Below are 116433 nucleotides of genomic sequence, written 5' to 3' on the forward strand. Positions count from 1 at the left end.
CAGCTGGAGGGGGCCTTGAGGCAGAGATGTCCCATAATCCACGGGAAGCTGATGGAGAGGGTGAATGCGGGGGAGGAGAGCAGAGGAAGACTGGATGCTAGAGAAACCCCAGAGGAGGAGGCAGAACTTGGCAATCCGATCTAGGGAAGGGAGGAGAGAGAAGAAAAAAACTGGCCGATTGAAGCCTGTGAGAATGGAGGGATGTGGTATCCTGTGGTCCTGCACCTCAAGGAGCAAGATCTCTTATCTTTTTCTCATCCAGATTCATTTTCCTACTCCTGTGGAAGAAAATGAGACTTTCATGAAGCCCACAACTATCCAGTTAAATATGACAGTCTTGGATTTATTTGTGAGTGTTTAAAATGTCCAATGTTCAGAAGTTGTCAGGTGTTCTTACCACCTCCCTGCTCCCTCAAACAGTCCCTGCTTCCAGGGTCCAGGAGAAGCAGTGTTCAGGCAGAGTAGTCTCTTGCCAGAGCAGAACAAGGAGTCCTGGTGGCCAAGTAGCACGTATACAGGCTGGGCTGGTCCCTGATGGGACTTCTCCTGGGCTTTTCCTCCCATCGTCTTCCTCACATGTCTCTCAGCCCTGCAATAGTCCAAGGACTCATGTGGCCCCTCTCAGCACCACCTCCCATCCCTGCCAAGTCCACCCTCGATTGGCTGTGCTCTCCAAGCTCACCTGGCAGAGTTTGGAGCTGGTGCCCTGGGTCATGGCCACAGTCTGGTTCACTAGGTGGATGTGTCCCTGGCTTCTGTCCATGCCAGGCTGCAGCCCAGAGGGCGCTGGCTGCTAGAATCTTGATGAGAAAGATGCAGGCCAGAAGGAGAAGGATGGAAGTGGGTGGGAAGGGGATTTCTCCTTCCAAGAGGCTCCTTGGAGAGACAAGAGGGCAGATGGGAGCCTTGAGATGACCTACAGATTAAAATCTTCTCTCAGGGAATGGGGAGAAACCAGGAGCTTCTAGGACCTCAGCACATCTCCCCACCCAGCACCATCCCTGGGATGGGTCTTTTTGGGGCTTTGGGAGCCCATAGTCAAGAGACTTGAGTTCTAGGCATGCTCTGCCACTAACCTGCTGAGTGCACTTAAACACACAACCTTCCGTCACTGAGCAGTTTTCTTCTGTATATAGTGCTATGCCATGGGGGTGTGTGTGTACACACATGTGCTCAGTGGTTATATGAGCAACGTTTAAACACCAGTACACAGGCATGGACCAGTCAGACTGATTCTGGTCCTACCAAAGAAGCAGAGATCTGGGGGTCTTAGCTTTGTACTAAAGTACTAAAACTTTCATTGTTACTGAATTATGGGGATGTCTGGGGCTGCCAGGGGAGGGGCGGGAGCTAGTATTCAGGAGTCTTAGAGCAGCTACTCTTTCCAAACCATTATGGAAGTCTTCCAATAAATGAACAACTGACACAGTCACACTAACTAACTAACATGTAGCAGCTGGTGGAGGGGTGTTTAGATAACACACATCCAGGGCCCTTCAGGCTCTAGTTGCCTTGTAATTTGTAGTTCAGGATGCCCAGCCCCCACCCCCCGTGGGGCTCTGCAGGGTGGAAGTCTGCCCACGGGGTTTAGGAAAGAACCATCGCTGTACCTGGAGATGCTGTGCTCCACATGGGCATCCTCGAAGCTCTCAGACTCCCCGGGGACCCAGAGATCTCCAGCATCCCGGTGATCCAGGGGGTCTGTGGGTGGCAAAGCCATGAGCCTCCAGCCCCTTCCTCCTCAAGGCAGGGGGAGAACCTTTATGGGGGGAGTGAGGTCCCCTGGGCACTGGTCCTATGTGGATCAAGTCATTACACTCCATAAGCCTCAATTTCCCCACTTATAAAGTGGGCAGTTAGGAATACTTCCTTAATAGCAGGGTTACCAGGATTCCATGAGGGCACCTCTGGGCAGTGTCTAGCACCTCCTCATCAGAGCTCAGTAACTGCAGCTCCCCACTCCTTCTGCATAGGGACTAAGAAAAGCGAATGCAATCGTGGATGTACTTGAAAATCCTATCTAAACTGTCAATCTATCTACACAAGCTATGGGTTACTTTTATTTTCCTGTCTCCCTCTTGGGAGTTGGCTAAGGGAGTTCACTGCCACCCGCCATCCTTAGAAAAGTGGTGGAGGTGGGGTTTGTGTCTAGGGCTGGCAGTCTCACCTGACCTCCCCACATCAGGCAAATACTACTCCTGACCTCATTTCCATGGTAAAGAGCCATACTGGGAGAAGGGGTTGGAAAACAGGAGAGTCAGAAACGGCCTCTGTAACCATTCTCCTTTGGGGACACAGTTGTGTTCTGAAGACTCAAGCAGAAGGCCTTCTTGGAGGGTGGTCCCTGCGCAAAGCTTGGGGATGGAAAGAGACACCCTGGCCCACCTACTCCCACCTGGAATGATGATCCCAAGACAGTTCAGTAGCAGGAGGCTTGGAGCACATGTTGCACCCTGCCCCCAACTGCACTGCCCCACAACAAAAACTCACCGGAACCCTGTGGGGTCAGCAGGACAGACACCACCCTCTCCATTTACAGATGAGAGAATGGAGACCTAGAGAAGTGAAGCACATTGCCCAGCACAAGCAGTGTATTTTTCTAGGGCTAATTTTCTGTACCAGGTTGGTGCTTCACTTACGTTGATAGGACCATTGGTCAGTTGGTGAGGGAATAAATTAATCTCCTCCTCCTCCTTAAGGACCTCCCATCATGTTCACATGCTAACTGGATGGAGATGGATAAAGCTGTTTGGGCAAGCAGGGCTAAGGCCAGGCTAGTTCACAGAGTGCCTTAATGCAAAGTAGAGAAAGGTGCCCTTCTTGCAGGTGATGCAGCTCTGCACCAGGGAACACAGTCTGGCAAAAGGAGTCCGGGCTGAGGGCTGGATTTTGGCCCTCTTGTGCAGTGAGCAACCTGCACAACAATCCTTGGTAGCCCTGAGTAGGGAGATGAGACCCACACGATGGGTTTTCCCAGGATTCCTGAGAGCCCAGTGGGTGGTTCTGCACACAGACGCCCAAAACATGAGGCTTGGAACAGGGGCAGGCCAAAGAGGCAGCCACTGCCTACTCACCTGCCAGCACCTCCACCAGGACCTTCCTGAGGGTGTCAGCCTCACTGCCATGGAGGCTTTGGCACTGGTAGAGGCCCGCATCGCGGGGTTGTAGATTCCACAGTGTAATGGTGAGAGTGCCGCCCAGGGTGTCATCTGTGATGGCTGTGCTCCCATTCCGCCTCCTCAGGAAGGACAGCAGCCACAAGTTGTGCGTGCTGACCACACGCTGGCATGGGCCCTTCTCGCCCAGCTGGCGGCACCAGGCCTTGCGCCTCCCCCAGTGCTTCATGGAGTCATAGGGGCAGGACACCTGCAGGGACTGGCCCTCCACGCCCTGGAACACTGTGGTGTTGTGGGCTCCAGACAGCTCTGGGGAGGAGACATTCATTCACTCCTTCATTTACCAAATACGCATTGAACACTTGCTCTGTGCAGTGACCTAAACAGACAAAAATCCTGCCCTGAAGGAGCTTAGGTTCTTATGCAAGTTGGGAGCAGGTGGCACAGCATGTGTTTGTGGGAAATTGGGAACCAGGAAACCTGGGACCTGGGTTTGGTTTTCTCACAGTTGGTCTTGCTGGGCCTCCTCGGAGAAGTAACTGACCCTCTCTGGGTCTATTCTGGAGACACTTGGTCTTAAAATCCCCTCCAGTTCTGTTCTGCATATCTCTTTGCTGTCATATGGGACTAGGATCTCTCCTCGTGTCCTGGGGCTGGCTCTCCCTGCCCCGCCACTCTTGCTTGCTCTGCAGCCGCCCACATTGGTACCGACTTTCCTGACCTTTAGCTTCCAGCTTCCCTATTTCTGTGGCTTTGTTCCCCTTTCAGGAAGGACCCGTCTCGGAGATATTTTGGGGGAGACATGAGGCTGCTATTTTGGGAACCCTCCTTAGGGCGGGGGAGATGGGCTTAGAGCACCAGCTTGTTGCTGGGGCAGGGGCTGCTGCAGAAGCCCCCAGAGCCCCCTGCTTTGACTTCTCCTCTCTTGGTCCTCCCTTGCCTGCCATCTTCAACTATTACTGTGACAGAGGCTTGAAAGATAGGATTGCGAAGCTGGTGGCCTGCCTTTTGGAACTAGAGAGACCAGATGGGCAGTGGCCCTCTCCCACCTTACCACCTCCCATCCCTGCCTCAGGACCCCACCTTCCTCCCCGCCCCCACACCATCTAAAGCTGCAGGAACAAGACTCCATTTGGCACCATCTCTCCTCTTGCCCAGGTTTGTCCAATGCTGTGGGGGAGCAAAAGGTTCACTTCCCTCAGTGGGAAGAAGCAGTTGTGTACAAAAATTTGGTGTGTCAATTCCCCGCAACTCAGTGATGGAAATCTCCAGGCCCCTCACCTCCCATCAAGAGCTGAGGACAAGAGGACCTTCAGAGCAGGGGAGAGAGTGCAGATGAAAGATGCAGATGAACATCCTCAGGTTCTTTCCTCTTTTATAACTGCAGGGGCTCATAATTAGTGGCTTATAATTTCAGAGCTATTATCAGTGCCAGCGCCTCCCCAAAGCTTCCCCCGACTGCCAGCTAGTGCCTGGGATGCCACCGTTAGCACTCCTTCCCTTCCAATGCAACCAGAGTCCACCAGCCCCTTACATGTCCACATGCAGGAAGAGTCTGAGGGTGGGTTTTGATACTGGGAGGGGAAGGAGGGTGTGAAGAATATGGGCAGGTTGGGGAGGAGAGGAGTGCAGAACAGGGCACTCAGGCATGCCGAGGACTGCCACCGCCTTCATAATTCACCCCAGGGCCCGCCACCTGCTCCCTAACCGCATACTCAAAGTGAAGAAAAGAAGGCATCACAGGGCACAGAGAAGATCCTACCTGTGGCAAAGAGTAAGATGAGCAGCCGGAGAGGCTCCATGCCACCCTTCCCTGGCCAAGGGCAGATGCAGAGTGCCTTGTGCAAGATCTTGTCTTTCCCTTGAACTGCAGAAAAGAGAGGATCAGGCATGTCAGGCGCTGCCCACAGGAACTGGGCTCCTGGGGATTAAGCAATAGTCAGGACTGGGGTCTGGAGGCGGTGCAGGGTGGGGAGGGAGAGGGAGGAGGAGTCGGCCACTGCAGCATGGCAGAAGGATCCTGAGTCTCCCAGACCTCTGAGAAGCCAGCCCACCCTCCTGCTGGTGCCAGCCAGGGTGGCCCCCAGATGGCTGGGGCTGGTAAGGCCCTGCACTGCTCAGTTTCCTTGCAGAGCCTAGCCCAGGGATCACTGTCCTCACAGCAGTATTCAGACCCTCCACCAGCTGCAATGCCTGCCATCTTCTGGTTTCAGCCTTGCAAGAGTTGGAGAACAGTTGTGCCCTCAGAAGCCAGGACCCTCACCCAGCTCTTCTTAGTTCTTCCCTCCAGGGCTGTCATTCCTATAGCGTGGCAGCAGTTAAGTACACAGCTCTGGAGCCAGACTTCCTGTCTTTCTGGGTGTGTAACCACACATCCAAAACCTACCTGTGTCTGTTCCCTGATCCATATAGTGGGAATAATGATAGTGCAAAGGGTTATCAGGAGCACCACATGGGTTCCTACAGGTAAAGTGCTTTCCAGTAGGGCCTGACACACAGCATTCAACAAATATTAACTATTACCATTATCCTAGTTAGCAGGGAAAAGGGAAATGGGCTGTCCATAAGACAGAGAATTTTCTCTCCCACCTGGAGTTTTCCGCCCAAGTTTAGCCTTCTTGGAACTGTGGGGTGTCTCCTGTGCACACATGCTCACACTGGTGTTTATTTTGTGCACACACATGCTTGAACTTCTGATCCTCCTATCCTACAGGACAGAACAGGGTATTTTCCAGAGTTCTGGGGGTAGGGGTGAGTTTTCCTACAGGTACAGGTTCCCATGAAGGGTGATCGAAGCACAGGGACCCACATGTGCAAAGGCACAGAGGTGTGAAATGGCCCAGTGAGTCAGGGATTGCATGGGGAGGCTTGAGGCAATTCTAGGAGTGGGAAATGGAGTTGTGCAGGGAGTGGCAGAAGAGGCTGGAGAAGCCTGCAGGAGCCAGTAGATTGTTAGGGTCTACTTTAGTTTCCTGCAAACACTCCCTTATTTGTTCTTTCATTCATTTATTTACTCATATTTACGGTGCGTCTATCTTACGGACAGGGAATGTGCTTGGAGATGGGGAGTTCATAGAGAAGAGAAGACAGGCCTCCACTCAAAGGGTCAACTGCCCAGCCTTGCCCCAAGGGCCTGGGGGCTGAAGATCACTCTGTAGGTACTCTTCTAGGGTCTGTTTCTAAAAGTCAGGTTTATTGGCCCATAATTTACATATACAAAAATTTAACCCTTTTAAATGTCTGCTTGTATAAATTTTGACAAACTCGAGCATCTCTATAACAACCACCACAATCACCAGGTCAATGTAACACAATGCCATAATATAAAAAGGTTCATTTCACTCAAGCGAGAGCCCTTGTGCCCATTTTAGCCAGTCTTTTTCTCTCTAATCCAGGGCCTGGCAACTACTGAGCTGACATCTGTGTCTGTAGCTTCCTGCCCTTCCTAAAATGTCATAGACATGGAATTAAACATTATGTATCCTCTTGGATCAGTCTTCATTCACTCGTCAGAATAAATTCAGCATGCGTGAAGTTGCAGTTCTCAAGAATGTATTCATTTTTATTGCTAAACCATCTTCCATTCTATGGTTGGACCACAAGTAGCATATTCATTCACCTGCTGATGGACATTTGGTTTTTTTCCAGTTTGGGACAATTATGACATTCATGTACATATATTTTGTGTGGACGTATGTTTCTATTATCCTTGGATAAAATCCTAAGAATGGGAGTGCTAGGTCACATGTAAGTGTATGTTTAAGTCTGTAAATGCTGCCAAAGTCTTTTCCAAAGAGGCTGTACCATTTTTACTTCCTTGTCAACAGTTAATATTGTCAGGTTTTTTTTGTTTTGTTTTGTTTTGTTTTCCCAAAATGTAACTTTATTTTATTTTTATTTTAATTTTTTCTTTTTTTTTTTATTATACTTTAAGTTTTTAAGTTCTAGGGTACATGTGCATAACGTGCAGGTTTGTTACATATGTATACTTATGCCATGTTGGTGTGCTGCACCCATCAACTCGTCAGTACCCATCAATTCATCATTTATATCATGTATAACTCCCCAATGCAATCCCTCCCTCCTCCCCCCTCCCCATGATAGGCCCCAGTGTGTGATGTTCCCCTTCCCGAGTCCAAGTGACCTCATTGTTCAGTTCCCACCTATGAGTGAGAACATGCGGTGTTTGGTTTTCTCTTCTTGTGATAGTTTGCTAAGAATGATGGTTTCCAGCTGCATCCATGTCCTTACAAAGGAGGCAAACTCATCCTTTTTTATGGCTGCATAGTATTCCATGGTGTATATGTGCCACATTTTCTTAATCCAGTCTGTCACAGATGGACATTTGGGTTGATTCCAAGTCTTTGCTATTGTGAATAGTGCCGCAATAAACATACGTGTGCATGTGTCTTTGTAGTAGAATAATTTATAATCCTTTGGGTATACCCAGTAGTGGGATGGCTGGGTCATATGGTACATCTAGTTCTAGATCCTTGAGGAATTGCCATACTGTTTTCCATAATGGTTGAACTAGTTTACAATCCCACCAACAATGTAAAAGTGTTCCTATTTCTCCACATCCTCTCCAACACCTGTTGTTTCCTGACTTCTTAATGATTGCCATTCTAACTGGTGTGAGATGGTATCTCATTGTGGTTTTGATTTGCATTTCTCTGACGGCGAGTGATGATGAGCATTTTTTCATGTGTCTGTTGGCTGTATGAATGTCTTCTTTTGAGAAATGTCTGTTCATATCCTTTCCCCACTTTTTGATGGGGTTGTTTGTTTTTTTCTTATATATTTGTTTGAGTTCTTTGTAGATTCTGGATATTAGCCCTTTGTCAGATGAGTAGGTTGCAAAAATTTTCTCCCATTCTGTAGGTTGCCTGTTCACTCTGATGGTAGTTTCTTTTGCTGTGCAAAAGCTCTTTGGTTTAATTAGATCCCATTTGTCAATTTTGGCTTTTGCTGCCGTTGCTTTTGGTGTTTTAGACATGAAGTCCTTGCCCATGCCTATGTCCTGAATGGTACTACCTAGATTTTCTTCTAGGGTTTTTATGGTATTAGGTCTAACATTTAAGTCTCTAATCCATCTTGAATTAATCTTCATATAAGGGGTAAGGAAAGGATCCAGTTTCAGCTTTCTACTTATGGCTAGCCAATTTTCCCAGCACCATTTATTAAATAGGGAATCCTTTCCCCATTTCTTGTTTCTCTCAGGTTTGTCAAAGATCAGATGGCTGTAGATGTGTGGTATTATTTCTGAGGACTCTGTTCTGTTCCATTGGTCTATATCTCTGTTGTGGTACCAGTACCATGCTGTTTTGGTTACTGTAGCCTTGTAGTATAGTTTGAAGTCAGGTAGCGTGACGCCTCCAGCTTTGTCCTTTTGACTTAGGATTGTCTTGGCAATGCGGGCTCTTCTTTGGTTCCATATGAACTTTAAAGCAGTTTTTTCCAATTCTGTGAAGAAACTCATTGGTAGCTTGATGGGGATGGCATTGAATCTATAAATAACCTTGGGCAGTAAGGCCATTTTCACGATATTGATTCTTCCTATTTATGAGCATGGTATGTTCTTCCATTTGTTTGTGTCCTCTTTGATTTCACTGAGCAGTGGTTTGTAGTTCTCCTTGAAGAGGTCCTTTACATCCCTTGTAAGCTGGATTCCTAGGTATTTTATTCTCTTTGAAGCAATTGTGAATGGAAGTTCATTCCTGATTTGGCTCTCTGCTTGTCTGTTACTGGTGTATAAGAATGCTTGGGATTTTTGCACATTAATTTTGTATCCTGAGACTTTGCTGAAGTTGCTTATCAGCTTAAGGAGATTTTGGGCTGAGACGATGGGGTTTTCTAAATATACAATCATGTCATCTGCAAACAGGGACAATTTGACTTCTTCTTTTCCTAACTGGATACCCTTGATTTCTTTCTCTTGCCTGATTGCCCTAGCCAGAACTTCCAACACGATGTTGAATAGGAGTGGTGAGAGAGGGCACCCCTGTCTTGTGCCAGTTTTCAAAGGGAATTTTTCCAGTTTTTGCCCATTCAGTATGATATTAGCTGTGGGTTTGTCATAAATAGCTCTTATTATTTTGAGGTACGTTCCATCAATACCGAATTTATTGAGCGTTTTTAGCATAAAGGCCTGTTGAATTTTGTCAAAAGCCTTTTCTGCATCTATTGAGATATGGTTCTTGTCTTTGGATCTGTTTATATGCTGGATTACGTTTATTGATTTGCGAATGTTGAACCAGCCTTGCATCCCAGGGATGAAGCCCACTTGATCATGGTGGATAAGCTTTTTGATGTGCTGCTGAATCCGGTTTGCCAGCATTTTATTGAGAATTTTTGCATCGATGTTCATCAGGGATATTGGTCTAAAATTCTCTCTTTTTGTTGTGTCTCTGCCAGGCTTTGGTATCAGGATGATGTTGGCCTCATAAAATGAGTTAGGGAGGATTCCCTCTTTTTCTATTGATTGGAATAGTTTCAGAAGGAATGGTACCAGCTCCTCCTTGTACCTCTGGTAGAATTCAGCTGTGAAACCATCTGGTCCTGGACTTTTTTTGGTGGTTAGGCTATTAATTGTTGCCTTGATTTCAGAGCCTGCTATTGGTCTATTCAGGGATTCAACTTCTTCCTGGTTTAGTCTTGGGAGAGTGTAAGTGTCCAGGAAATTATCCATTTCTTCTAGATTTTCTAGTTGATTTGCATAGAGGCATTTATAGTATTCTCTGATGGTTGTTTGTATTTCTGTGGGGTCAGTGGTGATATCCCCTTTATCATTTTTTATTGCTTCTATTGATTCCTCTCTCTTTTCTTCTTTATTAGTCTTGCTAGCGGTCTGTCAATTTTGTTGATCTTTTCAAAAAACCAACTCCTGGATTCATTGATTTTTTGGAGGGTTTTTTGTGTCTCTATCTCCTTCAGTTCTGCTCTGATCTTAGTTATTTCTTGCCTTCTGCTAGCTTTTGAATGTGTTTGCTCTTGCCTCTCTAGTTCTTTTAATTGTGATGTTAGAGTGTCAATTTTAGATCTTTCCAGCTTTCTCTTGTGGGCATTTAGTGCTATAAATTTCCCTCTACACACTGCTTTAAATGTGTCCCAGAGATTCTGGTATGTTGTATCTTTGTTCTCATTGGTTTCAAAGAACATCTTTATTTCTGCCTTCATTTCGTTATGTACCCAGTAATCATTCAGGAGCAGGTTGTTCAGTTTCCATGTAGTTGAGCGGTTTTGATTGAGTTTTTTAGTCCTGAGGTCTAGTTTGATTGCACTGTGGTCTGAGAGACAGTTTGTTATAATTTCTGTTCTTTGACATTTGCTGAGGAGTGCTTTACTTCCAATTATGTGGTCAATTTTGGAATAAGTGCGATGTGGTGCTGAGAAGAATGTATATTCTGTTGATTTGGGGTGGAGAGTTCTATAGATGTCTATTCGGTCCGCTTGGTGCAGAGATGAGTTCAATTCCTGGATATCCTTGTTAACTTTCTGTCTCGTTGATCTGTCTAATGTTGACAGTGGAGTGTTGAAGTCTCCCATTATTATTGTATGGGAGTCTAAGTCTCTTTGTAGGTCTCTAAGGACTTGCTTTATGAATCTGGGTGCTCCTGTATTGGGTGCATATATATTAGGAGAGTTAGCTCTTCCTGTTGAATTGATCCCTTTACCATGATGTAATGGCCTTCTTTGTCTCTTTTGATCTTTGATGGTTTAAAGTCTGTTTTATCAGAGACTAGGATTGCAACCCCTGTTTTTTTTTGTTCTCCATTTGCTTGGTAGATCTTCCTCCATCCCTTTATTTTGAGCCTATGTATGTCTCTGCATGTGAGGTGGGTCTCCTGAATACAGCAGACTGATGGGTCTTGACTCTTGATCCAGTTTGCCAGTCTGTGTCTTTTAATTAGAGCATTTAGTCCATTGACATTTAAGGTTAATATTGTTATGTGTGAACTTGATCCTGTCATTATGATATTAACTGGTTATTTTGCTCGTTAGTTGATGCAGTTTCTTCCTAGCCTCGATGGTCTTTACATTTTGGCATGTTTTTGCAATGGCTGGTACCGGTTGTTCCTTTCCATGTTTAGGGCTTCCTTCAGGGTCTCTTGTAAGGCAGGCCTGGTGGTGACAAAATCTCTAAGCATTTGCTTGTCTGTAAAGGATTTTATTTCTCCTTCACTGATGAAACTTAGTTTAGCTGGATATGAAATTCTGGGTTGAAAATTCTTTTCTTTAAGAACGTTGAATATTGGCCCCCACTCTCTTCTGGCTTGTAGAGTTTCTGCCGAGACATCTGCTGTTAGTCTGATGGGCTTCCCTTTGTGGGTAACCCGACCTTTCTCTCTGGCTGCCCTTAAGATTTTTTCCTTCATTTCAACTTTGGTGAATCTGGCAATTATGTGTCTTGGAGTTGCTCTTCTGGAGGAGTATCTTTGTGGAGTTCTCTGTATTTCCTGAATTTGAATGTTGGCCTGCCCTACTAGGTTGGGGAAGTTCTCCTGGATGATATCCTGAAGAGTGTTTTCCAACTTGGTTCCATTTTCCCCCTCACTTTCAGGCACCCCAATCAGACGTAGATTTGGTCTTTTTACATAATCCCATACTTCTTGCAGGCTTTGTTCATTTCTTTTTCTTCTTTTTCTTTTGGTTTCTCTTCTCACTTCATTTCATTCATTTGATCCTCAATCGCTGATACTCTTTCTTCCAGTTGATCGAGTCGGTTACTGAAGCTTGTGCATTTGTCACGTATTTCTTGTGTCATGGTTTTCATCTCTGTCATTTCGTTTATGATCTTCTCTGCATTAATTAGTCTAGCTGTCAATTCTTCCACTCTTTTTTCAAGATTTTTAGTTTTTTTGCGCTGGGTACGTAATTCCTCCTTTAGCTCTGAGAAGTTTGATGGACTGAAGCCTTCTTCTCTCATCTCGTCAAAGTCATTCTCTGACCAGCTTTGATCCGTTGCTGGCGATGGGCTGCGCTCCTTTGCAGGGGGAGATGCGCTCTTATTTTTTGAATTTCCAGCTTTTCTGCCCTGCTTCTTCCCCATCTTTGTGGTTTTATCTGTCTCTGGTCTTTGATGATGGTGACGTACTGATGGGGTTTTGGTATAGGTGTCCTTCCTGTTTGATAGTTTTCCATCTGACAGTCAGAAGGACTGTCTGTTGGTCTGTTGGAGATTGCCTGAGGTCCACTCCAGACCCTGTTTGCCTGGGTATCAGCAGCAGAGGTTGCCGAAGATAGAATATTGCTGAACAGCGAGTGTACCTGTCTGATTCTTCCTTTGGAAGTTTCCTCTCAGGGGTGACTCCACCCTGTGAGGTGTGGGGTGTCAGACTGCCCCTCGTGGGGGATGTCTCCCAGCTAGGCTACTCAGGGGTCAGGGACCCACCTGAGCAGGCAGTCTGTCCATTCTCAGATCTCAACCTCTGTGTTGGGAGATCCGCGGCTCTCCCCAAAGCTGTCAGAGTCGTTCGCGTCTGCACCGGCCCCCGCTGCTTCCCCTATTGGACTTCAGCTGCGCGCTGTCCCCAGAGGTGGAGTCTACAGAGACAGGCAGGCTTCCTTGAGCTGCTGTGAGCTCCACCCAGTTCGAGCTTCCCAGCGGCTTTGTTTACCTACTTAAGCCTCAGCAATGGCGGGCGCCCCTCCCCCAGCCTCGCTGCTGCCTTGCGGATAGATCGCCACAGACTGCTGTGTTAGCAGTGAGGGAGGCTCTGTGGGCGTGGGACCCTCCCGGCCAGGTGTGGGATATATTCTCCTGGTGTGCCTGTTTCCTTAAAGCGCAGTATTGGGGTGGGAGTTACCCGATTTTCCAGGTATTGTGTGTCTCAGTTCCCCTGGCTAGGAAAACGGATTTCCTTCCCCCTTGTGCTTCCAGGTGAGGCGATGCCTCGCCCTGCTTCAGCTCTCGCTGGTCAGGCTGCAGCAGCTGACCAGCACCGATTGTCCGGCACTCCCTAGTGAGATGACCCCAGTACCTCAGTTGAAAATGCAGAAATCACCGGTCTTCTGTGTCGCTCGCGCTGGGAGTTGGAGACTGGAGCTGTTCCTATTCGGCCATCTTGCTCCGCCCCTCCCTGTTTTGTTTTGTTTCATTTTTAATTAGAAATATTTTAAGCACACGGGGAAGTACAGAGAATACTATTGTATTCTCTGTAATTGTACCTATTACTCAGTTTTGTCAATCCTTAATATTTTGCTGTATTTGAAAATGAAGGGAAAAAAACAAAACTGGTTCAAATCTAGGAGATGAAAAGTTTGTTATCTCTTTCATTGTATTAGGCGAAATTTTATAGTAAACATACTTAACACTAAAATTTGTATATAGTGCCATGTTTAAATTTTTCCTTGTTCCCATGTGTTATTGCCTCCATGTTGCATAAATCACTGATGTAATAGAAACCTGATATCAATCAACACACACCTAAAGTGATTTTATATGCATTTTATAGAACAAATGCCACTGGGCTCCCTAAATGCATCCATGGAACTATATATCTTTTTTCTGTGATTATTACCATAGACTCCTTGGAATTGGAATATGTGAGGTCATCTCTCTCTCTGACTATGTGTGTGTGTGTGCGTTTGTGTATAAATATATATTATATATATTAAATAAATAATTACAGGAATATTTGAAACCCCCTACCAATCCGTATATAATTGCATCTAGCTGAGATTTGAATTCTTCTGATTACTAGTGAAGTTACACATTATCTATGTGCCTTTGGTTTTTAAACTTTCTGTGTTTTATTTCTCCCTACAGCTCAATTGAAAGTGGTTTGTCCTTTTTATAGATTTGAATGAGTTCTTCATAAATTTTGGCCACTAATCTTTAATCAGTTCTATGCATTGCAAATGCCTCTCCCTGTCGGTGGCTCATCCTTTCACTTTGTTTCTGGTATCTTCTTTGGACCAAAGTTTTCAATTTTAATATAGCCAGATGTGTCATATTATTTTACCCTTTATGGTTTATGCTTTTTCACCCAGGCTGGAGTGCAGTGGTGTGATCTCAGCTCACTGCAACCTCTGCCTCCCAGGTTCAAGTGATTCTCATGCATCAGCCTCACAAGTAGCTGGAATTACACACCACCATACCCAGCTAATTTTTGTATTTTTAGTAGAAATGAGGTTTTGCCATGTTGTCCAGGCTGGTCTCAAACTCCTGGCCTCAAGTGATCCACCAGCTTCAGCCTCCCAAAGCTTTGGGATTACAGGTGAGCGCCATTGCTCCTGATCTTGCTTAAGAAATCATTCTGGGCCAGGCACGGTGGCTCAAGCCTGTAATCCCAGCACTTTGGGAGGCCGAGACGGGCGGATCATGAGGTAAGGAGATCGAGACTATCCTGGCTAACATGGTGAAACCCTGTCTCTACTAAAAAATACAAAAAAACTAGCCAGGTGAGGTGGCGGGCGCCTGTAGTCCCAGCTACTGGGGAGGCTGAGGCAGGAGAATGGTGTAAACCCAGGAGACAGAGCTTACAGTGAGCTGAGATCCAGCCACTACACTCCAGCCTGGGTGACAGAGCTAGACTCCGTCTCAAAAAAAAGAAAAGAAAATAAAATAAAAAAGAAATCATTCTGGCCCCTGAAGTCATAAACAACTCATATTTTTGTCTAAACATTTTATTGTCGGGCTATTCACATTTAGGTTGATAACCCACCTGGAATTTATTTTTGCGTAAGACATAAGGTAGGAATCTAATTTTATATTTTTCCCCACATGGCTAGACTGTTGTATCAGCAGCATTAAATATTCTCTTCTTTCCACCTAATTCATAATGCCTGCTCTTGTCAAATATCCAGTTGCCATATACATGGATCTGTTCCTCACTTCTCGATTCTGTTGCCTTTGCCAGTTTTCTATTCCAGGATTGCATGGTAATTACTATGATTTCGTAGTAAGTTTTGGTTTCTGGTGGGGTAAAGCCATCTCCTTTCCCCATAGCCTTGTTCTTCACATTTGTCTTGGCTATTTGTTTTGATTGTTTGTCATTGCATAATGAGCTATCTCAAAAAAGTAGTTTGAAACAACCACCCAAAGGTCAAATACGCAGGTTGGTAAATAAAATCTTTTCTTAATGTGTCATATGTGTCAAGAGCATAGGGAGATGAAGTGAAGGGAGGGCCTACTGTGTGGCCTGAAGAACGACCCGCAGGGAGAAGAAGGCTGCTTACACACTTAGACATGCACAATAGGCCTGAAGCCTCCTGGGACTCCAAAGGTCAAGGGCCAGCTCTCCCTCTCCATCCTGTCCTGGTTCTCCTCACATATCCCTCCTGTGGGGCCTGAGGTAGACATGGATGCCCTGGTACTGAGATAAGGAAAAGGTGTACATTCCTGAGGTCATAGCTTTGGAAAGGTGCCTTCAGGCCTTTGATGGTAGCAGGGGTAGCTCTTTCCCTGGGGCAGGGTGGGGAGGAGGAACCCACATCCTCCTGTCTGGGGCCACTGGTTAATTGGGAATCTTGTCCCTTGAACTCCCCAGCTGAGTCAGCTGCACCCCTGCTCTCCCCTCTTGCCTCCTGGAGGCTTGTGTCAGGAAAGGTCATGCTTCCCCCATCCTCTCCATCCTCCTCTGGCACCTTCAGCATTCCTCTAGCTGTAGCCATAACTGCTTTATATTGTCATTGTTTTTCCATGCATCTCCCCAACACACACACACACACACACCACACACGAAATCTTTAAGGGAACAGGGACCCAAAGCATAGTGGTTAAAACTTCAGAGTCTAGAATTCATCATTTACTAACTATGTGAATTCAGGAAATTACTTAACCTCTCTGTGCCACAATATCTACATATGTAAAATACCTTACAGGGATGTTCAAGGCATTAATCCATGAAAAGGAATCTGGCATTCCATAAATGTTGTCTTACTAGAATTAATCTCTGTGTCCTCAACCCTGAGCACAGTGCCTGACAGTCAGTAGCCACCCCTAAATGCTTGTGTAATTTATACAGATCAGTCAAAACTGTTGGAGCTGGCCAGGGTGGTGGCTCACCCCTGTAATCCCAGCACTTTGGGAGGCTGAGGCGGGAGGATCACATGAAGCCAGGAGTTCAAGACCAGCCTGGCCAACGTGGTGAAACCCCATCTCTACTAAAAATACAAAAATTAGCCAGGATTGGTGGTGCACATTTGTAGTCCCAGCTACTTGGGAGGCTGAGGCAGGAGAATGGCTTGAACCTGGGAGGTAAGGCGGAGGTTACAGGGAGCCAAGATCATGCCACTGCACTCCAGCCTGGGTGACAGAATGACTCTGTTTCAAAAAATAAAAAATAAATAACGTTGGAGTTCTAGGTCTGGGTAAATTCTTTGGGTTTTGACAGTTCGTGAGGGTGGCTCCTGGTGCTGCAGCCAGACCCATGCAGACAGGAAACCCAAGTCAGGGATCATTTGGTGGAGATAGGCTCTCCCAGTGGGCATGTAGTCTAAAATATACACCAAGCACGAAGGCACTATCAAGAGCCTATAACTATGAAGGACCAGAGGTCAAATGAGGCCACAGTTCAACGCCAGTGACCTTCTCAAAATAGAGCTAGGTCAGGTGGAAAGGCATGGTGCAGCAATTGCCTAGCCTTCAGCAGTCAGATCCAGCTTGCAGGAGGAGACTAGGGCAGGCAGGGCAGGACTGGGACCTCAGGAGTCAGGGTGACACCCAGAACACCCCATTCCCTCTTGTTCCCCATCTCCCTTAGTCTGAGTGTCTGGCCCTACAGGCCTGCATGGTTTGTATCCCCATGGAGCCACAGGCTGAGGACAGAACCACATCCTTGACACTGGGACCCTAGAAGGTGGATGATGGCAGCAGAGCTGTCACAGTCAGAAGTAATAGGAGCTTACCTACCTTCCTCCCAGAGGAACACCTCATCCTCACAGCCTGGCTCTTCAGACCTCACACCTCCCACCCTTCTCCTCTCCATCCCCATCTCTTTCTGGCCGCAATGTAGCCTGATCTCAGTCTCATCCTGTGGACAAGGCTGATGTCTCACTGTGACTGAGGACAAGCCAAGTCCTATTTGACAAAAGCATTCACAAGCCAGCTGCCTAAGGAGGAGACGGTGAGCTCCCTGCCCTTTGACAGATGGAGGCAGAGACTTCATGACTCCTTACTGAGGTTTGTAGAGAGGGTTTGGCGTCCCATTGGAAGCTAGAATCAGGGACCTTTAAGGTCACCATTGGGAAGTCATGAATCTGCAACTCCAAGCAATCTTCCCCATGATGTAGCAGGACACCACTTCTGGTCACTTGGCCTGAAGTTCCCAGAGTTCGAAGTCACTTCTTGAGGATGCACAATAAAAAGGGGACCCCTGTCTCCAGAAAGGCCCTTTGGAACACATGTGGGCCAAGCAGGAGGCAGCCCCAGCCCACTCTGTTTGAGTAAGATGCAGCTAGCAGACTGGATAATGATCCTGTGCAAGGCAGGGGAGCCCAAATCAGTTTTAATGGAGCTGTGTGGATGGCCATAGGGAAGGAAGGTCCCTTGCCACACCCTGATTGGCAAAGACAGGGCAAGGGCTAGGGCCAGGGAGACTCCTGAGCAGTAGGCACTACCCACATCCTGGCATTCCTTCTGGCAAGGTCATAAGAATCTCATGAGTAGGAGGAGATTTTGAATCAGGAGGACAGGGAAGAGAAGAAGGATCTGGCCTGGGGGTTAGGGCAGGGGCAGAACTCCTCAGCCTGGCTTAGAGGTCCTGAGAGGACAGTTAAAGGAGGGGTCTCTCAAGGACATAGGCACCAATAAAATACTTGCACAATCTGTCAGGATTTCATAGCCCTTGGTCAGAAAGGAAGTGATGGCAAAAGGGAGGCGAGAATTGGGTTACTCAGAGGCACTAGGTCCCAGACCCTATCTGCCTGGACTCTGTCCTAGTAGGCCCTGGGGAACAGGGGGGCAAGTGTCCAGAAATTTCCTCCATGATCTTATCACAGGCCTCAGACTCAAACCTTCTGCCCTCTAGTTGATAAGTACTTGACTTTGCTTTGCTCCTCCTTCCTCACATCCCTTTAAGAGGAGGTGGCCCCTGCTGGTTGGTAGCTGTCTTTGCCACATGGAAGTCATCCATCACTGGTAAAGCAGCTCTATATCATATGAGTACTTGATAAGTGCTCACTGTCCAGTGAATTCTTCCTTCAGTTCCCAGGCCAGTAGCACCAGATCACCTCAGAGCTTGTTAAAAGTGCATCATCAGGCTCCATGCCAGATATATTAAGGCAAAGTGTCTTAGGTGAGGCCCAGGAAACTGTTTTAACAAGCTCTTCAAGTGGTTTGTATGCACACTCAAGTTTGAGTAGCACTGAGCTAAATGAGCACTTGGTAGGGATGTTATTTGTAGAGCTGATTCTGAAGTTATACAGAGGGTTGATCAAGATGACTTTAGATCGTTTGAATTCTGCAATTCTGTGATTCCAAGAGTCTCAGATCTTTAGACAAGACAGACTTACCCAAGGGAAACTGCCCAGTCTCTAGCACCTGCTAGGAGAGCATCCTAGGGGAGCCATGTTGTCTGCCATGTGACACCCTTCCCCACAGCTGACTGGACCAATGGCAGCCAATCCACAAGCTGGTTCATGACATGTGAGACATGAAAAGCTGCCTCCCACAGGGGTGAATGGCAAAGCTGGGTTAGCCAACTTCTCTTTTTCTCTAGGAAATTTGAATGGGGAAACATAGACAAAGGAAACACGTAGATAAGTCAAGCACGAGGCAGCAGGGGAATGAGTAGTCACCAGTGCGAGTCAAGGTTTAGAGTAAATAGGTACTAAGAGTAAGTATAAGCCAGGAAATTAAAAAAGACAGGAATAAAGTTGCACAGGAAAGCTGTGGTACTGCTGCCCCAGGGAAGGGTCATTCTTACTCACAGTGGTTTTCTCCTTTTGGACGTCATCATAAACATGGTAGGATTCACCCTTGCCTGCAAAGAAGACAGTCAAGGTTAAGCAGATAATCTCTCCCAACCCAACTCCTGTGGAAACAAGAGGGAGATATTGGGGTCCTGGCTGGGCAGAAAGGACACTGATAGGAAAAAGGCCAGGGCTGGATCAGTGGCCATGTTCTGCCTGGGGAGGTCCCCAGCGCCCAGCAAGAGTGGTGTCCAGGGATACGAAGGAGCAAAACAAACTGGCTGTCTGTGGTTAATGTGCATAAAATCCATAAACTTAATTATCAGTTCCAGATCACTGAAAATTCCAAATTTAAAATTAGACCTGAGTATAATCTATTTGCTGATGAAATTATATGTAGTACTGTCTTTCCAATTTTTTGAACCAGAAACTCCAGTGCGATTCACAATTTACCTACTACCACATACGCAAACACACTCATACACTCTCACACCCAGACACATATTCACACACACTCCTGAAACGAAAGTTTAACAAAAAATGGGTAAAGCATTATGACATTATGCTCTTCTATTATGTGTTTATAAAAATCCTATTGTGATCCATTAAATTGAGTTTACACTGATTAAAAATATATATATAAAATTTTACAACCCACTGATTTCTTTGGATTTTCATAGCCTGAATAATTAAAACCAATGAAGTCCAGTATAATTCCGGCCCACTCCCATGTTTCAATCTTGTCAGCAGAAACATCGTCAGTATATAGGGTTATTAAGCTCACAGAACCTATATGCCAAACAAACCAATCAACATAAAACAGCAAGAAAGGAGGTAACATTCATTAAAGGCGACTCATCTGATAAATCTTACACAAGATGCTGCAGTTTTTTTTGTTTTAAAAGTCTTCACCTAAAAGATGGCAATAAGACATGATCCAAAATGGGTATTAGCACACCTAGTTGTAGACAAATTGGCACTGAGTTGAATTGACTTTGAGTGAGCTGACCTGGAGCCTTAGAAGATGACGGGTCCACCACCCTCAGGGCTGCCCAGGCTGTTGCTCTGGCAGAAGGGAGGAAAGCCATTTGGGGCTCCTGGGGGATCTTGGCCACTTTACCTCTCAGGCCCCAGTTTCCTGGTTAGTAAAATGAGCATAAGAATCTTTGTTCTCATGGCTCTCAGGCTGCCTTAGAAATGGCTAAGCACTTGGCTGTCTGCTCAGAGCTAGCAACCAGGACTCACCTTTCCTAGCTCTTCCTCAGGCTATCTGGAGGTACTGGTTGCTGAGGAGGACAAGCAGCAGCAGCAGCACAATGGCCACTGCCACACCCAGGATGATGGACTTGAATGGGGGGCTTTGGAATAAGGACCCACCTGGTAAGGAAAGTCAGAGCCCAGACCAACCTCCTGCCCTGAAAATCATCCCTCCCGCCATGCCTGTTGTCTCCACAGGCCCTCCCCAGCTTCCAGCCTGTCCTGAGGTCCCCTTCGGCTCAGCTGACCAGTAGGCAGCCATGTGGTTGGGGGCTCTGCTCCACAAGCCATGTTGTCTAGGGCAAGTTATTCCACCTCAGGGTCGGTTTCTTTCTCTGTAAAACTGGAATGTTGGTTCTATCTCAACTCCTTGTCTCGTTCCCTTTTGCAACTGTTATCCCTTGACTTTCTATCTGGTCTCCTATGGCAGGGTCTCCACTGAGCTCTCCTGGTACCCTTCCCTTAACAGCTCTGTCTCAGGTCCTTAAGCTCAACCCTTTCTAGGAGACGCAGTGAGCTCTCAGAGTATACTGATGTCATTGACAAATGACTCTCCCAGATAAAAAATACATTTTAATAGGTCCCATTTTAAGTCAAAGAAAGAACACAAAAGTAGACTGTTTTATACTAGAGCAGGCTTTTAGGGAAGATGTCTGGGGTGTCAAATGTCAAAGGGGAAGGACAAGCAGTTCAGGGACATCTCTCAGCTGGGGTGATCAGCACCCCTTGGTTTCTGGTTTAATCTCTTGATGCAAGAAAGTATGGTTTGCAAGAGTCCAGCGTTCATCGTCTGCAGCGATGGTGGATGGAGAGAAGGGATGGGAGGACAGAGGCAGGAAGACACTGTCAGTGCCCGTGGCTGGGGCCTGGAAACCATCAGGCAGAGGGAGAAAACAAAGCAGGCCACAGGTTGTGGTAACTACAGAGTGTGCCCTTTCCCTAGACCCACAGTACTCTGGGATAGCTCTCCTGCTCTTACAGGTACACGGTCAAGGGCTGGAAGGGGGACAGAGGTGAAAGAAACAGCCCTGGTCATATTCTATGCACTGGACTGGGCCCTTCAAGTCCGTATTCTCCTTGAATATTCACAACAACCCTGTAAGACAAAGGTTGCTGTCCCCCTCCCTTGGCCCTGCTCCCCTTCCCCTCACCTGAGGCCAGGAGTACCAGCAGGACTCTCAACAGCGGGTGTGTGGCCTCCAAGGTCATGGGTCCTCTTCTTGAGCTGGGATGGTGGGAGGAAAGTGAGGGAACGGGGAACCCCTGGGGAGCGGGAACCAGCGCTGGCAGGATCTGGCCCTGGGGATGAATTGCTGAGGAAGGCAAAGTCTCCCTTGAGGAAGCAGGAGGCCTGTGAGGAAGCGGGACACCTTGGCCTATATGACCCCCTCCAGCTGCAGGGTCTACATCTGGGCCTGGAAAAGCCTCAGCCTGTCCTCTGTAGCTCCTGCTGGGCTCCTCTGGCCCCAGCCTCTTCCCGCTTATCAGGCCACCTCCCTCCCACTGGGGCTGTGGGTGGGGAAAGCTGGGAAAGTCCAGGAAGAAACTATGATGAAATAAAAAGCTCTTTTTCCTCTCTCCCCTCTGTTCTACCACTTCCTCCCCAGCCTGAAGTTTCTCTTCCTCACCCAGCTAACGCACAGGCTGAAGGTGAGTGACAGTGTTAGGGGGCCTTTTGGAGGTCTGACCAGAACCTGAAGACCCCCGGCTCCCAGGGTTTCGAGACTTCATGCCCAGGCCTGCCTGGGAGCTGGAGAGTTCCATGGGGACAGGAGGGGAAGAGGAGAAAAGAGATGGAGATTTACTTCCAGGAATGGAGGTGCAGGGGTGTCTATTGCAAAGGTGGGAGAGAGTAAAGCCTTGGGAGGGGAAGATGGGGATGGGAGGAGGAGGGGAAAGGGTATCTCAGCCCCCAAATCATCTCCTTCCCCAGCTCTGAGCTGTCATAATCACTCCAGAGCCTTTCATGAAAGACGACACTAATCAAACACATTTTTAAAAAATTGTCCTTATATGAACTATAGAAAATCAATTTTCACAGGCTATTGACAGTTAATAAACGACAAAGAAAAGAAAAACTGTAAAACTCTGGTGCTGCAGGTTGGGTTCCTGGGCACAGAGTCAGGTGCAGATTAGCAGTGGAGATTTAAAGCGCTCTGGGACCAACGTCTGGGGAGGAGAAGAGCAGGAAGCAGGCCTCAGTCAATTCAGAAAGTCTACTTTGCCAATGTTAAGGACAGGCCCACAAGAGCCTCAGGAGCCCTGATGACAGGTGCCCAAGGTGGTTAGGGCACAGCTTGTTTTTATACATGTTAGGGAGACATGAGACATCAATCAATATATGTAAGATGTACATTGGCTCGGTCTGGACCAATGTACATTTGGTCCAGGGTGGGTGTGGACGGGGTAGTGGGAAAGGTGGTTTCCAAGTCGTAGATAGATAACAGACAAAAGGTTGCATTCTTTTGAGTCCTCTATCAGTTTTTCACTGAATACACAATTTACTCTGGCTCAGTGGATCTGCATTTTTACATAAACAATAGGGCAGAGAAGCAATCAGACATGCATTCATCCCAGGTGAGCAGAGGGATGACTTTCTGTCCTACACCTGTGGAGATCAGCTAACAGTTTACATTGCCAGGGTGAAAATCAACACAACTGTTTTAGGGCCAAGATCTTGAGGCCCACAAAGAATTGTCTTGTGGGCAAATTGTGAGGGAGGTATACAGTTTTTAAATCTTCGTAGTTATCTTATTTAGGAATAAAATGGGAGGCCAGTTTGCCTGCTGTAGTTCCCAGCTTTACTTTTCTCCTGGCTTAGTGATTTCGGGGTTCTGACATTTATTTTCCTTTCACAGGCAGAAGGAGAAGTCAGATTGCAATAGAGGCCATAACGAGACTCAGGCTATCCTGGGAGGAGTTCCGAGGATAGGATGGCCCTTGAGGACTTGTCAATCAATCAGGGGAGGTGGGGTGTCCTGGGAGGGGAATCTGGCCTTGGCAAGGTGGCTCTCTGTAGCTGAGGAAGACTCCAAGGGAGCTGGCAGAGGAGACCTGCCCTCACTCCTAATGTCCTGCATGAGGAGCTGGCAGCACGGCATCCACTCTCTCGATTTGATCCAAAGTGAAGGCACGTTGCAGCCATTGAAGAGAACTGTAAACCTAATGCCTGCTTGCTGGACTCCATGCAGGCATGTCTACATCCAGGAGGTGCTGGATTTACTTTATTTGTTCTTCCATTGGCCATGATGATCAGCCCGTCCCAGGTGTGTGTTCTATGTCCACAGCCTGTTGCTCAGGAAGCTTTGTTGTCTCACCTGCTAAAGTGAGCAGCCTGTCCAATGCCCCACTTGCCCTGCATCTTCCTGCCGTGGATCTGCTGTGGATCTGGGTCCCCGGAGCTTCAAGAAGAAGGTTGAGAGAGGAGGGAGGAAGTGAAAGGCTGGCGTGTTTAGGAAAGTGTCCAGTTGGGGCTGGGGATATGAGGCTTGGTCTGTAGCTCCTCAGCCCCCTGTGTCCTTACCATGGAAGTTCATATAGGAGCAGGCACCTCGGGTGAGCAAATTGTGCTGGTTCACTTGGTTCCAGGAACCCCTTAGGGGCAAACAGGGACAGTTGGTCACCCTCACGGCTACCGTGCCCTACTTCAGGACACAGCTAAAGGCCTTCTCTTGGGTCCAGCAACCACCTGGTGTATGGCCATGTCCCCTTCCACCCTCCACAGCCCCTTCTCGTCAAGCCTCCCCATGGCTCCCAGCTGCCATGGCCTATGCATTCTCTGCAACAAGATCTCACCTCCTGACTCCGCCCCATGGTTTGGGCCTCAGATAGAGCCCCACCTCCTCCCTGAAGCCTGCCTGGCTGGCCAGAGCCTGCAGGATTCCCAGTTCCCCCATCTTGGAAGGACTTGAGGACCTCCTAGCTCTTGCACTGTGGCGTCTGACCACACAGTGTAAGGTCTGGGGTGTACCCAGCAGTGCTGTGTCTCCCATCCCTCCGAGGCTGTGAGCAGATTGAGGCCAGGGCTGGCTCCTGTTCTTTCCCAGTGTGTCCCACCTCACTTAATGCTGAGCTGTGTCCATGCAACTGTTCTGCACACATTACTGGAAAGGGATCCTGATCCAGACCCCAAGAGAGGGCTCTTGGATCTCACACAAGAAAGAATTCAGGGTAAATCCATATGGTAAAATGAAAGCAAGTTTATTAAAAAAGTAAAGGAATAAAGAATGGCTACTCCATAGAGCAGGAACATGGGCAGCTTAGCTGCTTATATTTATTGTTACTTCTTGATTATATGCTAAACAAAGAGTGGATTATTCATGAGTTTTCCAGGAAAAGAGTGGGCAATTCCTGGAGCTAAGGGTTCCTCCTCTTTTCAGACCATATAAGGTAGCTTCCTGATGTTGCCATATCATTTGTAAGCTGTCATGGCGCTGGTGGGAGTGTCCCTTAGCATGCTAATGCATTATAATTTACATATAATGTGCCAATCTATCTCACCCTGTGACTTAGAATGCCTAACATCTGGGAATGCAGCCCAGTAGGTCTCAGCCTTATTTTACCCAGCCTCTATACAAGATGGAGTCACTCCAGTTTAAACACCTCTGACACACATACCCGAGGAAGTGAGAAGAGGCTTCAGAGCTCATCTCCACCCTCCTTTTACAGTCTCACCAATGCACCACAATGTAGCAGTCTCTTGTTGTTTGAGGTATCACTGGAGTTCTTTGTCTCACAACCATGAAAATTAAGAAGCATGGACACCAAGGGTGAGGTTGGAGTTTAATGAGTGAGAGAAGAAAGCTCTCTGCTGTAGAGAAGGGGCCTGAAAGAGGGTTGCCATTTTTACAGTTGAATGCAAAGGTTTTTATAAGAAACCAATGAGGACTGGGTGATCATTTGCATAAGGCAAATGGTAGCTTCACCGTGTCCTTCTAATGTGCATGTGGGCCCTTAGCTTGAGTTACTCCATATTGCTTTTTTCCCCTTATTGCACATGTCAGGGGATGAAATTTTTCACTGTGGGCATGTTTGGGCAAGTCACCTGTGTAGTCTGTCTTATCTGTGAGGCTGTGAACATGTCTTAGCCAAGCCCCCCTGTGCGAATTCCTGTATCTGTGCCTGCAGCTTGATTTTTCAGGCTGTTCTTTTGTTTAAAAGAATTCAACCGAGAACCCACCCTAACTGCCTGCCTGACTGGTTTCTTCCTTTCTCCTCTCTCACTCCTTTTCCAGATGAGGAAACAGGATCAGAGAGGGATAGTGACTTGCCAAGTTCACACTGAGATGAGTCCACTCTGTACCCTCCCCTCCTCAAAAGAGGACCTTTCCAAAGCGGCTGTCATCGGGGGACCCCAACATCCATATAGTGATGACAATTGGGAACAGATAGGATAAAACTAAGAAATAGAATCCTAAGGTCTTAAAAGTAATGTGGGAAACAACATTAGAGCTAGAAAACAACTTAAGAAACAATAGTAATGAGGCATTTGCATCATTGTACAATGCTAATACTATTTTATCTTGAAAACAATCTTGAGAAGTAGGAATTATTGTCCTCTTTCAAAAGAGAGGAAAAATGAGGCCAAGGGTTAGTGACTTGCTGAGGGTCACACAGTGACAGAGTGGCATCCTGGTCCCTGTCCCTGACTTATTCCCTAGGGCTCCTCCCCTTGGGCATCTCACTCTCAGAGGAAGCAGGTTCATCAGTGGTGCTGGTGGGAGCTCTTGGGGAGCTGTTTTCCCCCAGGTAGGTTAAGCTCCCTCCTAGTACAAAACAGGATGGTGGCTACACCATCATGATAGGGAGAACAGCTATCATAGATGGTTGCTTGCTACAGAGATGGGTGTGTGTGTGTGTGTGTGTGTGTGTCTATCTGTCTGTCTGTCTGTCCTGGGACCAGAGCCATCAGTTCTTCAGCCTCAGTCTTCCCTCTATTGCCCTCTCCTGGACATAGGGAAGAAGTGCCTCCTCCCTGCTGTCTCCCAGGATTACTCCCTGCCTCTTCCACTCTCCCCACATCCATCCTGAAGTGGCCCCTCTGGCTGTCCATCAAGGTCCTGGTTGTGTCACTCTCCTGGCCATTAGAACGTCCCTGACCCAGGATTGAATGCACAGTTGTCACATTTATCCCCAGGTGCTATTCCAGTCACTCCAGGTCAGTAGACACCTGTGTGTGTATGTGTGTGTGTGTGTGTGTGTGTGTGTGTAGGGGAATCCAGGCTGCATTCTCCAGCCTTCACTGCTGGACCCCAAGCCAGTGGTCTGGACAATAGAGGCTGAGTCTGAGCCCTGAGTCAGTGGGTGGGAGGCAGAGTCCTCGGGCCATTGGGTCCCTGGCCAGAGGCTACTTGGGCTCCATTTTCCCTGTCCCCCTGCCTGGGCCGGTCCTCCAGGCTGTGGTCAGTTCCAAGTTGTTGTCTTCACTGTGTCCCAAGTGTGTGTCTTCTCTCTCTACCCTGAGGAGTAAGAGTGGGGGAGTGGGGGTGCTCCACCCTTCCTCTGAGCCATGGTCTCCCCACCAGTGTCTGTGGGGTGAGCACCCTCCATACAGAGCCAAAGTCTCAGGCACCCCAGGGTATGGACTTGCTGGAGGCTGCTGGGTCCCCTGTGGGAACTCAGACTTGGAACCCAGGTGTAGAAGCTGGGGGAGAGAGCCCCAAGTCCAGCCTCTGCACTTCAGTCTTGGGAGAGGCTGACCCTGCAGCCCAGAAGCTCTTAGCTGCCTGGTCACAGCTTTCTAAGGAGGCAGCGGCCAGCAGGTGGCAGCAGTGAGAGCACGGGCTCTGCAGGGTCCCAGGACAGGAGGGAGGAGCAGCCCCAGTCAGGGCAGGGCCATCCAGAGGCCCAGCAAAGGACACCTGGCCCGACAAGGGGAGCTGCCAACTCCTCTGTGGGTCCCCAGCTTTTAGTCACTGTTTCCTCTCCTCCAGGATGAGACATCACCACCTCTTGGAATCATGAGCCCGACTCTTTCTTCCCTAACCTTAGGGGAGGCTAAAGCAGAGCAGAGGGAAGCAGAGGACACAGTGGCCCTGGTAGGGAGGGCAGCTCAGCCTGATAGGGTTTCTGAGGCAGACGGGAGCTGAGGTTCTCTGTAAACAGCACTCTCAGGGTTTCCCTGCCTCCACCAAGAGCCCTGGGGTCTGCAGCTCTGAGCAGAAACCACTGGGCACATTTCCTTGGGACTTTCTGACTGATGCCCTTTGCTCTGGGCCCCTCCCCAGGTTCCTGCCGCCCAGGAGAACGCTGGGCTGTGGGGCTGCTCAGGATGGCAGCCTCTGGTTTTGGGAAGTCCTGGGTAAGTCCAGCACTGCACAAGTCCTCCAGCTTCATCTGATCCAGACTGGCCCCAATCTGTACCCCTCCTCTAGCCCCCTGGGGCCACTCTGGGAGAAGCTCCCCACCCCATGCTTAAGTGGCCTCAGATCAAGCGGACTTCCACATGGGGCTCTGGTCTTCTAGGTGGGTCACCTCTAGAAGGATCGCTGCACATGCTGTAGCCTGCAAGAAACAGGGAGAGCTGAGGAAGGGCCCTGCCCTGCCCACAGTGCCCCGATGCTCCTCCACCAGCCCCAGCCCCTTTCTGGCTCTGCCTCAGGTTCCTTCCAGGTTACCACCTTAAGGCTGTGCTGGGTGGTCTCCACCTGGCCGCCCTCCTCCCCAGGTGGAAGCCTCACGGTCCTTTTGACTGGACACAGGCCAAGGGCCATATCACTTGGGGACTTGAGGTCATAACCCTTGGTGCAGTTACCCAGAGCTCTGCCCTCAGGAGGCTGGGAGGTGGGCTCTACTCACTTGCCATGTATCTCTTCTTCCAAAGCCCATAGACCATGATCAGTATCAGCACCAGGAGGGTCAGCACCACCACAGGCACAGTGGAGTAAACTTCCTGGTGCCTGAGGAGAAGGGACAGGGCAGAAGCGTGTGAGCACCAAGGTCCCCCATCCTAATCCACTTTGGGTTCGGACCAGCAGCAGAAACCCTGAGAGCACACCCTTCTTAGGGTAGACAGCCACTCTCTTCCTTGCAGACCCAGCCATAGAAGCAAGTGTGACATCCAGAGTTAAGAGGAGGACGTCCCCAGGTAGAGGGGAGCATCTCTCTACTTTGGTACCTCTCCTCTATTATGCCCCCAAATCTGTTCATCAGTGAGGATGAGGATTCTAGGAGACTCCCGTTTGTGGCTAAGAGATCAAGATGCTTGCTCTCCTCGAGGAGCTTGAGGATGCCTCTTCCCCACTCTGTCCTCTGTAGCAGATGCTGTCGGGCCCCTGCCTGTATCCCCTTGCCAGTATCATTTCCACATACAGATCACCAGCACCTCCTTTTCTGTGGATGGGAGGCTGAGGCCTTTCTCTTGTCACTAGAGTCCTCCATGCCACACACAGCAGGCAGCCCTCTCCCGATGACCAGTTGGAGTTGGTATGTAACTACACGGGCTCCTCTGCCCTGTAGATGTGTGTTTGACGCTGGATCTGACTCTCCCCATTGGGATTAGGCTCTTGTGCACAGTAGCCGCCTGGTTAAGTACTCTTTATTAGAGGCCTTCCCTGCCCTGTTCCACTCCCCTACCTTTTTTTCAGTGTTTCATATAAGATGCATATCCCTGCCTCAGAGTCAGCTTCTCTAGAGAAACCCAAAATTAAAGCAACCCCCATTTTCCACTTCCTACTCCATGAGGTACATCCTTGCCCCGTCCTCACCCTCTCCTCTCCATCCATAGACTCTTCAGGCCACCCATCCCCTGACATGCTCATCTCTGACTCTCATCCCGCCTGGCCCTAATTCTACCAACTCTCATTGCCCTCTACCCTCATCTCCACAACCCCTGTCTCCCCTGATACTCCTCCCACTGACCTTCTTCTTCTCTGACTCTCCTCCCCCACAACCTTCATTTCCCCCCATCCTCATCCCCCTGACCCTAATGCCCCCAACTCTCATAGTCCCCTGCCCTCATTCCTGCAACCCTCATCTCCCCCCACCTTTATCCCTGACCCTCCTCTCTGCTGACACTTTGCCCACCTTCCTCCCCCAACTCTTCTCCCACTGACCCTCCTCCTCCCTGATCCTCTTCCCCCACCTCCTTTCCCCTGCCCCTCCTGCCCCCACCCTTCTTTCCCCTGCCCCTCCTCCCACTGACCCTCTTTTTCCCTGCCCCTCCTCTCCCCACCCTCTTTTCCCCGACCCTCATCCCCAGTGACTCTCTTTTCTCCTGACCCCTTTCTCCTGCCCTTCCTCCCCATGACCCTCCTTTCCCCTGCCCTTCCTCTCTCCTGCCTCTCCTCTCCATTGCCATCCTTTATGTCACTTCCAGTCCCCCACCTCCCATTCAGAAGCAGGCCACATTGGGTTCCTGGGGAGCAAAAGGGGAAGGTCAGATATGAGACTTGCACCTCCAGGTCTGTTTGGGCACTAGGTGCTAGTGCCACTCAACCCCAGGCCCCATGGGTACCTGATGGAGGGTATGGAGGGTAGTCTGTTGAGCAGAGATCTGCTGGTGAGGTAGAGCCCTGTGGTGGGCGATCTGGTGCTGAGGTGCCCAGACTTAGTGGAGATGGATTCTGGGCCAGCAGAGGAGTCCCTGGCATTGCTGGGAGACGCAGTCACTGTCTGGGACCCCGTGGTCCTCCTGGGTCCCTGGCTGGTGGTGCTGGTGGCAGTGAAGCTGTAGCCTCTCTTGGAGGCAGGTCTGGTGGAGGCCAAGAGTCTAGGCAAGGTGAGGAGTCCCGGGGTGAACATCGTCACGCCAGTGGTAAAAGGGGCATCAGGGCCTGAGGTAGGGGCTTGGCCAGTTGTGACAGTTCCACTCTTGAGGCTGTTGGCCAGATGTGTGAAAGGAGTGTTCCTCTCAGTTTTGGGAGCTGAAGGACAGACAGGGAGGAACGTTAGACTGACTTGGGGACCTCAGTGCTGGGAGCAGATCCTGGCAGCCCACACAGTTGCCCAGAAGCCTGGAGGGGGGCATGTCCTCTTCTCTTCTGCTTGACCTTGGGCCTAGGATTCTGGCTGCTGAGTGATCAGATGTGTATTTGTTCAGAAAATAATATCAGGAGGAAGGAAGTAGGCATACTGAAGAAGGGAGAGACTACCACAATTTCTTTTTCCCCTCCCATGTTAGGCCACCTGTTCCCTCTCCATCCCCATTTCTCTGTTATCACTTTCCAGGCCCTCTTCATTCCTATGGGCCAAAAAGATTTCCAAAAAATAATGTCGAACAGGGACTATTCCAGCTGTTCCATAATTGACAAGTAGCGTCCAGAGATGAGGACAAGGAGACATTAAGGGCCTCAAATTCCAAAGAAAGCTGCAGTCAGTTGGGGTCAGACACTTTCCTTGGGGACTCACTAAGAGATATTAAACTGGTCCTGCTGCACTCACCCATCAACCCAGCCCTTTTCCACCCCATTTTCTAGAAGAAGCCTGGGTTTTGGATAGTGGATGAGGAGGGAGGTGGAGGAGCTGTGAGGCATCGACCTAGCAGTGAGTGTTGGTTTTGTCTCAGCACAGAATGAGAAAATTGGAAACAGAGGCTGCTACATCCCACTACTGTGCATGGAAAGGGCAATTTCCTAAGGGTCAAATGGTCTTCACGGAAAGTGGCTGAGCTTGAGCCATTTTTCTAGGGAGGGGGACCCAGAGCAAGCAGCATTGGTAAGGATAGGGATAGAGCAAGAGGCTCACCTGGAGTCAGAGCTCCCACATCATCATACTCAGCAGTGGGGACACCCCTAAAGAACTCTTCAGAGAACTCACACATTAGTGCCTTGGGAGAGTATGTGGACACTCAGAGAGGATCTCAAAGGGCTGGCAGACAAGGAATGACATCCAACAGGACAGCATTCCTACAACACTCAGTTAAGCCACATAACCATCTCCCCCTCCCTCATTCCTACATCAACACACTAAGAGGGCCAAGAAGAGGTAACTAAGAGGAACCCCGCCTTCTCCACAGCCCAAGATGCAGGATGGGGAGCTGGGCAGCCAGCAATCTTCTTTTTCCACTTTAGGTGCCTTGGACCATGCAACCTGGTCTTCAGGGACAGTGGAATATCCTACACTGCTAGATGACTAGAGTTTGTAGTTGGACTAAGGATTTTTTTATTTCCTAATAACCGAAAAGGTCCTGCAAAGTTGAAATCTTCACAAATTATCCTTAAGAGGTAGAAAGTGAGATTTGACATAACACGATTAGAGGAAATGATGAGAAAAAATAAAAGCATGTAATGTTTAATGTTTCTATCCCTACATATTAAGACTTCAGTGAACCAGTTTCATCTTTGCTGGGTCTCACTCAGAACTGGAGAGGGGAGGAATGAGATTTGGCTCCACATGTTAGCATTTTCCCTAGTTTAGACCCCATGGAAGATGGAGATGCAATTGGGTTAGGCGAATGGGGAAGGGTGGATAGTAAATTGCATAATAACTGGCTGCCTTTTTCAGGCTCTTTAGCTGACTCCTTTCCCTTTTCTATCTAATAAATGTGGAAGGACCCCATGGCTTGGTGCTCCACTCTTTTTTGCCTACACTTTTAGATCTTGATATTTTTAACAATTTTATTGAGATATAACTCACATCCCATTTATAGTATAAAGCTCAATGGCTCTTTATTATGGTTACAAAGTTATGCAACCATCATCACAGTGAGTTTCAGAACATCTTCATCATCTCCAAAAGAAACCCCTTACCGTTTAGCTATGACTCTGTATCCCCTTTTCCTTCCCCCAGCCTTGAGCAACCACTAATCTACTTTCTGTATCTATAGATTTCTCTAATTCCCTGGACTTAAAACACTATCTTTATAGAGATACTTTCAAATACATACCCCAGCTCTGACCTCTCACCCGAGCTCCAGGCAGATATATCACTGCTGGCTGCATTTCCCCACTTAGGGTTCTAGGAGGTATCTTAAACTTAACATGACAAAAGAGAGCTCTTGATTTTTCTCCTCCAAATTAGCTCCTCTTTCAGATTTACCCTGCACTATCAAGGGGACCATCATCCACCTGCTGATCAAAATGAAAACCCTGGATCATCCACAATTCCCCCTTTTGGCTCACCTCTCAACTGAGCAAATCCTGTCCTACCTCCAAAACAGACGAGCTGAACAGAAAGTCTGAAAAACAGATTTGAGCCCATTCACATCTCTCTGCCACTAGTGCCTACATTGTACTCCAGGCTACTGGTATTTCCAGCCAGATGCCCACAATGGCCTCTCTGCCCATGTTCATACCATTCAAATCCATCCTCAACAAGTGGCCACTACATTCTTAAAAACAAGTCATGACACAGCTCTCTGAGCTTTCTAGTAGCTTCCTCTTATACCCAAATTCCAACTTATGGTCTTTGGGGCTGCTTGACTCTCCAACCTCATCGTTCATTGCCTCACACTCCATATGGAGCGACTAAATAAGCCTTATAGAAGCCAAGCTCCTTCTGACCTCAGGACCTTTGCACATTTAGCTCTTGCCACAAAGTGCCCTTCAAAGCACCCAGATGGGGGGCTGGAGAACGCTCACCATTCAGGGCTCTGCTTGGTGTTGCCTGCTCAGGGAGCTGTTCTCTGACCCCTAGTACTTCAGTAGCTCCCCCACGACCGAGTCACTTCCTAGTTCATGAAGACCTCTAGTTACCTGCAATTATTTGAAATACTTCCCAGTTTCTTATGGACACCTCTTGTTTTCTGCAATTATTTGTCTGGATAATAAGTGTGCCTGTCATCTCCCAGAGGGCAGGATTGTGAGTATTTCTGCTCACTATCCTTAGAGCCTAGAATAGTGCCTGCCATATAATAGGGGCTCAATAAATTATGTTGAAGCAATGAGTGAATAAAACACAGCACAGACAGTGCCAAGTTTGAACCTCATCTCTGCCACCTGCTAGCTCTAGGACCCCAGACAAGCTCAGAGTCACATTGGGTTTTCAGGTCTCATTATCTTCATCTGTAAAATGGTGACAACAGTGCCATGAATAGTGCCATAAGGGCACTTTGAAAACACTACACTGCAACATGTCCATTGATGGATTATTATCCTTATTATCTCTGATGTTAGTGGAGTGTGGGGCAGGGAGGACTCCCTCCACCCGTCCCAGTGCCCCTGCAGCCTACTCACCTGGAGACACATCCAGCTGGATGCCCATCAAGGGGTACAGGGTCCCAGAGGTGTTGCGCATGCACCAGTATCGGCCTGAGTCCTGGAGCCTGAGGGCCTCCATGGTGATGTTGACCACCTTGGCCTGGGCATCGTCCTGCAGCAAGTAGCGGGGCCCTTTCACCCAGACTCGGGCAAAGCCAAGCTCACACTTCTTCTTCCTGACTTTGCACCAAACCTTGCCATCCACGCGGCTTTTGTAGCCCTTATAGGAACACTGCACAGACAGAGTCTCCCCTTCGAGGAGCCTCACTTTTGTGTATACGCTGTCAGCAGAGGGGCCTGCAGAGACAAGACTTGTTGAATAAGGTCTGGCAAGAGGAGAGGAAGAAGGCATCATGAAGGTTGAAGATCATGGTGAAGGGCCAGGTGGATATTGTCCTGCTGTCATGAAAACCACAGACTGATGGGGAAACACAGCCCCATCCTCAGGGAGTTTTTCCCAGCCTGAAGGGAGGTAAACGGGCCCTGAAAACAGCTAGCTCCCAGTATAATGGGGGACACACAGGCCCCCCTCTCAGGGAGCTTTCAGTCCGATGGAAGAGGCAGGTATATCCTTCAGGGAGCCCCAGGTCTAATGGAGGATACGCAGCACTTACACTCGGAGCTCCATCAGACACAGCCCCTTTCCTCATGGTATTTTCTAGTCTGATGGGAGAGTGACAAGCTCTGTCTTCAGGGATTCCCAGGGAATTCATTTTTGTTTTGTTTTGTTTTGCTTTTGAGATGGAGTCTCACTCTGTCGCCCAGGCTAGAGTGCAGTAGTGCGATCTCAGCTCACTGTAGCCTCCACCTCCTAGGTTCAAACGATTCTCCTGCCTCAGCCTCCGGAGTAGCTGAGACTACAGGTGCCCTCCACCATGCCCGGCTAATGTTTTGTATTTTTAGTAGAGACGGAATTTCACCATGTTAGCCGGGATGGTCTTGATCTCCTGACCTCATGATCCACCCGCCTTGGCCTCCGAAAGTGCTCGGATTATAGGCGTGAGCCACCGCGCCCGGCCTCCCAGGGAATTCCTGTGAGAAAAACCCAGGTCATGCCCTCAGTGAGACAGATGCAGAGACACAAATACAAGTTATTAAGTTCTGAAATTTCAGTTCCAACTAATTAGGTAGATAAGAAAATCCAGTATTTGAAAAAAACGATTAATGGTTATTTATTTCACAAATAGGTTCACTGTAGTTCTCTTTAAATAATGTTTCCTTAGTTCATTCTAGCTGGTGTTTAGTTTTAAAATATCCTAGTTACATAAAACCCATAGATCAAGCCTGTCCAAATGTACACGTAAACAAACTCCCAATGGTGTGTGAACCACAGGATTCTACAATTATTCACTTTCCACCTGCAATATCTTTCTCTCAGTAGTAAGATGTGGTCCAAGCCCTCATACTCCACAGTCTGGTAGAGAGAGAGCAGAACTGGGGTGTGCAGGGTGACTCAGGGGACAGAGAGAGGGAGAAAGCTGCCGTGGGGTCCCTCCAACCCTCTGCCTGCCCTAAGCTCACCAGTGACTCTTGTGATAATTTCACCCCAGAGCCTTCCACAAAAACACATATAAAAAGACTCTTCCCCATAGTAGAGAACAGAGAGCACACATTTTGGAGTCAAAACAAACAAGGGTTGAAACCCTGTTTTTACCATTTAGCGGTGTGATCAAGTCACCTGTTTGATACAGAAATATCAAAACGGACACTTGACTGATACAGAAATATCTCTGCTTCTTTATCAGTCAAGTGAGACGAGCACCACACCCCTCACAGGTTGCTGTGAGAATTCTGCCCCAGGTCAGTGCTTTGCACACAGTGCGTGCTCAACTCATGCTTCCTTTTCCCACATGCTAGGGGCTCCCAGTTCCCCTAAGGGAACCCAGAGCTGTGACAGTCAAGGGCCCAGAACCCAGGACATCTGTCCCACCAGAACCCAGGATATCTGTCCCAAGTCCCACCCAGCAGCCACTAGAACTGAGGCTCTGCATAAGGCAACACCCTGTCTAAGCATACCTCTGTCCCTTACAGACTAAACAGAATGATCCAACTTCATTATTTGGTGGATGAGCCCAGGATTTCTTAGCACAGGAGAGACCCCTTTCTGCCCTGGCATTGGGAAGCTGTTTCTTTACTCTCTGGGAGGTGCAGAGTTGGGTGACCTTGGAATGGGTCTCCAGGGCACTGTCTTCATGTGTGTCTACACCTCCCACCCCTCTCACAGGCAGTGGTGAGTTTTGCCAACCCCCACCATGCCCAGAACTGAACAGGAAGTGGTAACTTTGTTGCCATGGCAGCGAGAGGGGCAGGAATGGGTGAGGTCCCTCAAGGAGCATTGGTTTCTGTGAGGTGGGAAAGGCATTCACACGCTGGTCCCTTGAGGACAGAGGCAGGGACAGGATGTGGCATCAGCATTTCAAGAAAAATGCTCAAATTCAGTTCAAAGCACGCATGATGCAATGATTGCTGTCATAACTAAACAGGGCTTCCTGACAGAGGCCAAGCAGAGAAAGCTATTGTGTGAGGAAATTGAGGGCTCTGCTTTGAAGCCTGAGGAAGCCTAGCAGATAAAGGGGCCAATGCAGAGAGGGTCCAGAGCTTTATCTTAGCTTGAGAGGCCTGGGTTAGCTTTGCCTGGGGCCTGATATTAGGGTAAAGAGCTACTAAGTCAGCCCTAATCTCCTCCTTCCCCAACCCACAAAACACTAAACAAGAAAATTGCTGGTAAGGAGGGTAAGAAAAAGGCCCTGAGCTCCTGCCTCTGTACCCACTCCCTCCTCCACAAGGCAGCCCCTTCTCCCCTTACCTGAGACGCAACCCTGTGGCCACAGCAGCAGCAGCAGCAGGAAGGCTGGGGCCATGGTTCCATTCAGCTGGTCAGTGTCAGGCCTGGAGATCCAAGGTGAGGGCCCACCCGACACAGGATGTGCCACCTGGGCCTGCCAGGGAAGGACCTGGGGTTCTAAAAGTGAAGCTGCCCATTTAGGGAAGTGAGGCAGTGTGGGACCCACTGCCTCCAGCCAACCGCAGGGATTCATTGAGCCCATCATGAGGGCGGTGCTGGCAGCTGTTTCCGCCCTTTTCCTCAGAACTTCAGGCAGGTGTGGCTGCTCCACCCAGTCTGGGGCCCCAGGCCAGGGAGGACTCACAGTCAGAGGGCTCTCCGCCCTCCCCAGTCTCCCCTGGAAACTGGTCCCTAGGATCCAGCTAGGGGACTGGGGTGAGGCTTCTAGAACCTCAGGTATAGACTTTCCTGGAATCTTCTGGGCTCAGAGACCCAGGGGCTCAGGCTCTCAGGCTGAGATGGAGCATCTCTGACCCTAGTTTCTTACATATACACATTCACAGGGAAGTTCTTATAAACTCTCATTCATTCATTCATTGCAGATTCTTTCTGTTCCTTCCTCTCTCTCTCTCCCAGGCTCCTGGCTGCTCAGAACAGTCACTTGTGTTCACTGTTGCAAATAACCTCTTACAGGCTCACTTGAAATCTTACTTTTGTCAAGGGCAAAAATGCAAATTGTAAGACTCAGGGCATAAAGTTTGGGTTGAGGGAGGGGTTCCTGTACTCTCACACATGGGTGTGCATGCGCATCCACTCACACACAGTCTTTGTCTTTTATTCACTTTCTCACATACACACACACACACACACACACGCCCATGCAGTCTCACACACACCCCAGCGGCCTCTCCTTTTCCCTATCCATGCGTCTCCTGTCTCTATCCCTCTCTCTGCCTCTCCTCCTGTCGTCTCTACTCACCATCAGCTCCCTCTAGACTCCTAGTCCCTCGTGTAGGCTTCCTATAGCCACCGCAGTACTTCCCCTCACCCACCTCATCTCAAGAGCCCCTTCCTCCCCTGCCTCCAGCCTCTGTCAGCATGCAGGCAAGCGCCCTCCACTTCCTTCTGCTCAACGCTATCTCGCCTATACAGCCACCAGCTCCAGTGGAAATGACCCAGCACTTGGTCCAAGACCACACCCTTCACTTACCCCAAGGCCTAGAATCAGAAGCATCGATTTCTGATGTCCAGTACCTGTGTCATCTGCTCCTTCAGTGTGTGGGGATCCAGCTGGACCCCCGTGGTTATGTATGCTCCCCCTACTCACCAGTGCCATGTTTCTACTCCTTAGATGGGACTGTCAAAAGGTAAACTGAGGCACCATAAAATTGTAAACAGATTATTTGAGCAAACAACAATTCATGAATCAGGCAGCTCCAAACAGAAGAGGTTGAGGAGCTCCACTGGGGGAATGCAAGGGGAAGACTCCTACAGGACAAGTAAAGTGAAGAAAATATTTAATTGGTTACAGTTATACAGTTCCCTTATTTGGCCTATGCTGTTGGAAAGACCCTAGTTATCTACATAAGCTTGTTGACTTCTTCTGACTGGTTGAGCTTAAGTTCTTTTCTTCCTTAATGTACACATTTACAAGAAATAGCTCAAGTTAAGTTTCACTGATGTTTGCAAATCAAGCAAAGTTGAGGTCACTTAATGAGGCCTGTTTTTTTTTTGTTTTTGCGCAGGGACTCTTCAGGCCTGGTCTCCATTTTCATTCATTTTAACAGGACTCAGAGCAAAAAGTTCTTAAGCTTTCATGGCCACAATCTTAAACTGACGTTGGACCCCCAAGCTCCAAGCAAAGAAGTCTATCTTGACTGACCCTAAGCTTTTATAGTCTCTCAACTCATTCACTCACTCATTCATTCATTCATTTGTTCATTCCCACAACCTCATTGCTATGCGTGGGGCTAGGTAGGCACTGGGGGCACAGGAATGAGACACAGTTGTCACCTGAGACCTCTCAGCTCACAGGTGTGTTTTGTTTTCCTTCTTCACCCTTCCTTTTTCAATGTTTCCCACCCAGTCTCAGAACTTCCTGAGCTCCCTAAGTTCAGAGGCCACCTCCCCTCCCCAACACACGCAGTATGTTCCTTCATCCCTTCCCCCATCAGAACAGTAAGCTGCTTCAGGAGTGGAGGATTTATCTCTTGTGGGGACTTCATGGGCTTGGAATCCATGATTCTATGAAACCGATACAGTGTGCCCAGCACTGAGCCAGGCATCATCAAAAGTGTGACCCTCGGGATCACTGTGCTGATGAGGGTAGAAGGGTTCAAACACTCATTCACTGACTGAGGAAGTATGTACTGGATTCAACCTTTCTTAAGAGAAATTTGGAAGCATTGGTCAAAATCATTAGAAGTATGTATACATTAGACTTTCATCTGTCTTTTGATTTAACACAGCAGTGTATTTTGTCTTTATATTTATTTTTCCCATTAAAAAATTAAGGCCTAATTTACATACAGTACTTTTCATCCTTTTCAGTGAACAGTTCTGGGAGTTCTAGAGACTTGTATCCAATGCCATAATGGAGACAGAGAAGAGTGCCATCATTCCCAAAAGTTTTCCCCTGCTCCTTGTTAGTCATCCCTTCAGTCCCAGACAAACATTGATCTGGTGGAGTTTTTTCCTATCGTTTCTCTCTTTCCAGAATGGAAATAGTACAGTATGAAGTACTTTATGTTTACTTATTTTGGTGAAGTCCAATATATAATTTTTATGGATCATATTTTTATGTCATATCTAATAAATCTTTGCTTAACCCAAGGTCACAGTGACTTTTTTCAACAGTTCTGTGAGCTATAATTCACATAATATAAAACTGACCCACCTAAAGCATACAATTCAGTGCTTTTCAATATATTCACTGAGTTGTACAACTATCACCAAGTTTACAGCATTTTCATGTCCCCTCCTCCCAAAGAAACCCCATGCCCATTAGCAGGCACTCCCTGGATCCGTTTCCTATTACTGCAGACTGGGTGGCTTAAAACAGTATTAACTTATTATCTCACCATTCTGAAGGCAGAAGTCTGAAGTCAGTATCACAATGTACTGAGATGAAGATGTCGACAGGGCTACAGTCTCTGCAGAGACTCTAGGGAAGAATTTGTTCCTTGCCTTTCCATCTTCAGATAGCCGCCAGCATTCTTTGGTTTGGGGCTGTTTTACTCCAATCTTCAAGGCCAGCATCTTCAGTCTCCCTCTGCTCCATCTTCACATCACTTTCTCCTCTGTGTTCAAATCCCCCTCTGGCTGTCTTACATAAGGATACATGTGATTGCATGTAGTTCCCATCTACGTAATCCATCTACGTAATCCAGGATAATCTCCCCATCTCAAGATGTTTAACTTACCCACATCAGCAAAGATCTTTTTTTTTTTTTTTTTTTTTTTGCCATATAAGGTAACAATCACAGGTTCCAGGGATTAGGACACAGATATCTTTTAAGAGGACATTTATCAGCTTACCACGGTCCCCATTCCTACAGTCTCAGGCAATATATTTATTATATATACAATCCCAGGCACTAATATTTTTGTCTTTATAGACAAAAATATCTTTAATCAAAAATGTCTTGATCAATTCTGGACATGTCATAAAAATATAGTTGACCAATATGTGTTCCTTGTGACTGGATTCTTTCATTTAGCAGAATGTTTTCCAGGCTTGTCGATGTTGTAGCTGTACTTGTGCTATACGTTGTATTAATACATCATTCCTTTTAAAGGCTGAATAATATTCCACTGAATGAATATATATGTTTACCATTTATCAGTTGACAGATATTTTATTTGTTTCCACTATCTAACTATTATAAGCAGTGTTACTATTACTATTCATGTACAAGTTTTTGTGTGGACATATGTTTTCATTTCTCTTGAGTACATAACCAATAGTAGAACTACTGGATCATATGGCAACTCTACGTTTAACATTTTCAGGAACTCTCAAATAGTTTTCCAAAGTGGCTGCAAATTTTTCACCCTCTCCAGCAATGTATGCGTGCTCTCATTTCTCTACAATCTCTCTAATACTTGTATTGGCTTTCTGTTTATAGCTATCCAGTGAATGTACTTACATTTTGAATTGTAGTTACCTGATGATTAATGATATTGAGCATCTTCATCTTGAGCATATACAATTTGCTCATTTGCATACCCTTGGAGAAATATTTATTCAATTGTGTTGTGTGTCTTTTATAGCATTTGAACAACATTGTGCCACCTTCTTCTGGCTTCCATTGTTTCAGATGAGAAATTCACTACAATTAGAATTGGTGTTCCTTTATAGATAATTATTTCTCTCTGGCCATTTTAAAGATATTTTCTTTGTCTTTACTTCTCAGAAGGCTATCTATGCTGTGTCTTGGTGTGTATTGCTTTGGGCTTATCATATTTGGGATAAAATCAGATTCTTGGATTTGTAGCTTTAGGTCTTTGGGCAGATTTGATTAGATGTTTCTTTGAATACATTTTCAGGCTCACATTTTTTCTCCTTTCCTTCTGGGACTCTGAGGATGCAAAGATTAGCTCCTATGTTAATGTCCTGCAGATAGCTGACATTCTGTTCATTTATTTTCAGTCTGTTTTCTCTCTGATCAGACTGAGTAAATTTTCTCAGTCTGCCTTCCAGTTAACTAATAACATCCTCTGTCATCTCCACTCTCCTATGGAGTCCACGTAGTCAGCTTTTAATTTTGGATATTGTTGTTTTTAATTCCCACATATTCTATTGTTATTCTGTTCCCAAAAGAATAAAAAAGAGTAAATGGAAAGAAGAACTACTAATACTTGAAAAAATAGTACCGAGGATTTTTCAGAATTAAACAAATATCTAAGACTTCAAATTGAATGTGTTCAGAGTTCCAAATAGAATGGATAATTAAATAGTCCGTATTAAACATACTATAATAAAAATTCAAAGGGAAAATTATAAAAATGTTGCAGAGATAAAAGTCAGTAAAGATGAATAACCATCAGATTGTTATCGGACATTTCCATAGCAACACTGTGAAGGTAAGAAAACAATGAAATATGTTCAAAATTTTGAAGAAGTATATGTCTTTTACATGTTAACTTATGACACAGAATTTGCCACCCACTTGAAAATTGTGGTTAAGAGAACTATGACAATTTTGAGGCCAAGGATGTTAAGATAAAATATTTAAAAGTTATAACTAAATGCTAGCTCTTAGCATCTGATTGAGGAAGACTTATTTTTGTTTAGTCCACTTTTATCCCACCACCAATGTTCTTTAAGTGAAGCTCAACATTTCCATACTGTAAGTGAACCCGTCCCAATCTGCTGCAGTTGCATAAGTTCAATAAATTGAGAAAGGATTGGGTTCAGTCACATATGACTGAAAATCAAATAGCAGTGGCTTCAACACACAACTGTTTATTTTTAGGTATCATTTTAATTATGAAAATTCCCAAGCAGGCACAAAAGTATCTCACAAAAAAGAAATAATCGGCCAGGCACAGTGGCTCATGCCTGTAATTCCTGCACTTTGGGAGGCTGAGGCGGGCAGATCACCTGAGGTCAGGAGTTCGAAACCAGCCTGATAAACATGATGAAACCCCGTCTCTACTAGAAATACAAAAGATTAGCTGGGGGTGGTGGCGGGCGCCTGTAATCCCAGCTACTTAGGAGGCTGAGGCAGGAGAATCGCTTGAACTCGGGAGGTGAAAGTTGCAATGAGCCAAGATCGCACCACTGCACACCAGCCTGGGCAACAAGACAAAACTCAGACTCAAAAAAAATTTTTTTGGAAGATAATCATACATCTATCCCCTATGTAGCGTCACTCAGTTACATTTATTCTTGCCTTCCTTTTTTTTTTATTGGCAATACCATTCCATAGGTTGTGCTGTTTACTTCACATAAACTCACAGAAAATAATCTCTAGTGTCTAGATTCATGTTTCGGGCAACACAAGCTGACAGCATTACTAGGACATCTAGGATCGTAAAACCCAGCTGATGCCATCTGGGTATAAGTCCTAAAGGAAGTCTTACCTGATTCCACCAGAGAACATGATGGACAATATTCCTCACAGTATTGTTTGCAATATGGAGAAGTGAAGGTAAAACAGCACATGCACCCTGGGTTTGGAATGATACACTGTGGAATATGTACACAATGGAATAAGCACTGAAAAGTGGGCTGTGTATATGTACCCGGGAAGGAACAAAATGAATATATGAAAAAGGTCTATCACAATTTCTAATATGTAAGTTAAAATACAGTCACAGAAAGAAAAGCTGCATGCTTTACAAGAATATATTCAAATTTAAGGTTACATATCAAATGCATCAGAGTGGTTGCCTCGGAGGGGAAGGCAAGTGGAAACAGGGAATGAGGATTAAAAAAAAAAAGAAAGCAAAAGTGGTGCCTGTCACCGATAGGTGATGGTCATGTGGCAGGAGCAGAGATATACATGAAGAGGCTTCTGTTTGATGTCTGTATTAGTCCCTTTTCATACCGCTATGAAGAAATACCCGATACTGGGTAATTTATAAAGAAAAAGGTTTGATGGACTCACAGTTCCACATAGCTAGGGAGGCCTCACAATCATGGCAGAAGGTGAAGGAAGAGCAAAGGTACGTCTTACATGGTGGCAGAGAGCATGTGCAGGGGAACTGGCCTTTATAAAACCATCAGATCTTATGAGACTTATTCATTATCAGAAGAACAGGAAGGGAAAACTCACCTCCATGATTCAATTACCTCCCTCCAGGTCCCTCTCACAACATGTGGTGATTATGGGAGCTACAATTCAAGATGAGACTTGGGTGGGGACACAACCAAACCACATCAATGCCCCTCTCCAGAAAGAGCAAAAGAAAATGGTACTGTCTCTGTTTTTTGTTTGTTTGTTTTTGGTTTTGGTTTGAGCCTGTTGCCCAGGCTGGATTGCAATAGCGCAATCTCGGCTCACCGCAACCTCTGCCTCCCAGATTCAAGCGATTCTCCTTCCTCAGCCTCCCGAGTAGCTGGTATTATAGGCATGTGCCACCACGCCCAGCTAATTTTGTATTTTTAGTAGAGATGGGGTTTCTCCATATTGGTCAGGCTGGTCTCGAAATCCTGATCTCAGGTGATTCACCCACCGTGGCCTCCCAAAGTGCTGGGATTAGCGGCGTGAACCACTGCGGCTGGCCAGAAAATGGTACTCTCTTTATGGTGGCCTTTTTCAGGGCTGGCATTCAGCTGCTATGCACTGGTACCCCAAATTGGTTGTTCATGGCGGACCCCCATTCTGAGTAGTCAATCCCAGCCTCGCTATGTTATCTGGTTCGAAAATGACTGTGCCTCTTCTTGCTTCACAGATATGTGCTTCTCTTGCATTCCCCAAAACATATATCTTTCTCCCACCATCAATTATTGTTAGTTCAACTTAATTTTCTCTTTTAGGCTATGAATCTCCTCACACATTAAACATACAAAATTTTGACCCCTGATGATCAGATTCCATTGAATGTTCTGGATCCCGTTTTAGGCTGCTGAATCCACTGCTCTTGTCATTTTAAGGCATCTGATTTTTTTCTTTTACTTCTAGGACTTCCTCAGTTTCCAGTCTGCTGATAACAGCCTTTCTTAGTTTCAATTTTATCGTTTATTTTTAAGTCATTTCTCTCTCATTTAGGGTGGAAGGGGAGGAGGTTGAGAGGATACATCTGCCCTCTTGCTCAGTTGCCCCTGACACATTTCAGTTTAGAGGTTGAATTTAATTAAGCACAAGAGGAAATTGATAAGACTCTCGGGCAGACCACAGACAACAAACAGGGAAAATGTGAGGTATCCTGGAGACCTACTGAGGTGGGGCTGAGAGAACCACAGAGTGCTGGAGACGAGCGCAGGCACAGCTGAAGATGCTGAGCTGGGCGTTGACCCGGATACAGAAACCCCCGCCCCAGGTCTTCCCAATGGCGAAAGGCAGGGCAGCGGAAGTAGATGTAAGAGGGCTCCGGACAGGGGTGAGGGGTCACCACCGGGGAGATTAGGGGCTGAAAGTTCTCGCCAATAGGCTTAGCACTGGCCTTTCCTCACGGGGAGGTGGGGCACAATGCTTAGGGCGGCTCCCAATAGCTGGGCAGGGGAAGAACTGGGATTCATCCTGCATCCGCGCTGTGGCTCACGCACCCAAGAGTCCTGGGGCAAGGCTGGGCTGATACAATCAGCAACCTCCTTTGCTGTCCTGAGATGTAGCAGGAGAAAGAAAGTCATGAATGCAGGTGATGCTTTCCCTGATCCTCTTTCCTGCCCCTTTGTCTCACCCTGTCCTTGTTACCTGTTCCTCCTCTTTCCCTCCTTTCTCCCTGTCACCTGCTTCCTTCACTGCCCCTTCCTGTCTCCTAAACCTTCTACCCAGGCACTCTCAGCTTGGTCCTCCTGGCCTTGTTCCTTTCAGGACAAAGACAGAGGCAGAGCCCTAGGATGGGACTCCTAGAAAGCCTGTCTTTTTCTAAGGTCTGTGTCTGCAGGAAGGCAGAGATTGCAAGGAAACACATATTTAAATTGGACTCAGTTGTCATTTTTCCTGCCTCTGTGATCTGTCTTCTTTTTCCTAGCCGTCTTTCTAGGAACAGCATCTGACTCCAGCTCCATTGCCCCCCAGACCAAACCCAGGCCCCACTCACCTGTGGTACCTGCAGGAACCAAACAGGACTCACAGCATCAGGGCCTTGGCCAGGAGGAGTCCACACAGCACAGAGACCAGGAGTTTGGGGTCAGCTGAGCCAAGGCAGATGGGGCACTTGATTTCCTGCAGGGAGTAAGGAGAAAGGAGGATGGACTTGGGCGAGGATGTCACCTGCTGCTGCTGTGTCCGTTAGCCAGGCCCCTTGTGGCTGGAGCTGCTTGTATAAGGGCTCACCCTGAACTCACTATGACACAGGGGCGTGGGGCAGGAGCCACAGAGGTCTCTGGGACTGAGAGGGGATCCGGTCAGAAGGAACCTCAAAGTCTTGAATGGAGGAAAAAGCTGGCCAGGGGAAGAACAAAGGATTGGAGTTCAGGGAAGGGGAGGGATAGAGCCAGGGGAGCAGGAACTCTCCCTAACTAGGTCGGGTAGAACAGGACTATCAGGAGCCTCCTAGGAATCAGAGCCAAGTGCATCTTTAAGACCAGCCAGGATATCACACCTGAAGGAATGAGGCCCAGACACTGCACAGGACCTGACTTTGACCCTTAGCAGTGACGGAGCACAGACCTAGACCTCCTGTCTGCTGGTGCCAGGGGTCCTCCCAGGTCCCCTCTGTGTGGCACCTACTCCTGGCCTGCCTAGCTCTGATTCTGGGACTACCCTGTCCTAGCAAATCTGCTTTTCTCTTGTGGCCTCAGTAGCTTCCTGCTTCAGTATTACTTAATATTTGGTAAAGCTAGTGAGTTCTTTTTATTTTCACTTTTTCATGGTTGATTTAGCTAGTCATGCATCGTCTTTTTTTCATTTAATTTCAGAGTAAACTTTTCAAGTTCTTTACAAAAGTAAACTGAAGTTGTGTTTGGGATTGCATTTAAAGACTTTTGAATTTGGGGGAAGTTGACATCTTTACAATGTTATTGCCTCTTCTGTATTTTATAAAATCATGGATTATTTCTATTTATTCAGATCACCAGTCATTTTTTAGCATTTTGTAGTTTTCTCCAAATAGATCTGGCTTAAATTAATTCTTTCTAGAAACTTAATGATTTTGTCGCTGTAATGAAAACTATCTTAGGTTTCTAAATGATTATTTTTCATAGAGATCTACTTGTGATGTATGTCGGTTGATTTTGTCTCTGGCAACCTTGCTAAATTCTCTTGTGAGATTTAATCATTTGTTGTTTCTCATTCTTTTTCTTTTTCTGGGTAGATAATACCATCATCTGCAAGTCATGATGGTTTTTTCTCTTCTTGTCTAATCTTCTTTATTGTAACTTGTTTTCCTTTCCTTCAAGCATTGATCAGAACCTCTAATATTATAGAAGACATTAATGGTAGCTGCAGAAATCCTGAATTTGTTTATGCTTTCTTCACTAAATAATGTTTATTGTAATCATTGGTGTACAATCTTTACCAAGTTATCTGTTCTTATTTCCATTTTATTAAGAGCTTTTTCATATAACATAAATGTGCTCAAGGTTCCCAAATGCTTTTTGTGCAGCAGATGACTTTTTTCCCTGTAGTTTATGAATTTAGTTCACTTATATTAATAGATTTTTCTGAAGTTGAACAATCCTTTCTGTTTTGTGATAAAACTGTACTCGATCATAATACAGTCTTCTTTTTGATGCACTCTTGAATTCAGTTAGCTAATGGTAATTTGGGAATTGACTCCACGTGCGTCAGAGAAATAAACCTGTAATTTAGTTTTTTTATTTCCCCCAACTGGTTTTGTGATTTTGATGACACTAGCCCCTTCAAATAACCTGGGCTGTTCTTGCTTCTTTTCTATTTTCTGCAACATCTTGTATGAAATATAAATCAAATGTTTCTTAAACGATTGAGTTACCTATAAAACCATGTGAGTCTTGAATTTTCTGTGAGGGTGGGGCTCATCTACCATTTCAGTTTTCCTATTTATTAATCTATTGAAATTTGTTTCTTCTTGCGTTAATCTTTGCAGTTCATATTTTTTAAGGAATTTGTGCACTTCTAAGGTTTAAAACAACAAGGTTTTGTTCAGGATTTATTTATTTTAAAATCTCTATAGAATGAGTGCATGGGGCCGGGCGCGGTGGCTCAAGCCTGTAATCCCAGCACTTTGGGAGGCCGAGACGGGCGGATCACGAGGTCAGGAGGTCGAGACCATCCTGGCTAACCCGGTGAAACCCCGTCTCTACTAAAAAATACAAAAAATTAGCCGAGCGAGGTGGTGGGTGCCTATAGTCCCAGCTACTCGGGAGGCTGAGGCAGGAGAATGGCGTGAACCCGGGAGGCGGAGCTTGCAGTGAGCTGAGATCCGGCCACTGCACTCCAGCCTGGGTGACAGAGCGAGACTCTGTCTCAAAAAAAAAAGAATGAGTGCATGGTCATTTTCTTCTTTTTCTTCAATTTGTTGTTATCATCTTCTTTTATCTTCATATGTCTTGACAAGAATATGGCTATCTTTTTAAACTTTCAAAGAATGAATTATGACTTACCTTGATCTTCATTTTCAATCATTCAATTTATTTCAGCCCTTACTGTGATTGTTTCCCTCCTTTATGATTCTTTGGGCTTGCCCTGGTCCTCACGTTCCATCTTCTTAAGATGCTTCCTTAGCTCATTAATTTGAAAGCTTTCATGTTTTCCAACAAATATATTCAAAGCTACTAATTGATCTCCAATATTAACTATTCCCCATACTTTTTGATATGTAGTGGTCATATTATCAAAATATATTTTATTACATACTTAATAATTCACATATGAATATATTAATAATTAGTTTTAGAAGTGCTATTTTATCTTTACTTCTCTTATGCATTCTTAATGTTATTGCATTGGGTTTGGAGAATGTATTCGGTGTCATACTGATTCTTTGGAATTTCTTCATGCTTCTTATATGTCCTCATACAAGGTGTCTTTCTGTAAATACATTCCTTGTATTTGAAAGAATGTATACTATCTTTTTAATTATGTATAGGGTTATAAACATATGTATATCTACTCATACATGGTTATATAATATATATTATGAATACTGTATTTTATAAAACATACATAATACATTTATATAGTTTAGAACAGTTTCAACCTGAAACTACGTATTTATATATTTGAAAATATTGTTTATTTAAAAGTATAATTTATTACATATTCATCCTATGTTCTCATACATATCTTATAATATATATAACACATTTATAAATATTATATGATGGCATAGTACCTGGAATTTAGTAGTTATTTGGCTTAGAACTTAGGTCCCTCTATTTAGTTTTGGTCTGATTGGTCTTTGTTCCTCTGAGAGGTATGTGAGCCTCCAACTACAATAGCTAATATTTACTTCTCCTTGCATTTCTGATAGTGTTGTTTCATGTATTTCATGGCCAAAATTTAGGCACACATGCTTATGATGGCTCTATTTTCACATTCAAGCACATCTTTCATCAGTATATATAATGTATCTTTGTCTATTTTATAGACAAATTTATAGACATGATATTTTACCTTAAATTCTATTTTGTTCAATATTAAGAGTACCGAACAGTTTATTTTGTTTCCTAATAGTCAAATATAGTTTTCTAACTTTTTGAACTTTTTAAGATCTTTTTGTAAGTGTATCTATCTCTTATAGGTAATATAACATTGGAATTTTTAAAACTCAGAGTGTCTCTGTCCTTATTTTGTGAATTTAATCCACTTAAATTTATTGGAATTGCATTTATGTTAGGACTATACCTTTTTATTTTATATTTCCATTTACTGTGCTTTATTTTTTTAAATTCACGTCTAACTTTCCTTTGCCTAGAGTTTTATTTTGCTGGATGAAAGGGTATACATTCTCTTGATGTAACCTGAAGACTCATATCTATGTGATTTAGTACGATTGCTACATTGAGCTTGTCTCATGAGACAAGTACCCAACCATCCTTTCATGGGCTTCTAGTGTCTCCTTGTAGTGTCTCCTTTTCACCCTCTGTTGGTACTGTCTAGAACAAGGGTCCCCAGCCCCTGAGCCACAGACTGTACCAGTTCCTAGCCTGTTACGAATAGGGCCACACAGCAGGAGCTGAGTGGTGCGCAAGCGAGAGAAACTTCATCTGTATTTACAGCTTCTCCCCATCACTCGCATCACCGCCTGATCTCCACCACTTCTCATACTAGCACAAACCCTATTGTGAACTGCATATACCAGGGATCTAGTTTGCATGTGCCTTATGAAAATGGAACACCTGATGATCTGTCAGTGTCTCCCATCACCCCCAGATGGGACCGTCTAGTTGCAGGAAAACAAGCTCAGGGCTCCCACAGATTCTACATTGTGATGAGTTGTATAATTACTTTATTATATATTATGATGTAATAATAATAGAAATGAAGTGCATAATAACAATAATACACATGAATCCTGAAGTCATCCCCCTGTCCTAGTCATGGAGAACTTGTCTTCCATGAAACCAGTCCCTGGTGCCATAAAGGTTTGGGATCACTGGTCTAGAATGTTATTTTTCAATGATCATGAATGTATTTTCTCTTATTCTTCATTTAGCTTCTACCTGCATTTTATATGAATCAAAAAATATAAAAATAAACATTCCCAAGATGCTGGGCACACTTACTCCCTCACCTCTTGCAGCATCTCCAGGGTTTGTTTTTCATTCTCACTGAGACCTTCCTCCAGGAGTGTTTTCAATGGGGATCTTTGCATGTGGCAAACCTTCTGAGGCCTTGAGAATCCAGAGGTTTTATGATTTCACATTGGAGTGACAATTTGGCTGAATACAAAACACTGGATACAACGTTTTTCTTTAGTACTTTAGAAATATTATTCAATTGTCTTCTTACCTCTAGTATTCCTCTTAACTCACAGGGAAATCTAATCTTGTTGCCTTGTAGGTGATCTGAAAGCCTTCAGACTCTTCCTTGTTTTTGATGTTCTTCCCTTTTACATATGGGACTAGAGGTGTTTTTTGTGTGTTTGCTGTTTTCCCCTCTTTGGCAATTTATGAATCTTTTCAATGTGAGGTCTTTCCTTCTTCTATAGTTTTGAAAAGCTTCCCTATATTCTTTCTTCAAATATTTCCTTCTTTCATCCTTTATCTCTCACAGGGGTTCTTGATACCAATACATTAGTACATCTACTCTTCTCCTTCATGTCTCTTAACTTCTCTTTGATTTTTAAATCTTCAGTTCTTTCCAGGAACTTCTGTGAGAATTCCTCAACTTCTTACAGCTCATTGGCCAGCCACGACCATCCTTCATCACATATATTGTGGTCTATAATATTTTTCACAACTATGATTAGTATTTGGCTCTTTTTTTCCAGTGGATCGTCCTCATGATCCACATAGTTCATGTTTCCCCTCACCCCTTTAGCCAGACTGATCACAGGTACTTAAGTTCCGGGGGAATGGGCAGTTCCCATAGTTCTGCTTCACAGGTTTCTATTGTTGGGTGTGTTGCCATTCTTTTAAGGTAGTGCTTCTACTAAGAAACCTAGGTATTTTGGCTTGTGAATTCAGATTCCACTGGGCATATTAGATACGGATCTGGTAATGGGGAAGAACGGAAGACTAAATCTTCTAGCCGTTGAGGGTTAAAAATGAGAGGAAAAAGTCCTAAAGCAACAATCCCCAACATTTTTGGCACCTGGGAACTGTTTTGTGGAAGACAAATTTTCTACGGACGTGAGAGTTGAGATGGTTTCAGGATGATTAAAGCACATTCTATTTATTGTGCACTTTATTTCTATTATTATTATGTTGTAATATATAATGAAATAATTATACAACTCAACGTAATGTAGAATCTGTGGGAGCCCTGAACTTGATTTCCTACAACTGGATGGTCCCATCTGGGAGTGATGGGAGATAGTGACAGATCATTAGCCATTCAATTATCATAAGGAGCATGCAACCTAGAACCCTCGCATGCACAGTTCACAACAGGGTTCATGCTGCTGTGAGAATCTAATGCTGCCACTGATTTGACAGGAGGCAGAGCTCAGGCGGTAATGCAAGCTATGGAAAGAGGCTGTAATTGAGATGAACTTCAGTGGTTTGCCAGTCACTCCCTAATATATGGCCCAGTTTCTAACAGGCTTGGGGACCACTGCCCTAGAGCACAAGACCCCAGGGACCCCCATTAGCTGCCATGCTTGTTCTCTGGTTAGGGCTTCACCTTCAAACTCCCTGAGAGAGAGTCTGTTTGTAATGCACCCACACTGGAGTTTGCAGGAGAAGAAGGCTAGGGAGCAAATGCTCTGGCAGTTGGTTGTCTATTTTCATCAAGTGCTCATGGCTTTGCCCCCTGGTCCCCTAGAGCACCTGTGACCTAGTCTATTGCAGCCTATTCCTACAGTGAAGGGGAGGCCGTGATGGCCTCAAAACCCATGACTACAAGGATAGAAGCAGAATTTAAGAGCATTCCTCTCATCTTTCTCTGGCTGACATCTCTAGCCACCATCTGCCCCAGGCTGCAGTCACTCTATTCACACTCACCCTTCAACACACCAACATGGCCTCCAGTTTCCACATTTTCTGGTTCCATTTTGTCTCATTGCAGAAATCCATGTTGAACTGTCTTTTCCATGGTTCCTCCACAATTAACAACCTGCATCCTCTTCCCCTTTCCTCTCTACCAAACTTGGAGTCATGGCCTGGGGGCTCCACCGCTGTAACCTATGCCCCAACCCACCCAACCCACCAGAGAAGGATCCTTGCATGCCCTGGACCTGATTTGAAGGTTCAGGAGCTAATCAGGTCCTCCCTTCCCAAGACCGCCCTCCCATTGTTAAAATATCTGACCTACCTGGTCTGAGAGCCATTGATGGAGGGATGGCTAGAGGTCCCCTCTGGAGAAGTGATCAGAACTAAGGAGGACACAAAGAAGACAGTGGCTGCCCAGGGGACCAGGATAAAGGATGGGATTGGGTCCCAAAAGTGTGAGAGGAAAGGGAGAGGGACCAGAGGTAGCTCATAAGGGTCCCTCAGGCTAAGGGTAACTGAGGCCTGAAATCTCCATACCCAGCTAAAGTTAAGTCTGGCACTGTCCTCTCCATGCTGGCGGGAGGCCAGTGGCAGGAGGGCTGGGACACACGTGTGCAAGGTGTCCCATATGGACTTCCCTCTAGGGACACCCGCCCAACATCGTGAGAACATAGCGATCTTCTGATCACATCAGATAGTGCATATTTCTCTCCCTGGGAGTCAGTGGGCCCTGAAGGTAGCTTCCCACTGGCCCAGGCCCCAAGAGATCAGTCCTCAGAGGTAGTCCTCCCTGGTTTCCCCTTCCCTGAATCTGAGGCTCCCAAGCTGCCTGGTGACCCTTCTAATCTCCCCCGACTGAGGCCTCCAACCTACCTGTACTTGTTGCGAGCCGGGGGAAGGTCCACATAGGAGACGTTGTTGGGGCTAAAGAAAAAAGCAGACAATGACTCTCCAGGGGCCCAGAAGAGAGTGGGGTCTACCCCATACATGAGAGGAGGTAGGGGCCCAGAGCTAGACCCTCAGGATGTCTTAGGCTGGGAGTGTCCTGTGCCTCAGATCTGCATAACAGAACTGTGGGTGTGTGTGTGTGTTAGTGTGTGTGTGTGTGTGTGTGTGAGAAAAGAAGAGTTGTGGGTGTGCCTGTGTAACACAAAGAGAGACGCAGAATGACAGAGAGACTGTGTCTCTGTCCAGGGATCTCTGGGGGTATCTTCCCAACAGTTGAGGCCAGGATGTGCCAGGTGAAGGAGAGGTGAGAGTCCATGTCTAGGGACAGGATCTTTGCTCCCCTTGGGTCAGAGCAGAAGACCTGGCAGGATGGGGGATGATAGAGGCATGGGAGTGGGTGCATGACATTTCCTTCAGGTCCCTGGGGGGTGGCACAGAGGTATTTCCTCAAGAAAAGTGCTCACCTGGAGACACCACCAGATTGATATCTCAAAGAACAGTGATGACTTTTTTGGAAGTGTTGTAAATTCCACACCAGTAGAATCCCGAGTCGTTCTGTGTCAGCTGAATCATGGTGATGTTGAAGAAGCCAGCGTCGGGCTCATCCCAGATTGTGTAACGAGACTTCTGAACTGCTGTCCGGGGCTTGGAGCTGGTGACAAGTATGGTACACTGACCTAGAGATGTCTGCTGACACCAGGTCTTGGACTGATAGGGTCCTGTCTTGGGTGAGTACTGGCATTGCAGGAGGAGGGTCTGTCCTGGGTGTTTGTGAAGTTCTTCAGGCACGGCACTGTTTACCCAGGAACCTGCAGAAAGATACCGAGGTCAGAGCTCTGAAGGGACCCAACCTCCCCCATCAAAGGCTCGGGAAGGGGAGAGGGAACTACTTCTGATGCCCACACATGGAAGAGGGCCCCTAAATTCTATCCTGTGGTCACAGAGCCATGCTGCTTCCCTGCCCCATTCATTCTTCATCCCACTCCTTATACCCCCTGCCCTCTTTCCTTCCATGTCACCTGAGGCCAGGAGCAGCAGCAGCACAGGTGGAAGCAGCGGGTGTGGACCCTCCCAGGCCATTCCAGCCCAAATCTGTTTCTGACAGTGGAGGAGAGGATAAAAAAGGGAGTCCTCTCAGGAGAGGGAGTCAGATGCTCTGCCTGATTCTGAAACCAGGTTCCCAGTGTCTCTCATCTGGGAAAATTGAGGAAGGTCAATGCCTTGACTGAAATGGTCGGCCTGGGAGGGCGGGCTCTGCAGACCAGGGGAGGAGGGGCAGCCAGGCCTGGACAGCAGCCATCTGCTACAGGGTCTGTCTCTGGGCCTGATCACCTCAGCCCTCCTGTGTTGCTCTGCTGCCTTTTACTGAACTTCTCCCTGCGTCTGCTGCTTTATGCCTTCCAGCCCATCATACTGCTCCTCTGTTGCTAGGGGCAGCTCTCAGGATGGCCAAGAATAAAGCTGGTGAATAAAGCTGGGTCATCCCTCCTTCCTTCTCTCTATGCACTTCCTATAGGTGGTCAGGGCACTTGGAGGCATAACCAGACACCTGAGTCCTTCTGGTCTCAGCCACGGTGAATTGATGATGAGTTTTGATCATGGGACATTTTGTAGAGGGCAAATTTTAATCCCAGGAATTATAAGATGTACCCTGGAAATGGTGGGGCCAGGAGAGCAGGGAGGAAAGAGAGTGCTGGTCAGGGATATTTGGAGGGGAAGGCAGGCAGGAGTGGATCAGTTATGGGAGCTTGGGATCATCTCAATCAGTGCTTGTTGGATGAATACATGAGTGGATGAAAGAACAACATGTGTGTAAAATGTACGGTAGAAGAAAATGGCCAAAGTGAGAACTATCTAGCAACAAAATCAAGTGGTACTGGATTACCACCCAATGTGTATATTAAAACTCTAGGAGTCCATGCTGATGTAAGTAAATGACTGAATAAAGAACTGTGGGAGAATAGACAAATATCCCATGTATAAGGATCGTGCTGTGTTCAGAATGTTAGTGTTCCTCCACCTCGTATATTCAAACTTAATTTCCATGTGATAGCGTTAAGAGGTGGGATCTTGTGGGAAAATCTGGTCATGAGGGTGTCACCCTCAAGAATGAGATTAATGCCCTTATACCAGAGATTGCAGGAAGCAGATTTGCCCTGTCTGCCATGTGAGGACAGTGTTCACATCTTCAGTCAACTGAGGTTCCTGCAAGAAAGCACCACCTTGGAAGCAGAGAGCAGCCCTCAGCAGATAACAAATCCACTGACACCTTCATCTTTGACTTCTCAGACTCCAGAACTTTGAGAAAGAGATTTCTATTATGTATAAAGTCCCCGGTCTAAGGCATCTTCTCATAGCAGCCTGAAGGAACTGAGAGAGATTGCAAACAACTCTTATAGGTTCTGCTCTCAAGGGGGAGTGTAAATTCCCACTGCTAAAGCGTGGGCTGTGCAGGTGACTTTCCTCCAGAGGACAGCATGGGGAAGGAGGAGAAGAGTAAATGTACAGTGGAGAAACCTCACACTTACTGTGGCAGCCAGGCAACCAAGATGCAGAACCACAGGGATAACTCTGGTTGTTAGAATGTGTCATTGACTTGATGTGATGACAGGGCAATTAGCTGTGCAGACTCCTTCCCCAAAGCCACTAGCCCCAGGAGAAAAACATCAAACAAATTCCACATGAGGGACATTCTACAAAATACCTGAGCAGCATTCCTCTAAACTGTTAAGGCCATCAAAACTAAGAAATAATTCTCAGAAACTGCCATGGATAAGAGGAGCCTAAGCAGACATGAAGACTAAAAGCAATGTGGTGTCCTAGGTGGGATCCTGGAGCACAGAAAGTACATGAGGTAAAAGCCAGGGAAATCTGAATGAAGTAAGGACTTCAATTAATAAAATCTACCGCAGAAACAGAGTAGACTAGCATTAGCAGAGGCTGGGGATTGGACAGACTGGGTAGGTATTGTTGAAGAAACACAATTTAAGTTAGACAGAAAAAATAAGTTCAAGAGATCTATTGCACAGTATGGTGAGTGCAGTTCATAACTATGAATTGTACACTTGAAAATGACAGAGAGTAGATTTTAAATGTTCTCACCACAAAAAAAGTTAAATGTATGTGGTATTGCTTGATTTAGTAATTTCACAGTTAGTACACACATCAAACTATCCTACCAGGCACTATAAATACATGAGTTCTACTCATCAATTTTGTAAAATTATAGTAATGTATCAATATCAACTCATTAATTGTGAGATACATAGCATACTAGTAGACTATATTAATAATAGAAGACATTGAACATAGCACATCAGGGATGTGTGCAATACCTACACAACTCTTCAGTGAATCTGAAAGCATTCTAAGTGTAAAAGATTAATTTTAATATGTATAGAAATGATTTACCCAAAGCATATGAATAATCGCTTGATACATAACAAACAGCAAAGTTTTAAGAAATCTTAGTATGGCTAGGTGTAAAGCACAGTGACTGCAATGACTGCAGCTATTCAAGGGATTCGTTCATCCCAGGTCTGCTTGCTGCTCTGCACAGTGGCCATGGATATGTCCCTGTAGGTGTGGAATTCACAGGGCTGGTTTTTCCTTAGTGTTACCTCAGCGAGCTCTCCCTTGGTGTGTTCAGTCTTCGTGGTGTCTTGTTGAGATAACAGGATCACTTCAACACCCTAAAATGGGCGGGAATTCCGGTCTTGTGAAGACCCACTTGTCCCTGGTCCTGCTGTGGAATAGAGCCCCCAGGAGCCCCAGGAAGAAGGACAAGAGGCAGGAGGAGGTGAGAACTTGGAGTTTCTGAGGAAGAGGACCAGGAGGCCTGGAGCCCAACCTGTCATTAGGCACGAGGAGGATAGTCAAGTAAGAGGGAAAAAAAGGAGCAGAGATCTCCAGCTACTTCCTGCACGTGGCCTTGTGCTCTCGTCACTGTCTGACCTAGCAGCTCAGCTACTTTGTCTAACTGGACTTCTCGGCTCAGGAAAAGGCCTCTGCCTGCATTAAGTTCTTATGATCGATGTTTATCACCGTCTCTAGCTTCCTACATGTCTAGATGCCATGGCCCCAGCACTGCCTGCCATGCGGGTCCTGCCTCAGACTGTGCTGGTGCTTGGCCCCCTTCCCAGTAAACTAACCTCACTTGAGTGGGGTCACATGGCAGCTCCTCTTGCTGAAGCTAATGTAGATGACTCCAGCCTGCACATCCCCATGCCCATGAGTCCTTAGTGGCTGACTGCACACTATGGCTCCTGATACTGTGCCATGTTGTACTGCTACCCTACAGTGCACACTCTTCCTTTCCAGCCACACTGTCAGTTCCCTGTGGGCCAGGACAGCTTCTCTCACTTCCAGAGCCCTGCCTTGCTCCTCCCTGTGGTGTTGTCCCTGTGTTTTTGTTGGTCTGATATGGAAGGGGCCACAGAGCACATCTCCAGCCTCCTTCCCTTTTCACTGTGGAGTTTGAACTGGAGAGTGCGGCAGGGACATGCCCAAGATTTCACAGAGAATGTCACAGCTGTGCTGGGCATTTGAACCTGGTCCTCGAACACATACCCAATGCATACCCACTACAGAGCTGCTCCATCCACCCTGACTTCAGGCAGTATGTCCTTAAGGTTTCTGGAATATCCTATCCCAAAATATGCCACTTCAGCATAAGGATGATTTTGAGCTGAAGACAAGTGTGAACCAGCAGGTCCAAGCAAAATTCTCTGCCCTCCCCATATCTGCCTATAATCAGAGCATAAAATTCCCTTTTTGGATGTGTCCCCCACTTCTGGAGTAGAACAGCACTCATAAAAGATGGAGAGTCAACACTGAGAGGAGTTTGCATAAACATCTTGCTAATTTAGCCCTTGTCTGTCATTAGTTCCCCCCATAGATTTCCTAGTCGCTTCCAAATATAGGTTGCCCCTTGAAGCCCAGATCCCCTTTTCAATTGTAAAATGGTCTATGAACCCCTGGTTCTAACTGTTTATTTGAGTTTCATTTCTTTCCTGTGAACTCCCATGCACATAAATCTTAATAAAAATTATATGCTTTTCCTCCTATTGATCTGCTTTTTGTTAGTTTAATTCACAGGCTCTTAGATGAAGATCCTAAGAAGGTAGAGGATGTTTTGCCTCCCTGACAGTACCCATCATCCGTCCAAATGGCCTGCACTGGTAGGCCCAAAGATACGACCCTTATGGAGGAGACTCGGGGGATAAAGGACAAAGAGCCTGAGGTGCACACACACACACACACACACACACACACAAAGAAGAAGAAGAAGAAAAATAGCAAGTCTTTCCTTGAGACAAAAGATCAGAAATACAATTTTTTTCCCTTTCAGAGGAAAAACTACTTTAAAGAAATAAAAACTATCAACCAAAGCATTCAGGAGGTGTCAATGCATGTTGTGCTGTAAGATGTTTAATCTGTATTAATAAGAAGATAAATTTATAGTAAGGAGCTGAATGCTTCGTTGGCTGGCCAGTTATACTGAGGCAGAAGTCTATGCCTTAATGAAGCATGCCATCCTATATGTAGCAGTAACATCCTATATAATTTTCTGTGATGGTGGAGATGTTCTCGCTCCGCGTCCATCATTGTAGCCAGTAGCCATGCAATTGTTGAGCACCTGTCATGTGGCAAGTGTAACTGAGGGACTGAATGTTTATTTTTTATTCAATTTTCATTAATTTACTCTTTACTTTTTGTTTTTGTTATTGACACCTAATAATTGTACATATTTGTGGGAATACATAGTGTTTTGATACACATAATGTAGACTTTTCAGATCAGGATAATTAGCATATCCATCATCTCAAACATTTATCATTTCTCTGTGTTGAGAATATTCAATATCCTCTCTCTATTTGAGAATATATAATATATTATTGTAACTATAGTCATGCAACAGTGGTATAGAACACCTAGACCATATGCTTCCTCTCTAGCTATAATTTTGTATCCTTTAACAAATCTCTGCCTATCCCCCTTACCCTTTTCCTTACCATTGTCAGCCTCTAGTAACCTCTGTTCTACTCTTTACTCCATGAGATCAGCATTTTTAGCTTCCACATCTGAGTAAGAACATGCTGCGTTTTACTTTCTGTTCCTCCTTATTTCATTTAACTTAATGCCCTCCAGGGTCATCCATATTGTTGCAAATGACTGGATTTTATTCTTCTATGGCTGAATAATATTCTCTTGTGCATTTATGTCACGTTTTCATTATCTGTTCATTTTTCATTTGGGTTGATTCCCCATCTTGGCGATTGTGACTAGTCCTGCAATAAACATGGTGGTGTAGATATTGCTTCAGTATACTGATTTTCCTTCCTTTGAATACATACCCAGTAGTGGGATTGCTAGATCATATGATAGTTTCATTTGCAGATTTTTGTGGTACCTTTATACTGTTATCCATAGAGTCCATACTAGTTTATATTCCTGCCAGCAGGGTATAAAGATTTCCCTTTTCTCCACATCCTTGTCAGCATTTGTCATTTTTTTTTTTTTTGTCTTTTTGATAAGAGCCATTCTAACCTTGGTGAGATGATATGATATTATAATTTTGATTTGTTATTTTCTAATGATTAGTGATGTCAAGACAAAACATATTTATTGGCCATTTGTATATATATTCTTTTAAGTAATGTCTGTTCAGGTCATTTGCACTTTTTAAAATTGGATTGTTTGTGTGTTTTTTTCTGTTGAGATGTTTGAGTTTCTTGTGTATTCTGGATAATATACATATATTCTGTCAGATGTATAGTTTGCAAATATTTTATCCCATTTTATAAGTCATCTTTTCCCTTTGTCAATCATTTACTTTGCTATGCAGAAGCTTTGTAGTTTCTTGTAATCCCATTTGTTTATTTTTGTATTTGTTGCTGCGCTTTCGAAGTCTTGCTCATAAAATCTTTTATCATGCCAATATACAGAAGAATTTCCCCTGTTTTCTTTTAGTAGTTGTATAGTTTTAAGATTACATTTAGTTCTTTAATGCATTTTTAGTTGATTTTGTATAGGCTAAGAGATAGGGATCTAGGTTTATTCTCCTGCATATGGATAGCCACTTTTGCCAGTACCATCTACTGAAGAGGCTGTCCTTTTTCCAATGTATGCTACTGGTGCCTTTGTCAAATATCAGTTGCTTGTAGATAGGTAGATTAATTTCTGGGTTCTCCATACTGCTTATTAATCTATATATTGGTTTTTGTGCCAGTATCATGCTCTCTTGGTTACTATACTATAAAATATTCTGAAATCAAGTAGTATGATGCCTCCAGTTTTGTTATTTTTGCTCCATATTGTTTTGGTTATTTGAGTTCTTTTGTGGTTTCATATGAATTTTAAAGTTTTTCTTCTATTGCTGTAAAGAATGTCATTGGTGTTTTGATAGGGGTTTCATTGAATCCATAGATCACTTTAGGTAATATGATCATTTTAACATTATTCTTCCAATCCATGAACGTGGGATATCTTCCCTTTATTTTGCGTCTCTTCTGTGTTTTTTTCTTTTTTTAAATCAGTGTTCTATCATTTTCCTTGTAGAGATCTTTTACAATTTTGCTTAAATTTATTCCTAGGTATTTTTTGGTAGCTGTTGTAAATTGGATTGTTTTCTTGATTTTTTTTACCTAGTTTATTGTTCATGCATAAAAACACTACTGATTTTAATGTTTATTTTACATTCTGCACCTTTACTGAATTCATTTATCAGTCCAAAGAGTTTTTTGGAAGAGTCTTAAGGGTTTTCTGTGTATACAATCATGTCATGTGCAAAGAGGGACAATTTAACTTTCTCTTTTCCAATTTGAATGCCCTTTATTTCCTTATCTTGCCTAATTACCCTGCCTGTGACTTTCAGTATTATATTGAAAAAGAGTGTTGAGAATGGGCATTCTTTCCTTGTTCCAGATCTTAAAGGAGGCCTTTCAGCTTTCCTCTGTTCAATATTATGTTAGCTATGTGTTGTCTCATAGGGTCTTTATTATGTTGAAGTACTTTCCTTCTTTTTTTTTTTTTTTTTTTTTTTTGAGGCAGAGTCTTGCTCTGTCGCCCGGACTGGAGTGCAGTGGCCGGATCTCAGCTCACTGCAAGCTCCGCCTCTCCACCTCCCGGGTTTACGCCATTCTCCTGCCTCAGCCTCCCGAGTAGCTAGGACTACAGGCACCCGCCACCTCGCCCGGCTAGTTTTTGTATTTTTAGTAGAGACGGGGTTTCACCGTGTTAGCCAAGATGGTCTCGATCTCCTGACCTCGTGATCCGCCCGTCTCAGCCTCCCAAAGTGCTGGGATTACAGGCTTGAGTCACCGTGCCCGGCCAGTACTTTCCTTCTATACCTAATTTATTGAGAATTTTAATCATGGTGGCATGTTTTACCTTATCAAATGCTTTTTCTGCATCTATTGATATGTTCATATGGTTTCTGTCCTTCATTTTGTTGATGAGAGGTATGGTGTTTATTGGTTTGCATATGTTGAACAACTTTTGCATCCCTGGGATAAATCTCACTTGATCATGGTGTACGATCTTTTTGATTTCCTATTGGATTTGGATTACTAGTATTTTGGTGAGGATTTGTGCATCTGGCTCATCAGGAATATTGTCCTGTAGTTTTCTTTTATTGTTGTGTCCTTATTTGGCTTTGATTTCAGGGTTATGCTGGCCTCATAGAATTAGTTTGGAAAAATTATTTCCCCCTCAATATTTTGGAGTAATTTGAAAAGAATTTGTGTTAGTTTTTCTTTAAAACCTCAACAGAATGCAGCAGTGAAACCATCTGAGCCTGGGCTTTTAAAAAATTGTTATTGAGAAGATGGACAAACAGGAACAGCTCCAGCCTCCAGCTCCCAGTGTGAGAGACACAGAAGATGGGTGATTTCTGCATTTTCAACTGAGGTACAAGGTTCATCTCACTGGGGCGTGTCAGACAGTAGGTGCTGGCAGCGGGTGCAGCCCGACCAGCGAGAGCTGAAGCAGGGCGAGGCATCGCCTCACCTGGGAAGTGCAAGGGGGAAGGGAATTCCTTTTCCTAGCCAAGGGAAACTGAGACATGCAACACCTGGAAAATTGGGTAACTCCCACCCTAATATTGTGCTTTACCAAGGGTCTTAGCAAATGACACACCAAGCGATTATATCCCACGCCTGGCCTGGAGGGTCCCATGCCCACGGAGCCTCCTTCATTGCTAGCACAGCAGTCTGAGATCTAACTGCAAGGTGGCAGCAAGGCTGGGGGAGGGGCACCCACCATTGCTGAGGCTTAAGTAGGTAAACAAAGCTGCTGGGAAGCTCGAACTGGGTGGAGCCCACTGCAGCTCAAGGAGGCCTGCCTGCCTCTGTAGACTCTACCTCTGGGGATAGGGCATAGCTAAACAAAAAGCAGCAGAAACCTCTGCAGATGTAAATGTCCCTGTTGGACAGCTTTGAAGAGAGCAGTGGTTCTCCCAGCACAGAGGTTGAGATCTGAGAATGGACGGACTGCCTGCTCAAGTGGGTCCCTGATCCCCGAGTAGCCTAACTGAGAGACATCCCCCACTAGGTGCAGTCTGACACCTCACACCTCACATGGCTGGGTACACCTTTGAGATGAAGTTCCAGAGCAAGAATCAGACAGCAACACATGCTATTCAGCAGTATTCTATCTTCTGCAGCCTCTGCTGCTGCTACCCAGGCAAACAGGGTCTGGAGTGGACCTCAAGCAAACTCCAACAGACCGGCAGCTGAGGGTCCTGACTCTTGGAAGGAAAACTAACAGACAGAAAGGATACCCACACCAAAACCCCATCAGTATGTCACCATCATCAAAGACCAAAGGCAGATAAAACCACAAAGATAGGGAAAAAGCAGGGCAGAAAAGCTGGAAGTTAAAAAAATCAGAGTGCCTCTCTCCCTCCAAAGGAACGCAGTTCATCGCCAGCAACAGAACAAAGCTGGACAGAGAATGACTTTGATGAGTTGAGAGAAGAAGTCTTCAGTCAATCAAACTACTCAGAGCTAAAGGAGGAACTACGTACCCAGCACAGAGAAACTAAAAACCTTGAAAAAAGAATGGAAGAATGGGTAACTAGAATAACCAATGCAGAGAAGTCCATAAACGACCTGTTAGAGATGAAAACCACAACACGAGAACTATGTGACAAATGCACAAGCTTCAGTAACCGACTTGATCAACTGGAAGAAAGAGTATCAGTGACTGAAAATAAAATGAATGAAATGAAGCAAGAAGAGAAGTTTAGAGAAAAAAGAGTAAAAAGAAATGACCAAAGCATCCAAGAAATACGGGATTATATGAAAAGACCAAATCTACGTCTGATTGGTGTGCCTGAAAGTGACAGGGAGAATGGAACCAAGTTGGAAAACACTCTGCAGGATATTATCCAGGAGAACTTCCCCAACCTAGCAAGGCAGGCCAACATTCAAATTCAGGAAATACAGAGAACGCCACAAAGATACTCCTCGAGAAGAGCAACTCCAAGACACATAATTGTCAAATTCACCAAAGTTGAAATGAAGGGAAAAATGTTAAGGGCAGCCAGAGAGGGCAGATTACCCACAAAGGGAAGCCCATCAGACTAATAGCAGATCTCTCAGCAGAAACTCTACAAGCCAGAAGAGAATGGGGGCCAATATTCAACATTCTTAAAGAAAAGAATTTTCAACCCAAAATTTCATATCCAGCCAAACTAAGTTTCATAAGTGAAGGAGAAATAAAATCCTTTACAGACAAGGAAATGCTGAGAGATTTTGTCACCACCAGGCCTGCCCTACAAGAGCTCCTGAAGGAAGCACTAAACATGGAAAGGAACAACCGGTATCAGCCACTGCAAAAACATGCCAAAATGTAAAGACCATCGATGCTAGGAAGAAACTGCATCAACCAACAAGCAAAATGACCAGCTAATATCATGACAGGATCAAGTTCACACATAACAATATTAACCTTAAATATAAATGGACTAAATGGTCCAATTAAAAGACACAGACTGGCAAATTGGATAAAGAGTCAAGACTCATCAGTTTGCTGTATTCAAGAGACCCATCCAACGTGCAGAGACACACATAGGCTCAAAATAAAGGGATGGAGGAAGACCTACCAAGCAAATGGAGAACAAAAAAAGACAGGGGTTGCAATCCTAGTCTCTGATGAGACAGACTTTAAACCAACAAAGATCAAAAGAGACAAAGAAGGCCATTACATAATGGTAAAGGGATCAGTTCAACATGAAGAGCTAACTATCCTAAATATATATGCATCCAATACAGGAGCACCCAGATTCATAAAGCTAGTTCTTAGAGACTTACAAAGAGACTTAGACTTCCATACAGTAATAATGGGAGACTTTAACACCCCACTGTCAACATTAGACAGATCAACGAGACAGAAAGTTAACAAGGATATCCAGGAATTGAACTCAACTCTGCACCAAGCGGACCTAATAGATGTCTACAGAACTCTCCACCCCAAATCAACAGAATATACATTCTTCTCAGCACCACATCACATTTATTCCAAAATTGACCACATAGTTGGAAGTAAAGCACTCCTCAGCAAATGTACAAGAACAGAAATTATAACAAACTGTCTCTCAGACCACAGTGCAATCAAACTAGAACTCAGGACTAAGAAACTCAATCAAAACTACTCAACTACATGGAAACTGAACAACCTGCTCCTGAATGACTACTGGGTACATAACGAAATGAAAGCAGAAATAAAGATGTTCTTTGAAACCAATGAGAACAAAGATACAACATACCAGAATCTCTGGGACACATTTAAAGCAGTGTGTAGAGGGAAATTTATAGCACTAAATGCCCACAAGAGAAAGCAGGAAAGATCTAAATTGACACCCTAACATCACAATTAGCAGAATTAGAGAAGCAAGAGCAAACACATTCAAAAGCTAGCAGAAGGCAAGAAATAACAAAGATCAGAGGAGAACTGAAGGAGATAGAGACACAAAAAACCCTTCAAGAAATCAATGAATTCAGGAACTTGTTTTTTGAAAAGATCAACAAAATTGACAGACCGCTAGCAAGACTAATAAAGAAGAGAGAAGAATCAAATATGCAATAAAAAATGATAAAGGGGATATCACCACCGACCCCACAGAAATACAAACTACCATCAGAGAATACTATAAACACCTCTACACAAATAAACTAGAAAACCTAGAAGAAATGGATAAATTCCTAGACACATACACTCTCCGAAGACTAAACCAGGAAGAAGTTGAATCCCTGAATAGACCAATAGCAGGCTCTGAAATTGAGGCAATAATTAATAGCCTACCAACCAAACAAAGTCCAGGACCAGATGAATTCACAGCCGAATTCTACCAGAAGTACAAGGAGGAGCTGGTACCATTCCTTCTGAAACTATTCCAATCAATAGAAAAAGAAGGAATCCTCCCTAACTCATTTTATGAGGCCAACATCATCCTGATACCAAAGCCTGGCAGAGACACAACAAAAAAAAGAGAATTTTAGACCAATATCCCTGATTGATGCAAAAATCCTCAGTAAAATACTGGCAAACTGAATCCAGCAGCACATCAAAAAGCTTTTCCACCACAATCAAGTGGGCTTCATCCCTGGGATGCAAGGCTGGTTCAACATACGCAAATCAACAAATGTAATGCAGCATATAAACAGAAGCAAAGACAAAAACCACATGATTATCTCAATAGATCTAGAAATGGCCTTTGACAAAATTCAACAGCCCTTCATACTAAAAAGTCTCAATAAATTCGGTATTGATGGAATGTATCTCAAAATAATAAGAGCTATTTATGACAAACCCACAGCTAATATCATACTGAATGGGCAAAAACTGGAAGCATTCCCTTTGAAAACTGGCACAAGACAGGGATACCCTCTCTCACCACTCCTATTCAACACAGTGTTGGAAGTTCTGGCTAGGGCAATCAAGCAAGAGAAAGAAATAAGCGGTATTCAGTTAGGAAAAGAAGAAGTCAAATTGTCCCTGTTTGCAGATGACATGATTGTATATTTAGAAAACCCCATCATCTCAGCCCAAAATCTCCTTAAGCTGATAAGCAACTTCAGCAAAGTCTCAGGATACATCAATGTGGAAAAATCGCAAGCATTCTTATACACCAATAACAGACAAACAGAGAGCCAAATCATGAATGAACTTCCATTCACAATTGCTTCAAAGAGAATAAAACACCTAGGAATCCAACTTACAAGGGATGTGAAGGACCTCTTCAAGGAGAACTACAAACCACTGCTCAGTGAAATAAAAGAGGACACAAACAAATGGAAGAACATACCATGCTCATAAATAGGAAGAATCAATATCGTGAAAATGGCCATACTGCCCAAGGTAATTTACAGATTCAATGCCATCCCCATTAAACTACCAATGACTTTTCTTCACAGAATTGGAAAAAACTGCGTTAAAGTTCATATGGAACCAAAAAAGAGCCCGCATTGCCAAGACAATCCTAAGCCAAAAGAACAAAGCTGGAGGCATCAAGCTACCTGACTTCAAACTATACTACAAGGTTACAGTAACCAAAACAGCATGGTACTGGTACCAAAACAGAGATCTAGACCAATGGAACAGAACAGAGCCCTCAGAAATAGTACCACCCATCTACAGCCATCCGATCTTTGACAAACCTGACAAAAACAAGAAATGGGGAAAGGATTCCCTATTTAATAAATGGTGCTGGGAAAATTGGCTAGCCATAAGTAGAAAGCTGAAACTGGATCCTTTCCTTACTCCTTATATGAAAATTAATTCAAGATGGATTAGAGACTTAAATGTTAGACCTTAAACCATAAAAATCCCAGAAGAAAACCTAGGTAATACCATCAGGACATAGGCGTGGGCAAGGACTTCATGTCTAAAACACCAAAAGCAATGGCAACGAAAGCCAAAATTGACAAATGGGATCTAATTAAACTAAAGAGCTTCTGCACAGCAAAAGAAAGTACCATCAGAGTGAACAAGTAACCTACAGAATGGGAGAAAATTTTTGCAATCTACTCATCTGACAAAGGGCTAATATCCAGAACCTACAAAGAACTCAAACAAATTTACAAAGAAAAAAAAACCCAACCCCATCAAAGAGTGGGCAAAGGATATGAACAGACACTTCTCAGAAGAAGACATGCATACAGCCAACAGATACATGAAAAAATGCTCATCATCACTCACCATCAGAGAAATGCAAATCAAAACCACAATGAGATACCATCTCACCCCAGTTAGAATGGCAATCATTAAAAAGTCAGGCAACAACAGGTGCTGGAGAGGATGTGGAGAAATAGGAACACTTTTACACTGTTGGTAGGACTGTAAAGTAGTTCAGCCATTGTGGAAAACAGTGTGGCAATTCCTCAAAGATCTAGAACTAGAAATACCATTTGACCCAGCCATCCCGTTACTGGGTATATACCCGAAGTATTATAAATCATGGTGCTATAAAGACACATGCACATGTATGTTTATTGCAGCACTATTCACAATAGCAAAGACTTGGAATCAACCCAGATGTCCATCAGTGACAGGCTGGATTAAGAAAATGTGACACATATACACCATGGAATACCATGCAGCCATAAAAAAGGATGAGTTCGTGTCCTTTATAGGGACATGGATGCAGCTGGAAACCATCATTCTCAGCAAACTATCATAAGAACAGAAAACCAAACACCACATGTTCTCACTCGTAGGTAGGAATTGAACAATGAGATCACTTGGACACAGGAAGGGGAACATCACACACCGGGGCCTGTTGTGGGGTGGGGGGATGGGGGAGGGGTAGCATTAGGAGATATACTTAATGTAAATGATGAGTTAATGGATGCAGCACACCAACATGGCACATGTATACATATGTAACAAATCTGCACATTGTGCACATGTACCCTAGAACTTAAAGTATAATCATAAAAAATAAAATAAAATAAATTGTTACTGAGAGACTTGTTATTACTGATAGAATCTTATTACTCATTATTGGTGTATTCAGGTCTTGTCTGTTTTGTTTTTTGGTTCAATATTCAGAGGTTGTCTGTGTCCAGGAATTTATCCATTTCCTCTAGGTTTTTTAATTTATTGGTATGTTGTTTTCTATGATAATCTGTAAAAATCCTTTGTATTCTTGTTCTATCAGTTGTGATGTCTCTACTTTTATATCTTATGTTATGTATTTGAATCCTTTCTCTTTATTTCTTATTTAGTCCAGCTAAAAATTTGTTGGTTTTTCATTTTCTGAAAAGCCATATTTTTGTATTATTGATATTATGTTATTTCTTTAGTCTCAATTTTATTTCTGCTTTGATCATTATTAACCTATGAGAATATCTTTGCATATAGTCTAAAAGACAATATTCAGAATATAATTGGGTTACATATTGGAAACAACATCTTAAATAAGGTGCTCATGTTATAAATCATAAGAGGAAAATGTATGGATTTAATTATACTGTCTAATTCTAGCTCCCCAAATGTTACCAACACAACCTGTTGATTATGCACAGCTTATGGCCCTAAAGGAGAACACCCGCTTCACAAGGCTTTGAGAGTGTCTTAGAGGGAGAAGGCAAGATAAGGACTTATTGAAAAGTTTGCTTTAAGGTAGGTCTTTCAAAGCAAGGGCCAACTTAGGACTCAGTAAAGATCATGACACAACAATTCAGGATTGGCAGAAATAACAAGATGAGGATTTTGAAGTGGGGGGATTCAAAGAATCCTAGGTTGCCAACTATCTCTCACTGCTTTCCATTGAACAGTTGGGTGGGTCTTTTAGGAAGTCCCCATAATGGACAAGTAAACCATTTGCCTGGACAAGGAAACTCCTAGAAAAGTAAAATAATACTCACAAGGACAGTGGAATCGCAAAGCCGTGTTAATGTAGACACAAAAGTGTGATTTCAGTTCTCAGTGTCAAGACTGAATGTGAGTATAGACGGTTTCAATTCCCAACAAAAAATTTTATTTTTCTACACAAGCTATTGTGGGCAAAAGCAACATAGGGCAGTAGCTCTATGATGTTGCCCTGATGACCTTGCATGTGCCACCTAGGCCCCACTGGCAGACACTTGAACTACAGCTAATCTGAGGCACGGTAGAAGGTTCTGTGGCTCTCCCAGAACATAAGAAGATGGAGGCCTGTGACAAGATCTCTGAGTGATCTCCCTTTCTCCTCTGAAAGACAATTTCCCATCCTCTCCTGGGTTCAGAGACTCTGTCCTGCCCCCTCAGAATAGAGCTGCAGGCTATGAAACCACTTAGCTGCCTCTAGAATTGATTCCTTAGCAATGGGTATCTCACAACCCATATTGCAGTTGTTTGGCCCTTTCCATTTTGGGGTGTGAGACAAGGAACACAAGGAGCTGGAACCTTTGGCTAATCTTCCTTACATAATCTTCCTTGTTTATGTAAGTAGTAAACTCATTGAATCTAATAGTGGCTCATTTTGTCTTTATCAGACAAATCTGTCAGGCCTTGACCTTGGCCACGTCTTGCCTTGTGTGAGCTTGACAAACGACAAAAGACAGACTAAGACAAGATATTTGCAACATCTAACACTTTCCATAAATTACTATCTAAACTCACCAAGTGGCCATTAAAAATGAAGAAACAGAAGCAAGGAAATCCTATAGAAAATGGTCAAAAATAGGTGACACATTGCAGTAAAAATCCATAAGCCTGAGAAGTCCATAAATAGATGTTTGACATTGTTAGTTATCAGAGAAATACTAAGTTAAAAACATAGAGCTGTCACTTTGAACTCATCTGACTGGCAAGCACACAGAATGTGGATGACACCTGTTGTTGTGTTGATGAGAATTGGAGAAAGGGGGAAGCCTCGAGCCTGCTGGGGGGAAAGCAACATGACTCCGCATTCTGGAGAACAATCTAGAGCTTCTGTGAGGCATAAACACATGGATATCCCACACCCAATATCCCATTCCTGACATACGCTCTACTATGCTTACTATTTGTTACGTCCTGTTTAGGAAATGCTTTCCTACTCCAAGATCATGTTGTCTATATTTTCTTTTAGAAGCTATATTGTTTTCACCTTTATATTTAGGTTTATGACTCAAATTGAATTAATTTTGTGTATGGTGGGAGAGAGAGGTAAAAGCCCATTTTGTATGTGTGTGTGTGGGTATCCAGTTGATTAGTACCATTTGATGGAAACACCATCCTTTCCCGACAAAGTCTCAGAGGCCCCTTTGTGGCAGTCAAGTGATTGTCAGTGTGTGGGTATGTCCCTGAACTTTCTATTCTGTTCTTTTCATTTATTTTACTTTATGCCAACTGGGCACGCACTCCAGAAAATTCTTACACGGTCCCTTCAAGAACATAAATTAAGATATTTATTTCAAATTTATGGTTTTTATATTTCTGTTCACGTAGGTGTGTGTGTTGTTTGTTTGGGCATAGTAAAGAGTTGAAACAACTTCCGGGTCCATCACTAAGGGGAATGGAAAAGCAAAATCCACTACTGTTCTTACATTGTAGGAGAACTTACATAGTAGCAAAATAATCAAAGAATTAGATTCACATGTAGCAACAAAAAATAGTCATGGAAGAACGATATTGTGTGAAAACTTATAGAGTTAAAATTTTCAAAGATTTAACTTATACCTCTCATACAGACAAAATAAACACATCTTAAAATTTTATTCAATGTATACTGCATAACTCATACTCATTCAGAGGTTATAACTGGTTAAAAAAAAGCTGTCAAGATTCACAAATGTATATGGAGTAAAGGAATGTTGAAATAAATTGCATGTGGAGAAGCACCAGTTTGGGTTCTTTTTCCCAACAGCAGGGGAAGGAAGATAGGAAAGAATTTGCTTGTCTATCCGTAATCCACAGTTGTGAGAGTTGTTAAGATCGCTCTGGTAGAATCACATTCACATAACTTAGGGAAGAGAATGCAATAAACAATGCAGAGGTTTCCATTTAATTGCAGATTTTCCCTACAACAGAGTAAAATGTGTAAAAAAATAAAAGCACACAAAATCAATTCTATATATTTTCAAAGGTATGCATACATGCAAGTAAGCATATGGAAAATTGATTGAAAAGATGTATATTAAATATAATGAAGAAGATGCTTATGAGGGAAGGGTAGGGAGGGGAGCTCAGGATGAAAGTGGGAAAGATTAAAAAAACATATTAGGCCAGGTGTGTAGCCGATGCCTATAATCTCAGCACTTTAGGAGGCCAAGGAGGGAGGATCACTTGTGCCCAGGAGTTCAAGACCAGCCTGGGTAACATAGCAAGACTCCATCTCTATACATAAAAAAACACATGAAACCAAATGAGTGGTAAAGTGTTTCCTTTGATGACTGCGGGCTGTGAAATAAGGAGTCTGTCAACTCAGTTTTGTTACACTAAAATCTTTTGTGGGAAAAAACAAAAAAACCTAAAGCTAAAACAGAAACACAGCATGTTTGCATTTTTCTTTGTTTACAGTTGACCCTGCCATCTTTCAGGGGGTAGGTTTTCCTTTATAACATGAATGCAAGGATTGAGTTCCAGCCTGGGAGAGGAACTGACTTGTTTGAAAGTGCCCACTGTGCAGTGGTGGGGAGGATGGGATTCCACATCCGGCCTTCTGATGCCAAATGTCATGCTTTTTCCCTGCAAATTCAAGCGGGGGAAATGACTGAGTCAGGAGACAGGCAAGGACGTTTCACTCTAACTGAGATGAACTCAGTAAGTGGGCAGGCATGCACTGGTGAGGGTCTCTAACAACTATGCAGGCAAAAGAGGTGGAAGCAAATGACTGATTCCCTTCAAGCACCAAAGAGGACTCTGGTCCTTGAAGAGCATCCTCTACCCAGAAAAGCCTGCCTTTGGTTCCCAAAGTAATCTTTTCGGATTTTACAAGGTTTTGAAAACTCTCAGTTTACAGGATGCTAAAATGGACCTGTGTTCACTTATGTGACTGCTGTTTAGGCTGAATTTTCCAGGCGTTACTGAACTATTTGTAACAATGAAGATTTCTCAGGAATAGATAAAGAAGACTGATGGTAATAAGAGTCATTTTCTTAAACACACTGAAGTTTCTAAGAAAAGTATGATAAATTCCGGAAGAGGAAAATAGGATTTATTCTCTGCATCTGTATCATTTGATGCCTTCAGTGTGATATGTCGCACATAGTGTCTGATGTACTGATTGCTGTAAATGAAAATGTGTTACTATAACGTTTATACTACAGAATAGGGTTTATTTGGTGTAACAAGGCAAATACTATGTTTTGACAAATAGCGTTTATTTGACATAACAAAGCAAATACTATATGTTTATTTTTCACTTAATCATATTTGACTTTCACTGACAGCAAAAGAAACAACAAAACTTTTAAATTTTAACTATTGTGATCTCAGTTTTGGCTGACAGTATTCAGGTAGACACTGTGAACTCACCATACATTCATTGCCACCTCTTTCTTTCTTCCCTTCCTTTCCTTCTGTTCCTTTCCTTCTGTTCATTTTCCTTCCTTCTTTCCTTCCTTCCTTCCTTCCTTCCTTTTCTTCTTCTTTCTCTCTTTCTTTCTTTCTCTTTCTTCCTTTCCTTTTTCTCTTTCCTTTCTCTTTCTTTCTTTTTCTTTCTTTCCTTTCTCTTTCTTTCTTTCCTTTATATGTATTTTCTTCCTTTTCTTTCTTTCTCTTTCTTTCTTTCTTTTTATTTCTTTCTTTCCTTTTCTTTTTTTCTTTCTTCTTTCTCTCTCTTTCTTTCTTTTTTTGAGATGGAGTTTTATACTTTTGCCCAGGTTGGAGTACAGTGGTGTGATCATGGCTTACTGCAGCCTTGACCTCCCAGGGCTCAGGTGATCCTCCCACCTCAGCCTCCTGAGTAGCTGGGACTATGGGCACACACCAATGCGCCTGGTTATTATTATTTATTGCTTTTCATAGAGACATGGTTTCACCATGTTGGCCAGGCTTGTCTTGAACTCCTGGACTCAAGATATCAACCCAGCTTAGCCTCCAGAGTGCTAGAATTACAGGTGTGAGCCACTATGAGTGGCTGCCACCTCTTTCTCATGGGTCTTTCTATAGTAAAAGGTCTACAAGATCATTTCTGATTCCTTTGCAGCTAGGGTTCCAGATATATTTTAGGTCCTACCCATTCAATGTATTTGTATGAGACTTAAATGTGGAAGTGAGCTGAATGGGAAGAGAGGCATCCATTGTGCTGGTAGACTATGGGTGAGATGGAGGGGTTCTGCAGCCAGGGCTGTGCTGGCAGCTTCCAGATTTGGAAAGTTGCCTGATTTGGAAAGGGTGTTGACTGTGGCAAAGGCAGCGGTCCTTTAGTAGCCCATCCTGTGGCTTTAAGAGTCATGCCCAGAAGTTACATAGGATCTGATTCTGTAAAGCATTTCATGTTTGATTTTAAAAATCCCTTTCTACTTAAAATCTATAGCTTGGATTTTGTAGTTTGCAACTAAATCTTAACTAATGCAAGTCCCAAGAAAATATATGCTATCTGTCAGAGTGAGGTGGGAGGCCAGTGTGGAGCACATGCCAAAAGGTATTGAAACCTTGAGGAATGAATCCCTCACACACATCAAGGGTAGAAAGTTGTGAGGAGTGTGAAGACTGGGAGAGGACTTTTGGAGATAGTTGGTGGTTGTGCTGTGACCCTGGGGGAGGAGAGGGTTGGATTCCTGCATCTTATCTCAAGCTTGGGGAGAGGCTTGAGATAGGGTCACAAATTGGAAAGATGGTTGTGGGCCCTGCAGACGGGGAGATACCTTGTCTAAGGGGTATAAGAAGCTTGTATGATCATAGTGCCCCAAGCCCCAGCTCCTTTCCTCTGGGGTTGATGAATGGGACTTTTGCTGGCTTGAAGTGGGTACATCTAAGGCCTGTGTTAGGGCATGGGAATATAAATTGAAGGGAAGGTCATTCTGCCTGCTCAGGTTCAGGACCCCCTGGGCCTGCTTGGAGTGGGAGATAGTCCCTGATGTGGTCCAGCCTGGTTTTCTGGAATCCACAAGAGAGGCATGAGCCTAGGGCCTCAGCTAATCCCAAAGTAATACTCTGCTTTCTTCTGTCCTCTGTGCAGCGATCCTCATTCAGACACAAGTTACGTTGAATCCAGAGTGTCTTTTAGGGTTGACTCTATTCGGGAAGTGCCATGTTCTGGAAGAGATAAAAGCTCTTCAGGGCCTTACCTAAGCCTACGTCCCTACTAGACACCCAGCTATTGCTTGAGAATGATGGGACAGCACACTCTGAGCTTTCCATGCCATCTGTTCCACCTGGGTGACTTAATGTGAGCGGGAGACAGACCTCCAAGGTGTCTGGAACAATTTTTCTCCTTCTCCAACATATATAAAAGAAAGACAAAGGATCATTAGAGACTATTATTGGCAACTATGCTCTAATAAATTAAAAAACCCAGAAGAAACATAAATTTCTGGACACACACATCCTATCAGAATTGAACCAAGAAGTAGGAAACATGAATAGACAAATAACAAGTAACAAAATTGAATCAGTAATAAAAAAAAATCTGAACAAAGGAAAGCCCAGATGACTTCACTGCTAAATTATGTTGAAGTTTAAAGAAAACCTAATACCAATTCTCCTCGAACTACTCCAAAATATTGAGGGAGAAATAATTCTTACAAACTATTTCTGTGAGGCCAGCATAACCCTGATATCAAAATCAGATAAGGACATACCTATAAAGGAAAACTATAGGCCAGTATTCCTGATGAGTTCATATGCAAAAATCCTCAGCAAAATACTAGGGATCCAAATCCAACAGGAAATCAAAAAGATTATACACCATGATCAAGTGGGATTCATTCCAAGTGGGATGCAAGGATGGTTCGATATATGCAAACCAATAAATGTGATACATCAGATCGACAAAATGAAGGATAGAAACCATATGAACATCTCAACAGATGCAGGAAAAGCATTTGATAAATACAACATGCCATCATGATGAAAAGTCTCAATAAATCAGGTATAGAAGGAAAGTGCCTCAACACAATAAGGCCCTATAATATAACCTTCAGTTAACATCATATTAAACAGGAAAAAGCTAAAAGCCTTTCCTCTAAGATTTGAAATAAGACAAGGATGCCCATTCTCACCATTCTAATTCAACATAGTACTAGAAGTCTTAGGCAGAGCAATTAGGCAACAGAAAGAAATAAAGGGCATCCAAATTGGAAAGAAGGAAATCAAATTGTCCCTGTATGCACATGACATGATTTTATATTCCGAAAAACCTTAAGATTCTTCCAAAAAACTCTTAGAGCTGATAATTAAATTCACTAAAGTTGCAGGATATAAAATCAATATACAAAAGTCAGTAGTGTTCCTATACAAGAACAATAAAGTAGCTAAAATAAAATTTAAAAAGCAGTATCGTTTAAAGTAGTGACAAAAAATACCAAGAATAATTTAACCAAGTAGGAGAAAAAACTTTACAAGGAAAACTATAAAATACTGAGGAAAAGAATTGAAAAAGATACAAAATAATGGGAAAACATCCCATGTTTGTGAACTGGATGAATTAATATTGTTAAAATGATCATGCTACATAGAAATAGAAAAATAACCTAAAAATTCATGTGGAGCCATAAAAGAACCCAAATTAGCAAAAGCTATTTTGATGAAGATAATGAGACCTGAAAACCCAATGTGACTCTGAGCTTGTCTGGGGTCCTAGAGCTAGCAGGTGGCTGAGATGAGGTTCAAACTTGGCACTGTCTGTGCTGTGTTTTATTCACTCATTGCTTCAACATAATTCATTGAGCCCCTATTATGTGGCAGGCACTATTCTAGGCTCTAAGGATACAGTAGTGAGCAAAAACAGACACAATCTTGCTCTATAATAATTGCAAATAACAAATTTTTGTAAGAAAAAAAACACCAGTAAACAGGAAAGTAACTCAGTAATGCGGGAGCTGTGGAAGTACTGAGGATCAGAAAACACTTCCCTGAGCAGATGACACCAAGCTGACCCCTGAATGGTGAGTGTTCTCCAGCCCTGTTGAAATCTGGGTGCTTTGAAGGGCACTTTGTGGTAAGGGCTGCATGTGCAAAGGTCCTGAGGTCAGAAGGAGCTTGGCTTGTATAAGAAAGGCCTATTTGGCTAGGCGCAGTGGGTCACGCCTTTATTCCCAGCATTTTGGGAGGCTGACGCGGGTGGATCATCTGAGGTCCAAAGTTTGAGACCAGCCTGGCCAACATGGTTGAAATCCCGTCTCTACTAAAAATACAAAAATTAGCTGAGTGTGGTGGTGCATGCTTGTAATCTCAGATACTCAGGAGGCTGAGGCAGGAGAATCGCTTGGACCTGGGAGGCGGAGGTTGCAGTGAGCCAAGATCGCGCCATTGCACTCCAGCCTGGGCAGCAGAGTGAGACTCTGTCTCAAAAAAAAAAAAAAATAGCCAAGAAAAAAAGGCTTATTTAGTAGCTCCATATTGAGTGTGGACAGTGATTGACGAGGCTGGGAAGTCAAGCAGCCCTGAAGCCCATGAGATAAAGTTTGGGTGATTCTAAGTACAAGAGGAAGTTATTGGAGAGTTAAGAGAGGCGTGTCACAGCTTATTTTTAAGTATGTAGTGGCACTTGTCAAGGATGGACTAGGAAGGGTATGAATATGGGCAGAGAGGCCATTGTGAGCACAGTGGACAGAGTTGCATTCCAGCCTGGAGGGCGAGGCAACCTCTGTAAAACAGCAGTACCAGCCCTCCCAATATTTACAGGTGGAAAGCTGGTGCGGGAAAATATCAGCCAATATGTGTGCCATAGTAGGGGACAGTCCCAGGACAGCAACCTGGGAGCCTCGATTCTTCATCCAGGATGATCACCTCTATGGCGTCTTCACCATGACTGAGCTTGGAGTAGAGGCCTTGGGATTCTATGGGTGTGGAATCTCTAAATCCCCTGAGATCTCCATTGTCAGAATCATCTGCCTGGTGGTATCTCAGGGTGAGTTCTGTCCCTTCTTATTTGTGGGTCTCAGACTTCCTGAATCACAAGGTGTTAAAGCTGGAGAGGATCCTAGAAATCTTCTCCTTCCACCTTCTCATCACTGAAAACTGGGGGCATGGAGAAGAAAAGCCCCTGGCCTAAGGTCACCTGCTGCTGAAGGGCAGAGCCAGCCCCAGAACGCAGACCTGCTGGCTTTTGGTTCTTCCTTCCACATCATACATATTGCCCTTAACATTTTTGCTGCTACTAATAGGACTCCTCAATTTATTTGGAATAAGTGTAAAGCTTCCCCATGCTCAAGCACAAAGGGATTAATGGTCCATTCCAGACATCCCTACCCTTGACCCTAACTCCCAGCATCCTCTCAAAGGGCTGTAGTCAAGACAGATCACTGAGTAATGGAGTTGTGGGGGAGAAATGTGACACAGGAGACAGCTAAACAATGAGGCTGACATGACACTTAGGGTGTGAAGCTGGGAGGTGTAGTAGCCAGGGGCTCAGGGGACCTGGGTCCTCTCCCTGGACCTGCCCTTATCCATTGAGAGTCATTAAGCTTCAAAATGAGAAGTTAGGGGTCACTACTAATCCTAAGGCCCCTGGGCATTCCTCCTGAAATTAGAGTTGCCAAGCTCTTCTGCCTTTTTCTGTGATGGTCAGAAACAGTGGTGCTTTTTCCCTACTGCTGAGTGTGCCCAGCCACTTGGTCAAATGGGCACCTAGAGGACCCCAATAAGCTTCTCAATCTTCAATGCCCAAGCTTTGACTCAATGCCCATTCCCTGGAGGGCAAAGGGCTAAGCTAGGCCCTGGATGGGGACTCAAAAGCCTTGAGATCCCATCCTGAGCTGGAGGAGCCCACAGTTGGGCCAGAGAAACAGCATGTGAGGAAGGGTTATGATGCAAGGTGGTAGGTGGCATTAGAGAAATATGGTAGATGGAAGAATAATGAAAGAGAAAGGAGGGAGAAGGTTTAAATTCCTAGCACCAGGGGAATTCTAAGCCTAAGGAAAACAAAGTACATATGGAATACATTAATAAAAGATAACTTATAAAGCAATATGACACAGACATAGGTGAATCCAAGGTAGAATGAATAATATAAGGTAAAATAATCGAGGATTTATTCTTGAAGAAGTTGGGGGCATATGGATTGATGAAGAATAGCAGGCAACTGCAGTTCCAATAAAGTGAATAGCCTGAATATTTATTTTTTCTTCCTTCTTTCTGCCTTTCCTCCCTCCCTCCTTTCCTCCTTTCCTTCTTCCTGACTCTAACCTAGGCTGATCATACACTATTCCTAGGTTATAGCAAAAGAAAACCCTGCTTCTTGGCCATGTCCATTTCCTTCCTTAACTCCATTTACCCTAACACCTACCCATTCACCCACTCATCCATCTTTTCATCTACTTATTCTTCCTACATCCTATCCATCCCTCCACTCATCCATCTATTTATCCACCTACCCATTCATCCATCCACCACCCACTTCCAAATAGTTTATCCATTAAATCACCCACTTATCCATCCATCCATTCATCCAATGTGCCTTTTCACAGGTCTCTTAGGTACCCCTGCCTCCAATGTTAATCCTACTCAAAACATGCATCAGATTCCCACAGTTCTTCCTACCAGCACTAAGGTCCTGAGCCCACTGTATACCAGCCCAAGAACCGTGACCCAGCCTCCACCCAAGTCAACTGCTGATGTCTCCATTCCTGCCCACAGTCAACACTAAATGTGGCAAATGTCATCAACTATGATTTCCCAGCCTCTGAGCCCTGGGTTTGGACACCAAGCACTTTGTTCCCCAGTCCGTGTGCTAAAAGGATGTGGGAGTGAGGGAAAGGGGAGGGTGGGGCAGGAGCAGACTTGAGTCACTTTAGTCTGGGTAGAAATGTCCAGGGGAAGAAGGAGGTGGTGATGGAGAATAGGGGAGGCTGTCAGCCAGGCTGTCATTCTTCCTAGGTCACCTTCCTTGTTTTCTTGCAACCTGAGTCTTAAAGAGAGGGAAATGGCATCTTCCCCAAATTCCAATGGAGCTCATCCAACCCCAGGGGCCTGATGAGTAGTGGGAAAGGACTCTGAGTGAGGGACCCTGGATCTAGTGTCGGCCTGACTAACTGACTGTGACTTTGGGTGAGTCAGGAACCCTCTCTGGCTTTAGCTTCCTTGTCAATTCAGTAGGCATGCTAGAAACCCAGAGCTGGAACACATTGTCCACCTAACAGCTCTCAGCAGGAGCCACATGTTAGGACTAAATGCAATATTGGTTTTTACCTTGTTTATAGTTTTAAAAAAATACTAATATGTATGTTCTCATACACAGACCAATAGAATCAGAATTTCTGGAAAAGAAGCCCATCTCAGTATTTTTTAAAAACACTTCAGAAAGAAACTCAGAGAGGAAAGGACAAACAGACTGAGGAAGGAGAAAGAATAAAAACTCTTTCTTTTGAAATAAAAAAAAATTAATGCGATTTTTTTCCCTTTAAGAGGAAAATTTGCTTTAATTAAATGGAAACTATGATCCAAGCTACTTAAATGTAAAAGCACATTGTGCTATAAAATGTTTAATCTGTATTAAGAAGCTAAATTTATAACAAGGAACTGAATGCTTTTTAACTGACTATTTATGTTGAGGCAAAAGTCTATAAAGCAGCATTTCCTATGATGGTGGAATGTTCTCTCTCCCTGTCCAACATGGGTAGCCACTAGCCATGCGTGATAATTGAGCATCTGACCTGAGACAAGTGAGAGTGAGGGACTGAATTTCTGTTTATCATTTATTAATTTAAATGTAAATAGCCACCTTGACAAAACTTTGGGAATGTTTTAAGGCAAGATTAGGATTTATTGAGAAGTTTGATTTAAGGTAGGTCTTTCAAAGCAAGGGCTGGGCTATGATTTAGTAAGGATCACGATCAAATAGTATTGCATTGGTAGAAACAATAAGATGAGGATTTTGAAGTGGGGGATTCAAAGAATCTTAGGTTGCCAACTACCTCTTAATGCTTTCCATTAAAGAGGTGATGAATCTTTCAGGAAGTTCCTGTAATGAACAAGCAAACCATTTTCCTGGACAAGAAAACTCCCAGTAAAGTAATATTCACACAGACACCCGAATAGTAAAGTCATGTTAATGTAGACAGCAAAGGTGTGATTTCAGTTCTCAGTGTCAAGACTGAATGTGGGTATACACAGTTTCTATTCCCAAAAAAAAAAATTTCTTTTTCTGACAAAATATATTGTGGACAAAAGCAACTTAGGGGAACAGCTCCATGATATTGCCTTGACAACCTTGCATATGCCACATAGGTCACACTGGCAGACACATGAAGTACAGGTAATTTGAAGCATGGCAGAATGCCTGCGACCCTCCTAGAACATAAAAGGATGGAGGCTTGTGAGAACCATGGCCCAGTAACTTCTCTGTCTCCCCTGAAAGACAGTTCCTCATGCCCTCCTGAGTTCTGATGAGGCCAGAGGCTCTATCCCATACCTCAGAATAGGGCTGCAGGTTATGAAACCACTTATCTGCCTCTAGAGTGGACTCCTCAGCAGTGGAATGTCCCACAACTCATATTGCAGTTGTCTGGCCTCTTTTGTTTTGGGGTGTGGGACAAGAGCCATGAGGAGCTGGCACCTTTGCCTAATCTTTCCCTTGTTGTCTATGTAAATAATAAACTGACTGAAAGTAAAAGTGGCTCATTGCTGACATTGTGCCACTGCACTCCAGCCTGGCGACAGAGCGAGACTCCTTCTCGAAAAAAAAAAAAAAAGTGGCTAATTGCATTATTAGCAGTCAAATCAGTCAGGACTTGGCTTTGGCACAGCCTTGTCTTGTATGAGCTTGACAAGTGACAAATGACAGACTGAGACAAGATATTTGCAATTTCTAACATAGAATAATATCTAGGTTTTTTCCAAGATGGCTGCCTGGGAGCATTTTAACCACACCTCATACACTTAGAAGAACAAAATAGTGTGTAGACAATCACACTTTGAATACAATATCCAAGAGGGAACTTGAGAGTTCAACAGAAAAGCAAAAGAAAAGTCCAAAATCAAGGAAAATAGAAAGAAAACAGGAAGCTTGTGTAGTTGGGACCAGCTGGGAACCAGAAGAGACCCTTCCATATGGGAGAGAGTGAGTGAGAGTCTTTCTGTGATCCACTTTTCCACTGGGGAATCATACAATCCAGGACATGGGAGAGCACCTTGACTCTCCAATCCCTGAATCTAACTTACGGAGCTGCTGGGAGACTGTGAGAAGAAATTTCCCCATGGAGGTAGCATGCCCTGGGTTTCACACCTTTCCTGAGACTTAAGAAACTGCCATTCTTGATCCTTGCTCTTAAAAAATTGTGTGTGGTCCTGGGAACCAGTGATGGCAGTCTTAGGCATTAGGGGAACTCAGGCTATAGCCTGCAGAACCAGGGCTTGAGTGGGGAATAGGTTCCCACAAACAGGACTAAGAAGTAAGCATAGTGTGGACTTCAGCTTCAATGCTGAAACAGGGTACACCTCCTCCCCAAAACCTGAGCAGGACGAGATTTGCTTCAGTGACTTGGTTGAGCTGGGCAGGGCCTCCTATAGCTCAGGGCTAAGTTACAGGCCAGGTGCAAACTGCCTGGTCTGACTGTAACTGGGTTTACTATGACAGCCAGGATATGGGAGGGAGCCCCACCAGGACTGGGGCATAAGAGGAATGCAAATCCTCAACCAGTTGCCAAAATCTGTGGCTACTGGGACCACCCCCACACTCCCTGTGGCAGGACCTCAGTGCAACAATGGTTGCCCCTCACTCAAGCATTTTTCCAGGGGCCTGAGTACTGCTCCATCCCCCTGTAGTAGCTGGTGCATGCACTCACCATTGGAGGGTCTGAGTATAGGCTTTCCTGGCCCAGTTGTGCCCAGCTTCATCCTACCTCCCACCCTGAGACAGAGTGCAGAATCCAGGCTTCTCTTTCTTGGGATCAGGGTTGTTCGGTCATGAGTTGCTCTGATGGCTTGTGTTGGTTGGCCTCCAAACAAAAGGTTGGGCTTTCAAGAGAGCCCCATCTGTGGTATTAGTAGGGGGATCCAAGTATGTCCTGAGTTGGACAAGGTAAGTATTTTGGTTTCTTAGGTGTTGGGTGGGGCCATAAAGCTCCCAAGAGTTTCTTTTTTGTCAGCTACCAGAGCACATAGAGAAATACCATCAGGTGGTGGAATTCCACTGTCTGCAATATCCTGGCTAGCCAAAGGTCCTGAGTCTGGGCTCAGACTCTCCTTGGGCAGAGCTTGACATAGCCACTGTGAAGGATGGTGGGGTGATTCTCAGGCCAATGGTGGCAGAGTTAAGTGGGTCTGGGAATTGAATTGTGGTGGCAGGTCTTTCTCATGCTGTTCTCATGATAGTGAATAAGTCTCACGAGATCTGATGGTTTTATAAAGGGGAGTTTCCCTGCACAAGTTCTCTCTCTTGGCCTGCAGCCATCCATGTAAGACATGATTACTCCTCCTTGCCTTCCGCCATGATTGTGACCTCTCCCCAGCCATGTGGAACTGTGAATCCATTAAACCTCTTTTTCTTCCCAGTCTCAGGTATATCTTTATCAGCAGTATGAAAATGGGCTAATACACCACATGATAACTTCACTGCTAGCATAACCAGCATTTGACAAAGCCAGCACACTAAACATATCTACAACCAAAGACTCTCACAGAGTATACTTCACTCCCCTTTCACCTCTACCAGACCAAGTGTTGGGAGACCTGAAAATGGGTCACATTGCAGGACTCTTTGCAGACATTCTCCAGCACCAACCCAGAGCCTGGTAGTCCCACTGGATGGCTACAACCAGAAGAGCAATAACAATCACTGCAGTCTGGTTCTAAGGAAGCCTCATCCCTAGGAGAATGGAGAGAGCACCACATCAAGGGATCACCCTGTGAAACAAGAGAATCTGAATAGCTGAACAGCAGGCCTTGAGTTCCAGATCTTTCCATTGAAATAGTCTACCCAAATGAGAAGGAACCAGAAAAGTAATTATAGTAATATGACAAAACAGGGTTCTATAACATCCCCAGAAGATCACACCAACTACCCAGCAATGGATCTAAATCAAGAAGAAATCTCTGAATTGCCAGATAAAGAATTCAGAAGGTTGATTATTAAGCTCCTCAAGGAGCTACCACAGAAAGGTGAAAAACAACTTAAATAATCTTTTTTTAAAATACAGGATATGGATGAAAAATTCTCCAGAGAAATAGTTATCATAAAGAAAAAACAATCACAACTTCTGGAAATGACGTACATACTTAGAGAAATACAAAATGCAGGCGCGGTGGCTCAAGCCTGTAATCCCAGCACTTTGGGAGGCCGAGACGGGTGGATCGTGGGGTCAGGAGATCGAGACCATCCTGGCTAACACGGCAAAACCCCGTCTCTACTAAAAAATAGAAAAAACTAGCCGGGCGAGTTGGCGGGCGCCTGTAGTCCCAGCTACTCGGGAGGCTGAGGCAGGAGAATGGCGTAAACCCGGGAGGCGGAGCTTGCAGTGAGCTGAGATCCGGCCACTGCACTCCAGCCTGGGCGACTGCGAGACTCCGTCTCAAAAAAAAAAAAAAAAAAAAAAAAGAAATACAAAATGCAATGGAAAATTTCAACAATAGACTAGAACAAGTAGAAGAAAGAACTTCAGAGCTTGAAGGCAAGGCTTTTGAATTAATCCAGATAAAGACAAAGAAAAATGAATTTTTAAAAAAATGAACAAATTCTCCAGGAAATTTGGGATTATGTTAAGCAGCCAAACCTGAGAATAATTTGTGTTCCTGAGGAAGAAGAGAAATCTAAAAGTTGGGAAAACTTATTTGAGGCAATAATTGAGGAAAATTTCCCTGGCCTTGCTAGAGGTCTAGACATCCAAATACAAGAAGCTCAAAAGACACCTGGGAAATTCATCTCCAAGGGATCATCACCTAGGCACATAGTCATCAGATTATCTAAAGTCAAGATGAAGGAAGAATCTTAAGAGCTGTAAGACAAAAGCATCAGGTAACCTGTAAAAGAAAACCCATCAGATTAATAGCAGGTTTATCAACAGAAACCTTACAGGCCAGAATAGGTTGGGGTTCCATCTTTAGCCTCCTGAAACAAAATAATTATCAGTGAAAAATTTTGTGTTCAGCAAAACTAGCTTCATAAATGAAGGAGAGATAAAGCCTTTTTCAGACAAACAAATGCTGAATTTGCCACTACTAAGTCAGCACTACAAGAACTGCCAAAAGGAGCTCTAAGTCTCGAAACAAAACCTCAAAATACACCACTGTTACATACACTGCAGGTTTATAGCAGCACAATTAGCAATTGCAAAAATATGGAACCAGCCTAATTGCCCATCAACCAACAAATGGATAAAGAAAATGTGGTATGTATGTGTGTGTGTGTGTGTGTATATATATATATATACACACACACACACAATAGAATACTATTCAGCTTTAAAAAGGAATGAAATAATGTCATTTGCAGACTCACCAGGATGAATTTGGAGACCATTATTCTAAGTGAAGTAACTCAGGAATGGAAAACCAAATATTGTGTATTCTCACTTATAAGTGGGAGCTAAGCTATGAGGACACAAAGGCATAAAGATGATATAATGGACTTTGGGGGCTCAGGGGTGTGAAAGGGTGTGAAGGATAAAAGACTATACATTGGATACAGTATACACTACTCGGATGACAGGTGCACCAAAATCTCAGAAATTACCACTGAATAACTTGTCAATGTAACCAAAAATCACCTGTTCCCCCAAAACTGTTGCAATTTAATTTAATTTAATTTTAAAATACAAAACAAAATATTGATCTTAAGGAAACTCAAGATGCAAAAGATGCAAAAGAAATCAAAATCGATGCAAAGCACTCAGAAAATTAATTCAGGATATGAATGAGAAATTTACCAAAGCATAAATATCTATCTTAAAAAAAAAACAGAAAGTCTAAAACTAAAAAAGTTGTTGAAGGGAATACAAAATACACTCAAAATCTTCAATAGTAGACTATGCCAGGCAGAAGAAATAATTTCTGAATTTGAAGGCAGGTATTTTGAAATAATCCAGTCAGACATGAATAAAGAAACAAAATGAATAAAGCCTTTGAACATTTGGGATTACATAAGGTGACCGAATTTACAAATTATCAGTATTCCCAGGGATGAAGAGAGATCCAAAAGCTTAATAAAACTATCTAATAAAATAATAGATGAAAACTTTTCAAGTCTAGCAAAAGATTTAGATATCTATTTAGAGGAGGCTCAACAATCCCCAGGCAAATACAATATACAAAGTTTGCCACAGCATATTGAAATCAAACTGTCTAAAGTCAAAGTGAAAGAAAAAATTCTAAAATCAGTAAGAGAAAGATGTCTAATCCCTTATAGAAGAACCCCCATCAGTCTAACAGTGGATTTCTCAGCAGAAACCTTCCTGGCCAAAAGAAAATGGGATGACATATTCAAAGTGCTGATAGAAATTTTAAAAAACTGGTAACGAAGAATTCTACATCCAGCTAGATTAAGCTTTGTAAATGAAAGAGAAATAAAGTGTTTCCCAGACAAACAAATGCTGAGGGACTTCATCACCACTACAACAGTCCTACATGAAATTCTCCTAAACTTGGAAGTGAAAAGCTGATATTAACCACACAAAAACACGTGAAAGTATAAAACTCACTAGTAAAGCAATTACACAAAGAAGGTAGAGAAAGGAATCAAATGACACTACTACATATTTCACCAAACCACAAAGACAATGAGAGAAAAATAAAAAAACAAAGACTTGATAGAACAACTAGAAAACAATTAGCAATATGACAGAAACAAAACCCCACATATCAACATTAACTTTAAATGTAAATGCACTAAATGCTCCCCTTAAATGATATAGATTGGCTGAATTAATTTTTTTAAACGTGATTCGACTATATGCTGCTTACAAGAAACTCACATTACCGATAAAGACACATATAGACTGAAAGCAAAGGGTGGAAAAAGATATTCCAGCAAATGGAAACCAAAAGTGATCAGGCGTAGCTATACTTACATAATATAAAACAGACTTTAAATGAAAAACAACATAAAAAGACAAATAAGGTTATTATATAGTGATAAAAGGATTGATTCAGCAAGAGGATATAACAATTCTGAATATGCACCCAACACTGGAGCACCTAGATTCATAAAACAAATATTATTAGACCTAAAGAGATAGAGAGCAATACAATAATAATGAAGGCCTTCAACACCCCACTCACAGTATTAGACAGATTATCTACAAAATGATCAAAAATCAACAAAGAAACATTGGACATAATTGGATGTTAGAACAAATCAACTTAACAGACATCTAGAGAACATTCTACCCAATAACTGCAGAATATACATTCTTTTCATCAGCCCTTGGAAACTTCTCCAAGATAGACCATATAGTAGGCTACAAAATAAATCTCAACAAATTTTTAAAAACATAAATCATATCAAATATCTTCTATGATCATCAAAATTTATTCCATATCACAGTGGAATAAGTTTTTTAAAACAGAAATTATATAAAGTATCTTCTAGGATCACAGTGGAATAAAACTAGAAATCAATACCAAGAGGAACTTTGGAAACTATACAAATACATGGAAATTAAACAACATACTCCTGAAACAAAATCACTGGACCAATGAAGAAATTATATTAGAAATTTTAAAAATTTTAGAAACAAGTGAAACCTGTTAGGTTTCTACCTAACAGAGATCGTACCATTGCACTCCAACCTGGGCAACAAGAGCAAAATTCCATCTCAAAGACAAAAGAATAAAAGAAGAAAAAAAAGAAAAGCTCAGGACCAGATAGATTCATAGCTGAATTCTACTAATCCTCCTCAAAAAAAAATCTTCCAAAAAAATCAATGAGGAGAGAATTCTTCATAACTCATTCTATGAGACCAATATAACCCTGATACCAAAACCAGACAAGGACACGACAAAGAAAAGAAGACTACATACCAATATTCCTGATAAACATAGACACAAAGTTTCTCAACAAAACACTAGCAAACAAAAACCAACAGGACATCAAAAAAATACACAATGATTAAATGTGTTTTATGCTAGAAATGCAAGGATGGTTCCACAATGCAAAGCAATATATGTGATATAGCATATAAACAGAATTAAGGACAAAAAATGTATTATCATCTCAATAGACACAGAAAAAGCATTCAAAAAAAATTCAGCATCCCTTCATAATTAAAAACCCTCAACAAACTAGGTATCAAAGGAACATACTTCAAAATAACAAGAGCCATGTATGACAAACTCACAGTCAACAGACTGAATGGGGAAAAGTTGAAAGCATTTCCTCTAAGACCTGGAACAAGACAAGGACGCCTACTTTCACCAATCCTATTCAACATAGTACTGGAAGTCCTGACCAGAGCAATTGGGTAAGATAAAGAAATAAAAGACATCCAAGTTTGAAAGGAGGGAGTCAAATTACTCCTATTTGCTGATCACATGATCTTATATCTGGAAAAACCTAAAGACTTCACCACAAAACTCTCAGAGTTGATAAATGAATTTAGTAAAGTTGCAGGATGCAGAATAAATGTACAAAAATCAGTAGTGTTTCTATACACCAATAATGATCTAGTTGAGAATAAAATAAAGAAGGCAATCCCATATACAATAGTTTTAAACAAATTTAAATATGTAGGAATATATTTAACCAAGGAGGTGAAAGATCTACAAAACACTGATGAAAGAAATTGTAGATGACAAAAACAAATGGAAAAACATTTCATGCTCATGGATCAAAAAAAGTAATATCATTACAATGACCATACTTCAGTTAATAGGATTACTATTAAAAATAAATAATAAATAGGCTGGGCATGGTGGCTCATGCCTTTAATCCCAATACTTTTGGAGGCTGAGGTGGGTGGATCACCTGAAGTCATGAGTTTGAGACCAGCCTGACCAATATGGTGAAACCCTGTCTCTACTAAAAATACCAAAATTATTCAGGCATGGTGGTGTGTGCCTGTAATCCCAGCTACTTGGGAGGCTGAGACAAGGGAATTGCTTGAACCTGGGAGGCAGAGGTTGCAGTGAGCTGAGATTGCGCCACTGCACTCCAATCTGGGTGACAGAGTGAGACTCCATCTCTAAATAAATAAATAAATGAATAAAATGACCATACTGCCTGAAGCAATTTACAGATTCAATGCAATCTTTATCAAAAATATCAATATTATTTTTCACAGAATTAGAAAAACATAATCCTAAAATTCACATGGAAACCAAAAAGAACCCAAATAGCCAAAACAATTCTAAGCAAAAAGAACAAAGCTGGAGGCATGGTGTTACCTGACTTCCATTTATATCACAACACTAATATAATGATAGTAACCAAAACAGTTTGGCACTGGTATAAAAATAGGCATGTAGATCAGTGGAACAGAATAGAGAACTTAGAAATAAAGCCACATATATGTGACCGATTCATTTTTGACAAAGTTGACACGAACATACCTTGGGGAAAGGGCACCCTTATAAATAAATGGTGCTGGGAAAATTGAATGTCCCTTTGCAAAAGAATGAAATTGGTCCCCTGTCTCTCACCATATACAAAAATAACTCAAGATGGATTAAAAACTTAAACATAAGACCTGACATTATAAAAATAACAGAAGAAAACCTAGGGAAAACTCTTCTGGACTTTAGGCAAAGAATTTATGACTAAGACGTCAAAAACAGTGACAATGAAAACAAAACAAAGGAGACTTAAAAGCTTCTGCACAGCAAAATAAATAAATAAACAAACAAAGGTGAGCAACACTTTAGAATGGGAGAAAATATTTACAAACTATACCTCTAGCAAGGGACTAATATCCAGAATATACAAGGAACTCAAGCAATTTAACAGCAACAACAACAAAAACAATTAAACCCAAATAATCTCATTAAAACATGGGCAAAGGGCATGAACAGACATTTTACAACAATCAGAATGGCTATTATTAAGAAGTCAAAAAGCAACAGATGTTGGCAAGGATGCAGAGAAAATGGAACTCTTTTTTTTTTTTTTTTTTTTGAGAGGGAGTCTCGCTCTGTTGCCCAGGCTGGAGTGTAGTGGCCAGATCTCAGCTCACTGCAAGCTCCGCCTCCCGGGTTTACGCCATTGTCCTGCCTCCGCCTCCCGAGTAGCTGGGACTACAGGCGCCCACCACCTCGCCTGGCTAGATTTTTGTATTTTTTAGTAGAGATGGGGTTTCACCGTGTTAGCCAGGATGGTCTTGATCTCCTGACCTCGTGATCCGCCCGTCTCGGCCTCCCAAAGTGCTGGGATTACAGGCTTGAGCCACCGCACCCGGCCGAAAATGGAACTCTTATACACTGTTGGTAGGAATGTAAGTTAATATAGCCACTACAAAAAATAAATTTCTCAAAGAATTAAAAATAGAACTATCATTCGATCCAGCAATCCCAACTGTATACCTAACAAAAGAAAAATAAATCAATATATCAAAAGGACACCTGCACTTGTGTGTTTATCTGCACTATTCACAATAGCAAAGATATGGAATCAACCAAAGTGTCCATCAACGGATGGCTGGATAAAGAAAATATGATATATATACACAATGGAATAAAAATAATGAAATCATGTATTTTGCAGCAACATGGATGGAACTGGAAGCCATTAGCTTAAGTGGAACAAGTCAGAAAGACAAATACTGCATATTTTCACTCATAAGCTGGAGCTAAAATATGTGTACACATGAACATAGAGAGTGGAATAATAGACAATAGAGACTCAGAAGAGTAAAGGGGTGGGAGTGGGGTGGGTGATAAACTGCTTAATGGTATCATGTACATCATTCAGGTGATGGATACCCTAAAAACCCTTACTTGGTCACTATGCAATTCATGCATGTTAATGAAATTGCATTTGTGTCCCATGAATTTATACAAATAATTTCAACATCTAAACTAACCAAGGGCTTATTAAAAATCAACAAGCAAAGGAAGGAAGCCAACAGAAAATGGTTAGAAATAGATTACACATTGCAGTAAAAAACCATATACCCAAGAAACTCATAAATAGATGTTTGATCCTGTTAGAGAAATACTAATTTAAAAACATGGAGCTGTCACTTTGAACTCATCTGAATGGTGAGCACATGGAAGGTGGATGACACCAGAGGGATCCTTGAGCCCTGCTGGGGGGAATGCAACATGACCCAGCATTCTGGAGAACAATCTGGAGCCTGTATGTGGCATAAACATGTGGATATCCCATACCCAATGTTCCATCCCTGACTTATGCTCTATTATGCTATTTTTTACGTCCTATTTAGAAAATATTTGCCTTCTCCAAGGTCATTTTTTCTACATTTTCTTCCAGAAACCATATTGTTTTCACCTTTTATATTTAGGTCTATGATACATTTTCAATTAATTTCACATGCAGTGTGAAAGAGTTAAAAACCTATTTTTTTTCTGGGTGGGTATCCAACTGATCATTACCCTTTGATAGAAACAATGTCTTTTCCACACTAAATTGCAGAGGCCCTTTAGTGGCAGTCAAGTAACTGTCCATGTGTGGGTATGTTCCTAAACCCTCTATTTTGTTCTTATTTTCTATTTGGCTTAATGCCAACTTCACATGTACTCTAAAACATTCTTATATGGCTCCTTCAAGAGCATTAATAGAAATGTTTATTTTGAGGTTCTTTTGTTTGTTTGTTTTTCTGTTTGTATGCTTGTGTTGTTTTGTGGTAGTAAAAAGTTGAAGCAACTTAGGTTCCCATCACTAGGAGGAATGGAAAAATGAAATCCAATACTGCCCCTACATTATATGAAATCCTACCTAGCAGCCAAAAAATTGAAGATTTAGGTTTACATATAGCAATAAGGGATAGTCGCAGAAGCACAATGCTGTCTGAAAACATATAACTGGAGTTATAATTTTCAAAAAAAAAAAGCTTAAACCATGAGAGACAAAAATAAACACATGTTAAAAATTTTATTTAACTTGTACTCAATACATAATTTATTTGAGAAGGTATTATGTCAGTTTAAAAATGGAAGTCAAAAAACACAAATGTATATGAAGTAAAGGAATGTTGAAATGAATTGTATGTGGAAGCATATCAGTTTGGGATTTGCTTTTCCCTCTCAGCAGGGGAAGGAAGACAGGGCAGAGGCTGCTTGTCTATCAATAACCTGCATTTGTGAAAGTTAGATTTCTCTCACGAAATGATTACCAGATAACATGAAGAAGAGAGTGCAATAGATAATGCGGAAGTTTCAGTTTAATTGCAGATTTTTTTCTACAACAGGGTGAAATGTGTAAAAAACAAGAGCACACAAAATCGATTCTATATATTTTCAAGAATCTACATGCATGCAAATAAACATGGAAAATATAAAATATAATTATTAAGAAGATGCCTATCAGGGAAGGGTAGGGAGTGGAGCTCAGGATGAAGGTAGTAAAGATTAAAAATATATATATATTAAACTAGCAGTGGTAGTTCATGGCTATAATCTCAGCACTTTGAGAGGCCAAGGAGGGAGGATCACTTGAGCCCAGGAGTTCAAGACCAGCCTGGGTAACATAGCAAGACTCCATCTCTATACATAAAAATACACATTAAAAAAACACATGAAACCAAATGAGTGGTAAAGTGTTTCCTTTGATGACTGTGGGCTGTGAAATAAGGAGTCTGTCATTCAGTTTAGTTACATGAAGATCTTTTGTGGAAAAAAACAGCATGTTTGCATTTTTGTTTGTTTACAGCTGACCTTGCCATCTTTCAGGACGTAGGTTTTCCTTTATAACATGAATGCAAGGATTGAGTTCCAGCCTGGGAGAGGAACTGACTTATCCGAAAGTGCCCACTGTGCAGTGGTGGGGAGGATGGGATTCCACATCCTGCCTTCTGATGCCAAATGTCATGCTTTTTCCCTGCAAATTTAAGCAGGGGAAATGATTGGGTCAGGGAACCCACACAGGAGACAGACAGGAACAATCTGTACGGGATGCTGCTTTTCTGGCTAGATTAGCCTCAAGTTTTCTCCAGTTCCTGGAGAGAAGAAATATGAAGCTGCTATCAAAACAGCACTGCTTGTTTTATGGTTCAATGAAGATAATTATGTTTAAGTGTATCCTTATTAAACTTGATACAGTTCTCATTTAATAGTATGAGCTCAGTCTTTCTCAACCATTTCTCTTGTCTTTTTTAAGACTTAAGTTAAAGAACTGGGCAGAGGCCGGGCGCGGTGGCTCAAGCCTGTAATCCCAGCACTTTGGGAGGCCGAGATGGGCGGATCACGAGGTCAGGAGATCGAGACCATCCTGGCTAACACGGTGAAACCCCATCTCTACTAAAAATATAAAAAAAAAAAAAACTAGCCGGGCGAGGTGGCGGGCGCCTGTAGTCCCAGCTACTCAGGAGGCTGAGGCAGGAGAATGGCGTAAACCCGGGAGGCGGAGCTTGCAGTGAGCTGAGATCTGGCCACTGCACTCCAGTCCGGGCGACAGAGCGAGACTCCGCCTCAAAAAAAAAAAAAAAAAAAAAAAGAACTGGGCAGAACTCCAATGATGGATTCAGACCACAAAGACTAAGCCATCCACTGGTGCCTGGACTGGGCCAACTTTGCTACATGTGAAATATAGGCCTTTATTTCCCTGAACTCAATAAAGATCCACAAACCCAAAAGGTTGGAGCCACTGAATGTCACAGAGGGGAAGCCCCACTGCCAGGGATTTACTGAGGCCTAAAAAGGGTGAGGCACTTCCCCAAGGTCACTAAGTATGATCAAGGCAGAGAGGGACCAAGAATCCAGAATCTTCTATTGCCCTGTGATGGCTGCCCTTACCTTTGCAAAGGACTGAAGTTTTAGTATTTATGTAACAAAGAGACACTAAGACCAAATTACTAAAATGTTCCTGAGTCAGGAGCAGTGGGTGATGGAACCGCTTGACCAATTGCGTCATTAATTTGTAATCAGCCTGTCAGTGACCAGGTATCCTTGGATGTTTCTCAAGAACTGGGAAATTATTATATTCTATTATATGGGTTCAGTAGATTCCAACCATCCTGCCCATGGCTCTGTCCCTTTGCTGGTCAACTGTTTATTTGCAGATGCTATGAAGTTCAGCTTCAGCCCCAGCCTGTCCTGATATTCACATATTCAGATTAGCATATATTCAAATAGCAGAAGAGCAATGTCCTGTGCTAATGGAGGCCTCTCAAATTCACTAGCTTGAAAAGAGTTTTATAGAAAAACTTGAGGCAAAACCACTGAGCTCCACCATCCCAGTTCCACCTCCCCATGTAGGCAGGCAGGCTTGCTAACAAAGGAGGGGGAACTGGCAGTGTTTCCACCAATGAGAAGCAACTGAAGGTCACCAAAATGTCCTTCATTTTCCTCTCTAATAACTGTGCCTCATCTACTGCTATTGAAATCCCTGAGAAGAGGAACAGCTTTTCATTGGCCAAACAGGGCCCATTTCATTGAGTCACCAGGCAATCAGACGGATCCCTGTAAGTCACAGCTGCACCACTTATCTGCAGAATGATACAGTGAATAACTTAACCTCTTTGCATCTTCTCTTCTGCAGTGAAGACAGCAGCACTTATTTCAGAGTAAAGAGATTAAAAAGGTATGTGCTTGGCTCATAGCACATGTTCAATTAACCAGTTTCTCTAGCATCCCTCTGCTACAGAGTAAGATAATTTTTTATATCACCTAGTCCAACATCCTTGTCTTACAGGTGAGAAAATGGAGGCCCACAGGGAAGTTATTGACTTTCTCAAAAAAGTCACAAAGCAAGAGAATGGAAGACCCAGGTCCCCTGATCTGAGGCCTGGCACTTTTCCCATTGCTCTGTGCTGTCTCTCCAGACAGCCCCTCATGAATGGGCAAATGGGGTCCAGTTTATTGGCTGTGCCTAAGGAAACCCTTCCCTGACCTGGGCCCTGCAGCTGCTCACCTTTGCACCAATACCAGCCAAATCCGATGGTGTAGGACAAAGGGGTCCTGAGGAGACAGGTGGGTCATGCACTGATACAGCCTCAAGTCCTGCCTCCAGAGCCCTATCACCATGACCCTGATTATGGCTTCCGTGGCATAATCCTCCAGCAGATGCCTCCTGGCCCAGGCTCAGTTTAGGTCTTTGTTTCTAATCTCCATGAGCGCCAGAGTCTCCAGGGGACCCTGGCTCCACCCCCACTGCCAGGCCTTCAGGCTGGAGGCATATTTCATGATATAAGAACAGACCACAGTCAGATTCTGTCCTTCTAGCAGGCACATTCGCTCCTCCATGTCACCTACAGCTTGGAATCCGGGAATGAAGAGTCAAGCACTTCGCCGAGCAAACATGATTTCTTCCCTCAGCTCTGCATCCCCAGTCTCAGACCACAACACAGACATAGGACCACAGATGAAGAGTATTCCTAGCTCCTCCGTCAAGCATGTAGGAGTGATTAAGTATTTCTGTGATTATTTTTAAAAGGTTCTACAATCATATATATGTCTGTTTGCATATATACATTATATATGATATATGTGATACATTTTATATATATGATATGATATTTTATATATATAATATTATATATATATAATATATCAGCAAGATTCCTACCCCTATGGAGCAAATGAGGCAAATATGTATCATGGTTGAAGTTTGAATCTAGAAGACGAGTTGACAGTAACTACTCTTTCTACATTTCATAGACTGGAAAATGTTCATCATAAAAAGGTACAAAAGAACTTCACCAGATTTACCATCCATTTTCTATTCCACTTGTGGTGGCCCAGGCGTGCCTTTTGCTTTCTGATATACAGTTCTTTTGTCTTTGTCTTTGTTTTTTGAGACAGAGTCTTGCTCTGTCGCACAGGCTGGAGTGCAGTGGTGCAATCACTGCAATCTTGACCTCCTGGGTTCAAGGAATCCTCCCATCTCAGCCCCTACCAAGTAGCTGGAGCTACAGGTGTGTGCCACCATACCCAGCTAACTTTTTGTTCTTTATAGAAACAGGAATCTCACTATGTTTCCCAGATTGGTCTCGAACTCCTGGGCTCAAGCCATCCTCTGACCTCAGTCTCCCAAAGTGTTGGGATTATAGGTGTGAGCCATAGCACTTGACCTCACACAGTTCTTTGTATTTAGCTCCTGTTGTCCCCAAGACAGATGCTCTTCCCACTATTCTCTCTTCTCCCAAATGGAAGGGATATTTCCATTTGGTCCCAGAGGGGAGTCAACCTGAACAGTTGTAGCTGGCACTAGTCTCTCTCTTCTTCACCCTCAATATCACAGATCACCCTACACCTGGTTCCATCATCATCATCTCCCATCATAAAATTTTTAAGCATGGCCGGGGCGGTGGCTCATGCCTATAATCCCAGCACTTTGCGAGGCTGAGGCAAGACTATCCTGGCCAAGATGGTGAAACTCTGTCTCTACTGAAAATACAAAAATTAGCTAGGTGTGGTGGCGCATGCCTGTAATCCCAGCTACTCAGGAGGCTGAGGCAGGAGAATAGCTTGAACCAGGGAGTCAGAGGTTGCAGTGAGCCATGATCACACCAGTGCACTCCAGCCTGGTGACAGAGTGAGACTCCATCTTAAAAAAAAAAAAAAAAAAATTAAGCACTTATTAGGCCCTAAATACTGAGCCAAGGGCTTTTCATCCATCCACTGTTTAATTATTTAGACAACTCTCTGAAGTAGGTACCACCTACAAATACATACCTGTGAGTCAGTTCCATTTACAAATGAGGAAACTGAGCCTAATAGAGGTTACAAACCTTACTCAAGGTCACATACACAGAGTGTGGCTGAGATGGGATTTGTTGCCCCAGCCCTCTCTGATTCCAGAACTCTTATCCTCTTCTCCACACTCCGTTCTTTGTCTTGCTAGTGACTTCAACAGAAGTTTTGTTTTCGTGTTACTACCTGTCTTTTTGCTGTTATTTACCTTATGCTCTACTAATGCCTCCTCTGCACAGTGAGTGCATGCTTTCTTAAGGGGAGACTTTGCCTTGCTTTTTTTTTTTTTTTTTTGAGACGGAGTCCCGCTCTGTCGCCCAGTGTAGTGGTCGGATCTCAGCTCACTGCAAGCTCCGCCTCTCCGCCTCCCGGGTTTACGCCATTCTCCTGCCTCAGCCTCCCGAGCAGCTGGGACCACAGGCGCCCGCCACCTCGCCCGGCTAGTTTTTTGTATTTTTTAGTAGAGACGGGGTTTCACTGTGTTAGCCAGGATGGTCTCGATCTCCTGACCTCGTGATCCTCCCGTCTCGGCCTCCCAAAGTGCTGGGATTACAGGCTTGAGCCACCGCGCCCGGCCTGCCTTGCTTTTCTTTACATCTCCCAGGATATCAGCACAGTGCTGGGGGATTACTTGGCTGAATCCACCCAATTCTCTCAACTTCAAGATGCAGTAGAGGAACCACCAGCATCTATTTCATCTCCCAGTCCCTCCTGAGTCAGGGTGGACCGGCACAGTCTGCACGCATTGCCTTCGTTTCCCTTTCCCATCTGTACCACATTACCTGATCCCATTCCAGTCCATCCCAAAGATATGAGAGGAAACTCCCACTAGTGGGCACTTCTGCTGGGCTGTCTATATCCCTCTCCCTGGTGCCCTCTTGCCCAGCCTGCTTACCCACTCTCCTTACCTGCACCAGCAGCAGCAGGAGCAGCAGCAGCAGCAGCCAGGGCCACCCCCGGAGCCCTGCCCCCTCCACTCTATCTGCCACCTAGATGTGTTGTCTGCTGGCTGGCCCAGGGCCTCTTCTAGTTGCTGCAGGATGTTGCCTCACATACGTGGTCACTATCTCCCCACGAGGATGGGCAGTTACTTTACAATTGAGAAACCTTGGAGGAAATGTGACTGGGGGAACAGCTCAGGAAAATGCAGAAGAGAGGCAGGCTAGCCACCCTTGTGACAGCTTCCTTCCTGCCATCATGATGTCACAGTGCTGATGGGAACACTCAGTTGCTTCCCTTTCTGCACCATGGTGAGTCTAGACCCACCCACCCGAGGTCCCCACTGCGTCACTCACCCCCTCAGGCCACCAACCTCCTCATCCCTGACCACTGACCCCTATAACCCATAAGTCTGCACCCCAGTCTCCCTGTGAAATGGTACTGTGCCAACAAATACTCTTCACCCCACAAGGCTGGATTCAAGCCTTTCTGCTGAACCTGCCCTCTTTAATATCAGCCTGCACCATGGTTCCCAAGCACAGGCACGTGGCTTCACTCAGGAAGTGCACATGTACACACCCAGGCTCCACCTCCAGACATTCTGACTTGGCAGATCTGCGAAGGGGCCCAGGAATCTGTATTTTAACATCAGCTTAGGTGGTTCTGAGGCCAGGAGTCCAAGCTGGCCATTTCTGCAAGAGCCGCGTATAGGTAAGATGGGTCCTGTAGCATGTCTCGGGGGCTCAGGGGCTTTGCCTGAGTACCAGGTATGGGCTTCCCTGAGCTACCCTGTCCAGGCACAGGCATGGAGACCACAGTTATAACACTAATAGCAGTAGCCACCATGGATTGAAGTCCTACTGTGTGCCAGGTGCTTTACCCAGGCATCTCCTTGGATCCTGTCAACATTGGGAGCTGGTATAATGGAGGCATGTCATCTTGTGACTCTCCAGCACCAAACACCTTTTCCTTTTGGGGGGACAGGCTCCAATGTGTGAGTTTCACACAGATGCAGAACCCTGCTTCCCCTTCTATTGAGGATGGAGGCAGCTATTCCTCCCACCCTTCTCCCGGCAGCTATGCTGCAGGCACGTGACTTGACCCCAAGCCTGGCCACATGCATGATTCTGCCCAGGACCCCAGATCTGCAAATGAGACACAAATGCAGAGCCAGTTGGAGATGACTTACTCGGTGGCAATTTAAGGATTCAGAGTCTAGGAATAGCATGGTGGCCTCCAGTGTCCAGGGCAGTGGCATTGATGGCAACATGGCCAGACTGTCTCATGTGGCCTCTGCTGTCCATTCTCTCTTGGCTTCTGCCCATTTTCCAAACCTGATCCCCCAGCCTCTTGTGAACTCTGAGTTACTGATATCCCCCTAGAATTCCCTTGCTGTTTTAGATAGCCAGAGTTGGATTCTGTTGTTAGCATCCAGAATCATCGCTGGCATGGTTAGGCACCATCATGCCCGTTAAGGCAAGGAGGAATATTGAGGCCCAGAAGGTTAACTGAATCACCCAGGATCAGACACCCTGCAAGGATGCAGAGCAGGGATTCAAACCCAGATATTGTTTTCCTCCAAGGTCTGTGTCATTAACCACACAACACTATTGTATTAGTCAAGGTAACAGCAAGACACGGGTGGCTCATTGAAACTGGGTAATTGAAGAGTATTTAATAAACATGTGCATAGAATTTAGGGAATGCAGTAAGGGGGTGCTTCAGTATGCTGAGGCTGGCAAAAGTGGTGGGCCGTTCCCACCACTGGGCCTACAGAGGAGAGGATGGAGCAGGTGGCTGGACTCGGAGATGGGAACTGTTTGGTGAGGGGCTTGAAGGAGCCTTCAGAGGGGAATGCAGCCACTCCTGCCACCACCTCCCAGGGAGGGAGCCCTGAGGACAGAAACCCTGATCTGACTCTCTCCCCACCCTTGGCTCTCCTCTCATGTTTCCCATTGGTTCAACCAGCCAGAAACTGGCAGCCAAGGAGCCTGCTGGTTTAGCCACACTGGTCAGGTTCCCAGGCAGGATGGGGAGGATGGAGCATGGCGTGGCCTGTAAGTGCAAATGGGAGAGTATCCAGTATGGCCATTTGTCTTCCAATTTAGTGCATACAGTATTTCAGGCACGTTTTATATGTTGGACTTAAATAACACTTGATCTATAATAAGTTAAGCACACAGGCATGCACTGGACCATGCAGTGGGTTACATCTGGATGCATCTCTAGGAATGTGTCATGGGCTTTCGTAAGGAGTGTAATGACTTCTTGGAAACAAGCTTGAGATTCACTAAGAGGGAGCTGTATACTAGGATACAGAAGGTCTGCAGGGGCCCTGAACTCTAAGCATTTGCTTTCTGCTCCAGGAGAATCTGATGCAGGTGGTCTAAAGACCTCTGAGAAACACCGCCCTCGTGTATTCCACCTCTCCTGGAATGCATTTAATGATAATACTCCCTTGCCCTGGCAGTTTGTCAACTTCATAAACAGGAGCAACACTGGGATTGCTAAAGTGCAAGTTCCAGACCAGCAAGCTCAGCATACAAACACTGCATCCTGCACAGTCACTGCCTCTGAGCTGCTTGATTCTTTTAGGTAAGAAAATAAATGCAGAGATTAACACCTTCTGGATCTAGTGCCTCTGCAAAGATTCTCACCAGAGCATCAGGATGAAATAAATGCCCCCCACACATCTTCTAATGGGCCCAAAATTGGGGTTCAGAAGTCATCTCTCTAGGGTCATTACCGTTACCTGGGCAGGTTCTGACAGAGCAGCGTTCAGGGGAATGGGGAAGTCCCTATGTGATGGAGCAGGCTGGGAGCTGGACCTCTGCGTGCAGACAATTGTTTCCACAGAAGTGGAGCTCATTGTGAAAATACATTTACCTAACATGAGACATACTGTATATGTAGAAAAGTATGATTGCTCTTGGGAATTGAGGATAGTATCTGCCCTGGACATCACTAAATTGGGCTGGAAGGACCCACCATCCTTTCCCCATCCATGAGGCCTGTTTCCCTTTAAAGCTCGAATGGTGGGAAATAACAAAATCCTGATTGAAATCTGTGGGAGATTGCAAGAAAATCTCCCACAGAGATTTTCTCCGTGGTGGCCTGAACACCTACCTACTTCACAGAGGAAGGCACTGGAGAGAGCATGGAAACTGAAGCGGGTGCTCCAGGAGCAGACTGAGAGAGGAGGAGGAGGGCAGAGTGGGGAACTAGGCGAGCACATGGGGACAGCCTCCAGAAGCCTCCCAGGGGGAGAGCTTTTACCCCACCATCCCTGCCCCTTGTGTGATACAGGAAAGAGGCATTTAGACACAGGCAGAACTCCTGGTCATTCTATTCCATATGGCTTTGGGGTCCTTCAGGTAAGGAGCTCTTCAGTTTTCACTCCTGTCAGTGGGCGGTGACTTACTCATGTGGCCTCGTTCCAGTCACATATATTTCTGCCTTCATGGGGCTATTTTCAGGATCCAGCAATAAATGCACACAGGATGTCTGACACTGTCTATTGATGTTCTCCTATGGATCCCATCTCAGTCTGCCAGTATTTCCTCAGGACAAGATACTCAGTTTAACTCTTTCTTCTGAGAAGGATGCACTTTCTCACCATGATGTCTTATTTCTCCATGCTCCACAATCTTCAACACCCTTTTCTGGGAGTGTTGGAAAGAACCACATATACGCATGAAACCCAAGTGTCTGATGCTAGAAAGAGGAAGTCCCAGCATAGGGCAAGCAGGATGCTTCTGTAGTGGGAGCTCTGTCCAGGTCAGGCCAAAATTGTATGGTCCAGGGCAAAACTGAGCAGAAGTATCAGGTGTGCCTTCTGCACGTCACAGCCCCCACAAGAGAATTACAGTGAAAAGCATTGACCTGTCTGTACTTCATGCGAACCCCAAGTGGCCAGTGGAATGAAGGACCAGGCATGTTTGGGGCTGTAACTTCTTTTCTGAGGTGGAAATGCCCACCCAAGGTTATTAGAGAAATGAGGGCAGTGAGCAGGAAGGTGAGACACTGACTTTAAAAGTAGCCTGTGATTACAAATTTAATTCATGTTATTAACTCCCCGCCTTTTACCTCCTCCCTCCTCCCTTGGCACAACTGCCAGATGGATATGGTTGGAAGTCAGAGGACGTCCTCGTGGGTTCGTGGGTCTAGGGTCCAAATGACCTCAGCGTAACAGCAAACAGGACAGAGAAGACCAGGCTCTTACTCAGGAATCCACCAGCCACGATAATGACAATACTGAACACAGGAACCCTGCAGGAAAGAGGAGGCTGAATGCTACTGCTGGTAAAGGCTCCCCCACATGCATGTGTTCCTTCTAGAAAATGCCTTCATGTCCCACTCCCATCTGCTTAGGTCCTTGTTGCACCTTTCCCACACTGCCTGACCCTGTGCTTTTCGGTCTGTCTCATTGCCAAAAACTACTGATTAGAAATAATTCAGTGGAGAGTATAGGTCCCTGTCCAGGAGAGGCACTGTTGGGAGACTCTCAGGCTGATCAGCCCATCCTCTTCCTTGTGATGTGGTAGGGAGAGGGGACCCCAGCTAGGAAACCTGCTATCTATTCTCAGCACCATCCCCTGCCTACTGGGATAGTCATCTCACCTCTTTAGCTCAGTTTCCTCACCTATAAACCGGGAAGAATCCAACCCTAGTGAAAATCTCATCACGAATTTTATAGATTTTGGCGAAATGATTTTAAGGGTTCTGGGTAAACATCAATAGGTATCATAATAAAAAGATGCAAAGGAGTAAGGGGCACTTGGCCAGTTCCATCAGCAGACATGCAAGCAGATGAGAGCACAAGGATGTGGCATGGTAAGAAACAGAGACAGACAGATGGCAATGGAACAAAAAGGCCAGATGCAGAGCCAGTGCCATGCGGGAACGTAACGTCTAAGGAAATCAGAGGTCCAGTGGATAAGCCGGATATGGTAGCATGCACCCATGGTCCCAGCTACTTGGAGAGGCAGGAGGATCATTTAGTAAATAGTGTTGCAGTATCTGGACAGCAACATGATAATGGAGTTGCCTTTTCTACAGTTTACAGCATGTAGCAGAATAAATCTTCCCCCTGGATTAAACATTTAAATAAAATTAAAAAACAATCCAAGAAAAGTCACCAGGAAATAGAAGAAGACACATTAAGGAATAAAGCAAAGCAACTGATTTAAAATCAACACATCCACCTATACAAAACTTAAAACCACATGCACAAACTAGCAAAGAGGGAAACAGCATAAAGGAGCTAGAAAGCAGAAAACTGCCTATTTGCCTGAAATCCACCCCTAGTCAACAGCCCTGATTTGTAGCACAGGGGACTACATTCCCAAGGCTGCCTGGTCAAGTTCAGCAACTGGTAGGGGACAGGGGGCAGAGACGGGGGCAGGGATGGGGCAGAGAGACAGGCAGCAAGGGACAAGGAGCCAGCATCTCTCTCACCCCTCACATGGTTGTGGCCCACTCAGCATCCTCAGCATCTGCCGTGATTCCGGTGCTGTAACCTGAATGTCCTGGCTTCTGGGCTCTGCTCACTGCACCTCCTCCCCAAGTCTCTCCTGCGAGTGCTCTGCCTTATCTACTCTGAGTGCTGTACCATTTTCCTATGCTGAACTCACGGGGCATGTCCACTCCCAACAGGCCACCACCTGCATTTCTTTCAAGGCTGCACACAAGCTACCAACCCCCTGAAGGGCCAGGAATTCATGTGTTTGGCTTTGGTTAGAGCTGCCCTTGCTCAGTTACCGCCCCTTACAGGGACAACTCCAAATGTGACCCAGGAGTCCCCAGAGCTCCTTTACAAGACTGAGCCAGAGTTATCCTGTGAGATACTCCTTGGTTATGACAACCTTGCTTGCCTTCCTTCCCTTCCTGGTCCCACTTCCTCAATGGCTTTGCCAGAAATCACTTCCTAAAACATTTTTCTTTTTGTCATTTTTTTTTTAGAGAGAGAGAGAGAGAGCAGGATCTTACTCTGTTGCCCAGGCTGGAGTACAATGGCTTGATCACAGCTCACTGAAACCTCGATCTTCCAGGCTCAAGTGATCCTCCTGCCTCAGCCTCCCAAGTAGCTGGGACCATGGGTGCATGCCACCATGCCCTGCCAATTTTTTTATTTTTGTGTAAAGACAGGATCTTGCTAAGTTGCCCAGGCTAATGTCAAATTCCTGGGCTCAAGTGATTCTCCCACCTCAGCCTCCCAAAGTGCTGGGATTATAAATGTGAGCCAGGATGCCTAGTCCTAAAACATTTTAACAAGACTTTATGGCTTGCTTCTGGGGAACCTACATAGAGATAAGGTGATAGTGGCTACATCTGCAGTGTCTCTCCATCCCCAAATTAGTGTCTCAGCTCTTCCATCACCTGGGCAAACAATTCCCTACATTAAATTCCTTCTTTTCCTGGCTGGATGTGGTGGTTCACACTTGTAATCCCAGCACTTTGGGAGGCCGAGGTGGGAGGATCACTTGATCCCAAGAATTCGAGATCAACCTGGGTAACACAGGGAGACCCCCATCTCTACAAAAACAATAAAAAGTATTAGCTGTCCTGATGGTATGCATCTTTGGTCCCAGCTACTTAGAAGGCAAAGGTGGGAGGAGGTTGAGGCTACAGTGAGCCATGATTGCGCCACTCCACTCCAGCCTGGTTGACAGAGTGAGACCCTGTCTCAAACAAAAAAGGGAAAGGAAAGGAAAGGAAAGGAAAGGAAAGGAAAGGAAAGGAAAAAGGAAAGGAAAGGAAAGGAAAGGAGGGGAGGGGAGGGGAGGGGAGGGGAGGGGAGGGGAGGGGAGGGGAGGGGAGGGGAGGGGAAGGGAAGGGAAGGGAAGGAAGGAAGGAAAGGAAAGGAAAAAAGCTTCTTCTTTTCAAACAGCTAGAGTGGATTCCAGACTGGACTTTTGCTGAAAGGATAGTTCATATTAGACGATAAAGTTAACAGGTAAAAGAGAGATGCAGTCTCTAGTAGCGAGGCAGGAGAATAGGGTCTGGAGACAGAAACATAAGGCCAATTCATGCTGAATCAAGGCGCAACACCAAGGTCTGGGAGCAAGGAATCTAGGACAGATTCGTGCTGATTTCCCAAAACTAGATCAAAAGGAAAACTCCTGGGGCTGGGGTCAGGGAACCGAAGGCCAATTAACAAATTTTCTAAAGCTAAACCAAAAGGAAAAACCCCATCTCCCCATTCCCCGGCAGCAAAGGATCAAAGGCCACTCTCCCCACAGCCTTCCCCGTTCCACCACGTCTCAGATGGAAACGGAGAGTGCCTTGGATTGGTCATGTGCCAATCAGAAATGACCATCCGTTTATCTCAGAGGGCGCCAATTCACCTCAGCCTTTAGGTAGCCACAAACCAAACGCTTTATACAGATAAGGGGTAACTGAGAGGAACCTCACGTGGAGTACTTAAAACCCAGAAAACTTTGTAACCCGGCCCTTGAGCCACTTGCTCGGGGCCACTTCTACCCTGGGGAGCACTTTCTCGCTTAAATAAATTCCTGCTTTCACTGCTTCATTCCTTTGTTACTTTGTGCATCTTGTCCAATTCTTTGTTTAAAAGGCTCAGAACCTGGACAGCTTACACTTAAGGCCCTCCTTCCCGTAAAAGTAGGAATATGGGCAAAGATCATGTACTCTTAACTTATGTATTGCAAAATGAAAGTAGAGAAAAAAGAATTGACTCTTAGTGGATCGTTCGTTTGATTTATTCCACAAAGGTTTAATGAACACTCTGTTCCCCAAACAATGTAATGGGAAAAAAGGCACTACTACTACCCATATGGAGGTGGAGTCTTCACTCATAGAGAAATTAGGGCAGGCACCAGTTCACATTCATTTTAGCAGGAATGTGATTTAATTCACACTATTTAATGATTTAAAAGACTAAATCCATGTCTGTAAGCCTGCAGTGACACTGCTTTATTTATGCATAATGAATCACACTGCAAATTGTTTCCAATCTTTTGGAAGACCATTGGTAGATGCTATTTGTATACAAAATGATATCAGTGTTTAAATTATCTCATGGAAATTTCATTTAATTATTTAAAAGAAGAAAAATACATCTGCAAGAAAATGTTTATCTCAGAGTTATCAACACTATATCAATGTCTAAGAACAGGCCAATGATTATGTAAGTTATGGCTTTCCCAATTGATAGAAAAATATGCACTTACTGAAATTATATTTATGGAATTTAGGTAGCAGCATCAAAGAATAATATCAGCACGGAAAAGAAAAAAACAGGTATAATTAGACTTACTGCCATATTAAAATATGTATAAACATAAATAAAGACTAGAAGAGAATATGAGAAAAAAGACATGTTAGACTAGTGGTCATGTGAAAGAATATTTCCTCCCTGATAATTCAATATTTAATGATAAACACATTCTAATATAAATCAACATTTAATAACTGTACAGAGGTGTGAAATTGCTAAGTTAGTGGTTCTTAAGTTTGCGTACACATTAGAAGTCTCCTAAAGATCTTATTAAAAATACTGAGATGGATCTCATCTGCAAAAATTCTAATTCTATTGATCTATAATTGGACACATGCAACAATATTATTTACAAAACAATAAGGCAAAAACCAATACTGCATTTAGCCCCAGCTCCAGCTCCTGCTGAGAGCTGTTAGGTGGACAATGTCTTCCAGCTCTGGGTTTCTAGCATGCCTACTGAATTGTCAAGGAAGTTAAAGCCAGACAGGGTTCCTGACTCACCCAGAGTCACAGTTAGTCAGGACGACACTAGATCCAGGGCCCCTCACTCAGAGTGCTTTCCCACTACCCATCAGACCCCTGGGGTTGGATGAGCTCCATTGGAATTTGGGGAAGACGCCATTTCCCTCTCCTTAATACTCAGGTTGCAAGGAAACAAGGAAGGTGAACTGGGGAGAAGGACAGACTGACCGAGAGCCTCCCCTGTTCTCCATCACCACTTCCTTCTCCCCCTGGACCTTTCTACCCAGACTAACATGACTCAAGTCAGCTCCTGCCCCACCCTCCCCTTTCCCTCACTTTCACATCCTCTCAGCACACGGACTGGGGAAAAAGGGCTCAGTGTCCAAACCAGGGGCCCAGGGCCTGAAACCATACCTGATGATATCTGTCACATTTGTAAGGTTGATTTCAGAGCCAGGAGTGGAGACAACGGCAGTTGACTCGGGTGGAGCTTGGGTCACCGTTCTGGGACTGGTATAGCGTGGGCGCAAGGACTTAGCAGTGGTAGGAGGAATCCTATACACATTCTGGGTAGAATTCTCATTGGAGCCAGGGGTACCTGAAGAACCTGCAAGAAGACACATTGGATGGATGGATGGACAGATGAATGATGAAGGGGTGGATGGGTGGGTGAATGGATATATGGATGAAAAGGTGGATGAGTTGATGGACGGGTAGGTGGTATGGTAAATGAAGCTGAGGAGGGAAATAAGCATGGCCCAAATGCAAAGTTTTCTTTTGCTAAAACCAAAGAAATACTGTGGAGTCAACCTGAGTCAGAGATTGAAAAAGGGAAAGAAGAAAAAAAGGGCAGGAAGTGAGGGAGAGCAGAAAGAGAGAAGAAGAAAGGAATTTTTTGCCATTCGTATTGCTGGAAATGCACTTGCCTTCTGTTCTTCACCAATTCATGTGCCCCCACCTTCTCCAAGAATAATTCCAGGCTTACTTGATTCACTCTGCCTTTCATTCACCTGGCTTATGACATATTGCTTTAAAAGTTATCTTTTATTAATATATTGTGTGTGCACCTTGTCTTCCTCAGGCTTAGAATTCCCCAGGTGCTGGGAACTTGAACCTGCCTCCCTTTCCTCTGTCTTCCATAATTCATTCCTTAATGCAACATCTACTGAGAGCCTACTTTGTGTCAGAAACTACATTATTTGTTAAGGGTGCAGAACCCAGGGAGGCACAGGGGCTTCCCTCAAGCAGGTCTGAAATTAATAGGGGACAGGTAAGTAAACCGGCCTCTCCTATCCAGTGAGATAGAGTTGTGTATGAGCTCTGGAGACTTGCTCCCTGAAAATGGGAGCCATGGACCATCAGCATTGGCATCACCTGGGAGATCAATAGAGATGCAGACTCTTGGGTCCCACCCTGGACCTATTCAGTTGGAGTCTGCATTGGAAATAAGATCCCCAGGTGGTCTGTGCCCACAGAAAGCTCTGAGAGGGGCTGCTTTAGAAGCACACAGGCATGCCACCAAATGCATCCTTGGGAGGGGGAGTCAGGACATGACTTCTAAGTGGAGAACAAAGAATGGGACTAAATTATCCCAAATCTACCACTCACCTTAATTGTACCCCAATTCCTACCACAGCACCCCAAATTAGGCTCTGCTATCCAAGGAGAATCTCATGCATGGAAGGTTCTACTTACTATTAGACCTCAGATGAGAGACAAGGAGCTTCTGGGAGGAAGACAGCCTGCTAGGAATCCTGAACCCCAGCTCTGCTGATGCTACCACCCCTGCCCCTTTCCTCACCTGGCCTTCCTGTCCCCACCAATCCCAGGCCACTCACCCTTGGTCACCACCAAGCGGATGGGACCAAACAGCATGTGAGATTCCTTGGGAGGCTGGTAGATCACACACTGATACAGTCCAGAGTCTTCCACTTGAAGGTTGGTCATTTGGACCTTCAGTAAACCATGAGCAGGGTGGTCTTCTAGTATGATCCTCCCAACTTGGACTCGATAGGAATTCTCTGAAGGCCTCTCTGTTTTTGCCAGGATCTTGGGCATCTTTCCCTCCATTTTCTGCCAAGCTTTCCTGCTGTTGGCATACTTCTCAAGTGTGTAGTCACATTTTACCTCCAGGGTCTGCCCCTCTTTGTGTTCATACTTCTCCTCAGTTAATTCAGTTGCAGCTCGGAGTTCTATAAGCAGGGAAAGAGAATTGGGTTCTGTGAGGAATTATTTTTCTCTCTCTGGGTGGGGAAAAAGGAGAGGAGCCCCCTGTTTTTCTTGTCCAACCACCCATATTTCAGACAATGTTCTTGAGGCCTCCAGAGAAAACACAACTTGCCCTGCAAGCCAGCACTAGACCTCAGATCTTTCCACTGTGAGTAGGTTTTTTACTATAAGAGTGAGACTTCATATGGTGCACAAGGATCAAATTTCATAAATGATCACAGGAAGACTGACTTTGAGAGGAAGAAACTACCCAACTGGAGACAGAACATGGGACATTGTGCTAAGACCACAAGTGGCTGCAGCATGGTGGGAGGGAATAATTACAAGGCTGTATGACATAAAAAGTGAATGCAAAGACACAGTGCTAGAAGAGAGTGGCTCCAAGGACAGCTTGAGGAACTTCACCTAAGTCAGGGCAAGAACATCAGTTCAAAAGACCTTTGGACAAACAGTGAGGAAGCCGTCTGGAGGGCATGATGAGCATGGATATCTGACTACCTGGCACTCCTTTCTCCCTTCTTTGGGTAGCAGAGCACCCCTTTCCAAGGGAACGATCCTGTGTGGCTCTACTATTGGGGCTGCCCACATTCTCAAGGATGGGCACAGGACACAGGCTTTGCCAATCCAAGTACCCCATCTCGGGGTCAGGTGTGGTAGCTCACGCTTGTAATCCCACACTTTGGGAGGATGAGGAGGTCAGATCACCTGAGGTCAGGAGTTTGAGACCAGCCTGGCCAACATGGTGAAACCCCGCCTCTACTAAAAATACAAAAAATTAGCCAGGCATGCTGGTGCACACCTGTAGTCCCAGATACATGGGAGGCTGAGGTGGGAGAATCACTTGAACCCAGGAGGAGGAGGTTACAGTGAGCCGAGATCACAACACTGCACTCCAGCCTGGGCCTTGCCAGGCTGATTGGTTTGGGAAGGAGCACATGGCTGAGCTGGACCAATCAGAATCCTCCCTGAGACTGCTGTAGCCATTAAGAGAAATGCTTCTTGCTGGGATTCACAGGTTAGTGAGATATGAAACTTTATTATGTGAAACTTTCTTCCATGTGGGAATAGGCTGCCTGAGAATGGCTAAACAGGCAGCAAGTGAGTGAGAGGAAGGGAGAGAGGGGAGAGTGGAGAGGAGAGAGAGAAAGAGAGAGAGAGAAAAAAAACCCACGTTATCTGAGTCATGGACTCAGCTGTGCTCCAGAGGAGCACCCCTTGTACTTCCCAGTTACCTGAGCCAAGAAATGCCCCCTCCAATTTTTGATGTCACAGAGTCACAGCAGTGGTTCTCCACTGGGCAGCAATTTTTGCTCCCTGCCACAACTTTTCCTGACAATATCTAGACATTTTTGGTTGTTATAACCAGGGAGAGAGGTGGGTGCTACTAACATCTAGTGGATACCAGGCTAAGCATCCTACAGTGCATAGGACAGCCCCCACAACAAAGAATCATCCCACCCCAAATGTCAATAGTGCCAGGTTTGAGAACCCCTGAGTTACAGTGACAATGGTTTCCACCACATTCTTGGAGACTGAACCGGGTTAACCATCTGGAATTGGGAATGCTCATCTGGCCTTGTCCAAGGGAGCCTTGCTGATGGGAGGCCAAGCAGAGCAGAAGTTAGAAGACCAAGATCCGTGTTTCAGCTGGACACCCAGGGCTTTCTAAGTTTGCTGAAAAACTGTAGCTTACCCACTCAGGCCTAGGGTACCTTCCCCCATGGAGCACCAAATAACAGGCTGGACAGTGCTGCTGGGTTTACTGTGAGGGTCAAGGTAACACTAGTACTGCTGTTATTAATACCACACACTTAGGGCCTTGCAGGCCTGGTGAAAAACGACAAGCACTGCCCCTTTCATGGAGCCCCCTGGCATGCCCACCCCAGGAGAGGCCAGCAGATCTGCCTGACCTTAGGAAGACTCAACTCAGGGACTCACAAGGATTTTAAAGGTGAAACCAGGCTTGAAAGCCAGTTCTTCTGGGAGTAGACTCCAGTTTCTAAGGAAACCTTGCCAACAGGCCTCCTGGGCAACTCCCACACACTCCGGTCAGGAGTGCCCCTCCAAGAGGCAGCTGAGCAGAGGCTGAGTGTTGTCTGAAACCAAGCCTGGTTCCCTCATTGGTTCACTCACTCATCAGACTGTGGCTGAGAGACTTCTCTATCACAGGGACTGTGCTGGGCTCTTTGGAAGACACACAGACTCCATCCTCAAGTTGTCACCACGAAAGCCCTAACCTCTGAAGTTAATGTTACAGATAAATCTCCTTTATTTGCCAGCTCCCCAGGGAAGGTGGGAGCTACAGGTGACTGAGTTTGCAAACTTGCCTGTCTCTCACAGAAAGAAGGAGACAGTAAGAAACGAAGGCTGCTGAGCTGTCTGTGCAGCATTGCAAGAAGGGAATTCCTTTGAATATGTTAATTAAAAGGGTAGCAAATACTACCTATTAAGTATTATGTGCTAAGGGTTTTCGAAGACTATCTTATTTAATCTTTGTAATGTAAAAAGTTGACACTATTATTCTCCCCATTTTATAGATAAGGAAACTGAGGCACAGAGAGATTAAGTGATTTGCCCAAAGTCTCACCATAGTTAAGTGCTAGAGCCAGGATTCAAACCCAAGGACTCTGGTTCCATCTAAAGCACTGAGCTACATGGCCCAACACAGTCTGATAGGGATTAGAGCAGTCCTGGCCCAAGCATAAATAAGCATCCAGTTGCAAGGAGCATTCAGGTTAACCTCTAACCTATCCCCACAGGGCACAATGAAATATATACCACTGGTTTTCTCTCACACAAGCACATAACCTTCAGCCCTCTGCTGTCTCCCAGTTCTCCTTCAGAAAAACATGAATCAAACACGAGGAAATACACTTGTCCATGAGGACCTAAATCCCTTCTGCCCATCTAGATTATCACTCCAGCTCCAAGAAGCCCCAGAGCAACGTCTGAGCATGGGCTTTACAAGGCAGGTGTCCATGATTTTGCTCAAAGTAGAGGGCCCAAGAGAATACCTCTCCCCAATTTTTCATGCCTTCCTAAGGCAAGCCTCGCTTTTAACTCATATTGACACTTTCCTCCTGTTATTCATAAGGATTAGGAGGAGGAGTGAATAAAGCCCCACATGCTTCTGGTTTGGGTGCAGGTATGAGCTGTGCAGATCTTAAGAGGAGACACATGGAAGAGCTGGGGCATGGGCCGGCCCTGCTGAGCCTCAGCAACTGTGCCCTCCAATCCCAGCGTGCCATGGAGAGCTGGGATGATCACCCCCACCAAAATGAGCACCAGCCTCTTCTGGTCACATCTGTGTCCTCAGCAGTAGTATATTTGCTGGCCCATAGTAGACCCCTAGGAAATATTTGTTAAATCAATTCTGCCTTTTGGGTTTAACGGACTGTCAACATCAAATGGAATATAACATCCAACATCATGATGGAATATAAGAAAAAAATTTCAACATCAAGTAAACTCATTGTAGATCATGCCATGATGAGATCTACTCTATCATTATTCCCATGCCAGACTTTGCCTGTCTCTGACAACGTCAACATGCACAGACATCTTGTTTCCCTGACTCTCTCCTTCTTTTACTTTTGTGTGCAGACACTGCACGTTCTCCCGATTCTGGGTAGAGCAGCACAGTCTGGCATAACTATTGGGTGGCTCTATCTTGGATGGCCCTGTGTTCTGAAGCTTCAACAGAAAAGGGCGCCCCGAGATCCTGGACCAAACGCCATCCCTGCCCACTCCTCTTCCTTGTCTTACCTGAGACAAAGAGCATCCACAGCAGCCCCCAGAGCCGGGTCTTCCTCATCCCTCCTGTGCACCAACTCCAACTGCTGCTGAGGGCTTCCGGGACAGCTACAAGGCACCACAGTCACCTAGAGGCTTCAGAAAGTTGCACAACAGGATGTGAGGACATTCCTGGGAGGCACTGAGCCTGGGCTCTGTTTCATCACCAGTTGCTGTGACTCCTGACATCAACAAAAGAATCCAGAGACCAGGACTCACTTCTCAGTTAAGTTTCTTTGAACTCCAGTTTTCCTTTCTGTGGTAATAATGACAATTACCTTTCAACCTCACAAAATCTAAGGAAGAATGATACTTGAATGTAAATCAAAGTAAGGCATTAATATTAGGAAGGGGAACAGAGGGCCCTTTGCTATCCAGAGGCCCCCTCTCCATTCACATCCAATTTAGCGTAGTGAAGAGAGTCAGGCCCACATAGGGACAGGCGGCAACAATCGTATCTCATCTTCTCATCTTCATGGTTTTTGTGAGAACATGTTTCTACATCCTGCCCTGCTTAGCCCCGCCGGTTCTCTTGGCTTCTGGTGACCTGGGGTGCACCTCCTCTTCATTACCAGGAGGGCCATACCCTGCATTTGTCCTCAGCATTGCCACAGACTTGGCGTGGGAGCTCACAGTAGTGTAGGGACCCCAGAAACAATTTGAGAGGACACTGCCACCATCCAACAAGAACAGACTTAGATTTAAAAAGGAAACTTGATTCAAGACACTCAAGAAAGAAGAAAAAATCCAGCAGGGTTTGTATTAGAAGCAAGAAAAGACAGATTTGACAGTGTGAAAGTCAAATCAGTAATGGAGAGGATTCACTTCAGAAATATTCCCAAATGTAAAATGAATAAAGACATTTAGAAGAGCTCAGAAATTTAAGCGAGGAAAAATAATAGAACTCCAATCTACAAATTAGAGATGCCCTTAAAGCATAAAATGGAATGGTGGATCACAAGAAAGATTAAAAATTTTATCTTAAAAATATGCTTTCCAGGTCTGAGAAGAAATCTAAAATTGGAGGTTGAGACTTCAACATGGGCAAGGAAAAAATTCATAAAGTGAGATCTAGAATAGGAAGTGTCTAGGTGAAAATTTTTAAATTTAAATACAACGACTCCTACTGTTAAACAAAAAGTAACTTGGTTTCTTCAAAGGAATCAAAATAATCAGGACTCCAATTTCTTCTCTGAGTAACAAATACCATGAGAGAGTGGGATGAGGTATAGAGAATATTATGACCCTAATATTTTATACCCAAATTCATTGCTACTAAAGTATAGGAACAACTAAAAGGTACTATCATATCTGCAAATTAAAACAACAACCAAAAAAATTTTCAAGGTTAACTTTAATTTTTTAAATTAAAACTGTTCAATGTAGCAATTTATAAAATATAGAAAATAAGAAATAAACTTAAATCATGTTATTACACTTTATAGAGATCATTTGTAGTGGAGATTTTACTATGTTTATTTTTTGTTTTACAAATAATGTCGGAAAACAGGCTTCAAACATGCTCGAACTGAAATCTGCTGGCCCCTCCTTTTGCTGTAGTCAAACAGTCCCTAAAAAGGAAAAATAGACACGAAAGGTCTTAACATTTTCTGACTCAGAGAAGAGCCTGTGTGACTTCTGTGGCGATGAGTCAGATTAATACAGCTCATTTCAGTGAATAAATCCCTCTTCTTACAACAAAATTAATATTCCACACTTAAATAATAGCTATACATACTTTCTACACAATGTAGAAATATATACTTTCTACATTTTTGTGTCTTCATATACTTTGTGTGGAGGATTAAGTTCCTGGAAGATTAAGAGGGAGCTTTGAACTAAACAGTCCAAGAAGAATTTCTAATTAGACTTGAATATCACCGGAGGCTGATAGCTCCTTCACATTTTCCTAACTACAGACAGCACCTGTATTTAAATTAGAATGAACTAGAAGGAAGTCTTTCTCCACTTGTCTGATCTATTTGTGTACTTGAGGTCAACAGTGTAAATAGTCATGTGTCACTTAATGACAGATACATTCTGAGAAATGTGTCGTTAGGTGATTTTGTGTTGTGGGAACATCATAGAGTGCACTTACACAAACCTAGAGGGCACAGCCTACTGTACACCGAGGCTGTATGGTATAGACTATTAATATTAGGAAGGGGAACAGAGGGCACTTTGCTCTCCAGAGGCCCCCTCTCCATTCACATCCAGTTTAAACAATTATCTTTCAACCTCACAAAATCTAAGCGAGAATGATACTTGAACATAAATTAAAGTAAAGCATGTTCCTAGGCTGCAAGCCTGCACAGTATGTTACAGTCCTCAATACTGTAGGCAATTGTAACACAATGGTAAGTATTTGTGTATCTAAACATAGAAGAGGCATAGTAGCAATACGGTATTATGACATTATAATCTTATGGGACCACCATCGTATATGAGGTCTGTCATGGACCAAAACGTCCTTGTGCAGTGCATGGCAGCATTCTCTAATCCTTACCACTTTATTTTTCTGAGGAGTTTAATGACCCAACCAGTAACTTCTTCAGGCTGAATAGGCATGACGATATTCCTGCCTAACTACTAGGGTCTCTTTAAATTCTCAAGCTACTGCTCCCAACAAGATATTATTTCTTAAGGCTTCTCATAGAAGAACATAGTGATTTGTGACCTATGGTTCCTGTTAATTTTACTAAGGCTGGGTCACATGTCCCATTTCCATGCTTGCTCATAGGGTGGCCTCTACCACCAGGAAGATTTAGTCTTTGGGTACCATGAACCTTTTTGTACTTGTCAAACTCTATCTTCAGAGCTATTATGAAATTAATACAGTTTCAAAATTGATACAATTAATGAAATAATACCAATATTATTCTGCTTTGTTTTGTCTTTAATAAGTCAGTGCCCCAAGTCAGTCGGTCTCAATCTTCACTACGGGGTAAATTAGCAGTTTCTTCCTTAATAAAGATTGGTTAATCTAACCTAGCTAGAATATATGTGTAACATTTTTTAAAAATGAGATTGCATATACAATATCTTCTTCTCTGGCTCAGAGGAGGGACCCACATGGAACCAGAACACAGATCTCTGAGGATGGTGTGACCCTGGTGCTGATATCTCTGAGGAGGTCCAATGAGACTACTTCTGAGGGTGGGGAAAACTGCAAACTGGAACCAGTCACTGTTGCCCTTGAAAAGCATCGCTGAGGTTACTCACAATGGAAGGGGATGAAACAGAAATCAGTGGACGTGTCCTGTCTTCCTCCTCCAGCCTCCCAGTATCCCTCTAGTGCCCCTATTGAGAGTCCAACAGGGAACCAGCCAGCAAAGACAAAGTGAGTTTCAGAATCTCCACTCAAACCAAGGTAAAGAAGTGTTAATCAGAGAGACGATGACTGAGTAACGAGCTCACTCACACAGTCAATAAACAAGGGCACCTCAGTTGTGGGACAGGATACTTTGATGAGCCGTGCTAAGTGACTGTGTTACAGGAAAGGGGTCCAGATCCAGATCCCAAGAGAGGGTTCTTGGATCTCACACAAGAAAGAATCCAGGGCAGGTCCACACAGTAAAGTGAAAGTATGTTTACTAAAAAAGTAAAGGAATAAAGAATGGCTACTCCATAGACAGAGCAGCCCCAAGGGCTGCTGGTTGGCCATTTTTATGGTTATTTCTTGATTATATACCCAACAAGGGGTAGAATATTCATGCCTCCTCCTTTTAGACCATAGAGAGGAATTTCCTGATGTTGCCATAGCATTTCAAAACTGTCATGGTGCTGGTGGGAGGATGACCAGAGGTCACTCTTGTTGCCATCTCTGTTTTGGTGGGTTTTGGCCAGCTTCTTTACTGCAGCCTGTTTTATGAGCAAAGTCTTTATGACCTGTATCTCGTGCTGACCTCCTATCTCATCCTGTGACTTAGAATGCCTTAATCATCTGGGAATGCAGCCCAGTAGGTCCCAGCCTCATTTTACCCACCTCCTATTCAAGATGCAGCTGCTCTGGTTCACACGCCTCTGACATTTCCCCCCTCCCTTTAATAAGGGAACCCTTAATCCTAAGGGTTTCAGAGGGATGAAGATCTGTTTTCTGTAACTTCTTCAGGCTGAATGGGGTGACGATATTCCTGCTGAACTATTAGGGTCTCTTGTATTCAGTGCAGGGAGTAGCTCAGTCAGAAAGCATCAGTATGCTGAGGGCCATTCGTTATTCTTGAGTTCTGACAAAAGTTGATGTCTGGAAGATTAGTAAATGTTCAGTTTAAGAAAACATTCAGTAAGCTTATCTTGCATTCCTACACAAAGAGTAAAACAGCAATATATTCCACAACAATAAAGCAAAATAAGTAAAATTATCCCAAGTAAACTAAATTAGAAGGCTTTCCATGAACTGGGCAGCTGTTAAAACCAAGCTGATATAGGGTTGTTAGCCAATTCCAACATGTGCTCAGAATTAAAATATTGATCCAGATTTTTGTATTTCCCCTTCCTGTTGTTTCTTCTGAGCAGCAGTCAGAAGTCACTGGTTGGTTCACAGGAATAAGCAAGGTTAGCCTAAATTGCAAAAACAAACTTAAAATTGAGGAGACTAGAATTTAATAACAAGTGTACCATAGTTCTTGAAACATAATATTTCTCTTTCCAATTTCCCATTTTTACTAAAGACAAATCATGGCAAGACAGATTTGCTTTATTATGCTTGGCCTGGTTATTTGTATAAAGTGCAGCAAGAATCATTATTTTTCACATAAGCCCTTTTTAAATTGGCTTTGATGGAACTCTGTTCCCTGGAAGGAATCTTACATAAGACTTTTTTAAAGTGAAGCCCAGCCATAGGGTTGTACCCTTAAATACCTGAGTTGAGTAAATTCTACTCCTCTTGGGGGTCCTGGACCTGTTAGAAAGTGACATTCTTTACTTACCACTGGTAAGAAACCTTGTACATGGACTGTGTAGGCAAGGTGTGAGTCCAGTTCCTCAAGGGGCTTTTATTGGCTCTAGAAGTCAAATCTGATTCCTTAAAGGAAAGCATGCCATTCCAGTCAAAGCCTTGGTAAAATAACCAGTTTTTTCCACTGTATGCTGTTGCAGAAGAAAACAGATTCTTATTATACTTCCACAAATAACTATATTGCCATAAATTAAGAATACTCACAAATAGTTTCTAAATTCTGGAGAAATCGGGTAAAGAGAAACAAACATGCTCCAAATTTTGTTCAGAGGAGTATACTTTACTCAATTGTTAAAAGCTGTAAATAGCTTAAAAGTTTTCTTAACTCTGAAAAACAAAACAAAGGATCAGCAACATTTTAAGCAAAGTCAAAAAGACTACTTCATACTTTTTCAGTTTAGTTTATGTGGTTAACTCCTGTTCTGTTTGATATTCATGAACATTCCAGTTCTCCATGAGAGTTCTGAAAGTTGTTTCCTCTATTCTAATGTCACTATTTCCAGAGTTATCAGAAGGCTGCATTTAAGAACAGCTTTTAAAGTCCTATAGCTGATTATAAACCACCTTTTAAATAGAACCAAAACAAGACAACAATTGTCTGTGGATGGCAAAATGTCTTAGGACAGCCACTAGTAAAGTCATAATTGACTAGAAAATTCTGGTTACCTCCGTGGCTTGCAATGATTTTATGTAACAATTATTAATAACATACACT

At 44.2% G+C, this 116433-nt stretch overlaps 4 protein-coding genes and 1 long non-coding RNA gene across 8 annotated transcripts; all 5 read right to left on the bottom strand.

Moving 5' to 3' along the window:
• Positions 1-302: 302 nt before the first annotated feature.
• On the bottom strand, positions 303-21981 carry TREM2 (triggering receptor expressed on myeloid cells 2). Of its 3 annotated transcripts, XM_033217094.1 has the most exons (7): positions 21380-21981; positions 18990-19042; positions 4879-4983; positions 3075-3425; positions 1611-1701; positions 683-876; positions 318-589 (listed from the first exon to the last, which is right to left on the bottom strand). In XM_033217094.1, exons 3-7 carry the CDS (start codon positions 4916-4918, stop codon positions 573-575), a joined length of 693 nt encoding a protein of 230 aa, XP_033072985.1. In that variant the 5' UTR covers positions 4919-4983; positions 18990-19042; positions 21380-21981; the 3' UTR covers positions 318-572. The 3 variants fall into 3 exon arrangements, 2 of the variants coding, with proteins under 2 accessions (XP_033072985.1, XP_033072984.1); XR_004438718.1 differs by lacking the exons at positions 18990-19042; positions 21380-21981 and having other exon boundaries at positions 303-589; positions 683-916; positions 4879-5002; XM_033217093.1 differs by lacking the exons at positions 18990-19042; positions 21380-21981 and having other exon boundaries at positions 4879-5002.
• A 2485-nt stretch (positions 21982-24466) lies between these two features.
• Positions 24467-41761, bottom strand: TREML2 (triggering receptor expressed on myeloid cells like 2). Of its 2 annotated transcripts, XR_004438720.1 has the most exons (6): positions 36171-41761; positions 33341-33661; positions 29683-30091; positions 28026-28126; positions 26398-27731; positions 24467-26099 (listed from the first exon to the last, which is right to left on the bottom strand). XR_004438720.1 is itself a non-coding variant. In XM_033217095.1 (5 exons), exons 1-5 carry the CDS (start codon positions 36412-36414, stop codon positions 27652-27654), a joined length of 1155 nt encoding a protein of 384 aa, XP_033072986.1. In that variant the 5' UTR covers positions 36415-41761; the 3' UTR covers positions 24467-27651. The 2 variants fall into 2 exon arrangements, 1 of the variants encoding a protein (XP_033072986.1); XM_033217095.1 differs by having other exon boundaries at positions 24467-27731.
• Positions 41762-43818: 2057 nt separating this feature from the next.
• On the bottom strand, positions 43819-56384 carry TREML4 (triggering receptor expressed on myeloid cells like 4). Its single transcript, XM_033219821.1, is given in 8 exon segments — positions 43819-44419; positions 44862-44986; positions 51658-51722; positions 52213-52263; positions 52752-53081; positions 53306-53474; positions 55908-55979; positions 56349-56384. Coding segments are annotated over 7 exon segments (819 nt in total). The 3' UTR covers positions 43819-44419; positions 44862-44890.
• Positions 56385-99282: 42898 nt separating this feature from the next.
• On the bottom strand, positions 99283-110875 carry TREM1 (triggering receptor expressed on myeloid cells 1). The gene is made up of 4 exons (XM_033217096.1): positions 110735-110875; positions 106579-106932; positions 105155-105347; positions 99283-100305 (listed from the first exon to the last, which is right to left on the bottom strand). The coding sequence occupies exons 1-4, from the start codon at positions 110781-110783 to the stop codon at positions 100200-100202; spliced, it is 702 nt and encodes a 233-aa protein (XP_033072987.1). The 5' UTR covers positions 110784-110875; the 3' UTR covers positions 99283-100199.
• A 1329-nt stretch (positions 110876-112204) lies between these two features.
• LOC117087190 lies at positions 112205-115814 on the bottom strand. The gene is made up of 3 exons (XR_004438721.1): positions 115690-115814; positions 114747-115004; positions 112205-112332 (listed from the first exon to the last, which is right to left on the bottom strand). It is a non-coding gene; the product is annotated as an uncharacterized LOC117087190 (long non-coding RNA).
• Between the last annotated feature and the right edge of the window lie 619 nt (positions 115815-116433).

Source organism: Trachypithecus francoisi, unplaced genomic scaffold (genome assembly GCF_009764315.1).
Source record: "Trachypithecus francoisi isolate TF-2019V2 unplaced genomic scaffold, Tfra_2.0 Lachesis_group10, whole genome shotgun sequence".
Lineage (NCBI taxonomy): Eukaryota > Metazoa > Chordata > Mammalia > Primates > Cercopithecidae > Trachypithecus > Trachypithecus francoisi.

Coding starts and splice junctions, on each gene's coding strand:
- TREM2 (XM_033217094.1), bottom strand. CDS start 4,918: ATGGAGCCTCTCCGGCTGCTCATCTTACTCTTTGCCACAG. Junction 1,702..3,074: donor CCTGGTGGAGGTGCTGGCAG/GTGAGTAGGCAG, acceptor TGCCACCCACAG/ACCCCCTGGATCACCGGGAT. Junction 877..1,610: donor GTGGAGCACAGCATCTCCAG/GTACAGCGATGG, acceptor TGTCTCTCCAAG/GAGCCTCTTGGAAGGAGAAA.
- TREM1 (XM_033217096.1), bottom strand. CDS start 110,783: ATGAGGAAGACCCGGCTCTGGGGGCTGCTGTGGATGCTCTTTGTCTCA. Junction 105,348..106,578: donor CCGCTTGGTGGTGACCAAGG/GTGAGTGGCCTG, acceptor GTCTTCTTGCAG/GTTCTTCAGGTACCCCTGGC. Junction 100,306..105,154: donor AATGTGACAGATATCATCAG/GTATGGTTTCAG, acceptor TCTTTCCTGCAG/GGTTCCTGTGTTCAGTATTG.
- TREML2 (XM_033217095.1), bottom strand. CDS start 36,414: ATGATGGGCTCAATGAATCCCTGCGGTTGGCTGGAGGCAGTGGGTCCC. Junction 30,092..33,340: donor CCAGCTGGATGTGTCTCCAG/GTGAGTAGGCTG, acceptor TCTGTCCTTCAG/CTCCCAAAACTGAGAGGAAC. Junction 28,127..29,682: donor CCCTCCATACCCTCCATCAG/GTACCCATGGGG, acceptor CCTTCTCCTCAG/GCACCAGGAAGTTTACTCCA.